The 144,179-nt window shown below is 40.8% G+C and overlaps 2 protein-coding genes across 2 annotated transcripts; both read left to right on the top strand.

The window, feature by feature from the left end:
• The first annotated feature begins 37,633 nt into the window (after nt 1–37,633).
• Nucleotides 37,634–117,974, top strand: pemt (phosphatidylethanolamine N-methyltransferase). Its single transcript, XM_085761674.1, has 7 exons — nt 37,634–37,901; nt 40,975–41,082; nt 74,143–74,258; nt 90,468–90,613; nt 96,794–96,905; nt 112,078–112,152; nt 117,150–117,974. Exons 1-7 carry the CDS (start codon nt 37,794–37,796, stop codon nt 117,196–117,198), a joined length of 714 nt encoding a protein of 237 aa, XP_085617800.1. The 5' UTR covers nt 37,634–37,793; the 3' UTR covers nt 117,199–117,974.
• A 9,747-nt stretch (nt 117,975–127,721) lies between these two features.
• On the top strand, nt 127,722–129,493 carry rasd1 (RAS, dexamethasone-induced 1). Its single transcript, XM_085761530.1, has 2 exons — nt 127,722–128,109; nt 128,341–129,493. Exons 1-2 carry the CDS (start codon nt 127,839–127,841, stop codon nt 128,868–128,870), a joined length of 801 nt encoding a protein of 266 aa, XP_085617656.1. The 5' UTR covers nt 127,722–127,838; the 3' UTR covers nt 128,871–129,493.
• The last annotated feature ends 14,686 nt before the right edge of the window (nt 129,494–144,179 follow it).

The following is a 144,179-nucleotide window of genomic DNA, read 5'->3' as shown; positions in this document are numbered from 1 at the left end:
TACCACAGATTTTCAAAGTGGCCACAAGCAGACATGCACTCTAACACTAACAACCTGAACCTGAGGAACATTTTACATAATGCAATACAGTCCCTCCGAGATCCTATGCATCAGGACTAGTGTTAAAGGCATGTTGCATTTGAGAAACCATACTTAACGTGTCCATTTCCATTCTCTTTTTATCATGCATTGGCAATGGTTTTTGGTGTAAAGCCAAGACCAGATTTTTGTAACTAAACTGTATACAAAATCTGTGATCAGTGGATGTCATTTTTTTTTTTTTTGGGGGGGGGGGGGGGGGGGGGGCTTTTCCACATTCAAATTTTAAAGTTATTTCAATCATGGTAATTGTGCATGTCACTTTGTCGCCCGTCAAAGACATAATATCCCCTATTTGTATGAGTCGGCATAATGGTTGCCTGCCAGGAGCTCAAAATGGACTTTTACCCAGTTTTAAACCACGTAGACCTTCTACACCTTGTTAGAAGTTTGCCCCATGGTTTCCTGAGAACCCCAGATTTCAAATAAAATTCTAGCAGTGGAAAATCATTTTAGTAACAAGATACCTCACAATTTTTATCAACATGGAAAAATAGAGAAGCCCAATACAAAGGCTGGGTCCAGGTGTGATCATGTTGCCCATATGTGTGTAAATGTGTTCAGTGGTGTGAATAAGTAAATAGTACACAGTCATTGTCATGGCACTTGCTAACGGAGGCCCTCATATGACTTAGCGAGGACCATCTGTTGCACTGGTTGCTCTCCGTGTCATTAGCCTTACCTGAGGGCAGCATAACCTCAATGGCTCTCCTGAAGTCTATGTGTGTGTGTGTATGTGTGTGTGTCCATCGCTCAGTAGTTGCCAAGCAGTCCACTCTATTGAGTTAAAGTGACCAAGAACCCCAAACAAAGCCATGTGGTCTGTGTGTGTGTGTCTTGTTGAGAGAGAGGGCATCATCACTTACGTTTCTGGAAACAGAAGGTCTTCATGCTAACTGTGTGTGTTCACTGCACTCACGGAGCAGCCCACCTGTGCTATTTTAAAATGAAGATCCACATTCACAGTTAGCGAAATGGCCTGGAGCAGTAACACGAACACCACAAGTTATTATCAGCACTGGTTTATTTTGGAAGTGAGACAGCGAGAAGAGAATCAGAGAGTACAAAGTGAGGAGGAGGGTGGCCTGTTTGTCGCTTTTTGTCTGGTTCTGTCAGTCTGTCATCTTTTGAGTCAGTAGGCCCTGTTGTGACAACACTCAGTGAACTCAGCTGCATAATAACCATCTTAAAGATGTTACAATAATAAAGGGCATTGCATCAGTTGAGCATTGAAAGCACTATAAAACACACTACATGGTCATCTTAATTGTTGTCCACTGTTTAAGTTTTAATGTGTATACTGTGTGAAGCAGTAGGTATGCAGTTATGTCATATCACACACACTATGTCAAGGGGTATCTGTAGACCTTCAATTGAATTTAAAGGGATAGTTCAACATTTTGGCAAATTGACCCATTGCCATAATCCCTATAGTCATAGCAGTAGGTTTGTTACCTTTAATTGTCGGTGCAAGCTATTTCTAGAAAGGCAGAGCAGATCCTCAAGCTGCTCAGAGCTACATGTATGCTGCAGAGGCTAATGGGATTTCTTGGTGTGGACTATACAATACGTTATTGGATTGGATTAGAACTGGACAGGAGTGGACTGGACTGGACTACACAGGGTTTGAGTGCATTGAATTGAAGTAGCCTGGCCTGGATGACATTGGACTGAATTACACTGGACTGGTGTGGAGTAGATTAAGATGTGCTGGGTCTTAATGTATTGAACAGGCCGGAGTAGAGTGGAGTGACCTGGCTTGGCATGGACTGGACTGAATTAAACTGGGTTGCTGAAGTTTGATTAAATTAACTGGATCCTGTCTGGATTGTATCAAAATGTTATGTCACATGGAGTGTGTGACGTAAATACCCAGTATGTCCAATTCACAAACTGTCCAATAGCAAGACAGGGCACAAGGCTATGAGACTTGATAACAATGATAACTCATCTTAATGATAGTGCTTTACAGCCTCTGTCACTTTTCTCTGTGATTCAGGGATTATAGGAATATTTTTGCCTTTTCCTAATCACACTGGAAGGCCCCTGACAACGGTCGGGGCTCCCAAATCGTCCCTATGATTATTTTTTGTGGGGACATGGTGTTACAGGTGTGTGACAGCTGACAGTGATGTAAGTTTCCATGTTTGCGTTTGTGCGCATGCATGTGTGTGCATCTGGGTTCTGCTGTGGTGAATACCGGCCTTCCAGCTATTCAGTCCCATTAAGATAAGCCTGCTCTCCACTCAGCCGAACAACATCAACAAACAAAGAGGAAAACCCCCTACTGTGACACACACACACATGCAATCATGCACACACATGTGCACACACATTGTGCTGGCTTTGTTTACTTTCTCTGTAGAGTAGTCAGGGCAGGCCACGTGTATCCACTTTGTTGTATGTTTTCATCCCTGGTTCCACCCTCATTGACATTTACTGATAAGATGAGACAACAAATAGAAGAGGAGGAAGACTCATTGAACAATAAATACTGAGTGAAATGATGTGGAGGAGGTTCAGTGTGTCACATGGTTGTTTCTTTTACATTAATTTATGATAGGCATTATTATTTTCTAATATATTCACATGGCAAGGCTGAGAGCAGGCACAGCAAGAAGAAAACATGTTACAGAGTTTTCCTCCTCCCAGTGTCGCCATCAGTGTAACACATAAATGCCATTGAACCACATAATTATCAAAATACATACAGTAGGCTGAAAGGTACTCAGTGGCATTGAGCGAATTGTATGAAAAACTCAATACTTTTGCACATCACCAGACTGTAATTATCCTGTTCAGGGCTGTGAGCTTGTTGAGTAGCCTAATGCCCCTCTTTTCCTTTGTGAAAAGTTGTTTCCTAACTGGAACCTAAAGAGAAAAAAAAAATATTCCTTGACCTAAAGTTCTGATTGTGCAGACATCAGTGTCCTTCTCTACAGGCTGGAAAAGAGAAGGTTTGAACTAGTTCTCCACATCCTCTCATACTTCGTCCATACTTGATTATTTTAATGACGTATTCACACCAGGCTTGTATAGTTCACTTGAAACTGAATTTTTTCTTTGGTGCAGACCTTTTGGGTAGGTGTGAATACAACTCTGTGGTGCGGACCAAACGAGTGGACTGAGACCACTTCTTCAGCTGGGACTTGGTTCACTTGTTTGGTTGGCACCAGAGTCCTAAATGAACCCTGGTACGATTTATTTGTGGTGTGAATGCAATCCGAACCAAATGCAAAATCCAAGCACCTTTTTTGGATTCAACAAACTTCCGTTGTTGTCAGGAAATCATCGCTCATTAGCAACGTGCCAGCCAAAATGAGCCGTGGGTCGACATGGAGCACAGAAGAGACATGCTGCCTCCTACGGGCATGAAGGCTCTCCTCTGTAGCTGTCTTGCATGTCTTTGTCCTTGACGATGTACAATCAGGAGGTTGTGCAAATGACGTAAACGCACCTGTCACTATGTTCAAAGAACACGACTGGAAATACCAAATTAAAAGGGCACCGAGAAACGCATGCATGGACCTCCATTGTGTCCTTTTTTGCAAGATCCCGTCAATAATTCTTATCCAATGATTGAGCGACAGTTGGCCACACGTGCTTTTATTTACAAAGTTGGTTCACATGTAAAAAAAAAAAAAAAGGAATGTGAATACGAATAGCACCATAATGAACGAACCAAACCCTGGCCTATGGGCAAAAAATGAGATCAGTTCTCTTGCTGCTATTGTTAACTTCCATGGCAAATGTGCAATGCAGGTACAGAATTTGGTACTTTTATTGGTACCGACCAAATTCCCACAGTAATCCTGAGTATCGATTCACCTAAAATCAAACGGTATACCACATTTCAGTATGTGAATGCACCCTTGTGTCTGTGACATAATGTGTGAGAGTGTCTGGCTAACATGAACACAAAATGTGTAAAATCGTATTTCCTTGCATTGCCCCTCCTTGCCCTGTCTCTGACAAACATATTGACAACAGAGCTGTCTCACTTGCCGGTTCAGGCCGAAAAAATATACAAATGACTTTGGCGTCCTCTTTTTTTGGCCCGGTACAGGCCCAGAATTATTGCTAGTGAGTCAGATCCAGGCTTCAACACCCGCGGGTCTGGTTTTTATTTTCAGGCCCGTTGAGAACTCTCCTGTCTGTGAACAGCCCCTCCTCTCCCTGCACACTCTTAAGTTTAGACCCTCATGATGTCCTCCCGACAGAGTAACATTCATTGTCCTCTGAGGTCAAAATGACCCCAGGACAACATGAGGGTTAAACAGAGATCCCGCTATTGCCGTTAAAGAAGACCCCTCATTATGCAGACTTTACTTGTTTACACCGAGCCATAATGATAAATATTCAAAATTCATAAGTTTAGAGTAATTTTTTAAAAAATAAACAAAATTACTTCAATTTTACCACAAACAAAAAAGTACAGAAAACAGGTACCACTTCCTGTTACCGTATCGGTTTAAATGTCTATCCCATCCCAACTTCCAATCGTTCATTGGGGCTGTTTGGGATAAACTTCACATTTCATTTTTAATGGATGTTGTTGATGGGCAGCTACATACTGCAAATAAGGATGGATAGTTTTCTTCTTGACAGTGCCTAACTTCATGAAGTCTGAAAATTGTTGACATTTCATTCAAACTGAAAACAAAGTCTGTAAGTCTTTGTATCATGACCTCATACTTTGGACACAAAAATGCCAGGACAGTAACATCTATTTTAAGGTTGAAATGGTGCATGATGCACGTAGCTGTAATCACGTTGCAAATCAGCGTCTTAAACGAGCATCCCCTCAGCTCCGATCGTTATGACACTGCAATTGTTTGTATGGAAAGAGGAATTCAGCAGGCCTGCTGTGCCCAGTCAATGCTTGAACCATTTTTGTGGCGAGTCCCTCCTGCTCCTTGTAAAGCTCTACTGCTTTAAAATGAGGCCATCAGTCTGATTGTGCCACTCGGGGGCCTCAATACAGCAGCCTAGAGTGCATTCTCTCAATGCCAGTCTATGATTTCAAGTTTACTATTTTTAGCCATCTTTTTGATAGGGACTTTATATAGACTATATGCATTTTCAGATGAATGGGTTCCCTTGATGACCGCAGAGTCGTAATGCATCTTTGTCCATGATGCTGATGAGGGAGCTGGTGGATGAATGATTCTTGCAGGGCTGGGCTAAAAATAAGACTGAATCAGTTCACTATTGTTTCAGCTTGCCTATCTATACGAATAAGCATGAATTCATCGGACATTTATGATAAAAATTCACATAAAATGTCTAATATACAGTAAACTAAATGATGTGATTGGCATGCCATTCTCTATTTAACATGCGGCGACTTCACTTTGTCATAAAAACACAATAACTCAGGGAAGGAATTAAAGATTGTGACTGTATTTCATATTCGGAGGGATACGTGGTTACACTAATTTTGGTTGTTCACCTTGAAACTTAAAGCAGAAGTAAGCGATCCGGTCGTTTTGGCTAACTTCTTGTCAGCTGATGGAGTTAGCAGCCCCCGCCCTCGTCATGGATCTATTGGTCCTCGTCCCTACGTCACCACATTCACGCGCATCCCTTGGCTGCACACACAGCCCTTCATGCCGTTCTCTCTCCTCATTGGATAAAGCTTGTAGGATACAAGGAAGTATACAAGAAGTTTTCTCCTCGGCTTACAGCAGAGCAGAGTGACTGACAGACCCGTGTTTCCGACCAAACACTCTATGTAAGTGATTGCCGACGGAAGATGTAACTATTTAAGACTCATATTAACACAAATATTCCGCTACTTCTGCTTTAACTAGCTTCTTTGTAGCTGCAACCATATGTCAATTCAAATAAATATTGTGTGTTTACATACAACACTGTTCTCCTCAAAGATGAGAGCGGATTCACATTGAGCACATGTGACAGACATACAAGAGTGTGGAGACTAAGGAGAACATTACAGCGGGGAAAATACGTATTGAACGTGTCACATTTTCACATTTTTCTAATATATTATATATATTTCTAAAAGAGCTATTGCCATGAAACTTTCACCAGATGTCGGCAACAACCCAAGTAATTCACACACCCAAAGAAATCCAAACATTTATGTCCATAAATTAAGTAATATGTAATAAAGTGAAGTGAAACAGGGAATAACTATTGAACACAAGAAAGGAAGGTGCAAAAAGGTGTAAAAAGCCAAGAAAGCAGCTGGAGTCTATCAGTATTTAGAAAGTAAGTGTCCCCTATCAGTGCAAGTGATATCAGCTGGTTTAGTCAAAACTGACGCCTATAAAAAGGTTTCTCATCACCAAGGTGTCACACAAGAGGCGTCTGATGATGGGGGGAAAGCAAAGAGCTTCTCAAGACCTTCAGAAACTGATGTTGCAGAACATATTGATGGCATCGGTTACACATGTGTCTGAATGCACCTTTTCATCCGTTAGTGCCGTTATCCTGAACTAAAAAGAACATAATTTTACCATAAACTGGCCACGACCAGGTGCTCCTCACAAGAAAGAGTTATCCAAGAGCCAATGAGCCCTGACAGAGAGCTTTAGAGAGACCTGCAACTCTATGCATGCTCACCATGCAAGTCTATTGTGTTCAGTACTTATTATCCCTGCTGTATACTGCCTGGAACATTATCCAGCATGACTGGTTTGGTAAGTGATGCTCTGGGGAGGCGTGTGCCTGGGGGGTCACAAGACCTCGACATCACAGCAGATACCTTAACTGGGCTTCTCCTGATGCAGGACAGCGCCCGGCCTCATGTGGCCAGAGTGTGTAGTTGCTGGACGACAGAGGAATGGATGCCATTGACAGGTGGTCACGTTCCCTGTGTCTGGGACGTCATGAATGCCCCAGACTGTCCAGTTGCTCATTGATCCCCTGATCCAGGTCCTGATCAGGAGGAGATTCCCCCAGGACTCCATGCCAACTCCAATAGCATGCACTGGTCTTAGTGCAAACTGGCACACACTGTGAGTCATAAGGCTTTGTCCTATTTAAAGATTAGATGCAGATATTCTATATTCATTTAACACTGACTGTTCCCCATTTCATTTCATTTCCTTTTTTTTTTTTTTACAACTTTTTCCATTGTGACCCAGATCTGTGATCTAGATTTTATGTCAGTGATGTTTGGTGACATCAGCTATGGGGATGCTCATTGGGAACTGCCTTTGTCCATTATTATTCTCACTAGGTGACATTGTATCCACAGTTGTTTGCATTGCCAAGTTTCAGCTATAGCAAATACATAAGTGGAACAGCAATTATTTATGAAGGTTATGGAAGTTGAGTCTTATTGAGTTGAGTTCTATTTTAGCCTCAGATCTAATATCCAACAGGATGATGACAAAAACATTTTTTTCCATTTCACGACTTAGAAACATATCTAAAGTACAGCAATCTATAACACAACCCTGGAGAAGCTAGATATCTAAATATTTAGAAAAGAAAGCTAGAAATTCAGGGTGATAGAATTTTGGCCTCAGGTCCAGATTAGAGTTGGAATATAAAGTAAGGTATTGTGGATATTTACTTAAATGGTGATTAGACATGTATTTTTTTTTACCTAGTGTTTAATAAGAAAGAAAAACCCCAAACTATTTTTTTTTTGCTTCAAACTATCACATTGTGATGTATTTTCTGGAATGAGGTGAACATTGTATGTAACAGTCTGAGGGCGGATTCATTTCGCAACAGCAGGAAGTGAAACTTTGAAGCCCTCTTTACCTGCTTCTAAAAACACAAGTCAGGATTGATAAAAAATCCCCAGCAGCCTCACGACTCAGCAGCTAAAGTTAGACCAGAAGAAACACTCGAGAGATCCAGTATGACTTCGATCCAGGTACGCTTAAATGCACAGGCAAGTTAGCGGCACTCATCAGTCATAGTGCTACTTAAATTAGATTTAAATATAGCCACAGCCTTGGGACTGTGTTGGGATATGAGTCACAGACAGGAATAATTTAATGGGTGTCAACATGCACTGCAGACAGCAATCAGTCTGTATGCCGACTCATTGAAGTCCCCCCCCAGGGCCTTTTCCTTCAGTAACAAGCTGTGGATCAATTCCCACAGTAGCATGAGGGAAGATGTCCCACAGTATTATAAAACACAAGTTCAAAATTTTGAGCATTTGGTAAGTTTTAGTTGTTAGAGATAAATGTTGTAAGTTTGAATTCTTAACCAGAATATCTATGTACGTAGGGGACAGTGAGATATTATTCTTACGACTTTATAATATTGATTAATCATTCAACAAATTACCACGGAAGAAACATTAGGATTTTTTTAAAAGGATTCTCACTCTTAAGACTAGTTAATATTACTCTGTGTGCACTTTTCTCCATTGTATGGGGGAGTAGTCAATCTCATTCACAATGCTGTTTGCAAACAGAGATTTATACGGCTGAGAAAGAGAAGCAAACACAGACGGACAAAAAAAAGTAGTTCATGGCTCAAAAAATTGAAAAGGTATGTTTTCATGACCCATGAATTTGTTTTGTTGTTTGGCACATCGTGACCATAGTTATCATGGCAGGAGCAAAGTGCAGGGACGCAGTATGAAGAGTGCTTATGAGGCTGTAAAGATCCATTCAGAGGGTTGAAAGGACTTGGATTGGATTTAGTGTTACGACCGAAATATAAGAGAAACATGACAAACTAAGCAAAATATTGAATGTATTTTATGAAGCATTGCCTTTTTTTTATGAGCGTTGATGAGTATTGCACTGATCTTTTATTTAACTGTTAATTATTTAATTTATCCTGGATGCTTTGTTTTTACACTGTTGCTAAACAGTTTTTTGTTGTTTTTATTTACAATTAAAGACTAACTAACTAACTAACTTAATCTACATGAGAAAGTAAGCAAAAATGGGATAGGAAAACATTGATTCATTTAAGTATAAGCCACACTAAAACACATTCTACAGTGTAAAAAAAAGAATCATTTTCAGTCTTTCAGTCATACATATTTTTCCTGGGGAACAATGTCTGTCTGTACTGTATGAGTATGAACCAGGGCTCAGCTGGATTGCCCGCTGCATGGCTTTCTGTGAATAACCAGCAGTCAGAGGGGAGAGTCTGCCATCGAGCCCTCGGGCAGGGCAGCAGGTCACAGCCTGTGGAAAATGATATGAGGTGAGAGAAGGTCTGGTGTTGGCTGTGATTCACCTTGGACATAGTGCGGCTTCAGACGTCTGGTACTGATGCATAGTTAGCTGTCTCCAGACCGCCTGCTTCGATTCACCTGCAGATGTAAATATAGACAGTTGTCATAGCAACACCTGTACAAAGGCTGCCAATGTCCATGTCTGTTCACCTCTGTGGTGATTATACTGTAGAGGCTGAAGGTTGTGTGTGTGTGTTTGTGTGGGTGTCTCACTATCATGGAATTTTTTCGTGTGAATCTGCAACCTCAAATTTTTTTTCATTCCTTCATCTTCATCCTTCAGGTGTTCTTTCTTCTCTCTGTCTTCCTCTGGTGTTTTTATGTAAGCAGTCACGAATTGTAGGTAACTGACAAGTGGTTGAATTCAAATGAAATAGTCTGTAGGGTAGGCAAATTCAAGTGAGATTGATAGTGAGCTTTATGCTCTCACCTTTGTGTTTCTTCTGGCCACACTGATCTCTGCTGCTCTGCTCTCAGCTATATAAGTCATAGGGCTCTAGTTTCGTAGACCAGGCGCAGTCTAGGCGCCAATGGGGTGTGTCCAGGCGCACATTGCAAGTTTCGTGCTTGGCTCACCCCGGCACAGGTACTCCTCCCATCCCTCCTACCGACACAAGTGGGAAAGAGGGAGGGGAGACGGCGTGAGTGGGTTTAACACTCAGATTTTCACTAATGAAATGAGCTCCTCACCTCACCTTTAAATGCGCTGCGGGCGAGGCGCACTGCAATTTTGTTATTTTATATTTCGACTCAGACGAGGGAGGGCCTTGTGCCGAGAGTAGACCAGGTTAAAGCTGGCGAGCTTTCAGCGTATCTTCAGCGCAGCTTTTTGACACAAAATCGTCACTGCGCCGAGCCAAACGTGTGACTCCTCCCCCTGCTGCACCGCCACACCCATCTCGGCGCACCTTGATCTACCAAACTGCCAAACTGACTGTTGCGCTGCATGAAACTTGCACTGCGCAGGCTGCCCCACCCTGCGCTACCTTGCGCCACGCCATGAAACTAGAGCCCTGTGACAACTACTTACTCTTTAAAAAAAATTTAAAAACAAATCAGACATGTACTCATATAAATACTGTTTAATCTGATGTCTGTTCCCAGGGCTTATGGTATATTGTTCTTTAACTGTGGGTTAAAATTGTCTGTTCTGATTTTGTTTGTCTGTGTCTGTTTTGCCTTGATATTGTCTGTCTGTGTTCTGTTTTGTAATTGTCCATTGTATGACCTCGTCACAAGGTTTTAAAGTCTTCTGTGTTTATGTTTTTTAGAAACCTGCCTGCGGCTGGAATTTAGCAGTTGTGCTAAGTCCAGCACATTTACACTGATGCTTAATGTGTCAGTGTTGATGAATGTGCAGTGTCCCAATTCAATAAATAAAGAAATGAAATGAAATAATGTCAAAATGCTGGCATCTAATATAAGCTAACATGCTTAAACAGGTATAATTTTGACCATGTTCCTCATTTTTGCTGCTGACATTTGCACTGTTGTACCAGTACACACTGTACACATCTGTACACACACAGATTCAAGGTTTAGTTTATACATATAAAAATGATCTAGTTAACGTTCATATTATATACATTTTTTTAATGATCTAAATTCACATTTCCAAAATTGAACTAGTTCACATTAATTTGTCATATTGTTTTGCCCCTTTCAGTAGAAACCATCCATCACCAGCTCCAAGTCACTGCCACTCCCAAACTAAATTGAAGCCACTGAGTTGTATTGAATTGTACCACAAGAATCACAGACATGAGTTATATTTAAACGTATTTTAAAAAGAAGAAGAAAACAACAACAACATTAATTTACCATATTCTGCTGACAGTGAAAACACAAGGTGCAGTTAAGATGTAGTGTGTATGGAGGTACTCAGCAGGCACCATCTACATTAAAACTGGCTTGTGCTGGCTTTGTGCTTGTGCTTTCACAAATAATATGAATGCGATCAATTAATGGCATTCCAATTAATCCAGTGTTTCCTGCTCAGGTGCTTATGATTCATCCGTGCATGCTTTCTTTGGGAGCGATATTATGGATGTCTTAATTACGTCAAATCTGCAAATAGCAGAAGGATGTCATTCCTTCCTGCACATGTAGTGTACACATGATTTAAGTACGTATTTGGAATTATTTATAGTTGTGACGACTGTAGCGCCTGACATTGAGCAGGACATCCGCTGGTCAGAAGGTGGAAATTTCAAAATGTCCTTGGACAAAATAGTCAACCCCAAATTGCCCTTGATGTATCATCATCACGTGAATGTGTTCATAGTAGAAAAAGCACAGTGCGTGTAGGGAAAAGTGCTGCACGAATGTGTGTGTGATTGGGTCGAAGTTGCTTCCACTGCAAAGTGTATTGATTGGTCAGTAAGAATACAGTATTAAAAAGTGTAGAGCTGCTCGATTCCAGCATCACGATTATTTGAATCATTATAGACCAGGACTTTTGTTAATTTGAGATTGAAAATAAATTTGAAAATAAATTCAACAACTGAGTTGCTTTTTTTGGTAACACTTTATTTGATGCCTATCTCTGTAACACATTATAACCATACTTATAATGAGTTATAATGCAGTTATAGCACTGTGTAACTATAGTTATAAATACTCATAAATGATCATAATGCTTTAGAACAATAATCATAACACACTATAAAAAAAATGTATCATGACTTACAAGGCTTATAAGGTTATGCTTATTGTTATAAAGCCTTATGATAATTTATGAGTGTTTATAATGATAGTTATACATGTTTATAGGCCAATTATAACACATTATAACAATATTTATAATGCATTGTCGATGTGGGCATTGTCAGCGAGTTACTAACAATTATAGCATATTATAATACCTGACCTTAAGTCATGATAACATGCTTTTTAGTGTTCTATGATTATTGTTATGAAGCATTATGATCATTTATGAGTGTTTATAACTATACAGTGCTATAACTGCATTATAATGCGTTATAGAGATAGGCGTCAAATAAAGTGCTACCCTTTATTTTTTATTCTCTTAAATGTGAATTAAATTTAAGAACAGTCCCTGAACACTCATATCATAACCTTTCATCATTGGTATAATGTAATTTCACTCTGTGTAGCTCTAGGCTGCAGAAAACAAAACACACCCGGTGCAGGAAGACAGATGGACTACAAGCTGCAGAGTCTCAGGGTCTGCGTGTATGTGCATGTGTGTGTTAACTGCACTCTGCCCCTGGGTGTGTGGGAGTGGAGTGCTGCCCCGCCCATCACACACAGGGTCGAAGTGAGGTACAGGAGAATTTTGGCATAAATACACCTCTTTTTTTTTTTTTTCTTCAGTGCAGAGGGCTGAACTGGAAATATTGGGTGGTTCAGGTGAAACAATTGCTGTGAGTTAAAATCATAAATGAAAATAACATTTGATAAATCAGCCAGCCCTGTGAAAGTGTGGTGTGTGTGTCATATACAGTACTGTGTGAGTTTGTCATAATCAAAAATCCAATTATACCTTCAGAAGATGACAATAAAATCATGTATGAGCGCTTAAGGACATTTTACCAGAGATCATTATAACAGAAGATTGCCCTTTTGTATGGTTTACAGAGCACGGACAAACATGCATTCTCTCTCTCTCACACACACACACACACACACACACACACACACACACACACACACACACACACACACACACACACACACACACACAGGGAGAATTTGGATGTCACTCCAGAGTAACATGAGTCAGTGAGGGGAACACGGTAAACCTGTTCACCTAGAAGTGCATGTATTCATCACTCCACTGAATATGAGGCACATGTTTGTTGTAGTAGACTTCGCCATTGCATCATGGCAGTCTCATTTCAAAAGATCAGTGAGTACAGAACACTCAAACAAGTAACACATCATCATCTCTCTCCATCCGTTTCTGCCTGCTACAGGTCTGCATCTGCTGCACCTTTGAATATGAACCTGGATAGCTCAGTGTACCTGACCAGGCCACTGGGGACACACTGAAACAAGCTGAATTTGTTTAAACCTCAGATTTAACATTCATATGATCGCATAGAGTGGGAGGGGCAGTAAAAAACCCTGATGTTGCAGTTGTGTGTCCATGTTCAGCCCTTTGATGTCCCAGTGTTGTGCCTACTCAGCTGTGCCTGAAGTTGCATTGCTTTAAAATTGCTTTTAGTACTTAAACATTCTTGATGCATTGTGGAACTACCTTGGAATACCAATATTTGACATTTTAAATGTCAAGTTTCCTAAAAGTTGAACCTAAGACCTGGACAGTATTTTTATTTTCATGATAAATCGTCATTCATGGGAATTATTCACATATAATCAACAAGTCGTCCAACCTAGACATCCAGGGTTATGATCACTGCTGTGGCAATTGTAATGGCTTGATAAGGTTTAGGCCCAAAACCTATTTGGTTGGGTTTGGGAAAAGGTCAAGGTTTTGGTTAAAAATCAGAACTTCTTCAACATTTCATCGTCTTTATTGTCATGGTTACTATACTTAACTTGCCTTCTGGATAAAACAAACTACTGAACTGCTAGTTCCATATGGGAATCAAACCACACACTCTGCTGTGTCAAAGCTTATTGAATCATCCATTCACCCCCTCCAACTATTCTACATACTCCATCACTGCACTTTTCCCATTGCTTTCATTATAGTTACTATGGGTCATAATCGCCTGCATAACAACATTTGTTTTTTTCACCAGTCTCCATATAATGGTGACAGATTTGTTGGCGCAACCTGTTCCCACATATTATCTACTTCCCAGAAATTGGTTTCTCTGATCCAGATGTTTATGTTAAGAAAAAAACCAAGCATTACAAGAAATACAAGATTTGTTACTTTTAGTGATGACGAACCAAACTGGTTGTGGTTTTATTAAGTATTTTGGTTCACCTCTACAGCTTCCATCACCACTGTGACACAATCTGCTCCCCTCTCTCCCTCAGCCGCTGCCAAACCATGAACCTGTCTTCATCTCAACAGGCCTGACATTTTTTCAACTGCACACACGATGTTCCAGAAATATTTCTCAGTCTTCTTCTGAACCTGCCCACCTGTTTGTTATTCACTAAAACCTGATCCCTGTTTTCTCATTACTTTAGTCTTTATAAATGCCCGTCTGCATCTGACCTGACTGACCTCGCCTGACTTGAACCACCGTCTGCAGGGGTGAAGTATAAAAAGGCTGCAGTCAGTCAACTCAGCACACAGTGTACTTAGAGTAATTGCAGTGCACGTGTGTCATGGCAACAGGTTGTTTACACTGTTCTGTGTTTTGCCTTTGAAAATTTCACTCTGGCTTCCAGAGAAATATAATATTGATTTCAGAATTGTATTGACTGCATCCAAGACTCACTTGCTCACACAGTAGAGTTGTTATGGCTTCATTATTGCAGTTTGCATCTGCAATTATTTTTATTTGTAATATTATCAGTTTGTTTGTTTGTAAACTGGAGTATGAATTATGAATTGTCTAGTCTTCAGTAACTTTTAAAACTATTTAACAATATAGTTTATAAGTTGTTTTTTTTCAGAGAAAATAATTTTATTTTTTGTCTGTTTTATTTTTTATACACAGGATCCCCACAGAGATAGACCTTTATTTCTCTTCCATTGACAAAAGCAGTAATTGTACCTTGTGGAATGTAGGAGATGATGATTTACAGCTGCCTTGACTGTTGGAAGTCACATAAACAAAGAAACCAGTCGCAGCGGTGGCTGAAGCTTCAGTTTTTGTCAAAAAGCCTGAGTGGCTTTTAAAAGGAAACCATGCCAGTCCAGTCACTTTTCTGCTGTTTTGCTAACCCTCCCCCTGGCCATGTGCATTTGTTTACAATGAAGCAGACGAGAAAGCAATCCATTGAGCGGTGGATAATGTTATATATCATTTACAATGTTACAATGTGTATATTTGCGTAGTCTTATCTGTCGTAAATAAGAGATTACAGGTTACGGGGAATGTTTGTGTTGCGGTGCCACAGAGACGAGAGCTGGGACACCGGGGTGGAGGTGCTGATCTTGCAAAGTTGGTTTTTAGCCAAGAGATGCTATGGTGGAAGGCAGAGAGCCTCCATTACAGTATGCCTGTAAAAAATGACATGTCATTTATTAGACCATCACAATTACTCTGAAGCTGTTAAATTAAGGCAAAAATGTAGCATAATTAAGCTAAAAATCCTGCAAAGTTCCTCTTTAAGTACTGTAGTGATGAGTAGTGATATTGAGCAGTATACAAAACATCTTTACAGCTAATGACAGGTGAATCCATTTGTAAATTACTGTCTCTATAATATTACACTGAAGCTGTGCTCAGAAATAACAGATTTCTTAATTTTATAAATACGTCATATTTAAATTTAGTACATTCTGCCACGTTCTGAATCACTGGATCACAGGTTACAGGTTCTTCCTTCTGAAAGAAGTAAACCTAACCCCCCCAGGAGCAGTCTCTGACCAAACAACATGACTTATTCCTTAAAACCAGGCATCACTGTCCTCAGTAGAGTCATTGCTATGGCCACTGCTTCCATGGCAACGGGGTACATATCGCTAAAGCAGCTTGGTCCGACCTCATTAAAGATGAAGACTAAATGTGAGCATGAGCTGCTTACAATTCATGTGATGACTAAATGTGTGCATCTGCACTGACCTCTTTCTCTTTTCACCTCACTCTTTCCATTGCACTCTGTAACTCTCTAATAGCTTGCGGAAGTGTGGTAACAAACGGGGAGTAGCCTACATGGGGGGCAGTCTTTCTTTTGTCCTAAAATCGTTCTGTGCCCGTCTGTTTTCCCTCTACACAATCCTAGCTCGGTCAGTTCAGAGCATGGTGACTTTTTGCTCGCGCACGTAAAGTTTGATCTCGTGCTCCCCAGAATATCTCCCTTCCAGTCACGTTACTGCAAGTTAATGAGACCAATCTAGTTTAATCATATGCTAATTCAACTGAAGTTTCAAAAAAGTTAAGCCCATCTTTCTGTCCTTCAGCTGTAGACCTGAACATGAGTAGCTGGAATTTAATGCCACACTGAATGGATGTGCATATACTGAGAGGTTCAACCATTGCTTAAAGTCCAATATTCAATTCAAATTCAAATTCAAAAGTACTTTATTATTCCGTTAGGAACTTCATTGCGGAGGGACATCAAAAGTGCAGCAGCAGCAGCAATACAACGATCCACACATCCCTACATAGCACAGACATACCCAACACAATAATAACACACATTCCTACAACCACACATAAGTACAAGTACTCACAGCAAAGGTTAAAAAAGACACATACAAAGATACAAATTAGTTAAAAAAGGTTAATTGAAAAAGAAAAAGTTAAAGTTATGGTGGTAGTTAGGTGTTTAGAAGTCGGATTGAGGTGGGAATGAAACTGGATGATGCCCTCTTTGTCCGGAGTGGGAGTGACCTCTGTGCTGATGGTAGTAGGCTGTAGTTGCTATGTGTGTGTGTGTGTGTGTGTTGTGTCTGTGGCAATCTGTGTGCCTTTTTTCTCTCAATATAATTCTGGACAGATGTTAAAGTTATTAATAATAGCAAGATGCTTTTAATGCCTATGAGGGTGTGGTTATTAGTCCAGATAAAATGTGCCATGCAATCAGGAAGTTGGCAGTGAACAAAGTCTATGGTCCTCAGTTCAGTTCAGTTCAGACAACTTTATTAGTCCCCCGGGAAGAAATGCAGTTCAAGCAGTAACTGCTGAACACCTGAAGTACACACGCTCAGTGTTACTTGCTATGTGCTTTTCTGGATTGTAAGCACATGGCATATTGCGTGTGTATGTGTTTTTCTTTTTTATATCTTAACCTTGAGTCTGTAAGTAAAGTCAAAAGTACATTACTTGTCACCAATAAACCTATGTTTCATATGGACATACATCAGTTGTCCATAAGTAGCAGCCTCAGTACCAATGTGTGCTGTTCTCTCTGTGTGTGTTGGTGAGACAAGAGAACATCATGTCCACCTGCGAGTCAAGATGTTGAGGCATAATGTTTCTCTGCTTTGACGTCTCCTCATTCCCACTGTGTGTGTGTGTGTGTGTGCCAGTGTTTCTCCTGCACTCTGTATTGTAGTATGCTCCAACCTTTAAAACCTTTCTGAGTTGACTTCAGAGAAAAACTCTGCTCATTATGACAAGTGAGTGTGCAGACATACTGTTGTCTCTGACAAGCGAGATGCAGAAGCAGGGACATTGTTGAAACTGTGCCAGGTTTTAGCACTTGTTACATCATGCTGGTCTGAAATATAGTACATGTAGTGTAAGAACAGCAGAGAAGCAAAATAATATTAGTTTAATGGAGCAGGTCATTTTAACTAGTCAAAGAAAAAATTGTATTAAGTTGTTCTTTACATTAAAAGTCCGTGTTTCTGTAACATGGCTCAGTAGTCTGATAACTTTGAGGGGTTGTATGAGAGCTGAGCTGCCACTTACTTATTTACTCACATTGTTTCTTTGATGACTTACAATGACCAAAATCATATTAGGTTAAAAATGACCAAGATTTGTAGAGTTAATCATAACAATGCTGATGCATGTGAAAAGGGGATGTTACACTATTGGCAGGAACATAGCAATCACTGGTAAAATATTTCATAATTTTAAATCTCAACATAACATCAAATTTAAGTCATTTTAAGATGGTATAAGTTTATTTTATGCCTTCAACATTATTCAAAGTAAGCCACTGCTCACCAGAACAAGTTAGGCTTAAGGCAAGGCAAGTCAAGGCAGCTTTATAGTGCATTTCATACCAGGGGCGACTCAATGTGCTTTACATAAAGACAAAACATTTCACAGTAAGAACTGGAAACTGGAAAAAAAACAGCATAAAACATCATAAAACATACAATTTAAAAAAATAATAATAATAAAATCCAGAATAGTAAAAATGTAAACATTAAACATACAAAAGCAAGAAAAAAGAATAAATAAGGTATACAAAAGAATATAATATATTATATAAAATAAAAAGTAGACTAAAGTAGAGCATAAAATATGAGTTTGCAGCATGAAAGATTGATTTATATTAAAACAATTAAGAGGACTTACAGTGCAAATCCATGATTACAATTTAAAGTTCATTAAAAGAGCTCAGCAATAAGCACATAAAGATAAATGTTTTTAACCTGGAATTCAGTTGGGGCTGATTTCTTTAGCAGCAAAAGGGAGACTTTGTAATTCAAATTCATTTGTTAGACTATAGCACACAGTTTTGTCTTTACAAAGTCTCACTCACAGTGGAGGCGGCAGATCAGAAAACCTCACTTTGTTCTTTCCATTTGAAAACTTGTTAATTATATGAAGCAGTTGCAATGTTATTGAAAAAGATCTTTTTTCTTTTTTCCTCTCTTTTATTTCAATGTTAATCCACTTTTAAGCCCACACTGTTTTTGCACAACTCGTCCCCTGAGTGGCGGAGGGCTATTATACAAAAAAAAGTCACCACCATCACACAATACAAGAGCTCTTGGGCAAAAAGTAGGTGACAAAAGGGTATCTTGCTAAAACACAGAATTTCCTTTCCTTGTTGTTGAAGGCTACAACAAAAGTTTGAGAGTCTTCAGTGTACTGGCACTGCAGAAACTTTTATGAGTTACAACTTTCAACTTTGTTGTAGATGTCCCTGCTCTTACATGTACATTATACTGATGTTCCAACCATGACGCCTTTCAAAGCCTGTAGGTGAACAAATGACCCTGGAGACTTCCTGAATGGACAACGTGACAGGCCAGTGAAGGAACAGACAGGCTGAGTTAGTCTAATATGATTTTATGACATTTTGCAGGATTATATAGGACCAGCAAAAGTACCGGCATTGTAAGCGAAAGAAAAGGACGAGTAGCTCAGAAAAAGGATGTATTGATCCTGGATCTTCAAATGTCAAAATGAAGACGTCAAACTAAGAGAGCATGTGCTGGAAGCAAAGCTACCATGCTCTCAGTGTTGCCGAGAGATAGAAATACACGTGCACACAGGCATTATCACTGCATACCAACCACCCACATACACGAGATACTGTACCTATCCAGATACACAAATACACACAAAAAATACACCTACACAGTGGGTGAGTTTGTTATTTTTTTCCTTATTAGCGAAGTTAATGAAGTCAAACTTCAAAATAGAAAGTACTGTATATGGGCTGTAATTACACAGAGGGTTCCCACAGTGGTGCCAGCTAGCAGGGATAAGTGGAGATAGTAATTAAATGATTTTATATGGGATTTATCTGAACTTCTCTTCACAACACATTAATCATTTAACCTTTTTAGCTGAAACTGTGTGAACAGCTTGGTGTGTGGGTGTCCCCTGCTCAGCATTGTCATAGTAATTCTAGTCTGTTGGTGCAGTTTTTATTACGGTTTGTAATCATTTTATTCTGTGTTAAAGGTAGTCTGTAGGATTTTCTTAAATAACAAAATATAGACATACACAAAAAAAATCCTGCTTAATCATCACTTATGGGCTTCTACTCACCCCTCTATCTGTATTTTGATGTGTTTTTTTGTAGTGTGTAGTCAGGATGTTTCTGGGCATGGAGTCAGTGTGTTTTCCCCAGCCAATGACAGAGCGCTGTGGACTTGTATAAAAACTACCACCAAGATAGACACTGGATACCATCAAGCCGGGAGAAATGATGGATACACACTTACCAATGAAGAATAGGAAATACAGTCTGAGTGAAGTGCTAACCCACCTATTTTCTTTGGCTTTTCGCGCTACCTAGGTTGTTGATTTTTTTATGTGCACAGATATTTTATCTGGGGTGGACAGTCTATTTATTTAATATGTTTTATTGTGTTTTTTATATTTAGTATGTTTGCCTTTTTAGTATGTTTTATGGTTTTCACTGCACTTTGGAAATATTTGTGTTCATTTAAATTGTGGTTTATAAATAAAATGGATTGTGTTGATTAGATTGGGCACATACCTGGCCGTTGCCGGCAACAGGAGCATTGGGGGCTAGTGGTGAGCACGGAAGCCTGGGTGTTGGCCCTCCTACTCATCGTGGCATAGCCATCCATTCAATATATTGGTGGCAGCAGCAAATATTCAAAGGAGAACATTGGAGGCCGGAGTGCAGAAGGGTTCCTTGTGAACAGCAGTTGAACATGGGTCAGTCCTGGTAACTGCTGGCAGAAGCAGGGGGCATGTACAGTTGAACCCAAAAGAAAGGGCCTAGTTTGAATGTTGTGTTTACAAACTGCAACGAACAAACCTACAGACTCTACCATTAAGAATTGTATCAAATGTGTATTCATCATTTTTAGTCATTGGCAGGTGGTTGTGTTATTACTTTGTGTAGATGCATTGTTTTATATTTTCACTTCAGTCGACTGTTGTATTGACCTGGTGTCCACTTTGAACTTAATTCAAACTTAATTGGTGGGAATTAACCATAAGTTAATATGGACAGCGATTTGAAGCTGTTAGTTTGTTGTTAGGTGTCAGGTTTATGTTTCTCAAATATCATAAAGAAAACAAGTCAACTCTCCAGCATTTGTGGTATCCATAACATAATATACACAGAGATACTGTCATAGTAACACATCACTTGTTGATGTTGCATTACACAATAGTACATAACACGCAAATGAAGTAACAAACATTTGAGAATGATTCTGCCTTTGATTTAATGTTTTGTTTCCAAAGTTTTTTGGGATCTATTTCTATAGATAGGCTATATTTTATATAGAAAAAAATACATTTGAATCCTCACCTTGTGATGCCAAGGAAGTCATCGGACATCACATCATTACCAAACCCATTTATTGTCACAAATACTTACATCTGAACCACTTAAAGATTTGAAAAGGGCTTGAATATGGAACTGAGACCACTATAACAACACTGGCATGAGTAACCTGAATATGACTGGCAATTTATTAGTGAGCTAGTAACCTAGCAACTGATGGGTGAGCCAGTGGTTGTGATTGATGACTGAAGCAGCTGATGCCAATCAACTAATGGAAGTGCTCTCAGTGCTCTGCCTGACCTTTCTTGCTCTATTGGTGAAAAAGATTCAAGAAGTAATAAATAATAACACATTAACCTTACTATCAGTTTTTTTTTTTACTACTGTAGGATGTATCTGTCTCATTAGTTTTTACTTTACCTTCCAACTGTTGCTCTAACAACTAATCAATATGCTTTGATTGATTAGCTTCTAGCAGTAGCCTATGAGTTAAGTAGGCTACTAACACTCTCAAGCTAACATGACTTTAGCTACAATGCTATATGTAATAAAGTATATCTGAGGCTGATGTGACTTTGTCATTTGTTTTGCAGCAGTGTGATCAAAGTCCAGGATAGATGTAAACCTCATGGTTTCACAGCTCTACACCCACCAGTTGTTCTGTTTACATCTGGTCAGATATTGCATAAAAAATCATAAAATCCTTCAGATCAAGCACCTTGTTTTTCTTTTTGCATAAACCAAGAGCCGACTGTATCCACCCGATATGAGTCACACAGCACTGATAAGCGAAAGCAAAGAAACAGCAGTGTGTGACGTATGAAGTATTCCTTTGACTGACTCCTTTTCATTTTTCTCTTTTTAGTTTTCATTTGATCTGGGTTCGTGGTCTGATTAGGAGCAATGCTTCCCGACCAAACAAGCCAGAGTAAAATTTATTAAATTTTCGTGGTAAAGAGGTCAGAGAGACAAAAACACTTTATTTTGAAGTCTACTTTATTGGATGTCAACTCAATCTTTTTTAATATATCAGATTACTGTTTACTGTATCGTCCCTCTATTCTTTTGTGGTGCTACGGTTCTGTAGTTATTGAATTTGAGTGCAGCGGGACCTTGGCATAATCATGACTAAGTCTGCATAGATTTGATATTTGCTCTTTTTCCCCCTGTTGCTAGGAAAACCTGTGTATTGTCTGTAGCTACTCAGCCTGCATTTACCTTCCTCAAATCATCTTAACCCCTTTTTCTAGATTGGTCAAGCTCTCTCTCTCTTATCCAGAGGACTTTCATGGCACTCTCATTAATCAGAATTAACCCTGTACCCCCTACTTATCACTTAAACATTACACAAGAGCTACTCAGAGGGTCTGAATCCTCACAGAAAACAGTCCTTCAAGGGCTTACATGCAATGTTTATTGTTTTTTTCCCCCCTTTCCTGATGGAGAACAGATTGATTCACTTGTTGTTTCTCTCTGTCCTCAGATTGCACAGCAGGATAGATGCTCTGATCAAAAGCGTGGCTTTGAGATAGACATAACACAGTGACAAACACACACCACACAGCCCATGGCCCCGGTTGTAGTTTGTAGGAAATTCTTATTGTCTTTGAGCTGTAAGGAAATTTCTGAGCCTGGAGGCTGCCGTGGGAAAATGAGATTGCACTCGCGAAAGGAAATGAGGGATGAGTTCACAGGGGCCGCTTATTGCAAATGTTTGCCCCAGCAATCAAAATAATGAAAATGGAGAAGCTAAATAAATTCAGGGGCTGACACAGCGTGTCTAATATTGCATGCATGAGTAGGCCTACCACTGTATATATTATAGCAGAGATTTTGATCTTGTGAACAGATACCGCTGTACAAAAACAAAATTGTTTGCTCAAATCTTTTCCATTGTTTGTCTCTAACAGGAAATGACCTGATTCTTTAAATAGTACGGAATTTGGATCAAACCGAAAATGTAAATCTTTAATTGAATTTTTTTTGGGGGGGTTTGCCCTTTGTTACAAAATTAGGATTAATCTTTTTAAAATTTGATTTAAAAAAAAACAAATAAAAACACAACACAGTTGAATTTACATTCATAGTTTCCTCCTTCCTTCCTTCTTTTTTTTTTTACCACCCTAAGTAAATATTAGCATAAATGAAGTAAAATGCATTTTAACATTATGTATGTAATGTATGTACTGTAAGTGGTTTCCCATGGCAGCAGATAGTCGAGGGCCAGTCCTTTTGAGTGGCATGTTTTTATTGTATGTCTTATGTGAAGTGCTTGAATTGCCTTCTTATGGAATGGTACTGTACTATAAATAAACTCACCTTTCTTTGTCTCGCCTTTGTCACTGGAGCATTTCACAGAAGTCATCTATAACCTACACATGTTTACACAGAACATGTTTCCTTTTTCAACACCAAAGTGCAGCACTGGTCATTTGTGTATAGCCATTGGTATACAGTAGCACTGTAGGAAACATTATCCATTCCCAAAGGGAAATACAGTAGTGTCCATTCTAAAAGCAGAAGCTATAGTTCGTCTAGCTTGCTGACATCAGGTCTGATGCTCTTTATATTAAAAGACCTGCAGAGGGGACATTACAGAGAGACAACTGCAGAGAGAAATCGTATTGTACATCAAGTAAACATATGAAATCAAATCACTTATCAGAGTAAACAAGGCAGCAAGTGTGTGTATGGCTGTTGGAATCAAAGTGATATACAATATTAAGTTCTAGTCCACAATGCATGTTTTATTTCCAATTTTTTGAAAATTGTACGATCATTATATTTGTCTAAATAAGTTTAGTGTCTAAACAAACTGTGTACGGTTAACATTCAGATTGATTTTACATAAGAATGAGGCTTTGACTGCGCTGAGAGCTGTGTTGAGAGTCGTTTGAAAACTTTGCAATTAATGCTTCAGAGTGCCATCATTAAACATCAGACACCAAACCATTCACGCACAGCCAGATGTGGGCGTTCTCAGCAGTGATTCATTTTGGGTTATGTAACAGGAACTCGCACAGTGAATAGCAATACTGTATCTCTTCAAGGTCTGGTGTACAGTAATGTTTGTCTTCGCTTTGTGATTCAGTCGTTTTCGAAGCAATCAAAACACCACGGATGATCCCTCATGTTATGTAAAAACACTTTTCACCCTTTGTTTTGTTTGCTTTCCTTAATGGGTCTCTCTTATCTAAGCTTCCAATTTGCTTCCCATTGGTCCAGTCAGCCTTGGCCACCCTGTGAGTTCTCTGCCTCAGCACCACTTAAGTTATGTGTCTAATCAGGGACAACAGAAGGAACAATGACAGTATAAGGACAGGCACTGAAGGTCAAGTGGTTATGTTAGATTGGGTGACTGATGCAGGTAGGAGGCAGTTAAACTAAACTGCAGCTTTGTGAAATTGCAATCAATGATTTCTGGCTTTGCAAGATGAAGACGAAGGGAAATCAGCGACTGATGTAATGTGTCTATTGCCTCAGCAGCCCCATCCTCGCTAGTTACCTGGAGACAGACCTAACCTCATCCTCGGTGTATCACTTCTCATTTTCCAAACGAAAAAAAGTACATCTCACTCAGCCCTTCGTCACCAGAGCTCCTTGACGTCTGAACAGAGCCTGTTCTTAACTAATGCCGCCTCATGTCACCCATTAGGACTTTGCTCTTTAGGATGGATCAGCCTTTTCCTTTTGTCCCCCTTTTTTGAATGGCTCTTTGTCGGTCGGCTCTTTGCTCTGAGAAGCTGAGTCAACCTCCTGACCCAACCTTTTAATCCAATAGTTATTAAAACTACCACAAGAAGCAAATATAGTATATATATTTTATTTACCCCAGAAAAGCAACAAAGCAACAAGAGACTACAGTATATGGTCACACACATTAAATTGCAGTCACAGCGTTTTATGCTTTAACTGTTGTGTTGAGGGAGCGAGTTATGTTCAATTTACAGTAATAAAGATTTTCATTAAATCAAACCCTTTAACTGTTTATGGTCAAAATTTGTTCTGCCTTGATGAATCAGTGTATGTTCATTCAGTAACTGGCAGTACCTTTTTGCTAATGCTCAAGGGGTGTTTGCTGGATTATCAAACCACACCTGCTGTTGCCACAAGTATCAGCCCAGTCAACAAACTAACTGAAATGTTAACGATTATAACAGTTCCAGGAATACTCCTTAACAGAGTTTTGAATATAGCACTCACTCACTCCCAAGGTTTAAATTTGGCTCTGAAATATTTGTATCTTTTGATGATGCAGATTTGGGTTCAGATCATTTAAAGGGATAGTTCAACATTTTGGCAAATTGGTCCTTTGCCATAGCAGGTTCATTACCTTTATTTGTTGGTGCGAGCTACTTTTAGAACAGCAGAGCCGAGCCGCGAGCTGCTCAGAGCTACGTTACGGAGACTACAAGTTGTGACCTGCACATTCACCACGCTATGAGATATAAACGGAACGTCACGTGACAGAGTTGTTTTCGAGGTAAATTCATGCAAAACCGCTGATGCGCGTTGCCTTCCGGGACAGTTTTTCAGCTCGCATTTACCTTGAAAACAACCCCGTTCTGTTATTATCTCATAGCTTGGTTAATGTACAGATCACATCTTGTCCACGACAGTGTTTTGGAGTTGTTGGATTGTGTATTTGATGAGGGAAACCAAGAAATCCCATGAGCCTCCGTAGCATAGCTCTAAGAAGCTTGTGGCTCCGCTCGGCCATTCTAAAAATAGCTTAACGAACCTACTGCTATGACTATAGGGATTATGGCAATGGGTCAATTTGCCAAAATATCGAACTATCCCTTTAACACAAATTCTAAAAAACTATCAAATAGCATATTTTTTGCAGCATACTGTAATCAATGTCCACTGTCCGTCAGTTGCCTCTTTGAGAGAATTTAGGCTCCTTCACTTTTTTGAAGTTTCTGCAAATTCATTTAGCGGTAAAAACTGAATTATCAAATTGACGTGAAGTATTCAGACCCTTTCGCTATGACGTTTGAAATTCAGCTCAGGTGCCTCCCACTTCTCTTGATCTTCTCCGAGACGTTTCTCCACCTTGACTGAAGTTCACCTTCGGCCAAGTCAATTATAGCTGGACATGATTTGAAAAGACGCATGCACTTTGGACTGGTCTGAAGGTTCATCTCCCACCAGGACAATGACCTTCAGCGCATTACCAAGACATAGCAACAGTGGCTTAGGAACAACTCTGACTTGAACCAACTGAAATAAACAACAACATGCAACATGATGGAGCTAGAGAAAACTGCAGCAGTAGAAGCTCCACTGGTGGCTTTCTTTACCAGGTTTTGAAGTTTTGATGATCCAAGAAAAGCCCACTAGAGATACACATCATTTGTTTATTGTTATATGATTCTGGGTCAAAAGCAAAGATGGAAAGAGAACAAGAGAGAGGAAGTACAAAGCATGACTCTGCCACAAAAAGAGGGGAACCGGCTAATTGATCGAATGCTGCTGCTCTGCTCTGCTCTGTGACTCATTCCTTTTTCTCAAACTGGCAGCCAAAATTAAAGGCCACTTTGCGACCAGCCTCCGTCACTGCCACAGAGGCCTTTCGTTAACAGACTCATAAAATTACTATGATCAAATTAGAAAACAGCGTTAATCTCCTTCCCTGGGCGGGCTGAAGAGAGTCTCCCGCTGGGAGGTGACGCATGTTTCCTGGTGACAGTGTAGGAAAAGATTAGGAAGTGGTGGACTCTTCCCCTATTCACATTCAGGCTTAATGGGAGGCCGAATTTGATGAGGCGTAACCGTACAAGGTGTCCCGTAATATATTCAGTGGAAGCGAAGCGGCCTCTAAATGCCCCGGTTTCCTTGAGCTGTTGGAGCTTTTTACAATGAATTAATGATAATTGCTTTCAAAAATCATCATGGTTCATGTACAACCAAATGGGTGATTTGAGAATCAAGAGTTTTACTTGTTGACAGATCATATTTGATGGAGATAACCGTCTGGGACTGACGTATGCAGAGCTTTTTTCTTTCTTTCTTTCTTGATGTGACAGTAAATGATCCCACATGTGCCTTTCCTGCCTCTGTCATTTCCCATCAATCTGCCGCTTCAGTCCTGCTGCGGCCGTCACACGTATCGATCTGGTGACGGGAGACTCTTTGTTTTGTTTACATACAACTGCAGCTCGCCTCATTTACACTGTAATGGTGTGTGTGTGTGTGTGTGTGTGTGGTGGGTTGGGAGTGACGGTTGAGGGAGAGGAAAAGTATTAAAACATGAGCATGAAAATTTACTATCCAAAGTACCTGTAATATGTCACTTTAGTGTTGTGTATATGCTGTGTTGTGTAGACATTGCAATATAATGATAGATTGATGATATTTCAGTCAGACAACTCAAGATTAAAATGTTTATCACAGCTTCAGTATGTATTAGAGTTTGGCGTCAAGGCTCTGACCTCATCACTCCCTGAGAATGGAGGATTTCATTAAAAGTAGCCTATATGGAAGTGATGAGGGGATATCTTAACTCCCCTTACAAGCCAGTAGTGTCATTGATAAAGAGGACCATGGGAAGTTTCCCCAGCTTAAAGCACCAAATTGGAAGGGTGTGTATGACTGAGTGAGGCCTGTCATATGAACTAGCTCACAGGATGTGCTTCATTTTCTACCAAGTAATGTAGTCAAGTAAACATTGTGGTAGAAAGAATGAAATAAGCTAAAGTACCAAAAATTGTATACATATAGGCAGCACTGACTGTAGACTACATACCGGTAATTACTTCCCACACCTTGTCCCCTTGGAGTTGTGGTTTATCTGACATTTTTGTGAAAATTAAGTTATTCACATATTCCAGTTCCGGTACTTCTTAACATAATAGGAGGTGTTTTTTTCAAGTTTTATGAATTTTTGGTCATTTAATCTGGAAAACAAAAAGGTTCTATCTACAAACTCAAACTCTATCTTGGTCTTATAAGGTTCTAAACCTCTACAGTATATCTCAAATCAGGTCAGAATGCAGATAGAACCTTATAATTCCAAGGAGACTCCCACCATGTCTAAAGGCAAAAAGTAGGCCATGTATACCACCAGGGATGTGTCTACTAGCCTGCCGTATGGGGAGGATGGAGGTGTGGAGAACTGTGTGGGAATCAACTCCTTGATGGTCATTGTGTTTCATTCAGTTGAAACATGACAGAAGAAATTGTGTGTCAAAGGAAAAAACAAGGCCAAAAGATGAGTCACAACCCAAACTGCTCTACAGAGTGGGCATGAGGTGTAGAGTGCGATTTACAGTCAGTTGATAGACCTTCTAGCACATCGAGCTTTATATTCACCACCATACAGCACATTTTACATTATTTCATATACAGTGACATATAACTGGAGCTACATCAATGTGCTATATAATTTTCTTCTTCCTGTTTTGTAACTCAATAAGAGCCTATATACTGCTGACCTGAAGTTCCGTTCATGCTTTCATACAGCAGTGACTAAAGTATCAAAAGGTTACTGAAAAGAAAAAGACCAGCTTTTTCTTAAATTATTATTATTGAGAGTGCACCTAGCGGTTACAGTGGAACCTTGGAGCTTTCAGTTTGCAATAGCCTCTGAACGCTTAATACAAATCCAGCTTTTAGAGCAGTGGAAAAAAAAAACAAAGCAACATTATGTCATGACTTTTCAAATTGGTCTGGCAAACTTAAATGTGCTTAAATGTTGCGGAAGGAAACTGGAGAGAGAAAAATACCTGTAATTTAAATGAATAGTGGCCATGCAGGCTCTGTCCTGCCTGTGGGGACTCTGTCCTTGTCCTTGAAGGTCTTTTTATTTTTTCTTTTCTTTTATTTTTTTTGAGGTTGCAATCATATTTTAAATACTCCATTAGTGGCATTTTAGACACATGGTTTTGTTGTCTTTATAGTGCTGTCACTGCTGTTGCTATGCACCCATCTCCGTGATTTCCATCTTTTGTTTTCCACTTTTTTTTTGTTTGAACTGATTAATACTCTTCAGAATAAATTAATAAATACATGAATCCTGCACTGCATCACTGTGGGAGCGAATCACAACTTAAATCTGATGATGCTTTCTTTGTTTGTGCAGTTGCCAACAGGAAAGAGGAGGAGTGGGCAGCACGTGCAGCAACAGCATCCGTTACTACACATCATAAGCCTGATAAGTTTCACCCGATGATGCCCTTCCTACTGTCTTACAAGAAACGCCTGAACACATATAGACTATCAGCACATCTTGCTGGAAAACGTTGCCAAATATAACCGTAAGTGTGGTGTGTACTGTATGTGTTTAGGAGCAAAGCGTTCTCTGCCTAATTGTCTCTCTGTGTAAGTTACAGTCAGTGGAGTACGTAGATGTACACCAGCGATAATGAGTTTCTTAAACAAGAGAATCATCTCCATTGTTTCCTTTGATAAATCTGTTTATCAGTTTCCTGTGCTGCCTTATCTCAATCTTCCCTGCTCATCTAAAGCGCTGCTGGTCTGACTGCCTGGCAGAAAGAAGCTCAACCGGCCACAGCTTGTGATGTCACTGGGAAAAGAGACAAGAAGTGATGGTGTTCAGCTCAGACTGGTTTTTATAATTGGTTACAGATGGAAGAATGGCTAGAAGAACAGATAGACAAATGGATATTTGGTATTTTAAATGAAATGATTAACTTCTGTGATGGAAATATTTCAAATCACTACGTTGTTTAAAATCCACTGTCCCCGAGGCTGTAATATCCAGTCTTGTCTTTTCAGGCCTGCTAGCAACAGTTTGCATAACAAGACTAGGTCAAAACCTTGTACTGTGTGTGGCTTGACTGCCTATGGTCAAATCTTGATTTCATAACTGTGACGTCATCTGACAGAATAACCAAACAAACAAAGACTGGGCTGTGATTTAGGCTTTGTTTGCTTACAAAGACCTGGAGAGACAAATGAAAGAGAGAGACTTTCTGTATTTTGTATTGGTCATTTTATTTGTTCTATTTTGTTTTGTCATGAAAGAGACCGGGTGTTGGTGAGAGAGAGAGAAAGAAAGAAGGTGATCTGCAGACTAATACCTGGACACACACACTCAGTGCTCATTGTTCTTTTTCTTTTTTGTCTCTCACACAGACTACAGCCTATGTCTGGGATCTGCAATATAATCTACTTTAGGTCCAGGAGTGCCTTTTTATTTAAAGAGACTGTTATTAGAGTCTAACTCCTTCAGTTTCCCACATGTAGAGTTGGCCATTAGTCGTTATAATGAAGCCTTGTCACCACTGACCTTGCTCTCTCTCTCTGCTCACTGTTTCTACTGTTCAGTTACTTCTCTGCCCTCTTCAGTCGTTGAACAACCAGGAAACTGTGCTCTGCTGACCTAAGAGGACCATCCCTCATTGAATCCGGCCAAAACTTAATAACATTTCACATAATGTAATTTGGTCACCTTCACATTCTCTTCAAAAACATTGCAAATGCGTTGCATATAAATATAAATGCTAGGAGACAGAATTGACCAGCTTGTGTAATTGAATTTGTTTAACAAGAAACAGTGAGAATAAAAAGCTGGAGGCTTTACAAACACAAACCAGTGAGCTCAGGGATGCTGAAATGCTCTTCATAGCTGAGGTGAACTCGAGGTTATAATTCTCGTCTTTAAATTATGTTCCAGCTCCATTCTCTCATTTTAGTTTCCAGGGACCAGCAGAAGAAGAACATAATGAAACCTAGAGTTTATGGAACAGCTGGGCAGCTAAAATATGTTGGAGGATCATTTACGGTCCTTACGCTTACGCTTCATCTTTTGTTCAGCCCCGTCTTTCCCTGCCGCTGCTACTGGCAACAGGGCAGCTTTGTTCATTGTCTTAAGTTTCATGAACCTGTTGACTGTCTGCCGCATCGCAGTCTGCCTGAAATTCATACTTGAAAAAGAGAGCAGGTAAACTCAGAGTACATTGGAGGGCTTTGTGCTTTGGCTCCTTCACCCACACAAATGACTGAGAGAACTTACTGAACTTACTGGCTCCTCCGTCATGAATGTTTGAACTGGAACTGGAACATCACTCTGTTTCTTTTTCAAACGCAGCCCTTGTTCATTTTCCTGTCCACATTTTGAATTGGCCCAATTAACTGAAATTGTTAGCACTAAAGTAGTTTAATATCTGAACTGAATGTCTTGTCTCATCTCATTATCATACTATGTGTACACAAAACCAACCGTTCTTGTGTCCCGACTGGCCTTTGTAGCTTGTGGCTAAAGTGAAGCACTGATTACTCGCCCACTGATTATAGGTGTTTATATGAAAGTGTTTATGTCTTTTTGTATGTTTCTGTATAGGGAGGTAGGAAGGTCGGTCAGTTAGTTTGTTGGTAGGTTGCTGGTTGGTTGGTTGGTTGGTTGGTAGATAGGTAGGCTGTTGGCTCATTGGTTGTTAGGTGGGTAGCTTGGTTTGTAAATTGGTAAGTAGGTAGGCTGCGGGTTGGTTGGTTGGTTGGTTGGTTGGTTGGTTGTTTGGTTGGCGAGCTGGCTTGTTGGATGGTAGGTAGGGAGATAGGTAGTTAGGTTGGTTAGTTGGTAGGTTGCTGGCTCCCTGGTTGGTTAGTGGGTTGATTGGTTGGTTGGGAGGTAGGTTGGTAGGCTGCTGGGTGCTAGGTAGGTAGGTTGGTTGGTTCATAAGTTAGCAGGTTGGCTGGCTGGCTGGCTCTAGGACCGTGCATGTTATCCCTGAGCCCATGATTCTCTAATAGTTCTCCAGCTTCCTCCCACAGTACCAAGACAGGGACCTGAGGTTAATTGGTGGCTTCAGTCCCACAGATGTGTATGTGTTTGTGTGAGGTTGTTTGTCCAGGGTGTACCCTGTTGAGGTCCAATGTCAGCAGGGATCGGTTCCAGCCAGCCTGTGACCCTTTGAGCGGTGTAACTAATGGATGAATGGATGGTAGTTGAGATGGTTTGTAATGTTCTCTTCTGAAATGAAAAAAAAAGAAATTATATTGTTGGCTGTGAAGTGCTTGGCATGTGTGAAAGTGTGTCTGCACGTGCACCGCATGAGTGGACGTGATTATTTGTCTCATCCGTTTGTCTCTGTGAGAATAATGTCCATATGTGTTTTGGAATAACATCAGGCTTGTTTGTCATCCATCTTTGATGAGTCAGTGCTTTCACTGGGAACAGAGGGATTGTGGGAGGACAAACGTAGAGCTTTCCGACGCTTGTTATTCCCTCTGCATCTGCCTGCTCTTGTCTTCTTTGAAAGCTTCTGATTGTGAGCAGAGGAGGAAGCTGGAGGAAATGATGTTGGAGAGCAGCTGTTTAGACAGACAATGTTTACCTGTATTGAACACTGTGTGCATGCACACGTGTGTGTGTACGTGTCTGAGTCTACGCTGGTGTGACTGTGTTTATGTGTAATTTGTATTTTACTACACTACTGTTTTACTACACCCACGAGGACCATCTGGTCTCAAAAGAACTGTAGTTGGTCACTCTCTGATGTAACAATAGCATTGTTATTCCTAGTTGTTGTTTTTCCGGGGGAACAGTTTAAGTGTTGCACAGACCACCAGGAAGCAGTATGGCTGCCAGCTTGAGTTCAATGTATGTGCAGAATAGTTATGTTAATAAAATACAAGTAAGCAAGTCAATACTTTAACCGTCCATTCTGTAGAGCAGAATGACACATCTGACATATCATAATAGCCATGGTCACAGTAGTAAGTCACAAATTCATGTGGCTTTAAGTTCAAATCTTGTCGCCAGCTAAAACCAAATCATCCAATTTTGGACAAGATGGAGCTATAGCCTCTATTGTACCACATTGTCACTAGAATAGGTTGACCTGCATTTAAGAAGCCAAACACGTCATCACAAAAAGTGGTCATGATTGAATAACTCAGGTGAAAATGTTCAGGAGTAAATACAAATCATCCTGTTACACAGCAAAATTGCAACAAATACATTTCGTAGGATATAGATAACATTTAATCTACAAGCATATAATAATGTTGATTTATGTTGATTTATGTTTCTTCAATTCACAAATATATCGACACTGAGCCTGGCAGTCGACATATTTTATTTGTTTTCCATCGCATATCAGATCATGCCATACAATAGCCAGTTCAAATCTACAGAATTCCATTTAAGACATCAAAAAGAGCATACAAACAACTGAAAAAATGTCTGCTGTCGTATTTCCTGAGTTGTAATCTCACTCACAAAGTTTAATGTGGTTGTATGTTGTCCTCAAAAAATCATAATAATTTATTAAACCTTTGTTTACTTCAGGATTTTTGTCAAGTGTGACGTGGGCTTTAGGTGATGGTGTCTCCAAATTGGTTTTGGTGGGACAATTCAAGTCAGAAGATGAAAGCCTGAGATCAATTGAAAGCATGACAACAACAAAATTTGTGCGCATGAGACCTCTACAGTCTTGCTCTGGTTCTCTGTCTTTTATTTCCCTCTGTTGTTTGGTCTGGCTTTTTCTCCCTCAGTAATAATAAATATGTGCAGTTTTGTTGTATCATGGTGTGTGCGCGCGTGCGTCTGTGTGTGTGTGTGTGCGTGCACGTTTGATCGTGTGAATGAAAACACAACACATGCTCTTCCTGTCTAATCCACGGAAAAGCAAACAGTGAGCCATGTGAATGTTTAACTGTGTGTGGAAACAGTTTGTGTGTCCTGCACACTGAACAGATACTGTGTGGAACCGACAGGCCCTGCTGCAAAACATCTGATTATGTGACTGTGTGTGTCTTTGTGCAGGCAAATATTAAACGCAATGTGTATCTCTGTCATTTAAGGTCCTGCATGAAGAAATCGACATAAAAGAGTGAGTCAAACCTGTGATGAAAACAGATCCTGCACTCATCTTCAGTCACAGCAGCATCTGAATCTACTGCAGGTAATACACTGACTATACCTCACACAAGACCAAAACACAGTGTGTAGGTCTGTCTGAACCACAGACTGAACTTTGGATGTAATCCCTATTCTCTCTGCTTTGAAGGTCCACCATAAAAAAACAGCCCCAAACAGACTGGCCACAAAAATGTGGAGACAGACCATCTTAATCCTTCCCATGTGACACAAAGCAGAATCATATAGTAGGCTAATCAACTACGATGATTTACAGAACCATGTATGAAATACTAAACCCTCCTGCAGTAACATCTGCCCATCCCGGGTGAGGGATCCCTCCTCTGTTGCTCACCTTGTGATTTCTCAATTTTTTTCCCTGTTAAGGATTTTTTGCGAGTTTTTCTAGAGGGTCTAAGGCAATGGTTCCCAACCTTTTTTGGCTTGTGACCACATTTTGACATCACAAATTTCTGGCGACCCCATGATCACGTGACTGGGCCAATCAAGATATTTTATGTGCTGCATTTTATTTAAACTCGATTTATATTCGAGAAAGTGAAAGTATAGAATACGTTTTTTTAAGATTGTGTGTGGTGTTTTTAATCATAATTTTAAAAAGAATAATAATCAGTTGCAAAATATTTTTATCAGTAATATGTTTAATAGACATTTCAGGCGACCCCATTTGAATTCCAGGCGACCCCACATGGGGTTCCGACCCCAAGGTTGAAAAACACTGGTCTAAGGGCAGATGATGTTGTAATGATGCCATGTAAAGCCATTTGAGACAAACTGTTCATAAAAATGAGCTATAAAATTGCCTTGCCTTGCCTATAAAAAGTTCCTACTGAACCAAGCCCAGGCAGTGATTATGTTAGTGTAAGATCCAGGGCATGTGGGTCTCCTTGGCAGCTGTTCTGGAGATTGAATAAAGGATTTCGAGGGCTGGAACATTTGGATTCATTAACACAGACTGTCTGCTGGTCAGACACCCACACAGAAAACAAGTTTTGCTCACTGCAAATGATTCCTCTAGTTCATACTCGCTGTAAACACTACTTTCCTAAAGTAGTTTTCTTAAGGTCTAGAAAGTCATCCTAATAAGCCATTCCCACTCTTGATGGATGAACTTCAGAATGAGGCAGCCTGACCATAGAACATTCTCTTTGGAAGAAGCAGCATCTACATTTCAATTTGCTGATTTGTAGGGTCAGAGTGATGTAAGCTGCTGCTGCTGCCTAACCAAGGACGACTTCCTTTGTGAGCAACTGAATCTCAAGAGCAAAAACAGTCAATTGTTTTATCAATTGATACAACTCACTTCACTGACTATTCAAATAGATGCGTTGATAGACAGAATAGGAGAGTGGCATTTCTCAGTCCCTTCAGGTTAGTCTTAATGTCTTAGATGCTGAATTATTTCACATTATTAGTATTATTATTATTATTATGATTTAACCAGTCACCTGAAAAGAAAAGAAAAGAAACGATACCTGAATCAACAATAATTGACTATTTTGACCCACGCAGGTTAGCAGAAATAAGATAAACAAGTTCACTTCTTCCAGCCGACAGGAGCAACATTAGCATTTATATTTGAAATAAATACCTGGCTCTTTAGTTGCTAAAGATGCTTGGTGCTGGACAGGTACAGCAGGTATATCAAAGCTATAACTGTCTGCTGTGGCACAAAATAACACTTGATAGTGTTTTGGCTCATGTGATTTGTTACTATAAGCAGCTCCCCTTAAGAATCCCGTTCAGAATTCAGTACAAGGTGCTGCTGCTCACGGCCAAGCCCCCAGTTACATCTGCGACCTTATTCACCACCACACCCCCAGCCTGTCCCTAAGATCATCAGACCAGGGCCTCCTGTTACTCCCTCGGACCTGGCTAAAAACAAAAGGGGGCCGGCCTTTTGTTGTGTACTCGTACTAGGGCGCTATATAAATAAAAATGTAGCTACTTATTTATCTGTACAATAGCCATTTGCTCCATTACAATTCTCTCATGTTCTAGACCACTATGCCTTCAGGGACATATCCAATATAAAGAGTTGAAAGAGCCTTGGAGAGCTGGCTCTGCTCAACAGTAACTGAAAAATCCTGTTTACTGATGTGTTTGTCTGCTCTTATGGACAGTTCCAACCTGTTGGGAACATGTGCTGAAGCAGCAATGTGAGGGAAAAGAAAAAGAAATACAGCCAAAGCATTGCAGAAAGGCAAGACAGAGGAGAGAGTCTCAATTACAGCCATAATCTTCACCTGCTGGCTGGGTGTCATGCTCGCTTTATTTTACATGATGAAGCTCTCGGCTCCGACATCGTGCAGCCTGATGAACGGACAGTATGCTCGCTCAGGGAGTGTGAGCCTTTAAACGCTCTCTCCATTTCTCCCTCCACATGGGGCGTCTTCTACTTAACTGATCGACTCCAAACAAACTGCGGGGGGTTGGAGGACCGGAGAGGAGAAGAGGAGTAAAAGGGAGGAAAAGGATGGAGTGAAAAGGAGGAAAACAACAGAGGAGAAAGCACATAAGAGATGAGAGAGGAAGGACATGACAAAGGAGGGAAGACAGTAGAGACAGTGGAGGAGTACATTGGAGCACACTGAGATGACGAGAGAAACAGAAACAAGGGGAGGAATAGGAGAGGTTAAGGAAAACCAGTGAGTAATAATGAGTTAGCAGGAAATAAAGAGAAGTGCAGTCAAGATCATTTGAATTACGGCAGGAACAACAAGCATGAGTACAAGAAGAGAAAGAGCAGAGGAAGAGAATGAAGGAAAGAAGAGATGATGACAAAGGGAATGAGATCAGAGAAATGGAGGGTGCTTTGACAGAAAAGGGAAGAGGAAGGAAGGAAAGAGGAGAAATAAGTAAAAAGAAAAGGAGGGAGGAGAAGAAAGAAATGGGGGTAAAAAAAATCTTCGAAAAGGACAAGAGGGTCATTATTTCTCTAATGACCCTCTTGTCATTTTCGAAGATTTTTTAAAGCAGAGGAGGAAAAATGTAGGAGAACTAAGTGAACAAAAGAGGAAGAGAAGGGAAATGTAATCAGAATCAGAAATACTCCATCGGTATTATTCCTTTGCTGGAAATTGTTGCAAGAAAGAGGAAGAAAATAGAAAAGGTTGGGTGCAGAAAGACAGAGGGGAAAAGAAAGGAGTGAGGGGAAGAGGCAAAATTAAGGGGCGAGGGAATTAGATGGAAGGTGGGGTTGGGGGGCATAGATTTTCAGTTATGTATTTTTGTTTAATCTCAATTAGCCATGTTCACCTAAGTGATGAGATGACAGTGTTTCTTATCTGGTCATAAATGGAAATCCAAGCTTACATGCTGAGAATGATTAATGATAACAAACATTGCTGATGTAAAAAGACACAATCAATCAGTAATCAATAATCCACATTAACGTCCAGTGTTTAATCTTCATGTAGTATGAGTTCTGACTCTGGCTTTATTTACACTCAGTCAGATATCGAGCTGTTGTTTGATTTGATGGCAATAAATGCACTGAAGACGTGTTTTATTAACGCCTTAAAGCACACGTCCGTGTTCAGCCAGTAGGTGGCACTCATGAGCGACACATTGATTTAGTATGAAAACCAATGTGAGGAGAAACTAAATCCTATAAGTCACCATGTGAAGCTGCAGCTACAGAAAGTTAAGATTTGAGATCCTTGTTTTCTTTTTTTGAGAATGACTTTCCGTGTGAGATAGGCTACATATTGGCCCACATGAAGTAAGTAGGCCATGCACTACATTTCCCAGAATGCAATGGGCAGGGTTAGAGGTTATTTGGACGTGTAGCCTAGTAGGCTACTCATGCTCCCTTATTTCATTAAGAAATAAGAACTTTGCACCCAAAGTTGAGCAATAGTCGTTATCTCCCACAGACCCAGGTAAGTGCTGGTGGTCCGGCATCGTTCACTCGGGGGGCGTATGAGCCACAGCGACGCAGCCGCTGAGAGGGACGATTATCCTGCTACAAACAGTCAGCCTGTGCCGCTGGACTGCTGCGGAGGACTTAACAACCTCGACTACTCCAAGGTAAAACTACCTAATGTTAAACACGAAGCTGTTGTAGCCTACATCTCCGGTTCTCACACGCGTGACTACTGCAGCTGAGAGAGAGGCAGCAGTCTCCCTTCGAAGAGTAAACAATCCTGCTACGCTGCTGCGCTCGTGACAGCCGGAACTCAGCCGGGGCAGACTTTATTTTCCAAAATAAAAGCATAATGCTCAGCTAAATCAAAGCAACCTTGACTAAAGACAATAAAGAAATAACTGTTGTAATTTCTTCTTTTAAGAAATTGTCTTCGTTTAAGAAGAAATTACACGATAAAACTTATTTTAATCCTTGTGAAAAATGCACACAAACACAATGAATGTGTGCCATATGCGCCAGCTATTTTAAATCCATTTTGTGCATATTCTAACAATCATCTTCTCTATTGTTATTTTCTCCTTGTGGGAATAATTGTCACCCTTATGCTTTTTCTGATCTTTGATCCTCACATTCAGGAAGCCAAAATCATAATTTCAATTGCCTTAATATTCTTGTTGATCTTCTGTCTATCAATGAATTGAACGCATGATAATGGAAACATAAAACAGGTGAGGTGGTGATATCATTGACAATGAAAATAAAACCACCAAACAAGGCCAACAACCAGTCACAATAATTTTGAGGTGTTTCCATATTAGTTCCATTTGGCTATTTCTCATTTTCTCTCAGTCATCTGCTGCATCATAATGTCAGATACTGAAATCTTACAGTAAATCTATTTTATTTTCCCACCTCCACTGGCCTGCAGCTGTTAACACAATGTCCTTATTTTACTCGCTTGTTTGCTACTTACTCAAGGTCAGCACACTCATTTAACATTACAGGGTAAACTGTGTCAGCCGCCTCTATGGCTAAAAATGGCTTGAGACCAGAGCGCCCCACCCAGCATCCCAAAGGCAGTTGACAGTGGCCTGTAATTCATACATTCATACAATATATTTACAGTAATCTGCCCTTTGCTTATATCACTGTTGCAGATGTCATGTGATATAAGCATTGCCCCCTATGGCCGATAATCTTGTTCTTGAAAGGACACTGAAAGTTGAGAAATCTCACTGTGTGTTGATCATCAGATAACGTAACAGTAAAAAACTCAGTTTACTCACTTTTTTTGGGATAGATATAGGCCTATAGATCTTTACTAATGCTGGTACAGTAGAGACAGACAATGAAATCTGGAGTTAAATATGTTTAATCTCAGATGGTTTTCAGTGTCCGTTGCTGTGTCGGTTCAGCACACCACTAAAGATGGCCTGTTTTTAAATTGCATTTTCAATCAAATCTTCAATCAAAAAAGCAATCAAAAATAAAATGAATACATAAAAATTACAATTTCCCTGGAGGTGAGCTATTGCAATCATTAAGATTAACATTATTATAGCCCAGTCCCCATTGCATGTTGCTTTTCTATGAAAAAAAGAAAAAAAATGCACATGTTTATTAAAGAAGACATCAGTAACGGCCATTTCAGTAGAACTCACCATTGTCATTTCTGGTAGCTTTATTTTTCAACTGCATGCAGTCCTTGTCAGAACTCGTCATAACTGATTGCAGTGGACCCTTATCAAAAAAGTTTGTTTATCTTATGTAATTCTGTTAAAAATTGACTATTCGTGAGCTTAGAATTATAGGGTTCTATCTCCGTTTTGGGTAGTTCCGAAATATTGACCATCAAAGTTCCAACTCGGCTTGTGTTTTGGTTGATAGAACCTTTTTATTTTATGAATAACTAATTAAAAAAATGTTGCAAATTTAAAAATAACACCACACAGGCATTAACAGACCACTAATGTATGATATTATGCAAAAAACTCAATTTTGAAAAAAATGGAGATAGAACCTTATAATTCTAAGCTCACGCATTGGCTAAAAGACTCCAATATGGAACTTGGCGTCTGTGTTAAAAATCCATTAGCAGTCAGGCCCACTCAGACCTTTCCTCCAACACCATCAGGATAAAATATCAACTGTCCACACATCTACTGTAGTCTGAAAAGGTGCCTTGAAATTTGCAGGGTTTATCTACAGTGGTAAGCAGAAGTATGTGAACGCTGACACATTCTATTCAGGAATTTATGAGTTTCTACCAACTGGTAAAAATAAGAGAAATATATAACCATGCTGATCCTTTGATCCAAAACCGCTTTTTTTGTTGTTGTTGGTTGGAGTGAATAGTGCAACTACTACACGGACCAAAGTAGGTTTTAACCACGCACCATATTACGTTTCTACTTCGCTCTCTTTTGAGTTAAATATAAAACCCAACATGAAAATTGAGGGAGGTCATTTTCAAACTGTAAGATGACTTCACTCGTCTTGTTGGTGCTGCATTGCCCCGCTGGCTCCAACACTTTGATATGAAACACCCAAAGCAAACTGAGGGCTCTGGTCTAAAAGACACTTTGTTACTTATCTCTGGTGTCAGTATAAACTGTAAAACCACACACAGTACCCCAGTGTGTGGCAAATTCAATCTGTGTTACTTCACCTTCAGTCTCATAATTAATTTTCACACCATGTGCCGTGCTTAGCTCTTAAAAAGCCACATGTTGCATGTCATCAGTTTTTCCCATCTTCCCACAATGAAAAAACTGTCTGAAAGCTCATTACTGTCGTTTGATGCAGCAGCAGTAAAAATGCGGGATTATTTAACCATAATTTGTTACAGCTGACATTAGGCAAAAATAAAACCAAATGTTGTATAAGTCTGAAAAAACAGCCTCTTTTAATAGAAAACTGACAGAAAAAAACAAACTAAAAAACAAGAAAATACAGGTGCAGCTGTAGTATGTGAGAATGATATAACATAGGAAAGTTACAAATAGAGGCCTGACTTTGAAGCATACACACACACAAAAAAAAGCTTGAGAAAAGATCCATCCAACTTTATTCTCACATTGTAAAGCAAAAGCTGAAATTGTGGAGAGTGACTTATTGAATGAATTGTGACTGGAACATTCACAGAATGTTCCTCTCCACCATTTCTATACAAACTGCATGTTTTTTCATTCACTTATTTATTTCATATCCTCTTCACAACCTTATCTTTTTCAGATGGACCTGACACTGATAGAGGAACTCGGAAAACGCATCAACATCTATGACTCCAGCTTCTGCATCGCTGTGATTGCCATCATTTTCAACCCTCTCTTCTGGAATGTGGTAAGAACCACAGTAGATCATCCGGGCCCCACCATAATCTTGTTTCGTCTATCCTGTGCTTAACTGAGCTTTGTTTGGTTATTTAGGCCTCCAGAATATCAGGGTAAAAATCTATGGTGGCAAGGTGGATAAGAAACAGTACTTCTGAGTGGATTCTGATGTGGGAACAATCTAATTCTCCATTGTATGTAGCCTTGTATGTGTCTCTAATTGTTAAGACCTCTGTGAGATCACAGTTTGGGCCTGGGTGGGAAGCCAGTGAGGGATAATATCTGTTGCAAAGTCCTAACACCAGCTTGTTGGTACACCCTCATGTGAACAGGGTTCATAGGGACAGTGTGAACTTCCAGAGAGTCTTTATTAGTCTTCCTGTAGCTCCAGTCTGTTGTGTGGCATAGAAATGCAACAATGGTTAGGCAGCACTTGCTGTTAGGCCAATCATTTGGTTAAAGCAGTTGAAGGAGCCACTGGGGACTTTTGCTGCAACTACAGCTTTGAAAACTGTTTATCTGTCCACAGATAGCCTGTCATTGCCAAACAAGGCAAATCAAGACAACAGCGTCCCTCAGTGTGATAAAACTGCCTCTCTGTCTATCACAGAGTTACATGGACAAGATGGCTGCAAGAATTCCACGATTTAATGCAGATATTTCGACTTCACATCGCATAACCTTGCACCTCTTAACAAACCATAAATCATGTTATTTTTGCCTGTGCTGATTGCAGTGCTCTGTAAAGAGTCTGTTCTGATGTACTGCATCCTCGTTGGAAAGACATGGAAAGAAAATGTTCTTATGCTAAATGCTACTAGATACTAAGTGCTGTGCAGACTTTAATCACACACTTGAAGTCACATTGTTCATCGTTGATGTGGTTTACTGAGTGAATCATGCCAACACTTATGTCTAATTATTATACCTGGAGCTTTACATAACACTGTAGTTAAGGTAAAGTGGCCATGCTAAGAGAGAATCCTCCCCATCTTGTATTCCTCCACACACCTCCACAGGCACTTGTGGTGCTACACATGGTCAATTAATTGTCTTGTCAGTGTTTCCCAGAAAATTTGTTAGTTAAGGTGGTGTCTGACCTGTCGACCGGGGGGGAGGGGGGGAGCGCGCGGATCTGTTGACAGGGGGGGTGGCGGGCCGTGCCGTATTAAAGGACAATTGTATTTTCATATCATTTTAGGTCTAAAAGAATGAATCTGAAGATTTTCAGTTTAATCGCTCCTGTTTTGCGGTAGTTGCGTCTGTTCGCGCATCGCCACGGCAGCAATGAATGGGAGTGGATGTAAGTTCCGCTGTTTAGGCTGTTTCCAGGCCTCAAAGCCGCAAATTTTTTCCACATAAAGCGTCAGATGGCTACTCAAACATGCACCGAGAAGTTTATTTACTTCAAGCAAGCCGACATGTTTGTAAAAGTCGATCTAATTCAAAGTCTCCCGGAGTCTCGCGCGAGCCCGAAGTCGCAGTGCTGGTGTATTCAGGCGCAGTAGGAGCTACCGCTTGTGTCATAAACACAGGAATATCAACTCTTTACTTGCTTCTAGTGTACATTTTTTCCACAGACAGCGTCAGGTGGCTACTCAAAGATGCGCCGAGAAGTTTTTTTTACTTGAAGCAAGTAAAGATATCGCTACATTTTTTTTTTTTTTTTAAGACGTTAGTTTAGGCGGCAGCTCGTTGTTGTTAAGGCGGCCGCCTTAACAGGAAAGCGCTGCGGGAAACCCTGCTTGTAGTTGTGAAGAATAATGTACAGGTTCAAAACTTTGCGTTTGGTTTGCAGATACGCTGCAGTCTGATCATTATTATGTGTTCAGGCCCATGTTCGATTAATCGTTTTAACATTTTAATCACAATTATTCTCACGTCAGACGTCGCACTCACGACTCTTCCGGTGACAGTGCTCTGGCCACTCAGTGGAAGGCAGTCAGTTGACGTCACGTTTTAGTGTATGTATAGATAGATAGATGTTAAACCAACACTAACTAACTTTTCAACCTTCATATAATATTTTCAGAACTTTTGTGATGGTACATCGACTCACAACAGGTTGAATGACACCTCAGTCATGGCCTGAGGGGGTCTGTATCGCCTTCACTGGCACTAAACAGCTTCTAGGTGGATGGTAGGAACCCCTCCACATGAAAAAAACTACATATGTGCTGACTGCTTTATGGCATATGTCACTTCCCTCTTTCCCCATTCGTGTGGGTTACTGCTATCATGGCAGAAGCAGCAAGAAAACTAAAGAAAAATTAAAAGTTTTCTCTGATGAGAAAGAGGGAGAGTTCTTCCACCTTCCAGAGCAGCTCGCGTGGGACAGGAAATTGTGTACAAAATACAAAACAAAATGCCCGGTTGATTTTCAAAATAAAATACACCGTGTTTACGGCGGATCTTATTTCCCGCACTACACCATGAAAACGTTGTAATGGGCTGAGGCCGGCCTGAAGTCAACAGGTTGGAGATTTTCAGACACCATGAACGAGGAGATACTGATTGTTCAATCACAAAATAGGCAGATCAACAAGTCATCAATAGTCGTCAATAGTTGGTTATATATTAATAGATGCTTCAAATTCATTATATTTTGACTATATTTGATTTTATGCATTCATAGTGTTGTGAAATTAATTAATGCGTAACGATCGTGATAATCGTAATACCGCGATTATTATTAGTACAATAATCGTACCAAAAAAATCCATGTACTCTGCTTTTGAAATAACTATTACTGCTTCAGGAGGAACATGTGTTCAATTTCCAAACTGTCAGTTAACTAATCTTTAATAGTGAGTCACTCTGAGTTCACCTACACACCTGCTCAGCCCGGTAATAGGACACATGTTGATTACACAGAGGCTCTTTCCTTCCAGAAGAAAAGCTTATTATTTGTGTTGAAGTAAATGTCTCTGAGATGCTTTTGGCCCCGCGTGTGGTCCCAAATCATCCTTTTTGTGCTAGAAGATAAACTGTAAGTGGAAAATGGCATTCGGACCGATGAGAGTCACTAAGAGAGGCAGGTATTAAAAGATCTTTTCATCTCGTCTGTTACCGGGGACCATGCTGTATCCGTGCAAGGTGGGAGGATCGGGGGGTGGCCTTGTAGCTCATTGATTTGTGAGCACATGTCCGTCACATGTGATGGCGACTCGCTGATGGGGTTTTGAAATTGTGTTTTTCATTAGGGCACTAACTTGCCCCTTTGTTCCCGTACACACCGCGGCCCCAGGAACATTTTTATTCACGCTGATGACACTTTGATAAAAGGTAGTGGGGAAGCATGTTTTCCTCTAATGTCACACTGTTGCCTTCTTTCATGGACATCTACGTATGTGCTGCATGTGTTGTGCCGGTACCTCGTCTCCTGATAGTGGTGAAGGTTTAGGGTGGAGGAGGAGATTTCAACTCAGAATGAACTACAGGCTTTTTTTTTTTTTTTTTTTGCCATTTCTGTAAAACAGTCAGCTAACAGATGTGAAAACACATCTTACAGCTGGAAGGGTGATAGTTCTGCCTGGCTTCATATGAGCAACTCTTTGCTTTCACACAGTCATTGTTAATATAAAAACGAGAACCAGTGTTGCTTCAGAAACAATCTCTAAACACAACACTTTATATAGTGAACTCCATAGTCAAAAAGATAATTTAATTTAAACATAAAAGGGAGCATTACTGTAGATTTTAGGTTTACCAGTTGGTCGTCAGAGGCCCAAACACACTGCATTTTTGTTAAACATTCTCAATTTAAAAATACAAATTAGAGCAGCTATTACATTTCATAACAGGAAGTTATGACATGTAAAAGTCAAAGATTGATAGTTTTAGCCTCAGTGCCTCCAGCAGTTCAACAAGCAACACACTTAAAGCAATGACAGCCTGCCCTATATTAAAGAAGAGAAAAAGTAAGTGTAAGGACTGTTAAATAGCTTAAGAATTTATGTTCCTGAGTCCGACTAGTGTCCCAAGGACAGGGCAATGAGGGCATTCATGTGAAAGTTGTGATTTACACATTCATACTTGCTCAAAGCTAAATGGTCATATAACTCTGTGACTGAGCTGTTGTCTTGCTTTTCTATCGGTCCGTTCAGCAACTTGAACTGCTTTATGTTCTCAGGCACGTTTTCCTCCTACACTCTCCTCCCCTCCCCCGATCACATCCAAGGCTGTGGTCAAAAAGTCATTTGCTATAACATCGGCTACAGCATAATGGAGTACATCTTTATGAATACCCCTTTACTATTTCCTTGAACTCAGGATGCTTTCCATTGAGGTAAAGGGAAAATTGTTTTTAGATTCTTAGACTTCTCAATGCAAGTGGAGATGTGAGTTGAGTGAGGATGAAGATTATTTTTTTTCCTTTAACTCTTTGAAACAGATGCACCCTGTCCTACTGCCCCAAAATGAACCCCATTTATCTATACCAGGGTTGTCAAACAGGTGGCCCACAGGCCAAAACCAGCCCAGCAGAGGGTCCAAGCCGGCCCTCAGGATGAATTTGCCAATTGTGAAAAAGTTGCACATATTTTTTTTATCAAGAAAGCAGGTTATTCATTTTGTAAAAGGATAGTTCATTAACTATAAACATCTTAATAATGTACTAAAACAAAGGGACAAACTATTATTATTTTACTTGAGATCAAATTGCCCTGTTTGTGGCCCCTGAACTAAAATGAGTTTGACACCCATGTTCTATACTATTTGCAGGTTTGAGATAAATTGAGTTTATACAGGAACATACTGCCTGAAAGAAATAACCCCAAGTCTAACAGTCACAAAAGCTTTTCTCCCGACTATGCTAACTGCCGGACATGAATCAAAGTATTACAACCATTAACAGTGTTGTAGAACTGCACAAATGACTCATCTCTTCACATTCACTCTGAACTTGAACCTGTTAGCTGAAGAATGCCATAGAGACCGAAAGACTGAAAGCTGATGGGTCATGCACCTCTGTAACAGGAGATGGTTGATATGACCGAGTCAGCTTCGGACACAGTGACCGCTGGAGTCTGAGCTGAAAATGCAGACTGACACCACCACAGTAATTAACTTGTGGTACAACATGTACAAACCAACATTTTTAGATGTCCTTTAGTGGAAAAGAGCCTGTCTGTCATCTCACTGCATCCGCACTGTTATTTTTTATTTTCTAGCAGCTGTATATGAGCAGAGGAAGAAGTACTGTGACATGACATACAGTAGTCTGCATGAGGAGGAGGTTGAGATGGAACACCTTGACATCAGCAGCTTAAATGTTAAAGACATTTCTATGCTGTTGGTTACTATGACCAACACGGATGTTTGAGATTAACTAGGAAAGAAAACTTTATGAAAGCTTCGTTTAACCTCACCCTCTTTGTGGCGATAGTTGTGTTTGTGCTTGGTCTGAAGTCTCAAAGGTCAGTGGAGGGTGTTGATCTCATCTTATCTTACTGCCAAGGTTATCCTCCTGGACTGGGACTTCAAGAAAAGGGACTGTGAGTTTTAAGGTCAGTGTGTGGACTTGAGGGTCATGTAAACTCCGCTCGTATCCTTGAAGCGGCAGCTCTGTATTGCACACAACAACACCCTTCCATAAATGAACGATAGTTCGTCCGTCTACCCACGTGTCAGTTAATTCACAAAAGAAAAGCAATGAGTCATTTCCTTACTGACCAAAATAATCGATGATGATCAGACCGATGGCTCATGTCTTGGATGTGAAGGAATTTGTCCTGACACAGTTTCACGCATATAACTGCATACAGTAAACATGCTTGCAGCATAAGTGCAACCCAACCAGCTGATTGTAATGACATACCACTTGATATGTATGTGCTGCACTGTGATTTATCAATTAGCGTGTCATTTGTAATAGTAATAATAATATATATATTTTTTTAAATGATAAAAATAAACTTAAATATTTGGTATAGATGACAATTAATGACATTTCCCCTGAAGAATTAATAATTGTCCCTATATTAATAGATTACTTAAAATATTGTGTATAATAAGTGACGTAATTATATTTTGACTATATATAATTTTACATTTGATCAATAATTGTACCAAGAAAATCTATAATCATCACATCCCTAGTCTCAACCTACACAGTTTGACCTGTCTGACAACAGCTCCAATCCAATGAGACATATTTTTACTGATGATGATATGATTCCATGTTATCCTTTGTGGTGTGATACGACTAAAAGGTACAGCACCATGGACAGTAGATATGTAGATAATGTAGATGTTTCCTCTTCCAGTTGGAGCTACTGGAACACAGGGGCTCAGGTACCAGTTACCAGGTCAATCCCCCACTTCTACGTGAACCGCTGCGTGTGTGTGTGACCATGCTTGGGCTCACTACATTCTATCAAATAACAGAGGAAAGACTAACTAGTTGTTTCATAACGGAGGTATCCTTTTCATTTGCAGTGAACACAGTGTCCCTACTGAAACAGAGACACAGCAAGGTCTGTTCCTTGAAAATGTTGTGTGTACGTGTGCACGTGTGCGTGAGTTTGTGTGTGTGTGTGAGTCCAGATCAGGACGTACTGGCCCCCAGATCACTGTACCTCACCTTTTCTCTTCTTAAAACGGTGACATGAGCTCTGTCCACGAATGACACACTGATCACTAACACAGACGTACAAATATCTATGCTCTGACTTGCCAAGAAAAACAAGAAGACATTAAAATTCTTTAGATAGAAAAGAACAACCACCACGCACTGATATAAGTCTATTCTGATACAATTTATTCTGTGAACAACGCGTTTCGCTTGTAGCGTCAGGTTCACCTCTGGCATTGCTGGGTGTGTTCATGTACGTTCTAGTCACGACCCAAAACATCCACAAATGGCAAAAAAGTTTAATAAATATAGCAACACTCAAATTAAATAGAAGCAATACACCCACAGGATACAATAGAATACTATTGAATACAATACAATAGAATAGCCTACTTTGAAATTCTTTATTATCCTTTTAAGGCATGGCTTTGACATACTGACACTGCTTCAGGCAGACACTTCCAGGATTTCTTGTTGTTATCCCACAGCAACACCAATTTAAGGCTTGGTGGACTCATTTCTCTGCAGGTGCCAACTGACCTCAGCAACACCTGCACAGTGCGCTACAGCTCTTATGTGTCTTGGCCCACATCATGACTCATCTACAGACTAAGTTCTCTAAAAGCATCTGGGAAGAGCAGAGGCACTTTGTTCCATGGTCTGTCTGTCTGTCTGTCTGTCTGTCTGTCTGTCAGCGAGCACAGCGCTCTCTGTAGACACACATCCAGCCTGCAGACTGCGGTGACTGCTTTTGCTAATTACACCTGTGCACTGATTGCTGGTGGCATCAGTGCTAATGATGTAGTTTCCTCCCACTAAGAATAGAGATCATGCAGCATCGTGATTTCTTGCCTTCTACTTACCTGTGTGTGTGTGTGTGTGTGTGTGTGTGTGTGTGTGTGTGTGTGTGTTGTTGGTTCTGTGAGCAGTGAAGTCTCAGTCCGGAGATAGAAATCAGCATAAGGAATAAACCAACGATGCTAACGACTCTCACCCTTCTGATTTGTCTGCTGGTTACCCAGATTCCTCCTCTGAGCCGGAGTCTTTCCAGTGCTTCCCCCTCTATCTATCTATAGACGCACTGCTCCTACCAGCTGAAGTAAGGGTAAATGCTTCCAACACCAGTTTGCCTTTTTTTTTTTTTTTGCAGGAGAACCATATTAAAGAGGAACTATACAGGATTTGTAGCTTATCTATGCTACGTTTTGCACACGTTTCTGCACACGGCCACACAAATGCTAGCCTCGTAAACCAGCCGCTCCCGGAAATGCAATTCATTTCATTTCTGAGGGAGAGTCTGGCCTTATCGCCGTTGTAAGCGTTTGGCCTGAAACCCTCAGAAGGCCGGGCCAATCAGCATCGCCGCTGTGATTGACACAGCACGTTGGCCAATCAGGGACCGACCGGTGCAAAACCCCGTCACTACACCAACTTGCTGATTGGCTGAATGGGGTTGTCTGTCAACACTACTACTCCCGCCCACCCCAAACGCTTACAGGGGGAATGAGGCCAGACTCTCCCGAGAAATGAAATGAAATGCATTTCCGCGAGAGGCTGGTTTACGAGGCTACACAAATGCGGCCCGTAACCCGTAATCTCTTGTTTATGACAGATTAAACTACACAAATGAAGAGTTCTTTTCCAAAACGCTATAAATCCATTTTAATAGTTTTCCAGAAAATTACATTTTTTACCTAGACCCACCCATTTTGTTAATATTTAATTTATCCTGTTAAAATGATTGTTGGCTCAGTCTGGACATGTTGAACAATGATTATTAAATCAAACAACAATATTGTTGATTAAAAACTCAAAGTTTATTTTATTTTTTCTCAAAACGCTATAAATCCACATTTAAAAAAACAAAAATTGATGGTTTCTGTCTTGAAAAACCAACCAACATGACATGAGAACATCACTGAGGTGCTGCGTGTCTCTCTCTCTCTCTGTGTGTGTGCGTGTGTGTGTGTGTGTGTGTGTGCGCGCGTGTGTGTGTGTGTGTGTGTGTGTGTGTGTGTGTGCGCGCACGTCGGGGGGAGGGAGGGGGGCGGTAATGATGTCTGTCTCTTTACATGTTAAACAAAGAGAACTATGGACTATGGAAGTTTTAATAGTCAAAATACAGACGCTATCATGATGTGAGCACATGTTGCTGTAAACAAAAATACGTCTTTGCTGTAAAAAAAAAAAAAAAAAAATCGATCGTTGATACGGAGGACCCGCGGCGTTAGGGGGGGGGGGGGGGGGGTGCGGGGGGCTGTGGGGGTATACTTAACGGCACAGTGTCCACCACACAAACAGATACAGTAATTAACACAGAACCCAGAAACTACTGAATGAATGACTGAAAACAGACCTGGGTTCAGAGCACCGCCATGTTGGACTGCATGGAGCTGCTCATAGAATTCGGAGGAGAGGGAGGAGAGGGAGGAGATGTCGCGTTTTGGCTAAAAATAGACTTGGCGCTTATCGCGGTTTGGAGGAGAACTGCATCTTGCGGTGCCTTTTAAACAGGGAAATGTAGCGATTTGACGTGATACGTTGATGGAGCAGTGTAATAGGCTCAGTACACAGCAAAATGGCGTGACAAACTCATTTTTTTAAAATTTGGCGTTTATCGCGTTTTGGAAAAGAGCTCTTCAAATATACACGTAATAACATCGTATATGATATCGTTATCTGCCGCTCTATTGATTGATTTCTCGCCAGCTTCGTTGTAAACCAATGCACATGACCAGGATGAGGGTTAGCAAAACAGCGGAAAAGTGATCGGACTGGCATAGTTCCCCTTTAAAGGAACTATCTCAGCAGATAATTTTTTACATAATTTAATGCAGGTCTGGGGTAGAACTTGGAATCCGGTTTGTTAGAGCAGGTACTAGTTATGGTTAATGTTAGAACATATCTCTAGGAAACCACTGTCGGCCTCAACAACCATTTCCATTTTCTACAGTATATGGTTTTGTGAATACTGTAAATATGTTGGTGACTGAAGACAGAGGTGTAAATGTGATCTTCTTAGAACCATATCTGCCATTCAGCCAACACACAGTGGCTTCCAAAACAGCCCACAGACGCTGTAATCCTCCTGCTGCCTTCTTAGCCTCACACAAACAACACATCACTTCCTGTGTGCCAAAACGATTTCCTTCCATTCGTCATAAAGGCTTCACATGGACAGAATAGGTCACATGCAGCATCCTGTGCATAACATTCAGGTTGAAAATGAGTTTATTTCTGCTCTTACAAATATTTTCAACAGCTTTCTGTAGTCATCTCCCCTGTGCATCATCTCTGCCCTGGCTCCTCATTATCTCTAAGGTTATGTATTCACCTGTCATAACACAACAGCTACTGAACCAATTTGGGACATGAGTCAAGAAGAACTCATACTATGTTGGTGCAGATCTGGGGCTTTTTGAGCACATGGCCTGGGTGGAGGTATGCACTCCATTGAGTTCCACTGTAGTTTCTCTATTTTTCAAAATTGCCTTCTCCATCTTTTTTGTCACCTCTGTTTTCTCCTTTCAGTCTGTCCTGCTGCTTTCACCATCAATGCCACAGTTAGGCCATTGAATCACACTGTCATTTTCTACTTTTTTCCCCTGTATGACTAGAACATTACCCCTCCTATTATCTCTCTAATGATTCTCAGGTCTTTTCTTTCCTACATGTCTGTCATAGTTTCTTTTCACCTCCTTTCACCTTGTGACCGCCTCATAGAATTTTAAACCAGGTTTGCTTTTGCCTTTCTTTTTACCAGTGTCAATTTTTTTATATTGAGTCAATCAAAACATAATGGAAAGTCACAACCTGTTCCCAATTAACATTTTCTGTTCCACAGGAAGGACTATGTAATGTTAATATAAACAGAACAGAAACCATGGGCGCCGTTTAGCTCAGTGGGTAGAGCAGGTGCCCCATATGTAGAGGCTATAGTCCTCGCTGCAGCTGGCCCTGTATCGAATCCAGACTCGGGCAACCCTTTGCTGCATGTAAAAAAAATATACTATCCTATAATATATACTATATATATGTAAAATATTCTATACATAATAATAATATTAAACCCTGATTCTGTCCAATAGCTATACCAATTACCCTTATAGTGTCACAGGGCCGACATAAAGCAACAGACAACCAGTCGCACTCACATTCATGCCTCATAGGCTACTGTCCGCAGTAGTGAGCAACCAATAGACTCTGCACACCCACATAGGGACTTTTTACTTGCCTGACTAAAGGTCAGCCGAGGTACGAACTGGGCAAATATCCATTTTTTCTTCTTTACGGTTAACTTCAGCCTACAGTCTCATATCTTACGTCTAGGTCCGGGGTTCCTCCTTCATCAATCCCACTCTCCACTTACTTCTCCAACGTCATCTCCCTCTCACTGACTCGTTTAAGGAGAAAAGAAACCGGTCCCTCCATCCCTTCACTTCAACCTCCGCCTAAGTCAAGAGATTGTTGCTCTACTTAATTACATCACCTCTTGGCCTTCCATCACAGCCACTCACCTAGCAATAAAACATTATGAATCACAGTCATGTACAGATCATGTAACAGACTTGTCTTCAACAGGACAATCTCTGTGTCTTTAATCTCAATTTAAGGCACATTATTAAGTGTCTGTTATTGGGAATAGTAATTTTGACCAAACCACAGTAACTCTTTAAGCTAACTGTATGTTGACAAGCACATTAGCCCAGCTTTAATTATTCCACACACTTTATTCAAGGCTTTTTTTTTCACATAGACGTTCCAGCTCTTTATTTACCCCAAGGTCAACACTGTCTACTGAAGTTTTACAGCAAACACAAAAAAAATCTCCTAAATTGGGATCTACATTGGTTCTTGGCTGGATTATTACCAAGGAAATCCACTGATGTCCCCAGAATACAGTATTCAACTGAAACAAATGAATTTGTGACTTTGATCTTACGGTATGTTTTCTTAATTTTACAGTGGGCCCTTCCATTTCTTATGCATTTTAGAAGTCTGGCATATTTTGTAAAGAAAAATGTGGACAAAACATAATTATATTCTTCAAAGTGAGGCACAAAAAAAGCATCACTTTAGAAATAAAATTCAGGTTTTATGTCGGCACTAGTATGAAAAAGTGATACCTCTACACCATAATCACCAAAGGTGTCTCCAAAATGAAGAGTAGAAAAAAGGAACTAGTGCTCCTTTTTATTTCTTTTCTGTGCGTGTCCTTCTTTCACTTTACTTTTTCTCACTTCATAGCTTCAAAGTGTGAAAACAAATCAAATTTCTAACAATTGGAAGAAAAAAAACGTTTTAATTATCATTTCAAGTTACATCATTCAAAGGTTTTAACCTCGGTTTGCAACTAATTTTAAAGTGATTGCAGTCTCAAAGTCTGGGTCTATTCTGCATGACAACCTTGTGAGAACTTCTTCAGGGATCTTTCTTTTTTTTTACTTTTGCAACAAATGTTTTTAGTCATCTCTATCAATAGGAATTATCATTTGGTTACATAAGCCTGTGTCTGTTTGCAGAGGTTTGCATTGAAAAAACAATACTTGCCCTCTTTCTGATCTGCTTTGGCAGTCATAAAAACTGTTTTGGTAAATTACAGCTGTGCGTCACTTTTATTTATTTATTCTTTTTAGAGAAACACTGGACCAGTGTGTTAAGCAAGACAGCTGATTGCACATTATTCTGCTCAGTTCTGCTCATGGCTATAATCACCAATGTCGAACTAAATGACCATGTGTGCTGTTATTCTGCCAAATGTATGTATGTATGTGAAGGCTGAAGCCACTGTGATGCTAATACTGTGTATCAAAAAGATATAAATGGCTGACCACCACAGTTCATGTCAGACAGTTAAGAACAAGCTGTAATGGCAATAAAGTTTATTTTTATGAACAATCATAAACTCTGTTATCGTCCATAAAAAATTTTTAAAAGGTCTAATGGATAATTACAGATTTATCACTGTGCGGATGATCGCTTGAACCCATCGGCAGAGTTTAAACTCATAAACTGTGTTCCACATCAGTGACAGTGAATCATCTTATCAGCTAAAATCTGCTATTTTTTTTCTTCTCAGGCGTTTGGGCTTTTTCAGGCGCATCACTGAATTTCACCCTGTCCACTATGAAGTAGTGCTGCAACGGATCACGGTTGATCTGTGATCCATTTGGATCGCATGTGGTCCACGGATCGATCGATTGATGAAAAAAAAAAGTTGTGCGTGTAGTGTGGGAACATGACATGTGCAGCCCCAGCCAGATGAACTGGCATTTTAAAAAAACTCTGCTGGTATATTTGAAGCTGCAGTTTCTCATCCATTGCACCCCTACTTTAAAAGTACTCAGGAGCAGCAGATAATGCAAAAAGGTATAAACAACATAAACTCCACAGAGGCTACAGCCGACAAAGACATGAGCCCACTCATAGTAAACATTAGAAGTGACAGTTAAAGGAACCATTGCCATTATGTATTAATCATTAACCATTGCCAGCATCTAGTTCTTATCCTGTCCCAGCATGCACCTGTTCATCACAAAACATGGCAGGTGTTTTTGATGAGGGGCTTTTACTGTCTAATCCTAATTTACAAATTTTGCTTATTATTAGTATACGTATATGTATTATATTTGAATCAGTAGAGATATATAAAAAAAAAAACCTTGAGTTTAAAAAAGTACAATGCCAGTGACCAAAAATAAATTTTGTGGCAGCAACAGGAGTAAATGAAACTCAATACACCCTGGGTCTTGACCACCTTTGTTGCAGGAACTCACACACACAGAATCCTATTCACAAACAGATGATTCTATATTTCTGTAACTGAGGAGTTACTCAAATATGGCATCATCTACGTGCAGAAATATACCAAAAAAGCAATTGGATTGGATCTTTCGCGAGAAAAGAAATGCTCCGAATGTGTACATCTTAACCTCCGGGATATGCACAGTGTGAGAAACCATGAATGTTAATATGCCAGTGTTTCTGTCAAGCAATATTACAACACTTGTCCAATAGCCTGTAAACCTACCTTACCTTTTAATTGCAAACTCGCAAGTTGTGAAGCCGTGATTATGTATATGTAGAAAAAGAGAGAAAAACTAAATTGAATCTCCCTTTTGCAGACTTACCTCCCTCTGCTGACGTCTTCCTCCATCTGACAGTAAACAACAAGCGCTCAGGCAGAAAGGAAAGGTTAATGCCACATATATTTTAAAAGTTGTTTTATTCCATGTCATTTGCATCTTTCATCACTGAGACCTTTTTGACTCCGTTACCCAGGCAACCAGCAGGTGCAGATTCTGTGTGCTAGCAGGTAATAGTAACAGATGTGGTGCAAATGATGAAAGCTTTGCCTTATGCACGTGTGAATGTGACGCCTCATTCAGATTTAATCTTCTCTCCCTGCTCTGAATAGCAACAGGTTGCAGCAGCATTTGCAACTTTAACAACTGCCTCCAAGTCAGATCTGGTCCTAAATGAGCTTAGATCTCATCCATCTGTCAAATGTAGCCTCGGGCAGCATAAGATAGATGTCATGATGACACTGAGGCTTGAAGCGACATGGTCAGTCTGTTCTTTCTTTGTCTTATTTCTCTGCCTAAGGCTAAGATCTCAGCTGGAATGAAGTGAACATGACGTCGGGGTTTAGATAAGAGAGTGTGGGAACGAAGTGTGTGACTGCAGCTGTAAGAAATATTCTGCTGATCACTTAAAATAATGTGGCACCCAGCAATAGTGGCTTGGAAAAGCTGTTGGAAACGTACACCGCAGGCAAAATCCGCTTCTATTCAAATTGTTTTGAGAGATAAGATGCAAAAGATATTCTCACTTATACAACTCTGGTGCCATAGTGCCCACAATGCAGCATGCTGACAGTATGGTTGAATATCCAGAGCCTAATATGTAACTGGTGTAATCTTGAATTGCAAGCCTTAAGCAGATGCAAGGTCATATATGATATATAAATCCATGTATTATAATCCCATCTATGCATCTTTCTGATGTACTGTATGATTACATACATGTATATAATTATATATAATATGATATGATGATTTTGTTTTTTTAGTGTAAGATGTTGCAACCATGTAGCGCAGTGGTTCCCAACCTTTTTTGGCTCATGATCCCCTTTTGACAACACAAATTTCTGGCGACCCCATGTGATTGTGGCCGTCAATCAAGATTGCTCAATTCATATTTGAGAAAGTGAAAGTATAGAATGTTGTTTAAGATTGTGTGTGGTGTTTTTAATTGTTTTAAAACAGAATAATAATTAGTAAACAATATTTTTTATCAGTCTTTTAAAAAAAAAATCAATTACTAGACATTTTAAAGGGATAGTTCACCCAAAATTCAAATTTCACTCATTATCTACTCACCCTCATGTCAACTAAGAGCTGTGAGAATTTTCAGAGTCCTTCGTTCCTTCTCTGAGTTACGGGGGGGTCTGCGCAGCAGTATTTGTCCATATAATGGTTGTGAATGGACACCAGAGCTCTTCGTCCAAAAAGACACACCAAAAAACATCCAAATACCTCCATACTGCTCGTCTGTAATGTCCCTCTTGTATTGAAGCCCCGACATGAGAAATTGTTCCGCCGGTCAGTGCAAATCACGTGAGATTTGCACTTACACAGGCAGAGCAGTGAACTGAGACACTGGGAGCTTCCGCTACAAACAAGCTTAAAATATAGACTTATTTAATTTTTTTCGGAACAATTTCTCATGTCGGGGCTTCAATACAAGAGGGACATTACAGACGAGCAGTATGGAGGTATTTGGATGTTTTTTGGTGTGTCTTTTTGGACGAAGAGCTCTGGTGTCCATTCACAACCATTATATGGACAAATACTGCTGCGCAGACCCCCCCGTAACTCAGAGAAGGAACGGAGGACTCTGAAAATTCTCCCAGCTCTTAGTTGACATGAGGGTGAGTAGATAATGAGTGAAATTTGAATTTTGGGTGAACTATCCCTTTAAGGGACCCCATTTGAATTTCAGGTGACCCCACATGTAGCCTAATGATGTTTATTTAGTCTTTATGCAAGTTCATTAAAACCACTACATACATGAAAAAAAAGATGAACATTGATCACATTTGCGTTTGGTTATGAAAAAAAGAGAGATACAAAAAATATAAAGGGATATAAAAAGATACAATGTAATACATTACCTGCAATTTCAAATCTATTCCAATGATTAAAGTGAGGGTATATGGCTGTATGAGTTAAAGGGCCACTGCTTTGGAAAGAGTAGAGAGAGCTTCTTGGATTACCTGTATCACACAACCAGATCTGTTACATCTACTGTATTTAGGTTTGTAGGGTCATTCTGACACAGTCCACAGCTGAGACTAAAGCCAAACACCTGTAATCACACGGATAAAATCACATGTGACACCCATACAAAAAGTGTGCATGCACGTCAGTGATCCCCCCCCGCCCACACACTTCTTGTTGTGCTCCTTCTCTCAGTGTGCCTGAGGGGTCCTGTTTCGACATCAGGTGGAACAATCCCATCTGCAGTGACTCATCAGGGCCAGACAGAGGGGCGTGTCGGAGTGAGGGAGGGAGAGAGAAAAGAGAAAGGGATAGGTGTTTGATTTCACCAGTAGGGCTGGGAGAGACGAGAGAGGTGAGGTAGAGGGGGGTTGGAAAGGAAGAGGGGAAAAAAGCTGAAGGAAATCAGACGATGCGATGTCAGAGTGACCTCCAGCGTGTCACTGCTTATTTGGAAATGTTGGAAAACAGAGACCAATGATGATGAGGAACAGAAAGCTCATTCAGGTTATTGCAGTGTCAACGTTGTGTAGAAATAAACCAATTTGAAAGAAAAACACATTAAAAACTAGGGACAGACACATGAGTGGAGAAAAAAGAGAAAAACACTCAATAAAGGGGAAAAACAAAACATACAAGAAAAAGATGAGAGGGAGTGAAACATGGGGTGATGAATGGTGAGCATAACATGAGACGTTCAGGGTCATTTTGGGATGTAGATTTCTGACTTTGTTTACATGCAGAATACCATTCACTTTAAATGCTCTGTCTCATGACAGCCTCTAGCAGAAATTATTTTTTACTGTGTGACGCACAAGTTGCACACATGGGAACATAAAGTCTTGGAGCGCCAACTTCATGGTAATCATACTTAGGATTGTTATTATCAAGAGTGCATCACCTGAGGATTGGACATTAATGTCAGAATTTGCATACTGTTTCTGTATGTGGGTATGTAAATGTGTCCTTCAACAAGAACCAGTTGGAGTTCTGTGGTGACAGTATTTAGGCCGGCTGTGGGCTCTGTTTTGGTTCTGGTTCTGGGTTCAGGAGTGGGTGTTCCTCAAACAGGAAGGACGCACCACAAAGGAGCAGCCCTAAATGAGTAAGGCAGTTTTGTGTTTATGATTTTATCTTAATCGTATTCCAATTTACAGCTCTGCCATTACATTTGTCTTGTAGGATTGACTGTAAATGAACCCCTGCTCCCCTTACTTACTCTATATGGCTATCAAACTTTCCAGTTCAGCTCTGCATGTTGACAGTCGACAGGGAGAACAGTGGCAGTTTTCCCCTTTGACGTTCATGATCATTGTTTTTGAAACAGTACTGTAGGTAATTGATTTTCAAAAGACGCAAACAAAAAAATACGGCTCCCGTGTCCAGTGTTGAGTTTGTTGTTTAAGATGACAACTGTCTGTGGTGAATTCTATCAACTGTAGCAAACTAATTAGCACATAGTCTGCAATAACTCATCATCTGATTCCTTTTTATGGGACAATTCTCAGTCATCAGGTCGTCTGAAATCTGAGTGTTTTCAGCTGACTTGTGTTCAAACATTAATACATCATCATTATGCACATGATGGGTACAAACGGGATGACATCCAGCATTGTGCATGATGTGGTCATATTTTGCGTGAATGTCAAACTAAATTAATCAGTTTACAAATGACTGGATGTCAATTTCGCCAATGTGAACGCAGATCATGTTTTCCAGCATTTTTTCCAGCCCGCCCCATGACATTGTCATAGATATGGGCCAGCAACAATAGTTTATTGCCAGACACATCTACTACTGAAGATAATTAGATTGAGCGTAATGAACAAACAAGTCAAGACAGATGAGAAAAACAAAACAAAACATTTTTATGCAAATTGCCGGGTATCGGGTATTTCCATATAGCCTACAATCTTGACTGCATCTTGATTTTTTTCACTGCATGTGGCACATTGTGTGGTAAAATTATATTCTCAGTCTCTGTGTTAAATGTGAGTCATGTCTGTGGGAATACTTCAGTGGTAGGCTACAATAATTAATTAAGTTTGGGAGTGGCAGGGATGGTTGGTAGAAAACGGTTAATTTTTGGCTCTGTGAACTTGGTTTTAATTGAAAAAAATATATAAATGTGAGCTGGTCTTTGTCTTTAAGAAGTGAACTTTGAACTATTACTTTTAAGTGTGAAAAAATCCTGTTATTATCCATTTTATTATCCATTATCCACAGTGAAGTATGGGAGCAACATGCGTTCTGCTAAAGGCTAGCTTTTTTTTTTAGCATTTCATGCGGTATGAGGTAAAGACTCAGTCAGGAGTCGAACTGGCGATCACTGCTGCGGACTACTTTCTGTAGAATGTTATTAATTCATTAACTTATTAATTCAGACAGCAATATCATCCATATATTTGCAAGTAAGGCCTGGCGACTGGAGGTTCTAAGCTAGCCAGGCATGCTAATGCTTTCAGCTTAAGTGCGGGAAAGTATACTGTCGGTCCACTTTGTAAACTTTGGGTCTTGCATGTTCAGTATATCTCATAAAGTCCATGCACGGAACTACATGTAGGAGTCTCTTGTGCCCTGGTGTATTTGTTTATTTTCTCCGGCTTGGTTTCAGGTTATTTGGCTCATAGCTGCCCAGTGCATCTGCAATCAAATGATCCAGATTGCTGTTTTTCTCTCCTCCCACGCTCCTCAGTCCCCTCACAAGCAGAGGTCAAGCCTCAGTTGAACAAATAGATGCCACCCGGTCCATGCATTATCAACCTGCCCGCATGTGGCGATGAAGCCGATAGAGCAGACAACATATTAAACATCATCTGGTCTTCTCCCTGCATATGGAGTGAATCTCAGTCATCAGGTCTGTGCTGCCCAGTGACCTACATCCAGGAGAACAAACTCATCAGCTCATGCTGTCCATGCTGTCTGCTGCAGCGGCTGGCTGACTCATGAAGCTGCAGCTGTCTTTTAGAAAGCATGTACCAGGCCAGGTCATAAGACAAAAAAAAGAGAGACCGGCTCTTGATTCTATAGGAAACTCTGGGTGGGGTTGGGAGGGCTACAGCATAGGCCAGAATCATACTACAACATTGAGTGATATGGTATAGCCTAACTAATGAGCATTTATTTGACTGAACCTTTAAAGCAGTACTAAAGAACTTTCAGTTTTGGTTGAGTTTGGCGGCGCCTGTGGACCAAAGCGGTATTGTTTTGCCTGAAGGAAGACTCCATTTCCCATGAGCACTAGCGTGAAGCCCTGTAAATATCCTGCATTAAAATTAACAGAAGACATCAAAACTACGTTTCTGTTTCCAGTGGATCATTTCAAAGTGAAAACAAAAACATAATCAATTGCTAAAGTGCCGTTTTGCCTGTTCCCTCCTTGTTGTGACTCGCAAAAGTGAAAGTAAAGTGAGAGCAGGGTTCCTACCATGCTCCTCAAAGTTGCTTAGTGCCATAGAAAGAGATACAGACCCCCTCAGACCACGACAGAGGTGTTATTCAACTTGTTGTAAGTCGATGTATCATCACAAAAGTTATGAAAATATTTTATGAAGGTTGAAAAGTTACTTAGTGTTGGTTTAAGTTTATACATTCACATCTTGTGTCGTTGTGTCCCTAAAACAGAGACTGACAATGCTGCTGGTTGTGTTTTACTGGGGTGCCATTTTCAGTTTTAGAGAGTTTTAGAAATGATGATCCGGATCATTGTTAAAATCTCTATTTTACTTCTAAACCTGCTTTTGCTGTTCTTCATTTGTTTATTATCTGCAATTAACCAACTGCACAAGCTGTCATCTCCTTCTGGCTTACAGTCCCATGTATTTCCTGGTCCACTGAATTGGATATGGAGCTCATTTGATTGTGTTTTGGTTTCATTCTTGGACCTGAATGCATGTAACAGAGAAACAAAAGGACAGAAAGAAACAGTTGTGACAGAGCTGTAACAGGGTAAAACCCATTGTATTTAAACATGTATTAAGTTTTTTTTCTTTTTTTTGTGGCTCCATGTGTTCATTTTGGCATCATATTGACCAGTACACGACAGTTTGTTAAAATTGACCCCAATGATGTAACATGCCCAAGTGGTCACAGATTTGCTGCCACATTATTTGAGGGTCAAACTGTGGTAGTGTGCCCATAACCTTGATCGTGCGACTATTATTCGGATCAGGTGTCGTGCTTCGTGCAGTATACGTGGGGTAACAAGGAGAATAACACCTCACGGCGAGCTCCCGATCACAAATCCTGTGCTCTCGAGAAAATCAAACTTATTTGAAATCCTAACCCGAACTTTGAAACTCAGCGATTTAGTCATGCAGTTTGAGATGGAGCTGAATCAAACGATTTAAAATATCGCACACTGTATGCCCAGCTTTACAGTGCAATCAAATGTGGTACATTTATGTTGAACCAGGGTTTCAATGGGTGTAAAAAAAAACAGCAAGTCTCAAAAATAAGTTTGGCTAAATTGTTTACAGTCTATATCATGGTCATACCACTTGTGTTTGTTGCCTTGGAGACTCTATGGGGTCTTAACATAGACTTAAGGGCACATTATAATGTATTGCCAGATCTGATTTTAAAACCATTACCCTATTGTACATTGGGCTTAGTGCTGTTTGTTTTTGGAGTCTTTGTGCCTTGCGGTATATAGTAGGATTGCTTAATAGAGCTTAACCTTAAATGACTGCGATACTGAAGATAACAGAATCAGTAGATGCGACTTAATAATCAAATAGATTCTGTATTATACATATTTATTTTGTTCAGCCAGGTAAGAGATTTTCAGATAGATATTCATCAAGGACTGAAGATCCATTTCATTGTTTTCGTGTTTCTATTCATTGGGCTCATTACGCTGATTACAAGGGTGACCTCAGGTGCACCCATACTCTGCATGCTGTAGCGTGTGAATGTGGGTGTTGGTGAACACAGGCTTTGATGTTGTCCTCAGAATGCTTTCACAAAGAAACCCTCTGTTTTTTTCACTTAAGTATTTCAGAACTTGGAGCTTGAGGTTGACCAATGATGCTGATCAATCAAGGATGCATCGTAAATCGTTTGATTTAGTGCAGGATCAGCCTCCACAAGTCGTGCTGAGATGTGCTGTGCACTGAGGAAGTCGAAACAACCCTACATGTCTTTCCACATGTGATTTACTCCTGATGTTATTTTAAACAGCTGTGAAAGACTCGTACGTACTTTAGGCGGAGGGCAGCACCACTTTGACGCTACACTGCCAGGAATGTGCATCAGATTTTAAATGCGATTTTTCAGTGTCGACAATACCAGAGATATTTTTTCAGAGAGAAAATAAACAACTGCTATGATGATAGGGAGAGAAAATTTAGCTTGAGCTCTCCAGGGGTAAGTGTTTGAACATCTGGTTTTACAGAAAGGCTCAAGTGGAATTCATCTGACCCATTTTCAGTTTATCTTTCATCTCCGAAATATACTACAAGTGATGACAGCGAAGTCATCAGCTATTGGCGTTTCTCTTTTCTAAATGACTGTTATTATTGATCTTCCAGTCCACTACTTGAAGCTGCTACGCTGGGTGGGCTCAGGCTGAAGGACAATGCTGGTGGCAGCGTATTGTACTTTCTGTCCTTTATTTGCCTTGGATACAGGAAAAGCATTCAATAGATCTGAAAGGAAGGCTTCCAACAGCAACCACATTGTTCCACCTATTCTCTAGAGTCTAACTGTGCGTTCACAGCAAAAGCGTCCAAAGCTTCAGAAACGCCAGAAGTCATTCATTTTCAATGAGAGCCCGGCGACCCCAGCGACTATAAGCGTCAACTGCTGCCAGCTGCGCTTCCAAAGCGTCGGCTTTGTCAGACGAGAAGTTGAGTCTCGGTTAGCTTTATGGTAATTAGCTATGATGCAGTTCGGCGGCGGTCAGAATAGAGGTGTCATCCGGCTCCTTTAAATGACCAGCGTGATCAAACTGTGACGTCAGTCACTTGAAGAGCGACCAAAGTGGCTAAAATTATTTTGCCTCTTTAGAAGCTTTTGGTGTGAACTAGGGGTGTAACGGTACAGTATATGTATTCGTTCCGTGCCGTCACGGTACGGGGGTCATGGTTCGGTGCACACAGTCACACGACGAATAGCCTACGTCTGAATGAATATTAAAAAAAAAAAAAAGCCAAGTCCTCACTCCAATCTAAGTGGCATTAATGAGCCTCGAAGCTGCCTGCAACCGTCATAACAGACGAAGAAGAGAAGTGATGACAGTGTGAAGTTAGAGGAGCTGCTGCTTTATTTATGTCACCGTGGCTTCTCAATGAAACACAACAGCGGCGACGGCTTGCGACTATAGAAAGCAGCTTGCGACTGGTCGACCGGACAAATTCCGTTTGGCGCTGTTTCATGGATGCGCGCTGCGTCGCTAGAACCGCATCAAACACATAGGCATGTTCACCCTCCCTCCCTCATGTCAATCACTGGTGCGAGGAAAAAGACAACTTGTGTGTAACAGCTTATCCCGCTGCTTTTAAGCCTGTTGACATGAACAGACACCAGAAACATCGCCAAAGCAACTGGCATCTGGCCCAAATTAACTGTGTAAACCAACATTGATGTTAGTTTCTTGTTTTGTTTTGTTTGTAATAGTTGTCAGTTGTCAAGTGCAAGTTTTTTTTCCCTCTAGAATTAATGAATGGCATGATAACACTCCTAATGCACTTGTTTAATTTTATATTCTATTTTTTTTTATTTTACTTTTATAACACAAGACAGATTTTAGTTTTACATTCAATAGTGTCTGTTGTACCGAAACCGTACCGAACCGTGACCCCTGAACCGAGGTACGTACCGAACCGTGACTTTTGTGTACCGTTACACCCCTAGTGTGAACGTATAGTTAGGGTGCACTCACACTAGGGCCAGTTGTACAGTTCCATACTCAAGCACGGCACGCTTGCACTCACACTAAAGCCAAATAATTCGGATTATAGGGGGCAAACGTGCTTGGGCACGGTACAATTGCCTGTGTGAACGCATAATAATATGACAATCAAATTCTTGCTCACTGATTTGCAGTACTGCCCATAATGACCTGAATATGCCCAGAGACACCCAAAAGACAGCAAAACCTTTCACCTTGTACATCATATTACATGTAGGGATGCACATTTTGAATTTTTTTTCTGACCGATAACCGACGCTCGTTAACCGATTATTAAAGGGATAGTTCACCCTAGAATGATATTTCGCTCATTATCTACTCACCCTCATGTTGACTAAGGGCTGGAAGAATTTTCAGAGTCCACCGTCCCTTCTCTGAGTTACAGGGGGTCTTGGCGTAGCAGTTCATTTCAATGCAACGGTTGCAAAGGGACACCAGAGCTCTTCGTAAAAAAACACACACAAAAAAACATCCAAATACCTCCATGATGCTCGTATGTAATGTCCGTCTTGTGCTGAAGCCCCAAATTGCGTAATTGTCTCGAAAAAAATTAAATAAGTCCACATTCCAAGCATGTTTGTAGCATTAGCTCCTAATGTCTGTTGTCCGGCTCTCCCGCTGCCAGCGCGCATGCGCAAGGTTCGCCGTAGCTGCTTCGTCCTGTTGCCTGAGTTCCTCCTCTGTCCATTCTGGCTCGTACAAATACGGCTCAGCAAAGAAATGCAGCTCGTCCTCGACATCAAAATCTTCAGCCATGGCTAAAATATGTTTTAAGAGGCCAAAATTGCACAAAAAAGTGTTGTCCCGGTGCAAGGCAGGCTATTACGGACTGCTTCTAGTCCTTCGCCGGGGTAAACAAGGAAGCGAGTCGGTCTCAGTGCGAACCTTGCGCATGCGCGCTGGCAGCGGGAGAGCCGGACAACAGACACTAGGAGCTAATGCTACAAACATGCTTGGAATGTGGACTTATTTAATTTTTTTCGGGGCAATTACGCAATTTGGGGCTTCAGCACAAGACAGACATTACATACGAGCATCATGGAGGTATTTGGATGTTTTTTTGTGTGTGTTTTTTTACGAAGAGCTCTGGTGTCCCTTTGCAACCGTTGCATTGAAATGAACTGCTACGCCAAGACCCCCTGTAACTCAGAGAAGGGACGGTGGACTCTGAAAATTCTTCCAGCCCTTAGTCAACATGAGGGTGAGTAGATAATGAGCGAAATATCATTCTAGGGTGAACTATCCCTTTAACCGTTAACCGATAAGATTAAGACACTTGCGGCGCACGGCCAAAAAAAAAAAAAAATGTATCGCTCCAATTTATTTTTTTTTTTTTTTTTGCCGTTAAATACACACGTGCGCCGCGACAGCTGATCAGTGCGCTCTGTCTCAGCTGATCGCGCTCATATGGAGGTTAGATCGTCCAATGTACAACTGTTTTTATAAAGTGCAGCCAAACACCAGGCTGAAGGAACAACAGAGCTTCTCTGACAGCTCCTCTGTGGAGCTGCAGGAGAGCTGCAGGTGAACAGGCTGGAGAGCAGCGACGTCCTCTTTTTTTTTTTTTCAGCGCCGTAGTTACAGGTGATTCACATCTATGTCCATGTAGGCTACATTTATTGTCTGACCTTCCTTCACTGGGGCTGCTGCACATACTGTCAGTCCTCCTGTGTAACTTTTTGCTGGGAAATATGACTGAAGGCACGTGAACTCTGCACGTGTCGACACGCCCCCATGAGTTGACGACATAATAAAATAAATAAATAACCGATAGTATTAATCGGTCAAAGTTCTTGTTATCGGTTAACGGTTAAACGGTTAATCATGTGCATCCCTAATTACATGTATAAAATACCATGATATTGCCTAGTCTCATGGCCATGCACAGGGTTTTAGAAAAACAGAGGTCCAAGTAATGAGCTTGTTGGAAGGTTTGAGAGTATGTTCCCTGAAACCAAAAGGATTTCTCTTATCATTTGGGAACTGGAAATTATAGCTTCAAAACTATGTAAGTGGAAATTGTAGAAAAGTGTGTTTTATATAGAATCATAGAGTGTTACATTATGACTCTGTAATTGTCTTAGGTTTGTGTTGCTAATGAGAGGAGAAGCATGTAGCTCTTGATGACCAGTGAAATGTTGGTCTGTCCCTACAGGTGCTATACTAAATCATAGAAAAAGGCTTTTCCTCCAGGCATGTCCTCACCTCCATTGTATCCCTGTATGTTCTGACCTTTTCATAAAGACAGATGACGAGAGTCAAGACGCCAAGGTCACAATGTGACTGAAATGTTTCTGTACCTGGAGGGCAGCTATTCTAATCACGTAACTGCGTTCATGACATAAACAAGCCACAACCTCTAGGAGTAGTACAGTAATGCACTGTTTTCCTTTCATGATTTTTCATTTTGATCCGATTCATTTTGATGTCTCTTGTGAAAGTGGTACAAGGACAACATTTAGGTCTGTATTTTTTACCTTGATGGGTATTCGTTTTGCCTATTTAGCAGTCCACTTATTTCAGCTGAATCACTGTGGATGATATAATCATGGTGACATAATAGATTCAACCTCTGTTGTTTGCCTGGGGGGTCGGTGGATGCTCATATCAGAAGTCATAATGTTATCAGGCTTTTAACTCATTGAGTGCCGCGCTCCTTTCCAAAGTTTTAGTCAAGTGTACCGGCAAATTAGACCATATTTGACTTTTTATTTTAGAGCCATAGTGTATTCTATATTATTGCCACCAACACATACTGTAGCTCATTTGAAAGGTTTAACTTTATCCTTCAAATGGCCACAAACCGTTTGTTTCTACGTGCCTCCGTTCCTGAGAAAAGTCAAGCTAAACATGGCTGGGTTTCACCAAAATCCCTCCTTTTTTTCTAGAAAAGGAGATAGAGCGTCTTTTATGAAAGGTGCGCTGTTTGTGTCTGTCGCTCTTCAGACACTCGCATTTCTGGATCAAAGGGCTCGTATAAGATAAATATACACAACAATTGTTGTTCTATTCACAAAACCACCATCGGGGGCGGGGGGGGCGCCACTAAACAGCAATAACACAGACGCACCGTGCCGTGTCACAGCCTCTCGCCGCGGAACGTGAGGCTCTGCCGGCCACAGCGGCTCGCGAACACCGGTCCCGCCGGTGGTCGTGGTTCTTCTGTGGTACGGGTCGGTGGTGCCGGTCTGCTTTGGTCCAGAGACCATCAGATTTTACCGCGGGAGGACTTTGGGGAGGACACGGTGTTGCTCCAGATGAAGACCGGGCGGGACAGTGGGCTGAGAGCTTCCTGGTTCAGCTCCCAGCTGCTGCAGCCTCGCGGGTGAGAGCGGAGCAGCAGCGGAGCAGCTGCTGCATCCACATGCAGACCTCCGTTTGCAGAAGCTGAGTTATGATAAAAACTTCCAGATCATGAGCTGTCATGTGACTTTGATCGTCATCTATTTCAGTTCTCCTCGTCGTAGAGTCCCCAAATTTACATATAATGTGTATTAAAGTGTCTATTTTCATAATTTAAAAAAAAAGCAAAAAAACGAAAAATTTCGTTTTTGGCACTCAACGCATGGGAACGAAAAACGAGAAATTACGTGGTTGGCACTCAATGAGTTAAGCTACAGGAAAAGGAACATTTCAGGGCAAAGTAAACTAGTGATTATTACATAATGTACTCAATTATTTTCCAGTAAGTCAAGTTAAATGTAACTTTGAGATTCATTGTTTCACCTGTTGATTCAAAGGTGGTAAAACACATGCAGTTGACTCGATATTGTATCATTGGGCAATGTATTGTGTGCTGTCAGTCAGACAGTGGTGATTGGACAAAGTTCAAATATTTTCCTAAGGAACTCCTGATTCTGATTCCAGTTCTTTCATCCTAACTTCATTAAGGGGTGAGAACTGGAAGAGATGTATCGTCACTATGAACTCATTGGTGAGATTAGTTAGAAAATTCCATTTCCTACAATAAACCAAATGCTACATATTTAGTAACATGATGTAAATGTAAAATTATTCATTCTTCGCACAATTTCTTTAAAAAAAACTTGCTGTTAGTCTACACAGAACAGTAAAAGATTAAAATAAATAATTAAATTAATAAAAAAATAAAATTAGGAGGATGTATCTTAGCCACCCATCACTCTCTCCATTATATACTGTATATACATTTTTATATAAAACTACCCTCTCTAACCCATCAAGTTGCAGTTGGTGGTTTTGCATCTTTCCCATTCACCGTGATTATTTTCTTGACAATCAATTATGAAATATTTTCCGTGTGTACATCTGATTTGCATATCAGTTCAGCTTCCAACAAAAAAAAAAGAAAAAAAAAACACTGAATCAGTGGGGAAATTCATGTGTAAACTGCTGTCAAGTTTAGTCACCAAGCTTCCTAGGATGTTTCCATGGACTGGAGGTGATGCTTTCAGCTCACATTAACACTGAACAGACAAAGAACATCACTGACACACAAGAAATCATCCTCTAAATTGCCACACTCAGTTTTAATTCTATCTGACCTAACAGTTGTGAATATGTTTTCATTCTGTTCGTTAGTAGTCATGTCACATGTCTGTGCAAAATTTCATTAGCTGCAGTCTATTCTGTGGCTGTGGAGACATTTCTCTAACAACCAAAAATGCCAGGGCAAATGGTGAACCTGCTGGTGGCAATAGAGTCAGAGTGTCACCGAGTCACAGGATCATCACTATGTCTGTACAAAATGTCTCAGCAACTTTCTGTCCGGACCAAAAATATTTGTCCAGTCAGTCATTGGCACGGCGCCGTTGCCATTCCTAGAATCACACTGATTTTCAGCCATCTTTCTAAATGTAGTTTACCTTGTTGAAAGAACATGCGCTCCCATGCGAATTATACTTTCAGCACTGTAGGTGCCAAAACTCCATAAATCCTCCACCATGTGTGTGTATGTGTGTGTGCATTTTGTGCCTGTGTGCACACTTTTACACTTACCTGTGCAGTAACCTCACCAGCGGCTTTTCAGGCTGATTCCAGGATGGAGACTGTATCCCAGGAGAAACTGGAAATAACCACAACTTAAGGTACTCTGAAGTAACCTTTTCACACCTCAGTATTACATAAGTTGTACACGTAGTCTTCTTGTCAAAATGTGCGTATTTTTAGTGTGTAGATGAGGGCAGGATGAGTTGAGGGGTAATTCTAGCCATATTTGCCGGGTTTTTTTTCCCTCTTAAAGGACATCAAACATCAAAAGTCCCTCCCCCTCAGATGTCTCCCTAATGTCCTGACTTCAAACCCATTTGAGTGCCTGCATCTAAGATTTAAGTGGGCTGATGGGGATGCAGGAGGAGCCTGTTACCTAAGCCTTGATTGAATTTGTCTTGGGGAGCTGCTAGTTCTGCCAGGCTGGCGCCACTCTTTGTACTTTACCTCGTCCATGCCCTCGCTGATTTCTTTTGGCAGGATTGATGATTTGATAACGGCATCGGTAGTCTGTGTGCAGAACACCTGCGTATTTTTAGTGTATTCCAGCACCCCATGGAGGGTTTGTAAATTGTGTTGAGTGATTGAAGGGGAGCTTGCAGAACCATCGCCGCCTCAGAATAGAGTGTACTGGCATAAGAGGAGTGCTAATGTGGACGTGGAGGGTACTTGGCATGTTTCCCACATGGATGAAAAATGTGTCCCTAGGTTTCAGATTAGCTGTGTTATTATCTGTCTGTATTTGTCATAAAAAACCTCTTAGAGATGATTAGATGCAGCGAGAAGAAAGGTGCAAAGTGTGTTCTTTTTTATTGCAGCTTGTGCTTCATCCAACATTTTGGGTTGAGAGAGAAACAGCCATTATTAATAAGGTATTAAGAAGGTACAGCTGCATTCTCAGAATGAATCACATGAACATCCCTGAATATTTGATGTACTCACATGCATGCATTATGTTGTGGATGTGTGTGTATGTGTGTGTATTTGTATCTATCATCTCTTCTGCTCAGTTTCTAGGCTCTTTATTGTTTTCATTGCACATGTTGCCCCACGGGTCTCTGCAAACATAATGTGTATTTTCATTGTGATGCTATGCTGATGATGTTCAGATAGCTCCCCTTAAAACTGAATTGTAAAGACATGTGCAAACTTTGGTTGTGTGAATTACTGGCATCAAGACTTGGATGAGTCTAAGTTTCCTAAACCTAAATGACAGTAAGAGGAAGGTCACAGTGTTTGGGCATCATGAACGTTATAGTGATTATGTTACTTCATTTCATTTCATTTCATAACCTTTAAACTCGGAGATATATTGAGGAGTAACCTCATTTATAATATAGCCGAGATGAAACACAAAACATATAAGGACAGAAGACAAGACATTTGAAACATACAAAAGCATAACAGAATACCAGAAGTTAAAGGTGACAAGGATAAATTGAAACATAAGTGTAGTTAAAAGCAGTAGCAGTTACTCTAGTTATGGTTTTAAATTGTCCTATTGATAAAAGTGAGGTAAGTTTCAAATGATTTTGCAGAGTGTTCCAGGTTGTAGGTGCACAGTAGGAGAAACTGGTCTTTCCAAGTTTGGTGTTAACAGATGGAACCTGCAGTGTGAGCCAGTTTTTTGAGTGTGTACGACAGAGACCTGCATTAAAAGATACTGAGTTAATATAAGATGGTGAGAGACCAGTGAGAGCTTTAAAAATAAATCAGAATATGATAGTTTTCTTGAAGGTTGTCAATGTCTTGTCTATCTCCTCTTCTCCTCGCCATTACTCGGTGTATTCTGATCTGTTACTATGACTAAACTACCGTAAAGGTAGAACATAGTCAATATTCTGTATAATGTATGACATTTGATGTATGAAATTTGATTTAGTTTAATCCAGCCATTAAATACTCTTGACTGTGGCCAGATGTTGTTTTGAAGCCTGCAGACAAACACTCACATGACTCTAATGTCAAGGATCACAGCCCTGGAGAGAAGCATGATCCTTGTCCAGTCACACTGACATAATGTCATTGAAATATGTCAGCAGGTCAACTCCTGCAAGATTTATGTCCCGCACAACAGTAGCAATTGGCTCACTGTAGGATTCACTTCTGTTGATTGTCTCATAGAAAGCCATGTGAGGAGAAAATGTGCCGACTAAACATAAATTCAGCATTAGCCGACATCCCAGAAGAATGAGGCATTCAGGAGCAGCAGCAGCACCAGCAGAGTCTGAGACAAAGGTTTTTCCTCTGTGACTTTGCAATGAGTTTTGTCTGTGTAGCGCAACATTTATTTTGTGTTTTCAAGGACAGTGTTGTCATTGCTATTTATTTTATTAGTTAGAGTTACTCGTTACTATTCCCAAAAGGTAACCGAGTTACTAACTGAGTTACTGCATTATGAAAGTATTAATTACCAATAGTAACGGCACATTTTATTGTTATTTATGATGCTGTTATTCCCATTACAGGTTGACTTGGATTTGACATTAAGTGAGCTCGTAATCAGATCCTCGGAAATTGTCGACTATTAAGTAACGAGTAATGAGACCTTCTAAATTTCGGTAATTGTAACGGCGTTATTGAATTTGAAAAGTAACTGTTACGTTACTGTACCACAGTAGTTACTGCAAAAAGTAGTGGCGTTACAAATTAACACCTGTCTTCCTTGTGCCTGTGTGGGTTCTCTGGTTTACTCCCATGGTCAAATGAGTGCTAGGCATGAATGCGAGTCTGTGCGTTCTTATTAAGAGAGGATGTGAAGAAATCAAGGAATACCAGCAACAACACAGCCACCATCCATGTGTACCATTATGTCATGTCCCACATTTCAAATGAATGCATACCAACATCAAGCTGTGTCATCTTCTCATGTCTGCATTCACAAACTTGTCACCTGTAAAAGCATTTCCCTCCACTGCTGTTGTTGTTGTTAATTGTTCAGTGTTCAGTCTCTCTCCTGCTCCTTGTGTCACACAGTTTTCATTGGATTTTACCATTCATCTGAGTCACAGAAGAGCTTACATGTTTGGGCTTTTACTGCACTGTGGTCTTCTTCTCCTGGTACAGAGAGAGAGAGGAGGGAGGGATAAGAGGATGGAAGAAGAGGTTGATGAAGACAGAGGAGGAGAGAAACACCAAGCTGCAGACCGCAGATACAGATACTCTAAAGATCCAAAGGTCCAAAGAGATGGGAGCTTAAAGTCCCATCACTGCCACAGGCTGCTTAAAGTCCGACTCTGCAATGAACACAACTTTAAAAAGACTGTGTTTTCTCAGATTTACCCATAGAGTAAAAAACACTACAAATGGTGTTTTCATTAAGTCCATTTCTGCAGCCACTAAAACACTTATGTGAAGTTTTCTTCTTATACAGTATACATTTTCCTTCTTTTTCTGCCTTTCCTCTCCTGAGCGGAGAAAAGCTATTGCCATGGCAACATTTGTGTCCTTTATGGTTCTGCATGCTTCACAGTCACTTACGCACTTCCTCAGCCCACGGTCAGTCAGCAATTCATAAGCAAGTCTTTCCACAACTCTCTCACTCAGTAATGCCACAGACAGCGAGGTCTGAATGCTCACCAGCGTTGTGTAACTGACAGGAGGGTGAACAGTTTCTATTTTAAATGTGAAGTGCTTTTGGGGAAATGCAGCTGTGTCCACTTGGAGAGGATCTTTTGTTGTCAGCTCCAGAGGGAAATGCACTTTAAAGGAGACATATTATGTCCCCTTTCCACAAATTAAAATAGTTCCCAGGTGTCTTAAAGACATATCTGTGACATGCTTTGGTCAAAATACCCCAAGAATCAAACATCACAGCTCTTTTCATACTCTCAAAACAGCCCTGTTCAGAACGGCTGGTTTCAGTGCCTGTCACTTTAAATGCAAATGAACCACTGCTTGCCCCGCCCCACCCGTTCTGCTGGTACCAGGTAGGGGTGGTATTATGCAAATTCGAGTCTTAGTTACATCACTGGAAGACAACTGAGGAAACGGCTCGTAAAACCATGTGGATTTCAACCTAGTGAGCCTGCACAATACAGTTTTTTTTTTTTGTCAATTCTCACATTTTGGGGGCCGGAAGGCAAGACAAACACCCAAATATATGATAAAGAGCCTGCAAAAAGTGATATTTCCATAATATGTCCCATTTAAAGTCGCTGCTAGGGATGAAGAACAGTATAAACAGGTGACACCACATGAGCAGAACAGCAGCTGAATGTTTAATCTCTTTTTCTTTTTCTGTTATTTTCTTATTTTCACAATTGACACAATTTCTCCTAATATCACACATGGGAGTTCAGTTTTACTGTGCTAAGATCTCCTGTGTCCATAACAGAGAAGCTCGCATGGATATGTAGAGAAAGACACTCATCATAACTTAATTTCTTGGGAATAATGTCTTAGGATTTAGACTTTTTACCTCAGCATTAAAGGTAATCGAGGTCAAAGCCCTGCACAAGGCTGTGCAATATGCCACTACTTTAAATACTTCCTCTCCACTAAGAGCTGAAGTGAGGGATGATGGAGGTGATTTCAGGCTTCTGTCACAGGAAGAGAGAGAGAGAGAGAGAGAGAGAGAGAGAGAGAGAGAGAGAGAGAGAGAGAGAGAGAGAGAGAGAGAGAGATAGAGAGATAGATAGATAGATAGATAGATAGATAGATAGATAGATAGATAGATAGATAGATAGATAGATAGGATTAATAAACCTGAAGGAAAGAGCTCTTTCATAACATTAAAGCTACTGCAGCGATTTCATAAAATGACATTTTCTAAGTATAAGGAGACGGAAATGAATCTTTAAATGGCACACTTCTCTGCTGCTGTGAGGGGGAAAAACGGAAGCTTGAAAAATCCTCTGCCATCTAGAGAGGCCAAGGTTTTTTTTTTATAGTAATAGGTAGAATAAAAACAGCCTCCAGTCAGGGATAAGTCAAAGTAGGCAATAACATCAGCAGTTGTAAGTGCATGTAGACTGCAAAAACATTTCAATATTGTTGTTATGAAAAACAAATTGTTTTCAGCCTCTTCTACGTCATATTCTGGTTTTACTGTCTAAAACATTACTGTTTTGTTGTATCTCTGGGCTCTGGGGCCAGCAGCAGTGGAAGGCAGGCTCTCATAACACTTAGGTTTGGCAATTAGCTGGTGAACATAGTGGAGCCACTGGTTAGAGCCGGATGTTTCCCTCACAAATTGATGGAGACTATTCAGTCTCTTGTGTTCCATTGTTTTCCTCTCATTGACATCTTACAGAGACTGACTTCCTGCATTCAGTTGGGATTTGAAGAACACCATCATCTCATCTCCTCTGCTCTATGTCTCTTATTTGTCAGGTGGCGAGATGGGAACATCGCACAAGGACAATCTCCAGGTTCTTCGGCAGCCCTTACCTGGCCTGTTACTGCCTGGGCTTCATCATCATTCTGCTCAACGTCTACCGCAGCCACAGGTGAAACACGCATCCTTCGCCTTCTCACTAATTTAATTATTAACTATTTGAGTGCCAGCCCTTTTATAAAATGGTCAGTGCCATGTGCCAGCGTTTCGGGGCATTTTGAGTAATATTTTAAGACCAATAGAATATTTTGTACTATGACTCTGAAAACACAAAACAGCTCAAAGGAAAGAGGAGACTCTCTATTTAACTAGGGAAAAAAACATTTGTTTGTACCTTGTTCCATTCTTGATTTATCTTAAGTTGAATAGAGCCTGGTTGCACCAAAATAACCACTTTTTTTCTAGAAAGCTGAGAAAAATGCATTTTTGTGAAAGAGAGTCTCTCAAGAAAAATAGTGATTTATCCGTTTTAATTTTGGCTTCAAAAACATGTAAGACATCTGAAAATTTCATTTCACATGTTTATTCATTGTACAAAAAAAAACAAAAAACTAAAATACAAGAACAAGTAGGAGTCTTACTCTGCAGAGTGATGCCTGCTCTACTACTCCTCCTGCAGTTGTTGCCCCCTCACCCTCTCCTAACCCCCTCCTCCCCCCTCCCCTCCCCTCCCCTCCTTCTCCTCCTGCTTCATCCCCTCGTCTCTGAAGTAGGGAGGGAGACATCGTGGCGTCTTCAGCCTCTGTGTTGGACGCGGCCGCGGCAGCGACGCACCGCGCTGATCTCTCGGTTCGTCGTCACGTCGGTCAGACAGCAACTGGTGAAACTGACTCCGCGATCCGCTTTCGCTTCGGCATTTCGGTGCTGATCATCTAGATGAGTTTACCTTTCCTGCCTCCTCTGATCACTTCATGCTGGAGCTATGCTAATAGCACCGTGGCTAAGCTTTCCTCCAGCTCCACGTTACACTTGTTCCAGGCTCTGCCCGTCGTTTTTCTCTAGAAATAGAAACTTTTTCCAACTTTTTTATCTCTGTACCGATCGCACTCGTCTTCTCCTTCTTCTTCACTTCTTGCTCTGATCTACAGTCTTCTTCGTTCTACACATCCTAGAAGCCCCAAAATTACTTACAGTGTGCGCAACAGCATCCCCATTTACCAGCCCCAGAAAACTGCATTTGATGTATATGTACGTCATTGGCACTCAAGCGTTGGATTTTGATTGACGTACATATACGTCAATGGCACTCAATGAGTTAAGGCCCATTTATGCTCAGCGCATACGGATTCGGACAGAGCCTTTCGTCCGTACTCTGCATTCATTTCGTCAGTTTTTCGTCCGTTTCCACAAAGCTTACGGATACGGACCAAACGGAGCAGTACCACCGGAAAGTGTGGGGGCGGTGTTGCTGTCACTACCCGATACGTAGCCTAGATCCAGTGTGAGACAGAAGAAGAAGAAGACAAGATGGCTGAATGAGTGAAAAAAATGCTCCGTCCTCCAGCTGTGATGAATTTAACGGCCTTACGACCACCGCCTCTTAAAGCAGATATCAGTGGAATGTTTTTGTTAATATAAGTCCTAAATAGTCCTATTTTCCGTCAGCAATCACTTACATGAAGTATTTCAGCCTAAACACGAGTCTCTCCGTCACTCTGCTCTGCTGTAACCCCAGGAGAAAATTTTCCTTGTGGGATACAAGTGTTATCCAATGAGGGGAGAGAACGGCATGAAGGGCTGTGTGTGCAGCCAAGGGATGCGCGTGAATGTGGTGACGTAGCACGAGGACCAATTGATGCCTGACAAGGGCGGGGGCTGCTAACTCATGGTGCGTTCAAGGAAACTCGTACTTTGTGTTTTTCCTTCCTGTGAAGTCATACCAGTTCGATCTGGTACGAGTTCACGGGTCGGAAGTTACGAGTGGCCGTTATAGGGAACTTTCACAGACAACAGGACGGTAAAAACACGAGCTACGGGTTACCTGGAACGCTACCAAGTCGTAGTTGTGACTTGAAGCTGTAACTTACGGTTTCAAAAGCCTGCCTTGAACACAGCATTAGCCGAAACGGCCGTGCCGCTGTTATCTGCTTTAAGCCAGGGACACACCGCCCCGACGCGCGCCGACGGCCGCTTGTCCGACGAGTTTGTCGCCTCCCGTCGGACACCGTCGGGAGAGAGGAAGCAGTGAAACACACCGCCACAACGACTGCCGACTACATAGCAGCCTGTACGTTCTTCGCTTGCGCGAGATGCAATAAATCTCCATAACAGCGGGTGGCGCTAGTCTCGTGCCCGTAATCCAAAACATGAAAACAGGAAATGACCTAACGGAGAAACCATAGAAGAAACCAGGCAGATTAAAAACAAAGCGCACACAACAGCTTGGTCTTAGTTTTGAGAAGACGTTTTGGAAACGATCCAAAAAAAGAAGCAAAATGTAGTTCGTCTTTGCCTGCGCCATGTGTTTTATGTGTGGTTTGTTTACTAATAGATCCATGGTTTACTATGTCACTTCCGCCCCTCCCACACACCGCGCTGATTCGCTAAGGCACCGCCCGTCATAATCGTCATAGCTGGCACACAGCCACTCCCGACGGCCGACGAGCCCCGACTGAGCATGTTGAATCGGCCCCGACGAGACCTGACGGCTTCCGACGCTCCCCGACGGAGGTGAACACACCAAACAGACGAGAAACCGACAAAGCCTGACGCCCGACGGTCGGGGCGGTGTGTCCCTGGCTTTACAACGAGTCTGTTTTCCTCTTTTATTCATGATGTACATTATCAAGATCTCCTCCATAGTCGCCATGTTTGTTGTCATAAACCTTTGACTCTGAGCTGCCCCCTGGTGGATGTATTCGTTGACATCCATGCCAACGTAAACGACGCATGAAAGTATGTGGGCAGTGACGGTAACAACGTTTAAAACGGACGCCTAATTTCGTCCGCACATGGAGCATAAATGAGCCTTCAATAGAGATATGTTAGCTTGACCAAACCAGAATACCGTGTCTCCCTGAAGAGGATTAATATCTGTGTTTGTGTTTTCACTTTGTGTGTTATGGAATAACAGTGGCCTCTTGCTCTTTGGTGCTGATGCAAATCAGCAAATGTCCTGCCCACACCAACCTGTTCAGGTTCAGTCAGTGTAAAAAGTGGAGGCCCAGCTGCTGTCCACACACTGGCTGACCCTCCGTCTTATCTAACTTTTCTTTCAACTGCCCGGTTTTGTTTCCAGTGTCCTGTTGATGCTAAACCTCCACACCAGCTGAGCGTCTTGGTCAAACTTCATTACAGGACTCTGCTCACATCCTTTTCATGTCTTCCTCCTTTTCTTTCTTCCACCCCTGCGTCCTCTTTTCTTCTGTGTCACTGCTGCTTTTTTCTCTTCCTCCCCTCCTTATCCGCGCCTACGGTTCTCTGTGTGCCAGTGTCGCCCCACTCCTGCCATCACACAGCAGCCAGTGGATGTACACGCCCCCACACCTCCCACTATGGATCAAAATGGTGACATAGCACCCCTAAACAAAAACCACATAAAGTATGTCAGTGTGAGATGATTTCTCTCTCTCTCTCTCTCTCTCTCTCTCTCTCTCTCTCTCTCTCTCTCTCAAAGGATGTCTGTTGCCTGGCAACAACACTTTTGGAAGAAGCTGCTTTGAGGCGATAAAATTGCCGTGCCAGTTGTATTCTGTTTCTGAGGAGAATGTTTATCAACACTTATTTCAACCAGAGAAACTAAAAATAGCGGTAGTACATAACAATTCATTGAGGAACAGGAAGAAAAGATGTGAATGAGGTGAAAAATGGTTCGGTTGTTCCACCTTGACTCATTCATATAAAACTCACGCTTTGAAATAACCTTGAAATGCTTTCTGTTGCACTGAACTCTGCAATGATGAAGCGGTTTGTATAATTTCTTGGAAAATATTTGTTTTTTTGTGAGGGCATGCATGCATATAGTATTTATTCCTCTCTGCCAACATAAAAGTTTTAATATTTTGTACTTTCCAGATGTTTCAAATTGAAGCTTTGAATCCATACAAGGATATATTTATGGATGTATGTCCTAAACACCATCACAGTGTTGGTTTACATCTCCCTTGTCTTGGTCTGACTGTTTAGATAAAGATAAAGATACTGTAAGGCTTAGGATAAAGACACTAAAGATGTTGGAATGAGGTTCCAGGTTGGCTGAGGGCAGAGACTGTGTAGTTGTGACATCACAAAGTTACAGAAGCCCTGACGCTGTGTTTTATGGCTCTGTTTTTCTTGATATGGGTCATGGGCATCCATCAGTTTAGCTCTTTGATACTTTCAATATAATAATAATACATATACATGTATTTGAAAAAAAAGCAAAGAATGGAAATGTCATAGGTGACCTTTAATGTAAGAGTTCCTGTGGTTTGACACAGAAAAGTCAGTGTTGTAGTCATGGGGTGTAGTTCAGCCACAGTCTACATGTTGTATAATGTTCTGTGGTCAAGGAACTTGCATGCATAGAAGTGATGCTGCACATTTTTTATTTTATTTTTTTAGCTGTGTCATTCTACAGTGCAATGATAACAAGATGAGAGACTGTGAAGCTTAGTCTTGAAATGACCTTAATGGAAAACCAACTGCAGTAGAACCAAAAGGCAGCACACCACAGAGTAGTACTACTACTAAGTTTCTGTTCTCTGGTGACGGTTGCTGACGAAGCTACAACCTCTAGTGCCTTTACTGCAATCTCTTCTTCATCTGACAGAGCTAGCATAACTGAATTATGTCAAGGACGCACACCATAGATCTTTGATTGTGTGGAAATGATGAGGCGTTGATGTGGAGTGATAATGGGTGAGTCCCTACGTATGCTGTGTTCCATTTAAAAGACAAATTAAACTTCTAACGTCACATTTTTTATAATCTGTTTAAGAACGGACACTGTAGTTAATATAGCCAGTGCTGGTGTCTAGACAGGGCTCATTCAGCTCCACTGACCTCACTATTTCCTAGTGCATAAAATTGTGTTACTTTATAATAATAAAAACAACAACATTAGCTCAAAGAAAATCTACTTGTTTTTTGGGATAATTTCGCTGGAAATCATTGTCCTTGCATAAACTGACATAAAGACAGAGTTTATTCAGAAAACTGACTGGTCCCACCGTCAGAAATGGGAATGACAGATTTATATATTTATTATGTTTCATGCTTTGCCGCTTCAATAGAGTGAATACCAGACATTTGATTCACTGCTAATAAAACTAACGTGTTAGCAGCACATGTGTTAGTATGGCTGCTGGTCAAGTAAATAATATCGATAGTTTTTTAAAACTCACTCTCTGGTCCATACTGTGTGTTATTGCTGGGAACAAAAAGTTCCACAGGCGTTTAAAAATTTAAGGTGGAGGTTTATTTATATAGCACATACTGTAAAACAACCTCTGTTACCCCAGGTGATGCACAAGCTAAAAAACAGGTTCATAATATGACACAAGTAACAACTACAGACGTCATCTTTACTCAAAGGAATCTTATCACACAAAGACACATTCACAAATACTTAATATTTCACAGCGTATACTGTATGGAATTTCATGAAATATACAAAAATACTGTATATACATACTGTTTTGTTTTGTTTCACAAATCAGCTGTGTTGAACTTTGTGGAGGTGTAGGAGTGGGAATGGACCCCATAGAAGCCAGCCAATCAGAATAGGTTTGGTCTTATGAGTGTGTTGACCAGAGGCACCCAAAGGAGACAGTGCAGGAAAAATAATTTAGTCAAAGAATATAGAAAGAACACAAAATACAAAACAGTAGCTCTTTATCGAGATCGCTATTACATATTTGACCCTTTGACCCTGAACGCCCCTGGTTCCAAAAGCAGAAGTCAGTTCAGTCAGTTCAGTTTTGACACAACAACACGACAACACTACATGACTCAGTTAGTGAGTAGGTGTTAATGGGGCTGAAACTCTTTCTGTTTAAATGTTAGTACAAGAGTTTAATAGAAAATATGTCACCTCATGACAAAAAGTTAAAGGCACAAGCCTGTGAACATAACAGATCGTACAGTGAACACTATTGTTGCTAAGGCTCACAGGTTATTGAGTTTATCCATCTGACTTAACCCTTATGTGGTGTTCGGGTCAAATTGACCCGTTTCAAATTTTTACTAAAAGAAAAAATATACAAGGATACGACTTTTCGACCTGAAAATCCATGGCCTTGGCTTATTTTATGTGAAGAACGTGTGAAAGAAAAAAAAAATATTGACATGATATGCTACAATACCCCTACGCATTTATGTCCTTCACAGGATGTTCGGGTCAATTTGACCCGGATGAAATACATTGACTGACAGACAGGCAGACACACACACACACACACACACACACAGACTTACATGGATGCAGACACACACAAACACACACACATATACAACCACACACACGTACACATAAACACACAGAGACACACACACACACTTACATGGACACAGACACACAAACACATGCAAGCACACACAGAGACACACACACACTTACATGGACACAGACATACACAAACACACAGAGACACACACACACTTACATGGACACACACACGTGCACAGAGACACACACACACTTACATGGACACACACACAGAGACACACACACTTACATGGACACAAACACACAAACGCACGCACAGACACACAAAGACACGCACGCACACACAGAGACACACACACACTTACATGGACACACACACGCAAGCACACACAGAGACACACACACACTTACATGGACACAGACACACAAACGCACACGCACGCACACACAGAGACACACACACACACACACTTACATGGACACACACACAAACACACGCACAGCGAGACATACACACACTTACATGGACACAGACACACAAACACGCACACAGAGACACACAAACTTACATGGACATAGACACACACAGACACACAAACACACGCACACACAGAGACACACACACACTTATATGGACACAGACACACACACTTACATAGACATAGACACACAAACACGCACACACAGAGACACACACATGGACACAGACACACACACTTACAGACACAGACACACAAACACGCACACACAGACACACACATGGACACACACACGCACAGACACAGAGACACACACACACTTACATGGACACAGACACACACACAGACACAGACAAACTTACATGGACATAGACACACACAGACACACAAACACACGCACACACAGAGACACACACACACACTTACATGGACACAGACACACACACTTACATAGACACAGACACACAAACACGCACACACAGAGACACACACATGGACACAGACACACACACGCACAGACACACACAAACTTACATGGACATAGACACACACAGACACACAAGCACACACACACACACACACACACACACACTTATATGGACACAGACACACACACACTTACAGACACAGACACGCACACACAGAGACACACACATGGACACAGACACACACACGCACAGACACATTATTTTTCATAGATAAACATGATTTATGCTATCCAAGGCTTTACTATAGTGGATTTTTTACATACATTATAACTTTATCACAAAAAACGAATGACACTTCCATTGTTAAATGTGATCTAGCAGAGATTAATTGCAAACATGATTCATGTATGTTATCTATATTGTTTGGAACTGAGATAAAGAAAATATATGTTGGAGTTTTTTTATGTAAATATTTAGTTATATATTTCTTTTAAAACCAACAATAATGTTCCGGGTCAATTTGACCCGAACAGTTCCAAAGGGTCCAAAATGTGAACATAACACAAGGGTTAACAGAGCAATGCTGGAATAATGCCGCACTGCTTTTAGGCAAAAACTGCAAATGAACCTTCCACTTTGCAGCTAACAGTGTCAGTGCAAAAGCCTCCTATAGTTCTCTTGAAAAAATAAAAGCTTTACCACATTACCAGCAAATTGAGCCAGTCCAAAAACACAAGCTGGCATCCAAAAACCCTGAGAGATCAGCACATGGGTCTTGTTTTGAAGGAGGCTACCGATCAGGTTCTAAGTGGGGGGGTGGGTCAATAATGATTCCTTTCTGTGGAAACAGCCCTGATCCACTCACCTGAAGAACAGGCTGACCACCTGACCTGCAGACTGACCCCCCAGCTTGTCTGTCGAGCCGCCTCATCGACTCACACACACTCACACACACATAGTGATTCACCGATCGGCTGACTGACAGACAACGTCTTTTTATAGTTCCAGCACAGATTTAGACTGATTGACTGACATGCAGCGGATGCAGAGTTATTATTACCAGCACACAGCGGTGATGCAGTGATGCTCTCCACTGATTGCGTTTAATAATAAACCTCCAGGGAAAGCTCCAGAGGGCTTTAACAAGTCTAATTTTTAATTAGCCGAGTGTGTTTAATTGGCACCCCAGCTATTAACAGGAAGCTGAATGTGTTGTGAGGATTGGGATTTACATTTTTTTTTTCTTTTTCTCTAGTATTAAATATAAAAATGTTAAGCTTTTGCTTCCACTCTCCTTGTTTATGCTCAGGGAATATTTAAAGCTGAATAAAAAATAATATGACCAATGTTTGGAAACAGGTTAATGAATATTAATGATTTTCTCTCTTGTGTATTTAACATAACGTAACTCTAACGTACAGCCCTGCCAGTGGCTCTGTGAGGCTGTATATCTAGCATCCTGAAGTGTTTTAAGTGATAAAATGCTGAAGTTTAGAGAACAAAGTTCAGTGTTTTAGTGATAAATGAAAAGTTTGACTCTCTGGTAGAACTTATGTCAGGGGTTCACTGTCCTCTGTATGATTCATCCTCTGCGCAACATCTGTCAAATATTCAATGGCAGTGCATCGTTAAGCTGATGAGATATGACAGCCTTTGACATCACTGGAGTCACATCACTTACACACTTTTTTGGAAAGACTCACACACACAAGGTGATGTGTTACTCATACAGGCTTTCATTGTCACGTAAAGCCATGTTAAATATTTACTCTCTTCTTACCAGGTTGTTGTCTTTTCTCGGGAAGAGGCTCTCTGACTAAAAGTGACTTCACACGTTTAAATAAATATCATTATATTCATGTGCAGCTCACCAGAGATGAGTCAACCGGCAGAGGAACGTATGTGTTTATTAACAGGACTGATACCTAAAATAGAACAAGTGTATATGAGCTGCATAATTGTTAGACTAAACTGTTGTTTATGTTGGCGTAGAGATACACGTGTTCTGCTTTTTATATCAGATTGACTTGTGACTTCGTTTACAGTAAATGTGTGGAAATGATTCATGGTGAGTCAGGTGACATAGTGCAGTGGGTCCTTGCAAGTTAAAGAGGAACGGTGCACTATGCTACATTTTTACCTTAATTAAACAGCTTCAGAGTAATTGTGTTGGTTAAATAAATGAGGCTCTGCCTTCTTCCTAGCGTCTCTTGGCTGAAAACCAACCTTGCAAGATCAGCGCCTCCGCCCGGGTGTCCCAGCTCTCGTCTTGGCGGCACCACGACACAAACGCGCCCCGTAACCCGTATTCTCTTATTTATGACAGATAGGACTACACAAATACACACATTGTAACATCATATGATATAACGTAAGCCAGCACTCCATAGATTGCTTTATCGCCGGCTTCATTAAAACCATATGCACATGGCCTGGAGGAGGGTTAGCAAAACAGCAGAAAAGCGACAAGACTTGCAAAGTTCCCCTTTAAGGAATGTTGAAGTACGAGCATCACCAATTTGACGTTCGATGAAAACTGGTGTTAACCAGTGGCCTGCTGTTTGTAAGGCTCTCAGTTGGCTGTTTGGCCAGTGACGCTGTAAATGGCTTATTACCCTGATAGAGGAGGTTGTCAAGTTACCCAGTGACCAAGAAAGTATTCAGCTCTTTCTTCTAGATGGCCAGTTGGCTATGTCTTCCTATTGCACACATACTGGATTTTTTACAAGTAGTAAGATATTATATTTTTTGTAATGTAATGTATATGTAATACAACAGGGTGGAGGCCAGGCAGGGCCGGCTCTAGGCATAGGCGATATAGGCGGTCGCCTAGAGCGCCAACTGCTGGAGGGGCGCCGCCAGTCAAGGGGAAAAAAAAAATATATATATATATATATATAATAATGATTTATGTCCGCTGCGCCCCCTCACTTAGTGTTTTCTGTGTAGAAAAAAAATCCCAAAACAAATAAATAAACAATGACAAACATGTTCCTAAATTGTGTATAGTCACACACACAGCAGATACCTGTCTGCAGCAGGAATGCTCTCAAGCCGTTTTCTTGTTAGAAACGCCACATTTTTAATTAGATGTGTGGCACAAATGCCGGCGCGTCTGCGCGACCGTCTCGATATGTTTTTTTTTTTCATATTTCGGTCATTGACGCAGTAGAAATGTGGTTCAACTACTGTGATTGGGAGACTCTCCTCTTTCAAATACGCACGGCCGCACACCCTTGACGACCTGTCAATCAAAACAACATCTGTGAAGCGCTTCGAAACAGCAGTCGTTCAGAGGGAGAGAGAGAGAGAGAGAGAGGCAGTGAGGATGATGAGGTTTAAAGTTCTGACTAATTTGATGAGGAAGATTATGAAAAAAGAAGAGAGTAGAGACTTCAGCCTGCTCAGACAGCAGGGCCAGTGGGCCATAGCTCCAGATCAGCTCCAGCTCTATATTCAGACCTGCTGAGCTCTCAAACTAGTTGTTTTTTTTTTTTTTACCTCTCAGGCCTACCACAGTGGCAACACATATAGGATACATTATATAGGCTAAATATTGTAAATTTTGTGTGTTTTTTGTCTACTTAGTTGATATTTGGAGAAAATCTCTCATTTAGGGCTACACACATCTCATGAAGTTGAAGTCAATGAAGTCAATATTTAGCTTCTGTTATCCCACATTTGAGACATTTGGTGAGAATGACAGTTAGGCCTAACATTTATGCTCAAAAAGCAATTTCACAATTTTTTTTCTACACTTATATCATACAGTATATTCCACTGCTTTTGTGAAGCCCAGACTTTCGTATACCCATTTCAAGCACCACAACAGTTTGTTCTCATGATTGTGAAGAGACTAATTTTTTTATGTCTTCACCCAGGATTTACTCAATGCAATTTTACTGATTGTTGTGCAAGTTGTGTATCTCAGGGTCAGAGGGGACATAGAGATACACTGCTATGTTATCGTTATGATCATTATGATCATTGTTGGGGGGGCGCCTGAGAGTAATCTCGCCTAGGGCACCAAAATGGCTAGAGCCGGCCCTGAGGCCAGGGGAGAGAGACTGAATGACTGCCACCAGCTTACAGTATGTAGTGTAGCCAGACCACAGTGAGTGAATCTCCCTATAGACTTAGCTCTACCCATCAGGCTCCTGCAGCGAGACGCTCATCACACACTGTAATGTATGAGCAATATCTGAGCCTCCATCCACTCGCTGTCACTTCTCTGCTTCACCTTTTGAAGTGCAGATTGGATTTATTTTTTACTCAACCAACAAGGTAGACCTGTTACATTAGGACTTTTTCTGCAACACTGTGTGAAGCTGTGATTTCTCTGCATCAGATTCTGAGATTAGTCTGAGTGATTAAAAAATGTTCTATTACTGTTTTGTGAGGAAAAAAAAGATTGTACATTGTTTACAACTGCAAAAATATATATAGCCGCTACAATTAATATGTGAATTTTATAGATTCTTCTCTGAACATTATGAGCTTTTAATATATGTATTTGAACAACAGTTGTATTTTTTTATTATTATTATTTGGCCTTTTGAAATAACTAAGCATTTTTTCACGAAAAGTGTTTGTTATTATTTGTAACTAATGTTTTTATCTTAACATTATCCACTGTTTTTGTGGTTGCAACTGTGAGAATTCATGCTTTGTAGAGCAAGTTGTCCTTCCACCTGGAATGAAACATGCTGTATAAATAAAAGATGGCGTGTTTGAATGCCAGAAAGACCATTTATCACGTCTACTTAAAAGTAAGACTCTTTCGTAGGCTACCTACCTGTATGTGATTGCTGCTATAACAGCTGCGTCAGAGCTGGATGTAGGTCAAGATCAATGCAGGATTTAACTACTGTATTAGCCTATTATATTTATTTGAATTGTCACAAGCAATAGCACATTCATGTACAATGTGTGTGTGTGTGTGTGGGGGGGGTTTTCAACCATGACCGGGCCAGCTCACCTTCACGCATTGTGAGTGGAAGGCTTTCAGAAGAATTTGCGAAATGTCTTAATGCTACAAGTGGAAATGGGTCAATAAATGACACACTTTCCATTTACATAGAAAGAAAAGAGATCACAGTACAGGTACACTTCCACTTCAGATGTAGAAGTTGTACAGTTCATTATTTCCCCTTAATGCAAGAGACATCAATTTCCTGCTCCATGGTAAGCGAGAATAAGAAAATGATGAGAGGATGGAGCGTGCAGCAGTCGGCACAGTCATCATTTGCTCTGTCTGTGGCGTTAATATCCGGGCAAGTTTCACCAGGGAAATTCAGAAGAATTAATTGACTGAAGTCTGAAGAAGGCCTGGCTCCTGTTGCTGAAGCCACGTAGTTGTTGCCTTTTGGACCCACAGGAGAGCTTGAATTTACACCGATAGCTATGTAGGTCAGCTTTTATGCAGTAGATATTGAGGGAGTTTGTGATGTGAAGTGATGCAGCAATGAGTCCAAGGAGCCAGTAAGTTTGTTATTGTGCCAGTGAAATGGAGACAATTTCAAGGTTTCTGTCTGAAAGTGGAGATGAAATTCAATCATTTATGGGTGAGGCATAGTCATGTAAAATCAACATTCTCCTTGAGCTCATTGTAAAGGCAACATTGTCTGATTCCTTAAGTCAAGTCCTCCTTATAAGCTGCCTTTGTCTCCAATTGGACTTTTCATTTCACATCCTGAGAGGGAAAAATAGAGTAAATGTATGGCTTTGTCTGATGTGGGTCCTCTGAATTTAGTGTGCAATATCATCATCTCTCAGGCCACAATAGGCTTTATGCACAGCTCCACTTCCTGATCGTAAACAAGCTCCTTTATTTCCTGTCTTACATTATTGGACAAACTGATTAATACATGACCTCAGTAGTCACAACAACGGTCAGACACCTGGATTAATCAGTTTGTCCAATAATGTAAGACAGGAAATAAAGTAGCTTGTTTAAGTTCAGGAAGTAGTGGAGTTGTGCATAAAGCCTATCGCAAGTGACGTCTAGACAGTTCATCTTGTTATACTGGGAAGCTTCTGTGGCACAATGACAATTAACAGGGTTCTGAAAGTTTTCCCGTATCTCTGACGCTCATTAGCAGTGATTCATCAGCTGTTACAGTACATCCAGCGGTCAGTAGCCCACACCCACTGACCACCTGCCCACCCCTCTGTTCCCCAGACCCTTTTTTCCCATCTGTTTTCCAATCCAAATCCCAGCAGTGTGTCTTGCCAGACCACCTTACCTAACAGACGGCCCAGCGGTGGCTCTTTGTGTTTGACGTGACAAGGCGACACGCTGCATCACATTACACTTCCTGCTCCATTTTGACAAAGGGCGAACGCCCAAAGATTCACTGTAACAGACCTTGTAACCCAGTTTTCTGTAAACACCAAACCTATTTTTGGTTTGGGAGCCTTTTTTTTGTCTGCAGGAAGCACATTGCAACCAGATGGTGCCCACGGGTGTGTTAATGCTGGTAAACAAAAAGCTCTGTCCACTTCGGCACCTGTGTGTGTGTTCCATTTCACTTCACTAAGAATCCTTTCAACATTACAGACTTAACTTTTGAACTGTAGTGACTAGTGACGCTTTGAAGCAATGGGGGGCAACTGAACAAATCCTTTCCCAAAACCATCTAGACTTTAAAAGAGGCCAAACATAAACCGGCAAGGAACGGTATCACTAGTTTGGTATATTTTATATGGCAGAAGTAACAGTTTGAAAGTAAAAACGCATCAATCATTTGAAGGATTGGCTCACATTTTACAATTTACAAATGATTATTTAGTAGTTTCCAATTCCAAAGATTCATTTGGCCAATCTAGTACTTTGAGTGTAAAGTTCTAAAGGTCTTTGTTAGTGGGAATGAGATTGTGATTTTTGCACCTGCAATGTGAAAACCAAGCAGATCAAACTGGTGTTATATGAAGTTTGATGTTCTCAATATAGCTTTGCATACCCATATTAAAATGGTTGTAATAACTGGGGATGCGCCAATCCGGCTTTTTCAGTCCCAATCCTGATACTGATACCTGGGCTTAGCGTATTGGTCGATACAGTACCTGATACAGATCGCCATGTGGAAGATAGCTGCGTGTGGTACTGACATGTGATGTATTACACGTCACAAACACAGAGTAGATTGGCATCATGGATCAGCCTCATTATCCAATACCCCATCTAGCTAGTCAATATCATGGCCTAGGCTATATCATATCTTAATATCGAATAGGAGCATCCCTAGTAATAGCTTAATTTATGTAGCGCATTAATTTAGTTTTGCACATAAAAGCAAGCAGTGATGACAAGAATAAATAACATTTAACAACATGGATGAAAACACATTTAATCATGTAACATTTAAAAACTAAAAAAGAAAATGCATTGCAAGTTTGTGATAGGATGTCTGGAAGTCCTCCAGTAAAGCCATTATTTTGAGTTCTCTGTGTTTAAAGCTCCAAGGGCTTTAAACACTGGTGTTTAAGAGGGTGTTAAGACCACTGCATAGGCTTCTAACAAGCTGTAGGAGATATAGGAGTCACTTAATGCTCTGAACTGCAAACTAATCCCAACTCGAGCAGTAAATGTTGTAGAGTTTAAATCAATTATTACATCTTTGCATGAATGACTCCTTTGTGTCAGCACACGGGAGGCTTCATCTTTTCATACTGACTAGATAAAAAAATAAAAAAAACTCTTCCTACAGTAAACCAGACATTTGACCTTTCTGAAACACTTTATCCACAGACCTCAGGACAACACAGTGGAAACACAAAGAAAGAAAATGCTTTTACTGTGCAGTCACATTTACACAGTTCACGGCCCTCGCATCATCTGTCAGCACGGGCTTCAGCCTAGAATGACGTCAGCCAAAGTTGAAAGCAATGTCACCAACAGTTGCTTTCTTTATTCTCACACGCACGTGCAGTTGATGCATTAGAGACGATTGTAGAGACTTGGCAAGAGAAGAGACAGTTGATTTTCAGAAAAACAATATTTTTATATTGCAGATTGGTCACATGCCTTACTCGTATATGGAGGCAGATACATCGTACTGAAGAACCCACTGAAAATCATAAAGAAGAGCAATAATCTCAGTTGTTTCGGCAACTATCAAGTGACAACAACACTACTGTAATTATGAGGGCAGCCAAGGAGTAAATCAGATATTCAAGAGAAACAAACAGATTTAAACTCAAGTTTCAGAAAGTTTTTAACATGGTGACTATGTTGACCTTTCTCAAGCTGTCATTTTGACCCTTACACTTCTATTTTATGTTTTTGTGGCCAAATAGCCAAATCTCAACCATACAATGGTCACATAACAAATCAACAGTGATTTGTGAATATATAGCACACCCTCAGCGCTTTTTGTGATGTCAGAGTCTGATGTAAGCCAATAGCACTTTTTTTTTCTTTTGGCATGTAATGCTGTAGTACAGTATTACTTCCTCTCACCTACTTGCTCTGCCCTGTATTTCTGCCTTTGTCCTGTGCACCTGTTCTGCATGCTTCCCCTTTTCCCCCCATAGTGTGAATTATACAATGAGAATCAGGGGCGTCAACTGTGTCACCAGGACAAACCAGGACAAAGTACAGGGTGGACACATGCTGAAGTGAACTGAAGTGTTTGACGTAATGTCTGCTGTCTTTATCTGGTGATTTTTTTTTTCTCATCTTGTTTGTTGATAAGTGGTGAGATCTTGTTGTTGGGCAAAATGGACATACTTCAAAATCATACTTAGGTACAGTAGTCAGAACAGATGGATTTTACTATTGTTCAATTATATCAAAACCATAGCCAGAAAAAAGGCCATCGAAATTCCATATAATGTATACTCTACTCTACACATACAGTACTCTATACTAATGTCATAAGGTATCCCTACAACAATAAGATAATATTGGTATGATATTGCAACCCAATGCTAGCAAACATTATTTAGCTAATCTGTAAAAAAAGAAAAAGAAAGAAAAAACATAGCTCACCTTAGCTAACGTTAACATTTACCGGAGATCTTTTTTCTGTCTTTTCTTTATACAGTGTGACAGTTGCAATGAAGGCCCAGGCCAGGTGGGAGGTGATGGACAGTATGGTGGTCTTCTACGTCGGTGTGGCTCTCATGGTGCTGGGCACTGTGCTGGTGGTCAGCAGCTTCCTCGCTCTGGGATTCACTGGAACCTTCTTAGGTGGGTCTTTGCAAATGTTTGAACTTAATGGTAAACAATACTTCATCTTTGAGCCACAAGCACATTGAACTCACAAACCATGCAATTTGTCAAAGCACTGCAGTTTGAATAGATTGGGCTCAGAGAAAAGGTCTGTAATACTTTTTTTTACACTGCTTACACTTTTACACTGCATAAATATAGACATTAAACATTTTTTTATGGGAAGGGTGAGTGTGAGCGAGTGAGTTAGCCTGCAAAATAGAATCTGAATGCTACTGTAGATATCACATTACACACTGGACCTTTAAATTCCTCCATAAATAGCACTTTATATGTTGAGTGTATTTAGCCTATAAATTTATGTGATGATCTTATCCAGAGCAGCCTGTAGTCAGTGTGATATTAGGCTGACCTTTAGCTCTAATCAACAGTAGAGAGAAGTAATTAAATTAAAAGTGTGCAATACAGCCTCATACCCCGAGGGCAGTCATATTTCTTTCTGAAATAGGTTTTGTTGAAACATTCAGTACACTGTGGGCACTTTCATTAAATTGCACCCTTACACTTTGATGATTGAACCTAAACTGTTATATGATATTAGTACAAACTCTACATAGACTAAATCTATTCTCAAATTCCCATTCTGAATTGTGACCAAATGGAAGATTTTTTATTATTTTTTGCCTTTTCTTAGCATCCTTTAATTCTTTACAGGATCACAGAAACACACACACAAACACTTGAGACATTTTTTTTATTTTTTTAATCCAAAGTTTACAAAATAGGAACTTTTGGCTTCTTATTTGACTTGAGGAAAAACAGGCTCACACGTGCTGTTTCCTAACATGGTCACGCAACTGCTCTCACATGAGGAAGGACACGTGAACACATTTGCGCCAATTTTCACAGCCGCGCTCATTTCCATGCACGCACAGGAACAATCGTCCATGTCCTCACATACGGCGCAAGCAAATATCCTCCCATCTGCTTCTGAGACAAACATGTTTCTTTTCCGCTGTTGTGCTGTCGAAAACATCCAGGCATCCGTCCAAATGACCACAAGTATGATATGGCCATTATGATGATTTGGCAAGTGCTGGTATCTAGTTTATCGGTCAGCCACATCAGTGAGTCATCTACAAGACTCACACTTGTGTCTCATCTTCTGCACTATCTGGGTTCATGATGAAATACCCTCAGTCCAGCACTCTGGCTCCTCTGATCCCCAAGCGTGACAACAGGAGGGGGGAGGCAGTTGGAGTGGCAGAAGGTGGACAGAAGTTGACCAGGGTGTCATGTGCATGTGTGGGTGAGCAGGACTCTACTTTATATGCAGATTGAGGGAAGAAACAATAAAAGTGTTGGCTTAATATCTCGTCCTCCAAAGTCTTTAAAGAACAAAAAACATGGATAAAGTTTTTATTCAAGGATGCCAGGGTGACTCATGAGAAACACCAGAAACCAAAGCTGGCCAGTATCAGTCAGTAGGCAGCTTCCCCAGTGGTATGGACAGACTGCCCGAACAGCGCAGGTATGATGAATCATCCCTGTTTCTCAGTGGAGATAATTCTCTGCATTTGGTTATTTATGAGAAGGTGGTTTGTTTATATGATCAGCTCCCTATAATATAGCTCCTTCAAATAGCTGTTCAAACTGTATTAGGATTCTCAGAACGAAATAAGACTATATCCTCTAAATAAAGGCAAAAGGAAATGAGACAACAAAGATAAATTAGCAGTCTGCTCTGTTCTGCAGTTGCTGCTGAATATTTAAGAAAGGAACTGTGTAAGGTAGGAATTAATTCCTAAAATATAACATTTCTATTCCCTTATTAAGAAGATTTATTATAATAATTGTTATATTTTATTAACAATGTTATTTTATCTAAAAAAGACAAGTAGAACCACAAAACGAGATACAAACATTTGATGTGTCACATGTTAAAGTATGAAATAAGTGTTAGTCTTCATTATTAAAGGCAGTGTGGGTTGTCGGGAAACATAAATGGACATAGTCAGACTCCTCAGAGGATATACTATGGACAAGGCAAAGATAAAATGGTGATTTTCAGAAACACAACCTCTCCTTCAGCATCAATTATAGCACAATTATATTTACCTCCATTTTAAAGTCCACTTGCTACCTTTGTTCATATTATTCAACCAATTTCATCTGCTCATTGCAAGTCATTACAGTATGGCTTACAGGGGGATTACTGTATGTGAGTCTGGTCGCTTTCTGCTGTTTTGCTAACCCTCCTCCAGCTCATGTGTGTTTGTTTTTAACAAAGTCAGTGAGAAAGCAATCCATGGAGCAGTGGATAATGTTATACAAAGTGTATATTTGTCTCGTAATCAAGAGATTACTGGTTATGTGTCACAGTACCACAGAGACGAGAGCTGGGACACCGGAGCGGAGTCACTGATCTTGCAAGGTTGTTTTTTTGGCCAAGGGACGCTACATGAGGGCAGAGAGCCTCCGTTCTCCTTGTAACAAGTAACACGTCATTTATTTAACCACAACAATAACTCTGAAGTTTAATGATGGTAAAAATGTAGCATAGTTAAGCTAAAAAATCTTCTTTAACTTTCCATTCAATGTTTCATTACCGATGGGGATGCTCTGGCTAAATTATCATTAAATGTCCAGCCACTAATTACACTCCAATTTCATGTTCTCTGCTATTGAGCTATGTTGGATTGCCTACAGCATTGACGCATTACACTGCTCTCAGGGGAGCGGTATGTAAAAGCAGTTATATAATGATACCAGCTCGACATAAAGGGCATTCATTAAATGGAAATGGTGTTTACCATTTTCATTCAATGAGTGACCTCAGCTGTGGAACGAGATAATTCCTCTGACATACACTGCAGCTCCTTATTTGCTTTTCACAGCAATTATCTCGAATATTGGGCTGGCATTGGGCTTGGCAAAAAATTCCAATAATGTTATGCATCATTATTATTATTATTTTATTGTATTGGGCAATGATCCCTCAATATGGTTCAAACACTTGTGGCAAATATGTATTGGAATCACAACATTTTACTGTTTAACAATAACAAAACTTGTATTATTCAAAATGGCCTCAGTGCAGGAAAATGTAAATACAAATAACTACCAAAAACATGAATGAATGAACATAACAATGAATATGTTTTTCTTCTTTATTGGACAACCAGTCCCGTGCAGGGACATATTTTCTAATTCAAACCCAGACATTTTGAAGTTCGCCTACAAAGTATGAAGTCTTAAAAATAAAGTTTTGATGTCGCTCGGCCAACGCAGACGCCAATACTGATTTGTCTGAGACATCCTCAACCAGCTGATTATTCCTTCCACTTAATAGTTGTTTTCCTACTGAACTCATTAGTGCTGCTTGCTCTAGATTGGAGTCCAGTGCTGTGTGTGTGTCTGTGTGTGTTTCTGGGTGGGGGGGGTGTGTGTCTTATTTATTTCTATATTTATTCCCTCGAGTCGCTGTGACCTGATGATTCAAATTGATGACACAGCGACAGAAACAAAGATCCAAAGACAATCAAATTACCCGCAGTCATAATGTGACACCCAGCTGCACCAGGGTCCTTGCTCCTCTGAACGGCCCCGCTAATCACAGACCCACTTCTCTAAGTCCTACTACTCCACGACAAATCAACGTTGGCTGTTTTCATAACCTCAATGAAAAATCAGCAACACAGGAAAGAGAAATGTTATTGCTCGGCTTTTAAATCTGAATGGGTTACAGTACCAGTAGTCAGTTTGGAGGTCAAAAATGAGGTTAAGGTATTGTTCTGAAGGCCAGCTGGTTCTCTATTCACAACCAAATACATTTGTTTATATAATCTTTCTTTCTTTTATTCCGGCCTACCTGTGGTGCTTAAATGAGCATATATAATGAAAATTGTTATGTAACTTGGGCATTAACTGCCTCTCTTTGACAGAAAACAGGGCCAGCAGCACCGCATGTGTAACTCAACAGGTCTATTTTACCTACTGGGGGCCTGCAGCTGTGTGTGTGTGTGTGTGGGGGTGGACAACAGAGGCGTAAGGGAAGTATTTGAATGTTCATGTCCTCTCATAAGTAAAATGGGTCAGATTATGAGTGTGTTTGTCTCTGTGTGTGTATGTGTATGTGCACAATATCTAGGGAACTTATTACATAGCAAGTCGTATTAAGTGCTCAGGTTACAGTAAGTAACACCAATAAGCCGTGTCCTAGTTCAGCTGCACCTGACATTGTTAAAGGCCAAAGTCGACTGTCGACACACACACACACACGTCTGGCATCCAAAGCTTCTTTATCTTGTGGCATCAGTGAAACTGGACAAATTAGGGAACAAATCAGTCGGTGATTGTTCTGACTTTTGTATTTATTTGGACAAAATTGGTCAAAAATGATACTCTAAGTAAAATTCAAAAATATCTTTGGCCAAACAAACACTTTGGGCAGCTCATACTGTTAGCACATACAGTATGCCCCAGTACTATGGTTTCCCTATACGTTTTACAGGTGATGTTGCAGCCAGACTCCTCACTGGAAAATGCAAGGGGGATCACATATCCCCAGTCTTGGCCTCACTCCACTGGCTCCTGGTTTCTAGATTTTAAGATTTTACTGTTTGTTTTTTAATGAGCTTGACCCCCCAGTACCTGACTGGGCCCCTACATATCCATGCCCTGACAGAGCACGTGTGACCAAGCCTTTGCTGTGGCTGCTAAATCCTCCTTAAAAACAAACTTGTTCTCCCTGGTATTCAGTTGAGTTGCCCCTTTGGTCTTTTACTTGTATTTCAAATGTTTATTTAGCTCATTTGTATTCCATTGCACCTTATTTATGAATTTTATGGTATTTTAATATTCATATGTTTTGGGGTATTTTTTAAAGTATATTTTGGGAGCTTTTTTGCCTTTAATGGACAGGAGAGTTGAGAGAGAGACAGGAAATGGGAGGCAGAGACGAGGGGAATGACACGCAGGATAGGGCCGCTCGGCGTGGGATTCGAACCGGGGCCACCTGCAGTGAGGACTATAGCCTCAACACACGGGTGCTCTTCCAACTGAGCTAAACACCGCCCCTATTCATATGTTTTTATTGATCTCTATAAATAAAGTTGATTTGAGTAATTACCTGATCGGAATGTGCTCTCCTCTTCTACAATGTTTTAATCACCTGAGCTAAAAAGCAGCACCAACAGCTGCTCATGTCAACAGGCCACTCCTAATATTTAGTCAACATTAAATTTCCTCTCTTCCTGTGCTGAGTCTCTTGAAGTTTGGCACAGATGTGTTCTCCATCTGAAGTGAAACACATCTATCACCGTACAACAACATCAAAACTTGGCAGTAAGGGTGTGTGTATCCTGACCCCCTGATACATTCCTGTTAGGATGATCTCTCTCCACATCACAACACACCACAGAAGATGACAGCAGGTCTCTTGGCAACACACCCCACGCAAAACACTCTCTAAATGTTTGTCAGCCCTGACCGTGGGAAATACACATCCAGAGGCTTGAACCGCGCGCAGTGTCAACAACTGTGTCGACAAACTGAGGAATACACATCACACCTTCATAATGTATCATCCCTTATAATATGTAAAGAACTGATCGCCTTGTCGATTTTTTGCTACAATAATCAAACTAGAGCTCCAGAGTTTTCACATGAGGTCATACCCATGCGGTCATGCTGTTGACATCAGTAGCAGGCTGGTGCTGGTGGGGCAGCCAGACAGTGCAGCGTTAACAGGGCCGTGTGGTGCCAGGGTCGTGTTCCCTCACAGTGCACCACCAGCCGGACTTCAGTGTCTTCCGCTGTTTTGTCGGAAACGTGTCAAAAATGAGCGTAGAACGTCAAAACGGACTGAAAATCTGTCTGGCCCGAGTTTAAAACATGGCATCATCGCGGATGAGTCGACAAACTGGAAACCATGGCAACGGGGTGAAACAGTCCACCGGTCCACTTGAACTGCTTGATACCCTGGAGATGAATAAAGATCCATTATACCTCGAGAGATGTTCCCTGCCTCTCGCCAAGTGCATGCTGGGATAGGCTCCAGCATCATGAGCAGGGAAATAGAAAATTAATTTACAGAGATTGTTTTTTCGGTTATGAAACCAGTGCTGGTATCAAACTGGGCCAAGATCCTCTCATCATCTCCAGAATGAATCTGAAGTGTGTGTGTCTGTTTTTCAGGTGATTACTTTGGCATCCTGATGGACGAGAAGGTGACAGGCTTTCCTTTCAACTTCACAGAGAACCCAATGTACTGGGGCAGCACTGCCAACTACCTTGGCCTGGCACTCATGTAAGTCTGTGTGTTTGTGTCTTTGTGTCTTTGTGCGCTTTGTGAGCAGAGAAGAGGTCACGTTAATGATTTTCGGTGAGCAAGAGTGTAATTTAATTTGAAGGTCTACTCTGTAGCACAGACTGGCTCCTAATAAATCACAACAAGGAGTTATTTTTCTCCGACTGTGTCAGCAGGAACCGTTAACACACACACACACACACACACACACACACAGTGAAGACATGTAGCAGCAGCACAGATAACAAGCTGTGACCTGCAAATGGAAATTTTGGTTTCCAAGTTGAGAAATCATTTTCCTCTGGCAAAAGGTGCGGGAGTAAAAAAAAAAAAAAACTTTTTATGTGTGCCTCATCTCTATGACAACTGTGATTGCATCTCTTGGAGCTCAGCGTGCATGGTTGCTAGGCGAGAGCTCCAGGGTCTGAGGAGCCCAACCTTCGGTAAAAGCTGTTAGTCCACCGTTCTTCCTCACACAGAGCTAGATGCCTAATTATAGGCATCTTTAAAGTCCCTTTTTTTGTGATAATCAATTTTGCTCCATTTTCTCCAGGTTTTGAATTGAATTCGCTCTCGGCCCAGTGTCTTCAGCCACCCAGCCCCGCTCTCTCTGCATCTCTGACTCTCTCTCTCATCTGTTTCCCACCAGTTACCTTCAAACCCTCTGTTCGAGTCTTTTGTGTTACAGTCGGAGCGTCTGCCTCAACCCGTTCTTCTGTCTTCATTCCTTTGTCTCTTTGTGTCGCTCTCAGACGAGTCTCCAATAAAGTGGATAAAATCTCTGAAAATAGGTAGAACTATTATGGTTGAACTACCTGTGAACTGGGGCTATGCATGTGTGAGTGTTGGATGTATGAAGGACAGGGCAGATTTCTACAGTGCTTCATGATGGAAAAAACAACCAAGCCAGATGGCATTTCTGGTTTTACATTAATGTGCATCCTTGATATAACTTTGATATATATTTTAATGCTTTTCTAGTTAGTGATATATATATATATATATATATATATATATATGTATATATATATATCATTTTAAACAGTCCAAAGAGTGACCAAAGTGCTTTCTAATAAAATAATAAATAAGTTAAAATTGATAACAAGACTTATTTCCAGCAGAAATACTAATGGAAATGTCTTTCAGACTTCTGTGTGTGCCAGGATGTGGCAGACATATGATCACTCACCTGTTCCTTAAAGTGACGCACCCTAAATTATGCAAAATATTAGGTCTTAATACAGTTTAAATATGTGAGTTATATACTGATTTCACCAACCTACAGTGATCATGAAGGAGGAAATCAGCCATAGAGCCCAAAAGTGATTTTAAGTTGGGGATTTTAACATGGCAGTCTATGAGGATTGATTCTTTCAAATGGCCATTTAAAGAAGTGGAGTGTTTTTTGTTTTGTTTTGTTTTCATCACCTCCGTGTTGGCTTTCATTTTCAACCCTGGAGGTCGCAGCATGGATTTGACACGAGAGGGAACAAGTGAACTTCCAAGTCACAACTTCCTTACTTGCTTTATTTGCTCCTCTGAACAGTTCCCACTGTAAACTTGAGGCATACTGTAGCAACACATTTAGCAGTCCCAGGGTTTCGATTTAGTCAACAAAGCATCTGGAGAGAAGCGCTCTTAATAGACAGTGAGTTTCAGTCTGCAACAGCTTGAAATGGAAATAAACCAAATCAGGCAATGATGCAGGAATAAACTGAGGCCATTTTTCAGCAGCGTCATGTTTTTAATGTTTGTTACATACACACAGGAATGTATGTGGTGGCACTGTATTAAATATAAAAATGGAAATTCCCATTATTTATATCAGTTTGTCTTTGAAGCATCAGTTATAAGTAAAATCATTTTTTTCTCCTTGCTCTTTTCCACCTTGATTAACTGGCGAGTTGATCAAATGAACTCACAGTGGATGCTGATGCTCTCTTAAAGTCTGTTCAAGTGAAGACTGACCCAAAATTAATTACTGCATTATCAAGTTATCTTTGATCATTTTTTCTCAACCTTGATGAAAATAACAAGTTGGCTGCTACCATCAGTTACCTGCAGAAATTCTGTCTGTGCAACATTACACTGCCAGAATACAAGATGCATCACATATTTGTTCATAAACCTTCTTTTGTACATAGACAACATGTATGAATACATACTGTTTTCTTATATAATAGCATTGTTTTCATTTTATTGTTGTTTTACTTGTGGCTCAGACAGCTGACAGATTCTTCTCATTTTCTTTCATCTGTTGTGACTCAGGTATGTTAACTGTGCTGTGGTAAACCCTTGAACACATTCTTCACGGTGACTGAGAGCACTTCAGTCCTTCTGAAGGACCTCGTGTCCACACACATGCACAAAGAGGGCACCACTAGCATTTAGAAGTAAAGATCAGGAGGCGGGGAGAAAAACCTCCACACTGACACCTGCATACAAACATACACACACACACACACACACACCCTCCCCTTCCAGTTTGCTTCATGTGCCGGGCCAGTTTACGTCCCACACATTAGGCCACTTACTGACACCTCCCTGTGACCAGGAGAGGAGATTAGCCGACACACATTAGCAGATGCACTTAGATTAATACATGAGCGCGAGCTGCTCTTGTGCTGCTAGATACAGAAGACCGGAGCTAAAATTGCTGCATGATGCCGTCCTTCACCGTGGTCACGCATCATGTATTTTTGTGAGCAGCACCTCTATCAAAAAAACAACTGTGGCACTGAACAGGAGGAGTGGTCCAAAACTAGTCCCCTGTCCTCGCACATTTAGTGGCAGCTGATCATTTATAGGTAAACATGACTCACTGCAAAACAGAGCGTTGATCCTTAGCAGTACATTTTATTCAGTAATAGACCAACAAAGGTTTAGAAAAGCAAGTTATAAGAGAAAATGGAGGTCAAGTAAAAGTACTGCTGCTGAATTACTTCTTTTTGGATGGAAACATGCAGGCATGTTATACATCTGGCAACTCAAATCTGAAAAAGGGAACATGTGCTTTCTGAGGCACATGTATGGTTCTTAACACAGAGAAAATGTATGTGAATCAAAAATAGGAAAATTAAAGGTCCCCTATGTCATTTTTGACCAGATACTCATTATGTTAAAGTCCTTCTATCTGCATGGATAGCATTAAAAGGCAGGTTTAATTATTAATTTAGAGTATAGACTGCAGATTGTTGCAAATACTCCCCGCAGCTTCTCTGTTAGAAATGCAACAGTAGAAAATCAAACATCTGTTAACGTCACACTCAGAGAAGGCAGGATTCATGGTGTCATGTTGTTTTAATCCAGAGGGATATAGAAGACAGTCAGAGTTATTGTGCGAGTAATACTGAACGCATGGTTGTATTTTGCACGTGCCTCAGCTTCTGTCATCTTTTTTTTTTCTGTTGATCACTGATGTGATGGCATGCAGTGTAAATACCTCACATCAATAGTTGGCTCAGTCACTGACAACGAAGCTGCATTCAGCTCCTGAAACTATTGCCCCTCTTTGTTTGCACTTTTTTTTTTCTCACACTTTGAAAGAGAAAAAAAACCCCTCCAGTCAAGTCCACAGTGGGACAGTTCATCTGTCTTATCACCATAACATTGCCAGAGTGATGAACAGTGTGGTGAATGTTACCCTTGAGTTGTATCATGGAGCATTATCATGTGTTGAGCTTGCGGGATGGAGTCATATCTCCGCGCGCGGGAGAGAACAACAACACTCTGACTTCTCATAGGTCACTCTCTGCTCCGGGCAAAAGCACGCTGCTCCATTCCCGACTCTGCACAACGCCGCTGCTATTCAGCTCCAGCCCGCACTACTAGCACATAACACAGTATGTGCAGGACGCAACGGCAGAGGGACCAAAACAGCAAAACACGGACAAAGCACAAAGCGAATATTCATGGCCACAAACACAATCACACATCAACAAGATCGCTCCTGTGTGTCCAAATATAATCGCATTTGTGCTCTTGTTTTTGCATCAGAATCGTATAATTATATAACACCAGCACGTCTCTGCTTCCACTTAAGGAAAGTTTCTTAGAATTAAATTTAAAAATTTTCCTTCAGCCTACAAACCTCCACAGAGCAGAGCTGCACACATCTCTGTCAGATGTGATTATCAGACTCTTCAGGTCATGTGCTTCGGGCCTCCTGGTTGTTTTAACATTTGGTAGTTGTTGAAACTGCCTTTAGTCTTGTGGCCCCAGCTGCTGGAACACTGCGTCAGATGCGCTCCTGCACCGACGCTGCTGACACCTTATTTTTACTCCTACACTATCTCATTTGTTTTTTGTTGTTTTCTTCTTCAACACAGATTTTTGAGTTACATCACACTGGCCTCAGAGAGCATTAAGACCGATTTGATTTGTGCACACCTTATCGTTTTTAAAGGTATATTGCATCAGACACATCATAATATATAATGATCACCAACCTTTATTTTATCCTCACCTGTATTTAAGAATTCAGCCATGTTGTTGTTTGTGTATCGTCATAACATGTCCAGATCTGTATCGTGCAGCCACACCCTTGTCTCTGGTCCTACTTCGAAGAGGCCTTCCTCTGATGGTGGTCTGTGCAGGGGACAGGTGGTATTATGTGGTCGGCAGTCTGCTCAGGTTCACCGCAGTCACATGCTTCACTGTCCACTAGGCCCCACCTCTTCATAGAGTAGTCTGTTCAAGAGGGTCCATTGCCTGCTGGGTAGATCATCTCCTTTAATGCCATCTCTAGGGTCCTGGATATACTGGTGTGAGCGTGTGTGTCCTGCCGACTTCCCCTCCCGCTTCCAGGCTGCTGCCAGCCATGCTTTTGTAGACAGGTCCTCTGGGATAAAACTAAGCATCGCCTGTGCTGTCCTGTTGTAAGGATGGTGGGACTTGAGCCTGCATAGGGATGCTGTCCTAGTTGTGATGTTGTGCAGGAAGTGCCAGTCGTGTTCCTGAGCAAGGGTAGCAGCCTCTCGCCGTAAACCGGCTGGGGCTATTCCTGCTAGGACTGGCAGGTATCGAGGTGGGTTTCAGGCAGCCAGTTATAACACAAAGGGGCGTTGTTAGTGGCTGCATCAATCTTCTTGGAATGTGGGCTTCTGCTCTAGGCTGGGTACAGTACTCGGCTACAGAGAAGACAAGGGCTTATGTGGAGATGCGCAGTACCTTGGCAGAGGCACTCCAGGTCATGCCAGCAAGGCGACAAATAAGCGAGACCCTTGATGTTGCTTTAGCCCTCACTTCCTTGATATGTTGTCTGTAGGACAGTGTCCTGTCCAGACATACGCCAAGGTACTTAGGGGCCTGCTGGAACTCCGTTTGTTTGTTGTCTATGAATACCTCAAGCCCCCTCAAGCTTCCCTGTTATTGAGGTGTCCTGGTTCAGACCCTCTTCCACCGCCCTCCACGTTGGTTGTCGTGTCATGATAGGTTGTCTGCGTACCCATACCTTCTTGATGTTGTCTCCGGTAAGTTGTATATGTGTATAACAAAAAGCTTCGGTGAAAGGACAGACCCTTGCGGGACCCTGTTCTCAGCCTTCTAGTGTAAGTCTGCTACCCTGGCCTTTGCTGGTCTGCAGGATGAAGCTGCGGTTTGACAGCATGTCCATGATGAAGTTCACCATTTGCCGGTCTTGGATGGTCCTCAGCAGCTTGAGGTTGAGTCCACGGTGCCAGGCGGTGTCATAGGCGGCTGCAGGTCCAGTTAAGACTATCCCAGCTTTTCCTTTGGCCTGGAAGCTGTCCTCAAGGTCTTGTGTGAGGATGGTTACCTGGTCCACTGTTGACCTACCCTGCCGGAAGCTAGCCTGCTCCCTTGGGAGCTGTGGTTCCACAACTGGTTCAATGTGACTATGGATCATCCTCTCCAAAATCTTAAAAGGGACACAGAGCAGCAAGATTGGTCTATAGGCCTTGGGATCTTCTGCAGGTTTATTAGGTTCAGTGTTTCCCCCAGAAAATTTGTTAGGGGGGGGGGGATCTGTTGACGGGGGGGGGGGGGGGTGACGCGCCGCGCCGTGCCGTGCCGTATTAAGTTTCGCTTTCAACACGCGCTGCTGTTATGCATGCGCGCTTCTCTGTGGTGTGTATGTGTGTGAGAGGATGCGGCCATCGTCCGACGGGGGGGGGGGGGCGGCGGCGGCGAATATCGCTACTTTTTTTTTTTTTTTTTTAAGACGTTAGTTTAGGCGGCAGCTCTTTGTTGTTAAGGCGGCCGCCTTAACAGGAAAGCGCTGCGGGAAACCCTGAGGTTTCAGCAGGGCTATGACAGCAGCCTGTCGCCATATCTTAGGGAGCTTGGATCGACCTTGGAGGCACACAGAGAAGAAAGTGCACAGCCAGGCAGGATGTTGCTTCACTTTGGTGGATCACAAACTCTGGGTGGGTGTTATCTAGGCCTGGAGCCTTGTTGTTGTGGTGCCTTTATTGGGTCAGGTTCCTGCTGTTTCCAACTTGATTCCACAGTACAGTATAAATCAAACTGACATGTGGCTTTAATAACGAAATAAAAAGCAGTTTAGAGCCTCCTCGTCCCTCTGAGTTGGTTCTCCCACCAAATTCACTAACAGAGCATGAACACCCTTGGTCAAGGATTAAAAAGATCAGAAGTCCTCTCAGGACAACACGAAGAGGCAGTTCACAGATGCTTTCTGTCCAGTCACATAGAATTAATGAGGACATGCCTGGAAGAATATGATAAACTGGCCCAAGTAAAACTGATTAATTCCTCTCTTTCCCTGAAGTAAGTTCTTATAATCCTAATGCAAGTGCCAGTTGAAATAAAGAAACTGAAACTGAAAGAATAATATTGGTAAATTGGAATCAGCACCATCCATGCAGGCCACAGGAGGTTTGGAGCCAATCTAAGCCGACAGTGGGTGAGGGTGGGGTTCACCCTGGGTAGATAGTTTGTACTGAGATATTTCATAGGGTGTAGAAACCTTAATCTGGTCTGCACTATTGGTAAAAACCACCAAATCCACCTTACACTCACACATCCAAGGTGAAGACCAGGATGGAGGAGTTTTAATTTTGCAAAAAAACAACAGACTCTTACAACATCTCAGGTTCCCCACTGTCTTAGCCTCCTCCTCCTCCCTCTAAAACCTCCATTTAAGTGCACGGCTTCACCTTACATTTATTCTCTGTTATCAGGAGGATAATTGCAGGACTTGAAGTGCACACTTTTCAATCAAATGGAAAGTTTAGTGTGGATTTCTCTGTCATTAAGACTGACTCAGTTGATCGCTCTGCTGTACCTGTCCGTGTCTGTTTGCTCACGTATGTCAACCCGCGGTATATGTAAGTGTTTTCATAATAAATCATCTCCCAGCTATACGTCAGACCTCAGAGAGTAATACCTGCTCCATATGGGCATCATTTGTTCAAATGTCATTCCTATTAGTCTTTTGATAAATTATACAAAACCCCTTGAAAAACATGACATCTGCTCTTTGTGTTCCCTTGTGCTCTCTAATCACACAGGGAAGTGCATTAGTAGATGTTGAGGTCTTTTTTCCCAGCAGTGATGCAGTGGCTCCGTCTCGTCCACTCCACCCCGACTCCACCTCGACTCCACTCCTCCAACGTTCACCCTCAACTCCACGAGTTGTATACAGTCACAATTCAGAAGATTTACCATCCTGCTTGTTAGAGAGAGAGTGCTTGAGGTCTGAGCGAGTGGTATTGATCAGCGACACATGTGAACCCCTGTGGTGCTGCTGGTGCTGGTGTGAGGTCTGACTTGGTTTATCCTCTGGCCTCTCCTCACATATGCAGGCATAGCAGGTGAGCTGAATGGATGTAAAATGTGAAAGAACATATTATTAGGAATAAATAAGTTAATATAAGTTATGAGTTAAAACTCCTATTGATAAAAACAGTTCATATTTCAAAAATGAGTTAAAAACTGCAGACTGTTCTGTCTCCCCATTTCCTGTCTTCTTTAATGTCCCATCCATTAAAAAAGCCAAAAATATATACTTTAAAAAACTGCAAGAGCTGCATTTCATTTAGAGTTTTTTAAAAACTGACTTCAATACAGTACCTAGGATGCTCTAGGAGTAAAAGGTGAATGTGACGTGATGACGTCAATCAGTTATGTTATTGGCAATTGTTGACAGCCACACTGTACCTGTTTTTTGTTTTTTATTCACTAAAAGACGTCTGATTTAAATTCAGACACTCACTTCATCCTTTTTTAGTTGTAAGATGAATCTGCAACATCCACTGCACACAACCTGAACAGGAAGCGGATGAAGTTACTGTAGCAACCAGCTGCTGAATACAGCAAGGCAATTAGCAGCTAAAGAATCAGAAGACAGTTCCTGCAAACATAAGGAGAGGATGAGTGCATTTTGGACTTATAATCAAATCAACATTGATCATAAATCTGACTGAGATCAAAAGTCATTGTTTTCACGACTTGTTATAATTTTTGGTTAATTCAGTGTAGTCCAAGATGCTTGTAGGTTTTGTATGAAATATGTGTAATCTCATGGCTAAAGATGTCAACCAAATGCACAAATACACAAATGAAATACACTATTTGAGTAGATGAACTCGTTGACCAAAGGAGTTACTTCTCCACAGCCAGTGTTAATATTAACAGCTGTTAAGTTACCTGTCAAAGAGAAACGTTGTGAGTTCAGCCTCCTAAGTGCTGTCTGCTGTGATGGAGACACAACCATTGTTATCTCTTGTTTCTGACACACGTCTTTTTATTCTATTCAATTTAGCCTGTTACTTTCTGATAGAGACTCACTGCAGACATACTGAGTCTATTATAGCTTGTATAATGAAACTCCAACACCTGCTCCTGGCAAGAAAACATGTTATAAGTGAGAACTTACAAATCAGCCCTTTGTATCTCACAAATACCTGCAAGGGGTAACAACTACATGATATATAGTTGGTAGCTTTCCATCATGGCACTTAATCCATCAGCACTATTATTACTAATCAGCCCCTGTTGATGCATTTTCTCTCCACATAATAAAGACATGTTTTCTGTTTTTCAGTCAGATCCTATTTTTCATGAAGGGCAGATGGAACAGGAGTGATGCCATTTGCAGAATGAGATGAAGTGATGAAATGAGAAAAGACTAATCTGTCCTGTGTGTGTGTGTGTGTTTTGTGTGTCAACATGTTTTTGTTTGACCTCAGAGTTCTGGTTTTGATTTACAATTTAATTTTCTCCAAAAATTCTCATTGAGATTTTGCAAGAGAGAGTTGAGAACTAATTACTGCAGCCACGAGATCACAAGGCAGTTCTTTCACTGCAAAACAACCATCATACAAATCACACAGCCACAGTAATTAAAATTTTGATTCATGTGATTAAAAGTATAAGCTAGTAAAGCTCAAAATAAATGACTGTCTCCAATTATAAACTGTGCTAGAGCTCATTCCAGTGGTGAAGAGCATAACACCTATTAAACCTAGTCTCTGGTGTCACTATTATAAGTTTAATGAAAATATAATTAAAAGATTCATCAAAGTGTCAGTCTGACTAAAAATTGATTAATTAATTACTGCCGATGTTATAATTTTAGTATTTCACACATGTGAGTATAGGGATGTGTCATTCCCTCTTTTCATTGGCGCTCTAGTGACTTGAGTTTTCCCAGAGAGCAGGTCGGGAGTCACACAGACAGCAGTGAATCACTCAGCGCACTCACCACTCAGTCCAAAAACCAGCAATGTGAAGCTTATAGAAGACGATAATGAAGGGAAATGTGTTGTGCTGGTAATGTAGTACTGTATACAAAGACCAGGCACACGTCAGCTTAGAAAGTAAAGGCAGAGTGATGGGTCTTGTGAGTAAAATATGTTGTTTAGATTTGGTTACATGATGCAAAATTGGGTCAGTGGTGTCTGTTTCTGTTTAAGGCACCGAAACAGAAATAATGTTGAAAGACTTTCCTTAAAAACGGCAGTGTAATGGTTAATACAGTAATTCCGTATTATCGTTAATGATGAACTGGAACAGCAATCAAAACCAAAAGACAAGAGAGGATGGATGGATGGATGGATGGATGGATGGATGGATGGATGGATGGATGGATGGATGGATGGATGGATGGATGGATGGATGGATGGATGGATGGATGGAACAAATGTATTAAATTCTGAAATTAGGTGAACTACCAGTGTAACTCTGTCAATGTCTGCAGAGGCTGCCATAATGTCATTAACATTTTTTGTGAATGTGAATAATGAGTATGTATGTCAGTGTGTCAACTCATGTGGTGACATCAGGTGGACATGACACACATGTAATTATGCTCAGTTTTCAGCAGTCCTATGTCAGACACATCCTGTTGATTTCACTTCTTGTTTGTCAGTTTGATTGTATGCAATTTTTTTGTTGTGAGATTTTACATTTTTAACTGCATCCTTCAGGGCACTTAGTGATAGAGGGCGAAAATACATACTGACTGACAGAGCTAATTAATTTCGCTCTTTTCTCCATCTGCTGGATCCGTTTATTCAAAAACAATACCAGCACCTGCAGCCTGATGACACGCACGGAAACACACCAACACACATATTAATGTGCATTGACACAGATTTCATCACAGCTTGCAGACTGAGCATTGTGTGAGTTCGACAGATGCACAGGATGGAAATTAATACAAGTCTGTTTATTCAGACGCTACCACCATACTATACTGACAGATGTTCACTTTGTTATTGTGTCTCACTAAAGAAAATACATTTTACAGTGAAAAATACTGAAATGTCCCTGATCCACAAAGTGAGGAGATGACATACTAAAAGATGTGTCTTGAGTCACTGTGGAAAGGACAGAGGAGGGGAGTGCTGTCCTAATGCACTGTGTTAGACCAGGATAATGTCCCAATTTGGCACAAGCAAGTCAGCCGACATGTTATCCATAATTATGATAGTTTGTAATGTGGGTCAGTGGCAAATATAGATCACCACACAAACTCAGCTCTTACTCATCATCCTGGCAGATTTGTGTCACAATCAGTGAGTCTCACCGAGGCCAGAGTTGCGGGACAATGAAAGCTGCATCACAGCTGTTACCGAACTGACACAGAAGTCAAGTCACGAGAGAGCCGCAATTTCACCTCCATCTTCCTGCCATCAACATACAACACACATATAAAAATAGATGGGGTGAATGTGCGTAACTGCGTACTCTGTGTCAAATGATCAAGAGAAAAAGAGGGGAACGCCCAGCACAGTAACCTCTGTAAAATAAGTTACCCTTACCAGTTTCGGAGATGACAAGTTTTCCTCCATGAAATTCGTGAAACCTAAGAAAAAGTAGTGACCTCAAATTCTAAATCTGGGCACAGAGCCCCCCAATGCATTGTGAGCTGGTGCTGCCATCCCATTTTTGTGCTGCTCTTGTGATCTCCACAAAGGTCAAAGGCAGTTAAAAGAATTGAAAGAAGTGATTTGTGGAAACCGCAGGTAGTTCAACACCTTTCATCACACTTTAAGTGAGCTGCTGGGAGCAAAAATAGTCACTGCGTTTCAGCTGTGAACATTAAATCAATGGGATTCAATATTAGGATATTTCTATTTTATATTGTGGTAGGCTAACAAAGACGGCAATGTTGACTTAAATCCCAATAAATTGATCCAATAAATGGTCCATTCACCCAAATTACAAAAAAAATATATTTCTCCACCTCTCCAAAGTTTTCACAGAGGTTGAATCCAAAAGCCCTTGGTAACCCCCTTAATCCTTTATCTAGTCACCACGAGGCTCCTTGTAATCGTTTAAATACACTTGTTAAATGGATTACTGAAGCATTTGGTACAGACACTCATTTTCATCAGAGTATTAGTTCCATAACCCTGGTGGTATCTCAATCTTACATCTCTGATCTGATCGCATTTTGTACTGTGCTACTTACTGTAGCAAAGGTTGATTTCAGATGGTGAATGTGGTTATTATCCCCTTTTAAACATTGGTATGTAAGACATGAACTTCTATTTAGAAACCTATGGACAAAAGAGAGAATTGTTCAGCGTGCAAGAACCCAAACAAGTTACCTTATGAAATGAATAAAAGCAAAAAGACTGAAAAACCAATTTCAACAGGAACTATGCAATAGTTGCACCCTAATTAAATCATTTTGGAGTAATTGTGATGGTTAGATTACTTGTTATGAGGGAGAATGGAGCCTCTCTGTTGTCCACCTAGTGTCTATTGGCTGAAAACCAACCTTGCAAGATCAGCGCCTCCGACTCGGTGTCCCAGATCTCGTCTCATCAGTAACATGGATGACTTTATGGCACTTCAACACAAACACATCCTGTAATTCCCAATCTCTCGTTAACGCCACCCAGTTTGGTAGACATTGCTCTATGGAAGGGGTAGGCAACCTTTGTGACATGGAGTGCCAATTTGAAATTTTCTTGTCAATGAGTGTGCCACTACAATAAAACAATGTGACACAAAATACAAAAACAACATGCCCGACCCAGTTATGTTGTTTTTGTATACAGTATATGGATAGATAAAATCATTTAATATAGCCCACATCTAATCATATTTTGAAGATATTTTCTCATTATTTACAACACTGCTGAAACAGAGACTACAGTGCATCCAGAATATCAGTCAGAATGAAACAGTCACAACATTTCACAGACCTGGGCTGGACAATCTGGACACTGAGTGACAAACAAGCAGCCAATCATTTAACAGCTGTGTAGTTGGGTTGCAGCGTCATCGTCAGGTTTATTGATAACAGAACAGCTGGGGTGAGGACGTGAGGCTGAAGGAGAGATTAAAAGGGGACACGTAGCTCGTCAGTATGGTAACAGTGCGTCTGGCCCGACAATAAAGCAGCGGCGGCATTAATGACGCAGCGTCAGGCCGCTCACCGTCACTGAAACGCTTGATTGAATCTCTGATTAAATACGCAGAGCCGCGGGCGTCTTGCATTCCCCGCTGCAGCGACCCTGGGTTCGATTCCAACAGTGACGTGCGGTGACCTCTAGGACAGGGGAGGCAGACGATCACAGACGACGGGGGGGACGGGGGGCGGGGGTATTCGGCAAATCAGCTTATCACGCAAGAAAGTCACAACAAACAGGTTTTGCACAATGGTTTGCAAAATGTGTGCAACACCTTCTCATCACAATCCACGCCATCTAACGTTACAGTAACTTACACAGATCAGTTATTAAAACACAACTCATCAATAACAGGATCGCGACAATGGACCAGGACCACCACTCACATTACACAACAAACCGTTAAGAATGAGTCCACACTCAAACCGAAGCAACAATAATGTTAACTGTACTCAGCAAGCTATTATTACAAGGTTTACAACAGATATGACAGACAACCTGGGGTGTGTGCCTGTGTAAGAAAGAGAGGGAGGGAGGGAGAGAGAGAAAGTAACTACGTAAAAGCTGCTAGCTGTTAGCTACCGTAGCTCAGGCGTTGGTCTCCCGTCAGGTAAAAGCTGCTGTTTATTCCTCAAATGGAGCTCATGAAGTTGTCCTCTCTGGTACAGTTATCCACCACCACTGCAGTTGAATTAGCCGCTAAACTGCTGGACACCGTCTGTGTTTACAATTCATGAAAGCAACGTGAACGTATGTGCCGCTCACAGCGTAGCCTCTGCCTCCCTCCCCCTCCCTTGTCTCGCTCCAGCTGTCCTTTCAAAATAAAATGCACAGAAAGCCCGGGAAAAAAAAACTCTGACTCGTGAGCTGGTAGCGGTGTGCCAGCGTGCCAATGATTATGCCGCCGCGTGCCAACCATGGCACGCGTGCCTAAGGTTGCCGACCCCTGCTCTACGGATTGCCTTCTCGCCGGCTTTGTTGAAAACAAATGCACATGGCCGGGGGGGGAGGGTAGGCGGTGAGTTGTGTACCTGTTCTTTAATGTGACCGAGACTAAGAGACTACATCTTAGTAATTAGAAGCTCAAACCAAAAACATTTCTCTCTTGAATTTATCTTTTGGGACAGAACAAGGCTGTATCAGACAAAATGCCAAGTCACCAACTCAACCCTCAACTTTTCCATGAGTTAGATAACTCTTCCTCTACCTTTTCTCAAGCATTGTATCAGTAATAAAAGTTACAGTATGAGTTGTTCTTCTACTGTTATTGAACAATACAGAGAAATCATACTTAAAATAACTCGGTGATTATCCTTTGTGGTGGTCTTGCCTGTATTGACTGCCTTATTCTTTCTTCTAATTTACCTTCAAATAACAGACCAGAACACAGTGTGATTCCCTTTTTTCCTATATGCACTGGTGCCTCCATTACTGTGTGCTTAAGTAGGTCAGGGTGGACAGTTTTATAAGCCTCATCAGCAAGTCTAGTTTAGACGCCCCACAATGTGCTGCTGCTCTCACCAATTTGGTTATGCATCTTTCTTTCTTAATGACAAATATTGCAAAGGTAAGTTTCAAAAGGCAAGAAATCAAACGGTCACCCACAGAGTTTACTGAACATGTTACATGTAACCACAGTGATGTCAGATGAAAGCTGCCACAACTGCATGAGAGGGCTTTTAGTCCAGCAATCACAGTTTTTTTTTTTTTTTTTACTTAATAATGTTGACTGAATTACCTCCATCATGCAGGTCTGTGTGTGTGCCTGTGTGAATATGTCGTTCCGTGTGTGCCTGTGTGTCTTTTTTTTCCTTGATGAAAAAAATCTGTGTCAGTGTGTCACTTTCTGATCAGATATATGTAGGTCAGTATGTTGTGTGCGTGTGTTTATTTTTCTTCACAAGGATGACATACTGAGTAAAACAATTTTGAATTACATTTCTAAAAGTATTTTGTTTTGTTACAAATTTTTTATATTATTTATCACTAACTATAATACAATTTCAATCCTCTTTCTCTGGGATTCAAGAAGTTAATAATTGGGCTCAATCCATATGGAATTACATTTACATTTTATTTTCTGTAATATTTTTAGACATGGAAAAAAAAGAAAGAAAGAAAAAGATTTCTACCATGTTCTGTTGCCTCCTTCTCCACCTCTCCTGCTCACCACCATTACACACTCAACAGACAGTAACTGGCCTGTAGTGGCTTCTCCACCATGAAGTGGTCTAAATATTCATTATGTGCTGTGCTCTCAATATATATCCAACCTAACCCATCTGCTTCCATCTGTTCTTTTTGTTTTGTCCCTCTGTCTATAGCGGAGCCAGTCCTGTTGGACTTGTCCTGACAGCCATAGTAGCGGTGGCTTACAAAGTGGCGTTACGATTTGAGGGGTAAGTCTTCTTTTTTTTTAAATATATTTTTGGGGGCTTTTTCGCCTTTTAATTGATAGGATAGTAGAGAGAGAGACAGGAAATGGGAGAACAAAGTTGTCTCTGGTCATCTGTTAGTGTAGAAAATCATCAGGGGACCTTAAACCCTTCCCTGCGGAACTCCCAGTTTTGATCTACTCTCTCTTTTAACTCTACAAGTCTTCATACACTCCCTTCTGTTCATCCATTCTGTTGATACAGATCTTGGGTCAACATACAATTACTCTATATAATTCTTTTAAATACTTACATGTGTAATCTGTGTCTTTATTCAGTTGATTATTAATTGGATTGCACTCTATCTTTGTTTTCCTGAGTTACATGTAAATCAGCGTATGCCCTGATCTAGCTCAGGGGGCTATGAGACGTGAGCGATAATGCATATAATGAACTGACACTATACTGTATATACAAGATTTAATTAAGTTGAATTAAATGCTTTGCTATTTTTTCCTCCAAGTCTGAAAGTGTGAATGTGTCTTGCTGACTGACTGAGTGATGAAATTACACCAATGGTCAGTCAAATGCCTTGTGACTGAGAAATGAAGATAGATATGGTCAGCAAGCCAAGTGTGGGAGTCCTGAATTAAAGTGATATGAATTCCTCAGTGGTGTTAACAGGCAGTGTTACCAACTTAGCTCCTTGGTCTCGAGAATTACTGAATTGTCAGACTCTTAAGCGTCTTTTTGTACTTAGTCTAGTGACATATTTGAGCAAAGCTTAGTAAAAACACAATTTACAGAATGTGTAATTTGTATCACACCAAATCATAATATACATTATCCAAGGGCACTTTGCATAGTATAGTTCAATAGTGTTTCAGTCACTATTTAATACTTTTACCATTGTCTGACAACAGAAACTGGAAAACATTAATAAGAACAGTTTTATTTTTAATTCAGTTATATCAGAATACTGTATATGCGAGCACAGAAGGGGATAACACATAGTACATAATACATAACTGGACCATCTTACACTACACAGAAGGCTAATATGACACGCTGATGTTATGAATATGATGATTAGAGTATTGCGTCACCCAGTGACATAGTGACTTTTGGAGCAGGCTTTTCCATTGAAAGTATTCACAGCAGTTCCACAGAAGTCCTCAGCTACATCCTAACTTGCACACATTGCTAATACATGACCCAGCCATGCAATGCATGATTGATGTGACTGATTCAGTAAATACCAGTTCTATTTTAACAATTCCATTGTAGAACACAAGCTTATTCGTTCATACTTCTGTTGGGCTCTAGAGGTTGGGTTCAGGTTACCCATGTACATTGGTAAATGTGGACCTGCCATTCAAACACAAGTTAATAAGGTCACCTGGGTAGAATAATAAGCTACCATTCTACTCCCACCCCGACATCCTCCACCTCTTCCTCTCTTGTGTTTTCTTCTCAAACGTCACCTCCATTCATTAGTTCTGCGAAAAGCTGAATTGAAGGAAAAAAAGAAGTTAAATACATGGTGCGATTTCTCTCTTTCTTTCTTTCTTTTTCCTTTCTTCCTTTCTTTCTTTCTTTCTTTCTTTCTTTCACATGTTAAAAAGCCTTGTTGGCTTTTTTTTCCCTCTGTCTGATCCTCCTCCTCCTGCGAATCGATGATAAGACTTTTAAAAAACAAAAAAGGGAAAATTGACTGACCTACTTCTGGACATCTCCGTAGACACACGCATATGGAACAAACACTCCCACGGAAACACACAAACATGCTGTTGCTGCATAAGCCAGTCACAAATGAGGCAGAGCTCAGGCGTGGAAGCCATTGATATGTCCACTTACTCAGAGCCCCACTGTGTGTCTCATCTCCAGCAGGTGAGGTCATGTTTGCATGAGTAGGTGTTAGCAGCTGTCCTTGGCGTTAGATGTGTGAAGGATCTATAGCACCATAACAAACAAATAAATACTCCACTTTGTTCAAACTTATACAGCAACATCATATTTCGATCTCCATAATAGGAACACAACAGAGTGTTCACCTTGATAGTTGTTAGCAGTGGAAATTGATAAATTGATTTGGTCATAAGACAACTGACCTACATTTATAATATAAATCAAAGCACAGACACTGGATAATTAGTGTTTGTCAGCAAATGACATCTGACGAGCCCATGTTAGCCACCCACGCCTGGCCTCTCGAATTTATTCTGGTTTTCTATTCACATCTCGCCACCTTTATTTCTGCTGCGATAAAAATCACCCAGTGTTTGCAGGGAAAGGTTCAGCCATCTTTGTTTAGCTAGGTGGGAGTGGGCTCATTTGCCCAATGAGCGAAAAGGCGGGGGGGGGGACAATCACATTAGACTTGAATAGGAAAAGAGAGTTCAGCCTCAGCAGTGTCAGAAGCATGCTTTTCTGAAAATGTCTCGTATTAACACACACTGTGAATGAGAGCGCAGGTGCACATGTCACTCCAGTGGTTTCCAGCGGCGCCGAACACCAATTGTGTCATTTAGCCCCAACCTGTGAATTGAAGGGAAGGCAGCTGCCAGATTTTACCACACGCTGGGAAGAGATTTCATATTCTATATTTATCTTTTGCCTCTGGCGAAGGTTCTGAATGATCTCATTTAGTTAAACTACGTGAAAGTAGCAATGTGTCCGGTTGGATATTACCTCATACAGTGACTTGGATGAGTAAAAAGCGATAGTGGAATAGATACCGGAGCCATACAGAGAATTATATCTTTTTTTTAAATTAGTTCATAATAACCATATGACACAACGTGAGATGGAGTGGTAAACGCTGACACCATATAATGATCCTAATACGCTTCCACCATCAAATCCATAGAGTACACTAACAGGAAGCTGCTTCTAGCTATTTTGGTCTCTTGAGGCTTGACGTCTTCAAGTGCCTTCATGAGGACTGATCTATTTATAGCTATTAATAATAATTCTATGTTATTTACTTCAACTTACTCCACCCTCTAGTTGGTGCCTTTCCATCAACAAGAGATTGCCTGTAAGTGAGTATGGTTTACATACACACCAGAGTTCTGCTTAAATAACATTTGGGATGTGAAATAGAGCAGAAGAAACTTTCTGACATGATCCAGATTACTGATATACAAGAGACTCCTGGAGAAAGTCCATGTCACCTCATAGTAAAGACATAGAAAATATTGGTAGGCCTATCTCACTTTAAGATCAGACCAAGATCAGTTCTACATTTTAATGAACAGAGCATAAATCCAGAAAATGTAACACAAATCAGTGTTTTTTTCTGATGCCTTTGTATAATCCTTTGTCCACAATAGTGTCATATCATGTTTTGTAAACCAGAGACAGAGCTTTAAACTATGCAGAATTGTTTGCACAGGATTTACACAAACTCCACTCAACACGCTGTGCTCAGTGCTTTATCCAGGCATTTGCACAAGCTGTCATTCTCAAGTAAACATCAAGCAGTTAGCCTGCTGCTGATTGACATGTAGCAAGTGTGTTAGCTTGGAGAATTGTATGCATTGCATGAGACAGTGCATTATAAATGTCCAGGGCAGTCATAAAGAAGCTAAGCTATGGTGAAGTAGCACACCCTGACTGGCTACTGCATTTGAGACGAGCTGACCAATTAGAGTAGCTCATCAGCTACTGTACTTTCAGGTTTTCAAAACATGTCTTCCTCTTCTTTGGCTCCTCCAGCTGAGGGCACCCTACACACATGCTCAGCTCACCTGTGCATACAAACGACCCTGATTGCAAAAGCACCATTAATTGTGCATCAGAGAACTCCCTTACAAAAATAAATGAGGGTGAACACATTGAAACTCCCACACCTGGGGGTGACCTCACATTTTATGCAAGCACACACGTATATAATTAATACACACAATAATTTTTTTTACCAGGATGGGGACATAGAATTACATGCATGATGGCATAAATGCAGCATTTCTGCCGCTAAGTTCTGTATCTTACCAATGAAGGAGTAAGCCTTCTCTAGCTTTTCAAAAGATTGACTGCGTCTTTACCATGGTAGCTAACTGTTAGCATACTGACCGTTCTGTTCAGTCAGACGGAGCCAACAGTGTCATAGCCTGTGACTCAAACCTTGGGGTGAGGTTTAAAATCTGGACACCCCAAATGACTCAACACAAAGAGCCCATTAGGGCTGGTAGGTCTTTTGTGAAGTCAGTCTATGGCACAGGGGACTGGGAGGAGCGGCCAAAGAGTGTATGTCCTTGCTTTTCACTCTGGGGGTGGACATTACTTTTTTTTTTACACTTTTACATTATATGCTACCGCTTTTTTGCTGGAAGAATCAATTGGACAGGTAAGCTTACATAATGCCCCTTTAAATCATGCAAAAGTTTGGACACCCCTGGTCAAAATTTCTGTTTGGAGAGTTCAGCATGTTGAAGATTAAAGATCTCCAAAAGGAATAAAGTTGCAGATGACACATTCCCCATATTATTATTATTTTTTATTATTTTCATCTTTTACATTTTCAAAATGACAGAAAAGTAAAAGTTTGGCCACCCTGCATAGTTAATATCTAGTAGCCCCCCCTTAGGAAACTATCAAAGAGTGTCTTTTGGAGATCATTCATCTTCCACTTGCTCAACTGTTCATATCAACAGAAATTTTGTTCAGGGGTACCCAAACTTTTGCCACTGTATGTGTATGTGCATTGTTTCAGAATCAATTGTTTTCTCTCTTGGCTCCACCTTACAGTAGTTGTAACTGTTTCCTGGTACAGCTGTTAGTTTGATGTAGTGGCCAGCTTTGCAAAACTGCATGTGCATCCAAGTGCAGCAGAGTTGAGGGACATGCAGAGACATAAGGCTTTCTCCTATCATACACACACATACAGTATGATACATACACAGACCGTCTCACGGTTCAACACACACGCGCACACATTCGCTCCTGGCACAGAGTGGTACGGCGATCCAGCCTCTGATTTATTGTCCCATTATATGTTTGTTCTGCTGTATTTACAGACCATTCACTGAACAGATCTATGAGGAGAGGAGTCAGCGCCGCAAATAATCGCTTCCCAGACATTTCCTGCCGCTGGTGTGGACGAGGATTCCCGTCCTTGTCATGTGGACTGACAGATGGACTTATCAACAGACAGACTTCTCAGCGGCTAATCCACCTCCAGCGAGGACACAAAGGAAAACTTCACACTGCTGCTCCAAATGTTCCTCTTCTCCTTGACTTTAAACTCTACTGAATGTGGAAGCTCTTTTGTGTGTTCCTTGTGATGTGTGACATACTTTATTAGATGTCAAGTTAGTGTGATATTTTACACATGACAGTATTGATACCACTTTTATATAGGAGAACTCCCTCTATTTGAGGAGTTGGGCTTCAGAGCTGAAAAATATTGTATACAGCCTCTTGTGTCACAAGAAAGAGCTGTGTGACATTTAAAACTGTGAACATCCTCATGGTGTATTTATATGTGAGTATAAACACTTTTTGACCTATACAGGCTTTGTTCTTTTTTATAGGGGCTCCATTTCAAGCTGTCAACAAGATGTACAGGGAAGTAACTGAGAGATTGCCTTTCATTATGGCCATAAGTTCTCCATTGATTACAAATGTGAGATTTCATATACAAATATTCATTTTAAATGCAATTATTCACCCCCACCATGATTCCATTTCATGTCAACACACATCCACACATACAAAAGTTATACCAGCGCTGACTTCACACACCTATGCAAATCATTCCAGACTGAATAACACAGTGTTTGGTGATGTTCTGTCGATTGATGTGGTGTTTTTTCAATGTAATAAAAGAAGGAGAAGAAGGAGCCCCGATGTAAAGAACTTGTTCTTTGTGTCTGGAGAAATCAAGACAAACTAATGGAAGCACTTAAGGTGACACTTTGCATATCTGCCTCTTAGATGCCAATGTGTGTGGGAAGGCACCAGCGCATGATTATTCTTCTCTTCGGTGACTCAGGGAAATTAGGACTGATCTACTTCTTTGATCGCAGCCAGCAGTAATGGACTGTAACAACTAATGCAGCTCCCCTTATAAAGCATTTGATTGGTTTGTGATTAAGTAGCTACAGTGTGCTTAATAATGATATCTAGTGTGAGTGATGCACAGGATTCTGTTTTACTTTTATCAAGTTTAGGCCCATATCTTCTTGGCATACTTTTAAGTTAGGTAAGATAAGACTTTAAAAGACTTAAATCATCAGATCCAGATTTTAAGATGTTTTCAGGACTTTTTTTCTGCAGGTAGCCCAGAGAAAGTTTAGATCCCAAATGCAGACCTCCAGCTTTGCCCGACCCCCCTCCACCCTGATGTCCTAGTTGGTCTCAATCCCAGTGGGCCCCCCTCCTTCTTTCCAGGTCTCAATTCACACCAGCAATGGGCTGCAACCAAAGAGTGAATATTCGTCCAGACAGGAGCCAGGCACAGGAAGCTACTGCTGCACCATACCTGGGTGTTAAAAGCATGAAACATCCAGACCCGAGGGTGGAAACAAGGCTCAGACATTTCCCCGGTAACAACACCCCCACCTGAGCCGGTGGAACCTGCTACTTCCTGTCGTCGCGGCCTCCTCCTCACCTAAGGTTAGCACGGTTGGGATGATTCATCACCACCTCAACAGGGACGTGATCACAGTTTCATTCTCTGTCACTTCACAGTGTAGGTACAGACAAAAGTATGTCAGCAACAGTGAGGTTGATTATCCTGGCATTTTGTGATAATGATTGTGGTCTCCAGACAATGTGTCCCACTGACTGTGATGATCATCCAGAGTTTCCTCTAGCACCACTCTGAGGTTAACATTTTTGTTCTTTAGTGCTTGTTGGCTAAAAAGGGAAAAGGATGCGAAGGACGTGTTTCCTGTGGCAGCCTTTTCTCCAGTAGCTCCAGTCCAGAAGATCAAAAATCAAAAAAACATATGAACAACTCTTTATGATTTAAGTTTTTTTTTTTTTTAATTGGACAGTACATAAATAAACAATTAAAAATGTGAATTTTTGAGATTGTAGCTACATGGCTAATTTCCACGTCGTGTTCCATTGCAGGTAGCTACTGGATAAAAAAACACAGACAGATTCAGAGTAAGCCAGACAAAATTACAACAGACCATTAAAAGTAGAACAATATGGACTAGGAGTTGGTGATTAATCAACAAGAAGAATATAAAGTGCTGAATTGCTAGATTGCATTTGCAAAATGTCCATTGTAAAGTGCTAAATGGTATTTCAAGATACCCACAATTTGTAAATGGTGCCCCAACAAAAGTCCCACAGACAGACATACAGTTTAAACAGGGTTGTAATCACAGAACTGGTTTTCCAGTAGTCATGTTTTAAGCTGTTTGGAGAATTATGTCATAGACGGTAATTCACGTAATGTACTCGGTATTAAAGGGATATTCCAACATTTTGGCAAATTCGCCTATTGCCATAATGCCTGTAGTCTTAGGAAATTACCTTTCATTGTCGGTGCAAGCTGCTTTTAGATTGGCGGGGCAGAGATGTGAGCTGCTCAGCTAACCACATTTCCCTCATCAAACTAAATACACAATCCAACAACCCGCCTCTGCCCCACCGATTTAAAAACAGCTTTAAAGAAAATGAACCTACTCCTAAAACTATAGGAATTAGGCGAATTTGCCAAAATGTTGGAATACCTCTTTAAGTTCCAGGTTTGAGATAGTCAGTAGGGTACTATACAGTCACTCCGAGAGCCCGCTTTGGTTGATCTGTTAAGAGTTTTTGTTGTTGTTGTTGTTGTTTTGTTTGTTTTTTTGACAAAATCTTGTAGTGGAGGCTGATCTTGACAAATTTTATTGACGTAGTAAGAGACAAGTCAGTGTATTTTTCATTGTTTTCCCTGTTAATTCGCTTACATTTGAACCCATTTTGTATTTGACAAAAAACGTGTTCCATACTGTATGGTGTAAATGTAAAAACCTCATTGTCAGACATGTTTGACATTTCAGCACTGCCGCTACTTCACATTTTATTTGCCCAATATTTATACTTATACAATAAAATGTGGGCCAACAAAAATAATATCACACTGTTTACAAATCATTCACAAAGCATGTCATTCATTCATTTTTCACGGTCATGAGTAAACCTTCATCAAGGAGTAGCCCGTGTTTGGCAGTGGAGAAGCCATTGTTGTAGCACCGAGCCATCATCCTGTCTTGTCCATTGTCAAACGAGCAGAGCACAAACTGCAGTGTGACTCCGGTGGTCTTCGTCAGCCTCCTCACTATCTCTTTTATTAGTCACACACCGGAACTGTGACACCAGATCTGCTTCTTTCTGGGTTGAGTGCAGGGGGCAATTTTATAAAACAGAATTAAATAAAATGGGAGAAAACTACAATGGACCTTACGCAAGAGTTTCTGTTGTCACCGTTTGTCTGCAGCTTTTTAAGAGGTCAAACAGTGTCAGCGCTGGAATTATGAAGGTGTCACCTGAACACAACAAAGACAACACACCCGCAAAGAAAGGAAGTATGGAAATAATCAAATATTATATACAAATATACAGTGCTGCTTTAAAGTTTGTGAACCCTCCAAAGATGGTGCCTGTGATTGTGGCCAAATCATTCAATTTTGGCTCGACTGTCCAGAGAATTGACTTCCAGAAGGCTTCTGGTTTGTCCAAGTGCTCAGTGGCAAACGGACGACTTTGTTCTTTCTTGAGAGCAGAGGATTCCTTCTGGCAACTCTCCCAGGAATAACATGCCTATTCATTTTTTTACTAATTTTGCAACTCTCTGGACATGATCTGTGTGTTGTCCTTTACTGATTTTCTTCTAGTGCGTTTTGGTGAAAGTTAGATGCTGAGTGCCCTCCATGTGTAAATGATTTGTTAACTAAACTTCTCCTAAGGATGTCGTTGTTTGGTCTGCTTAATTAATTACTAGTCTATTACCTATTTGACTTTACCAATGCAGCTGGGGTTCACTTATTTTTGCACATACTCTGATTCCATGTTTCATGTAGACAGACTTTATTATTGCCATTAGGACAGCGACATTGGTCACAATTCCAAGTGCAAAAAGAATAAATACAACAGCAATAAAATAATAGATAAAAAAAAAAATATATATATATATATATGCACACATGTACCCTGTAATCTATACTCATACTCATGTACTCTCCTGACCACTCACACAGTTCCCTCAAAACAAGTACATGGGATTGATGAACCTGACATTTCATATTTGAACATCATATTTGCTACGGTATATTAAAGCGCTGAAAATGTGGAAATGTGTTCATTATAATTCCTATTAGTATTTCTTATTATTGCTATTTTTACAATTTGTCACTTTTTGTTTCTCACTTTCTGTTTTTTCACCAATATAATGAAAGAAAGAAAGAAAAAGGGACACATTTCCTTTGCATGACTACAGACTAAATTCTCTACATTCTAAAGACAGTGAATATAACATGAAACGTGCTTTTGTCTCTTCTTTCTCTTTGCCCTTCATCATCCTCCAAGAGTCCGTTTTGACTTTCTTCTCCCTACTAATCTAAGATGATGCCCAAGTGGACACCAAGAGCAGCAATTCCAGTGAGTGTTCTCAAAAAAGACTCCTTTCTCACAAGCGCTCATTTGCATCAGAAACGGGACCAAGGCCTGAAACACTTCTCATACCCGATTGGTTTCAGAGACAAACAGCTAGATAGTGCTGACCACTTGGCAGCATTTACACGAGCAGCCGAGGATATATCATGCATTTTCATGTCTCTATACGCTCTCCACTTAATGCCTGCAGGTACTTGACCTAAAATTATAGAGTGCATGCACATGAATGTAGCATTCGATGATATGATGAGAGATAAACAAGAGAACACAAGTGGATTCAAGTTGGGGTAAAGGAAGACGAAGACAACAACATATAAAACCAATGGATAACAGTGCTCCAGTTTTACAAAGTAACTCTCCCATGTTTCCCTGCTGTAAACTGCTCATCTGTCTGTCAGACCACAGTCTTATCGCTTTCTTCCTGTTTATATAACACAGACAAAGGTTGGATGTTTGCTCACAGATGCTTCAAAACTGGTCATATAAGAAATTATTTACAATTAGCACTGTGAGATTTTACATCAGAACTTTTTTTAACGTTTGTTTGAAAAGTAGGTCAGAGTCATCAAGCAACATCCACCTTGATCGCTTCTTTTTTTAAATTCCTTTCACTGATCCGTCAGCCTAATTCTTTACAATTAAACCACTCTCAGCGGTGATGGCGGGCCGCTTGGTTCATTATGCGCCACCATACAAAGAAATAAAAGACAGAAGAAGCGAGTAAAATAGCGCATCTGGAGTTTGGCTGTGTAGCTGTTCGGAACAAAAACAGCAGCTGCGGCAAAGACAGGCAGAAGTTGTCACTTTAAATCAGGCTACAATTATCTTTATAAGACAATGAGGTTGTTTTTTGTTTACAGCTGTTGCTCCGGTAATGACTGCAGGGCCAGATTTTGAAGCATGTCTCATCACTTACAGTATATCTCCCAGGGTAAACCTTGTTGCTGTCTGGTTTAGAGGCTGCGGGATAATTGTAATTGAGGTAACCTTTGAGTATTTGCAGAGGAAGCGTAATCGCAGCACGGCTCTCTCAAGCAATCAGCCAAAAGTGGGTGGGAAAAAAAAGAAATGGATGCTCTCAGAAACATGCACTGATGCTCCGAAGCTAAGCAGTTTAAAATCAATTTGAATCCACTTTGCACAACAGAATGTCTTCAGATAAACCTTCTTCAGCAGGATGACTGTGTATTTTTATCAATGTGTTTTTTGTGTCTTTATAATTATATTGATTATACAGGAAATAGCAGGACATACTGTAGTTCTTACTGTGCCACATCCCAGTTGATGTGTTGCCATGTTAGGAGTGCGGCTCTAGGAATGGGAATCTCATCGACTGCTGTGACGGTTGGTCCACTTTGGTCCAGATTGATGGGCTGTCATGAAATTTGGTACACACTGTCCGCACTGGATGACTTTTAAAAGCTTTAGGTGAATCTGCAATTCCATTATCAGCAGGATCATTAAGTCAGACGTTGTCCTGTGAAGGTGCTCAGTCATCAAGGTCGTTGGTCTTTGGGGAAAGTTGAATCTAGGTCAACTGGGCTTGGTTTTAGAATTCAAGATTCAAAACCGAGTCGACCTAGATTCAACTCTCAGGGAAGTCACATGGCGTTTGAGTCCATTTGTCTGAGGCTGCTGTCTGCTGGGTTGTGACTCACACTAGAAAACCCACATTAGCATCTGCCTCAGTAGGACCATGATGGGTTTTAGTACAAATTAGCAAATGTTAACAGTTAGTCTAATAGTCCTCTATGGTAAACATGACATATTTGAGTGTGTTTGCATAAGTTTAACACATTACTGTCCAGCTCCCATCTCTCCTCAAGATACGTGCACAGTTGCACAAAAACACACACACCTACAGTACAGTGGACATGCACACTATATGCAAGCATTATACAAAAACATGAGACTTTCACAACAACACAACAACATACACTTGAATAAAGCAATGCATTGGTTTCACAGTGTGCGAGACAGCAGGATTTCGGCCCAACACAGAGTGACGATTTTAATTAGATATAATAATATTTAAATGTCAAAAGTTCAGTTAAATGACTGACAATCTAAAGCCTAAAATCAAAAGTGTGTGTCCTTGCACAAACAGAAGCCACATAAAGATTTTGATATCTGCGGTTAATGTAAAGCTGAAGCACCCAATTCATTTGGATGGATGCACAGATGTGCAAAAAAAAAAAAAAACATCAATTATTATTTTATTGGGGATTATCTGGCAAAAATCGTTCTTATCTAGGACCTACTGCCAACAAATAGCCTCTTGTAAAAAGTGGCCAAGTGCTCATTTTGAGCTTTGGGTTTGTTACCTTTAAACAGTGCCAGTCTCTAGTCTCTGTAGTAAGCTAAAATGCCCTAATTGGCAAAAAAGTACAGTTTCTAAATTCATTTTAAAACAAAATCTAAAAATACCCCCTTCCATCTGCTGGAACAGTCTGCCCATTGACTGTAATTCTGGAAATATAAAGGTTATAAAAAAGTTATTGCTGCCTTGCCTACATCTGTATATTTCTACTAGATTTATATGTAATTTGTCATACTGTTTATGACCACCTGTTGGAATGGACAGCTGTGAACTTCAATGTGTGTGAATGAACAGTGCGGGTGCATTTGCTTGTGGATTAAAAGCAGCCACAGCACAGGTTGGTTACAAAGCCAACATGAAGGCATCATCTGTATTTCTGAATCGTTTCATGCCACGTTTTTTTGCTGAATTCACGAACTCGACTTCCACAGCTGATGAGTCCGTATCTGTGACTTCTTTTTATGAGCCACCTGGTAAAAAAAAAATTCCTATTTGCTCACTTTCTGCAACATTTGTTTTTCCACTCTCCTCCTGCGCTTCCTCTTCCTCTGCTGTATACTACACCACACCAGTCCCTCCATGCTGTGTCATTATCTATCAGTCAGCCAAAACCATGACTACTGTCTTCACATGGGGGTGGGAGGAAGGACCGCTCAGACAAGACAGGGATGAATTTTCTGTACTCTCTCCCCCAAAGTTGACGTCTCATTGTTGCATCTTTTTGTTTCAGATCTGCGAAAAGCATCTTGCTTGTTTTTTGTCGAATCATGTTTTTATGCATGATTCTTGCCTTCTGTGTCTGTCACTGTGGGTACATTAGGTAACACATTGGTGTAATCAGATATCCACACACACACACTCTCTTTCCCCGTCCACTGCCCCAAGTTAAGAGAGGCTTTGAGCAGGCTGAGCAGCGGCATTCACCGACTCTGTGACGCACATTCTGTAGTTTGTTAACCCGACCCAGCTCTAACACAGACAATACGCTCACTGATTATCCCAGATCTGAAAGCCCCAGGGTGCAGTCACACTTAACATGGGAGTTTTCTCTGATAAGAAAAAGGAATGAGGAGTATTTATGTATGTTTGCTGCTCTGTTTATTTCGGATCACAGAGACCAGTTTAGTTAAAGTGCCTTCATACAGTTCAATGCTCATTTCGTGACCTTTGAGGGAATAATTCATCCTTGTGTTGAAGGCTCTGTGGTGCTTAAAGTGGCACAAAGACAGAGAAAGTCTTATAAGTTCAAACAAAGGCACAAACAGAGACATCACACAAAAAACCCATAGAAATCCTGAGATCATAATTTTGTACACATAAAATAATATTATCAGCCAAATGTAGTCATCAATAACTTCTTTATAGAGCTGCTTTTTATGTGATGTATCATCTACAGATCCGTGTATGTGTGTGTTTCCACATGGCTGTTTCTTCTAATTATTCTTATATTGAAGCATTGTTGTCCTTTTTCAACCAATCATTGCTTTTGGTGTGTTTGTCGAAGCACGTTGTAACTGTCTTCTTATTATGTGCAATATAAAGTTTAAGTGACCACTATGCAAAACTGGGTCATTTTATATTCCCCCCTTATGTAGATTGGCTGGGGGACGTGTACATGTCTGTGCTCAGGGGCCTATTGTTCTATAACCCTCAAAACTGGGGTTTCGAGGGTTATAAAACAACACTGGTCAGCTGCTTCATATGTGCTTCCACATCACTGGTCATTTCACTACGTCCTCTTGCACCAAGGAAAATAAACTCTTGCATGACAAAATCCATCTCTAAAATATTCAACTCACTGTGTTGCATTAAAAGTGAGACACAGTGTTTGAATAACAGCAAAAGCATCTGCATCTTATGTACAAGAAACTCAAATGATGATCACTGTCAAATATCCAACAGACTGTTAGACTGTTAGACTGTTAGACTGTTAGACGTCTTAAACCAGAACATTTCATCACAATAAGAGAAAGTTATTCTACAGGTTTATGAACAAGCATCATTAAGTCTCTTTATTTGACTTGGGCACCGGCAGAAAAAAACAATCATTTCATAGTGAATTGATTGTTCAGGTTTTGTACTGATCTTTGAAATAAGTGCAGCATTGGTTACCATGGCGATCAACCACTTTGCCCCCCATATAGCTGGCTAACATACCACTCTCTCTTACTCACATTAACACACATCATACCATATTTAAGAAGTCCATAAATCCTGAGCTGCTGCAGGTCGCACTGCTGCTGTTAGCCGAGCTGTTTCATTCATTAACTCACTGCCTCCATGTTGAAGTGTAACCTAACTACACCTGACTGAATGAACCACATGAAAGCAACACACGCTCACAGCAAGTTTGAATCAACTGCTTCCTGTCTCCAATGCAGTTTGCACATCGCCATTCAGTTTTATGAGGGCAAAGTGAAAAGAAATAACACCTACACACACACACACACACACACACACACACACACACACACACACACACACATACACTGTTCACTACAGATGAATAACCATTTCTACTGACAGTTTCATGACTTTTTGCATTTGCCAATTGTTAATTTGAAAATAAATAAATAAATAAATACACTCCTTTCTTGAAGCCTGTCAACTAAGCAGATACACTCTGCGCAAATGCACACAATACACACACAGAGACACGCTGAGATTTGAAGTCATGTCATTCATGTGGGTAAGATTGTAGCCTGAGTGCCCCCTTTTGGTCACTATGGTAAATGCAGCATCTCGATCCTCGGCGCCTCAGGTGGAAGCTGGTACAGACTCCTTCTGCCTGGCGATATGAATAAATCAGTGGAGCAGTTACTGAGGATGTGAATGACTAAATGAATGAATGACACTGTGCATATAAGGACGAAGGGGTGGACGTGTGTGTATGTGTGTTTTTTTTCTCTTTTTCATATTCTCCTTTTGCAAACATGAAAATACACCAAACTGTACACATCTAAAATCTTAAGAATATAAAAAATAAAGGCAGATTCATGATTGAGGACAAGTGAAAAACAGAATGAAGGAGTGGAGGAGCGGGATGGATTGATGATGAATCAAACCCCATGGCCTTCTTCTTTGCGGTCACTAGATCACACACCTGTGGGAGATTTTGGAGCAGTGTGTTAGACAGGCTCTCTACCAACATGAGGCAATGTCTTTTCGAGGAATTGTCTTCATCTTGTAGAGTCAACACCGCCACACTGCAGCTGGTCTAGTGGCACGTGGGAGGCTCAAAATGTTGTGTTTTATTTTGTTATTATTTATTTAATCCTTTAAACGTGCCCATTATGTTAATGTCTGGAATGTGCACAGTAGCCTACAAGAGAAAACACTGGAAATGGTTCACAAAGTACCAAAACCAGGTTAAATACAGGAAGCGGCGTCAGTTATTAACTCTGTGGAAGTCATTATTGTTGATGTTACGCACAGCGTCCGCTGCACTGGCCCGGTACGGTGGCCTGTTTTAGGGGGGGTCAGTCTGTCCTGTCTAGCCTTCAGTAGAAATTACAGTGTGACGCACCAGTGGGAGTTCAGTTTTGCTTGTCCCGGCTCTCACTGTAGCGCCCAGTTCCAGCTCACTATAGGGCGTGACGTGTACAGGAGGAGGAGTCCACCGCGCGCTTAAATACAAGACTGGAGTCCGCTATCCAGACAGAAACGCACAGCAGAGCAACTCAGAGCGACTTTACTGACCAAAGCCTTCACAACCCGGCTTTTACGCACGAATATATCTTCGGGAAAACAGACCACGCTCACGGGTTTAACCATGATTAAGAAAATGACGCCGTCCGAGAGCGATTTTGACATCCCAGCGAAGAACTGCTACAGGATGGTGATTTTGGGATCCACCAAAGTTGGGAAAACGGCAATCGTGTCCCGGTTCCTGAACGGGAGGTTCGACGAGCAGTACACGCCGACCATCGAGGACTTTCACAGGAAACTGTACAGCATCAAGGGAGACGTATACCAGCTAGACATACTGGATACATCAGGGAACCATCCTTTCCCCGCCATGAGGAGACTATCCATACTGACAGGTACGTGTCTGCACCTGTATCCAAACAGAATAGTTCATAGAAACAGTGGTGATCGAGAGCTGTAATGCTGTAAATGCTGCAGACGCGCGGTGCGCCTTGAGCGCACGGCTGCAGGATGCATGTATACAGTTATTATATATTTCTGTAAAGCTAGAAACCATTGAGTCTATACAAAATAATAACAAATTAAAAACAAAGCAAATGAACTAAATCATCCTTCTTTTATTCCAGGTGACGTGTTCATCCTCGTCTTCAGTCTGGACAATCGTGACTCCTTCCAGGAGGTGCAGCGGCTCAAGCGGCAAATCTACGAGACCAAGTCGTGCCTGAAGAACAAGATCAAAGAGAACATCGACGTGCCTCTGGTCATCTGCGGCAACAAGGGCGACAGAGAGTTTTACCGGGAGGTGCAGCAGGAGGAGATCGAGCAGCTGGTGGCCGGAGACGACCAGTGCGCCTACTTCGAAATCTCCGCGAAGCGCAACGAGAACGTGGATAAGATGTTTCAGACTCTGTTCACCTTGGCCAAACTACCTCACGAGATGAGCCCCGACCTTCACCGGAAAGTGTCCGTGCAGTACTGCGACATGCTGCACAGAAAGTCTCTGAAAAACAAGAAGATGAAGGACATTGGGGAGGCGTACGGCGTGGTCACTCCATGCGCCCGGAGACCCAGCGTGCACAGCGACCTCATGTACATTAAAGAGAAGGCGATAGGAGGCGGCCAGGGCAAAGACAAAGAGAGGTGTGTGATCAGCTAAGCAGACTGTGGGGCGCAGAACGCAACACTGATCTTTGAATGAAGAAGGAGTCTGATGCGTCAGCTTGAGAAGCGACCTGTGCGGCCTGTGCTGCATGCGCTCAAACTGACACAGGATCCAGCTGTGGAGACGCACGAGCCGCCGCTGCTGCGCTGTTGCTGCCGCCGCCGCCGCCGCCGCCGCCGCGCGCTCTGGCGCAGCGCCGTTTCCAAGGACACTGACTCGACACGCGAGTCCGCTACAACACCAACCACTAAACACACTGCCCACGAGACATGTGAGAATGTTAGCTTGTTCTGTCAGTCAGAGCCCAATGTGTGACGTGGCTTCTCATACCTTGTGAGACTCGCGCATCGATGCGTAAAAAATGTGTTTTATTGACGTCATGCCTTTTACAGATGCCAGCGGAGAGAGAAAAGAGACTCTTGGCTCAGGAGGTGCAATGTTGGGGGAAAAAAACAATGTTGTTTACATCTTATCATATATTTTATAATGGCAAAGTACACTTGAATGTTCCGTTGCAAAACTATTTTTATTGTGAATGTATATTTATTGTCAATGTCAATTTTTGCAAACAAGTCAAAGAATCTTAAAATATAATAATAAAAAAACATGAACTGAAACTTTTGTTTGCATTGTTTCTTATTCTTTATATCTTAAGCAATCCACAAACATCCCAGTCATTCCCAGTCTCTGTCCCATACAGTGAAGATCCTGCAGCCAGCTGTTAACACCTGGGGAACTGTGCATCTCTGCAGATTATAAACACGAGTGGGTGAAATCATACAGGCAATCTATAACATCTACAAGCTCTTCATTTGTACATATCATTTTCAGAGACTGAAACACAGAGACGTTTTGTAAAAGTGCAGACTTTTGCAGAATAGAACAGAAAAGATGTCAAGCTGACAAAAGTGTGTCACAGAAAGAAAAGCTGCTCATCCAATAAAGAAATGATGACACAGAGGAACTGGGTTCGTAGAAAGCAGATTTTTATGGGTGTTTAAACAGGATATGAGAATTATCGCACTGATAAGAATCAGATCTGCTCACTGTAAGTTCACATTAGTGGAGCAAATGAAGAATCATCCTGCAGCAGAAGTTTAAAAAAAAATGACATTGATATATATTTATATGCATAATGCACACAGACAATTCACAGTATCAATGTAAATAATGAGCCTCATTACCTACTGTTGTGTCTGAGGCATGAATGGGCAGATTATAAACCAATTCTACTCACAGGCTACTTTTCAATAACAGGCTGCACAACAAGGAGCTGCAGAATCATTTCACCCTGCAGCTCTGGAACACAGTCTGTCCTCATCTTTATTTTAATTGTACATGATTTGCACCAACATTTAGAAATTGAACCTTTTTTCCCCTGAAAAGAACCAAACACAGCGCCCAGTGCTTTCCCCCTCTCTCTCTCCAGTTCTCTCTCTTGCTCTCTCTTTCTCCATGATGTGTCGGCCTCTTGCTGTGAGGAATAATCCTGTAAACCTGTTTCCTGTTCGCTTCACACACATACAGGAAGATATCATCCTGTGTGTCTGTTACACAGATATTGTGTAAGGAGCGCTGTGGACACTCAACAGAGCACTGTACACTGTACCACTGCCCTCTTACTAATCAGTAACACAATGTGCTCTGCTCCCAGTTGCATTCATTATAAAAATGCATAATTACGGCGTTAATTAGTATGCAGTGTCGTGTCTAGTGGCAGAAGAGCAACTTTTGTTTTTGTTACATTGAAATTCATGTGTTGATCTCTAGTCTGAGGCACAGCAGCAGCACTCTCTGTCTGGTACTCCATGCACAAAAATATTTTAATGAGGCTACAGTGTGCTGTACAACGCTCACACGCAGCAGTTCACTGTGAAGCAGCCAGAACATACGTTTTTCATTATCACCATCAGCATCCCATATGCTGCAAGAGTCAACTGTTGTACCAGTGTCACCGAGGGAGGGGAACGTCAGTGTGCAAATAAGTACAGAATGTATGAAACATTTCAGCAGCAGAGCAATGAGAGGAAGGGGGGTGCGCTGAATGAGGAATGTCTCATCAAATATTGCCACCTGTATGTCAATCAATATCTTCTTTGTTGGCACAGGTGCAGGATGATGTAATAAACTCATGACATATACACACTTTCAATAAACCCAAGAAATTCACCTTTTCAATCAGATAATATTATTGAGTGTAGAAATGAATAGTTACCAGTAGCATTTACCGCCCCCTGTGGTCAATTGAACTTGCACATTTCCATCTTCATAATAGTTAGTAGTAGTAGTTTATTCGATCTTTAACACAAAATCATTTACAGTTGAGCATCAATCACAGTCAGTCAAGCTTCCATAATACCATTCTACTAGTTCATAAATAGATCGAAAAGGTGTAGGCTGAAGCTATCTAGCTTATAGATGCCTACCCTTTAATTCAATTTTCCATTATATCCATTAGAGCTCTTCATGATTTCAGAGTCATAGAAAGAAACAAGTATCCAATAATTAACAAATGTAGCCAAAAATAAAATAAATAGATAATTATACAGTATTACAGTTGCAATCAGAGTCATAGAAAGAAATAATTATCCAATAATTAACAAGTGTAGCCAAAAAAATAAAAGAAATAAATAATTTAACAGCATTACAGTTGCAATCAACACCCAATTATTCAATCCTGTTTATAGCTTTCTATCATACTATTTTTTAAAACTATTTTTAAATTGTGTTATATTATGTTGTAGGGCGGCATGGTGGTGCAGTGGTTGGCACTGTTCACTGCCTTCAGTCTGCGGTCATCCTGTGTGGAGTTTGCACGTCCCCCCTTTGTCTGCAACATTAAGTTAATTTGTGCACATAAAGTGTGAGTTTGAATGAGGCAAGTTCATGAATACTACATGAATACACGAAGAAAATACAGGAGAGCAGTAAAATATATTTTAATACACCAATAACAGGTGATTATTAAGTATAACTTAGATTTTCCTTTGAAATAATCAGAAAGGCCATCTCTGTATTTGGATCTTTTTTACTCAAAGTGGGGATTTTGTGTAATGTGTGAAAATACAGTTGAATAAAGTTTTTCATGGCTCCATAAGAAGTCTGAACTCAGAGAGAAGTCACTAACAAGGTAACAACAGTGTTACATTCATTAAAACCTGTGCTCCCTCAGACACAGAAAACTTACTGTAACACAGACTCTTTTCAGGCTCTTCTATCTGAGAAAATAAGATGCAAGGTTGTAGATTCAAGGCCAGACACATCCACAATGGAGCTTCAGTCATGTGACTGATCAGACTTAGGTTGCAGCCGTGTCGTGATTTACTTCACTCCACTGCTGAAGTTGCAACGTCCTGCAAGACAATGAAGAGAGTGAATCTGTGCATCTCCACACAGTCCAGAGAGGAGCGACCACACCCGCAGGACTATTGCATGATGAAGTTATTATGCATTGTTCTATCATTACTTTTGTTTTGATAAATACTCAAAGATTCCTCCATTGACTAAATCTTTTCATGTGCTTCTGTATTTTACTTGAAGAACCATTTGCTGTTTTTTTTCCCCAGGTCACTGTCCTGTGACTGAAACAGCGGCTCTGCACTTTAAGAAACTCAAGACGAGCAGGGCAAAAATAAAGTCTTGTGACAGCTGACGAGGGAGGAAAATGTATAACTCAATGATGTACAATGGGATAGGGTGGAGTTGGGGGTGGTGGGTGAGTAGTCTAAGAAATAAAAGCTGCAGAGATACAACCAAAACAAACGAGTTTGTGTTCTTGGAGGTAGAAACTATATGGGGAAAATTGAGGACAAGGAGGTGGGGGGTGTTCTACAGCTAGTTGAAATTTTCCCAAGAAAGTGTGTTTGATTAACCCACAGCAGTTTAGAAAAGGCTGCGCACGCACATACCATCCAAAACAAATGCCTAACCTTAACCATTAGTCTTAACCTAATTTAAACCGAATTATAACCTAAAGTCTTAACCCTCAAACAGCCCTTGGAAAAAGTGAGGACCGGCCAAAATGTCCTCACTTCCCAAAAATGTTCTCGCTCAGTTTTAAAACACTTGCCGGTCCTCACAATGTAGTAAAAACAAGAACACACACACACACACACACACACACACACACACACACACACACACACACACACAATGACATACCAATGAGCAAATTAAGTCAAAAAAGCTAAGTGTGTGCTCACCAGGAGATGACACTTTGATTGTCTCTGTTCAAACTGATGTGGCCTTCATTGTTACGGTAAGAATAAGAACTTTCATGAAATATTCCAATCCTTTAATCAAATGACAGTGATTAAGCCCCACATACGTCATTAAAGACAGTCAGGGTGAGAGAGTGCATGTAATTTCTATGTTGGCGACTAATGACACAGTGGAGGTCCTGCGATCCTGCTTATGCAACAATACTATGTCATAAGGCAAGGCAAGGCAATTTCATTTGTATAGCCCATTTTATAGCCCCCAACAGTTTGTCTCATAGGGCTTTACACAGCATCATAACAACATCCTCTGCCCTTAGACCCTCACATCCACTGAGGAAAAACTCCCAGGAAAACCATTTTAACAGGGAAAAATCTGGAGAAACCTTAGGGTGAGCAACAGGAGGAGGGTAGGACAGTAAGGAAAGATGAGGTCTTTCAGATAAGATGGAGCTTTATCATTAAGAGCCTTATAGGTCAGCAGAAGGATTTTGAAGTCTATTCTAATTCCTACAGGAAGCAAAGCTAAAGTGGGAGAGATGTGCTCTCTCTTACCAACTCCTGTCAAACCCATCGCTGCAGCGTTCTGGACCAGCTGGAGACTCTTTAGAGGGTTTTTTTTTTTTAAATGCAGGGACCAGTTTCTCAGAGAGAGGATATCTTAGCTATTGCGCAGATGAAAGAAGGCAGTCTGAGTCACATGTTTTATGGTCAAAAATGACTCCAAGGTTCCTCGCAGTTGTATTTGCGTTCAGGGTGCTGCCATCCAGAGTAGCAATCTGATTAGAAAAGTGTCCCTGAGATGTTTAGGTCCAAACATAACTGACCTCAAGTGTCTTCAGGAAGTTAGCCAGAGATCTGGGACGGCCTCCTGCTCTAATAGATGCACCTGTCATACTGTTCATTTGGGAGTCAAGCCTGAGTGGCATTATCCTAAAGCTGGTGATGACTTAGAGGAAGTTTAGATTTTCTTACTGTCCAATAATCGCTGTAGTGGACTTGACACAGGTCTGTTTTCATTGGCATTTTATTATTTGTCCTCCGATTCTGGTTTTAGTTTTCATTTCACTCTGTCGTCTCGGCTGAGACTCTGTCAAGTAACCGGTGGAGAGACAAACTAACTAGCTCTCTTCAGCATGTCAAAATGGGACATACAATACTGATGAACTTCTTATAGAACCTGAATAAAGTAGAGAATCCTGTTTATCTGGCTGTTCTATAGGGGAACAGAGCAAGTTGTAAACATCAGCCATTCATGAATGCATTTCCATCTGGGGTTTTTTGTATGGCTGCCAGGGCTGTGGCAGAGAGATGACAATAGGTGCCCCCAGCCCAGTAGAGCCCACAAAATCCCCCAAAAGGCTAACCATTCTATGACTAAATTAATCTGCTATGACCCTGACCACTACTCATACTAATGCTGCATCAAAACAAAGTAAATAAAAAATGATAACACACACGTAGTCTAAGAAAAAAAAGTGGTGATGGAAAGTAAGAGGCCAGGGGCCCACTTTAGTATTCTTTCAGGGGGCCCAGGATTCCTAGCAACGGCCCTGGTGGCTGCTAAAAGCTCTAATATGTTCATCAACGACTCATCACTTATTTTACCTGTCTGTCCTTTGGTGCTGAACAGGTTCGGTTCAGCGGGTCTTTTCACAGCCAACCAAAACCGCTCAGTTGATCTGTAAAAGCAAAACCAGCTAAAACTGCTGAAACAGTGGTAGAGCTACAGAGAACTACACAGCTGGTGTGAATTTATCACATAGGCCTAAAGCCTTTGGTATTACACATAGTCTTCTGAGCTGTTGTTAATATACAATATAAACATTGACATAAGCAGGGTTTCCTGTGACGGCTTTTCCCAGTATACTGTTTGACAAACCCCAGATAAAACTGAAGTTGTAATGTTTCTCTGTCTCTCAGAGAAATACAGCAGTCAGGCAACAGTTACATCAACTTGAACTATGAACTCTGCAGATCACACTTTATTTTACATATGAATTTATAGCATTTTTACAAATAATGGAAACAAGGGTTTACAACACAATGTAATGCTAATGTTAACATAAACTGATGGCGATCGACCATTAAAACACATTCCAAGCTATAAAACTCCATAGACCTGTAAACTACACATATTTCTGCCTAATTTCAACAGAACAGACCAGTAAAATAAAGTCAGTCAGTCTGGTTCATTTTCCATATAAACATCACTTAAGAATTTTTACTAGACATTACAGGAAAATCACAGAAATACCCTCTTATTGCTGTTTGTTTATGAAATATTTTTTGTTTTTCCCTAAGATAATTAACATAATGTGAGAAAGTGGTACTTACTGTATGATTTGTCCATTTTCCATATAATTAACAAATAGTGTTGGCCTTTACTGGGCACATCCTGGTAATTAAGAGCCAAATGGAGCTAATTTGAAGAAACGCACCACATTGTTATGTAGGCCCACTGTATGCATTTGGCAACTGTTTTAACTCCTCCTGTGGGGGTCCATTATTGGGACTTGTGAATAAACAAGGAATTAATGGTGACCTAGAATATTGCAGTAAAGGAGAGATAATAATCACAATGCATTAAGAAATGTCTATCTGCGCACAGCACTGTTGCAAGTCATTTATTCAATGTCTGTCTGACAAACAGAGTTCATAATAAGTGTCACCACATTCAGGTGTTGTTTCATAGTGCAGCAGCTTGTCCTTGTTTCTCCTCTGAGGACGATTGAGACCAGTATCTAGTGAAATGACGTCCACTGGATGATTGTGCAGCTCCCAGCTCGGTGCAGTGCAGGATGTAGCTGTGCTTATGTGATGAGGGGGTGGTGAGGAATGGGCATGTATACAGGAGACTGGGAATCTCATCCATCTGTCACAGATTTAAAATGAATGGGTTTTTATAACTGCGTCCTTATTCTAACCTTAATGAAGAGTTTTAGTTGCCTATAACTTTTACTGCAGCTAAATCACATGGCATTTGCCATAATCAGAACTTTACTGTCATGTTTCTGTTTAAGAAAAAATAATTGTCCATTCTTTGCAGAATTTTTAATGAATAGATTTCACTTTGTATGAGTGTTGAATGGCAAAATTGCAGCGTATTCAAAGTGTAATGTTTACAGTATCACATTTTTTCACAGCAGCTGTTTGTTAAACAATGTGTTTCAGTGATGAGTCCTCCAAATGTTTCCCAGCACTGGATAAAGATGTTAAATATGTAACTTTAGTGTGCAATTTTACAGAAAATTAAATCACATTTACTTCACTTTCCAAGAAGCTGCTTCAAATTTCATTCTCGTTTTTTTCTGGTCTTTTCCAGTAACATTTTAGGACTGCAGGAACCGTGTAACAGCACTTGAAGCTTTCCTGCAGTATGAATAAGGATATCGCTGTGCAGCATTTTCCTCTGAGATGGGAACCTTGCCCCCTTGTCTTCACTTGAACCTTCTCATTCACATTAAATCCTCTAATAACAGACTGATCAGCCGGAAAACTATACAACCGAAATTGGTTACTGAGTCATGATTAAATAAAAATAAGTGTTCCGTAACCTTTAAGCTCTCTGTGTTATGAGCCACCTTATGTAACAACCAGTTATGGATGCATCAACCTGCGCAGACAGTTGGCATGGGCATTCCTGTGGGAGAGGAGCAGCCTGTTTGGCCTCATTCTACATTAGAGATCTGTAGCTTTTGTAGCAGACGAGGAGAGACCTTTATTTTCAGGCGGACAGGGGAAGTGTGTGAAGTGAACGCTTTCTTTACACAACACAGGACTGAGTGGACGGCTTGTTCTTACACCAGACTGTCACCTCATACTCAACATGATTAGAAGCTCAGTCTCTGCCAGGATCGGTCTTAATCCATAATATATCTATGCTCCAGCTGAGAACCACATGCAGACTCAGACGTGGCCCACACATGCTGAGATCAGACTGATAGGAGAGGCCAACATTACATAGTGACATAACAACGTACTGCACACTGTGTTGTGTTTGCTACCGATGCGTTGTGTACCCCTCATGTGAAAAGTGATTATTTTAGGGTCAGAGTCACAGGTGGATGTATCTGTGTCCCATCTCACTTTCAGTTAATGATCTTTACCCATCTTTTCCTGACCAGAAGGTCGGCACATAGTGTGTTTCCTGACCTGACACAACCATCCTCTCCACCCTCCAAAATAGTCTACAATCACAAAAGTAAACCTGTTTTAGCTATCAAGACTTAGACCCTCTTTTTGACAGTGGATTTTGACTTGAAAAAATAGCTGTTAACACAATACCTTACAACAGACTGACCAGTAATGATTGATGTTAACAATTTCCTGCTTTGGCAAGGATCTCTAAAGTTGCATTTTGTGCTGCTGTTCAGTTCACTGTGTTGGTACATTTGTACTATTCTGGGCAGTGAATGACACTGCACAAACAGCTGTCTTGTCATAAAATATGCTGGTAAAATTAAACAGGGAATGTTTGAACTTTGGATTTCACATTTGCATCAAGTTTCTCTCATGCTCAATATCTCAGCTGTGCTCTCCAGATGCAGATTAAACCTTGCGCCTCCAAATTAGAGATCTGTCAGAGGTTGCTGTTAATCCTACACTTGGGTTAAACACTAAACAGGAAGAGTGTCCCACAGGATGCCATCCTGTTGTGTCTTGTGCACGCACTGGAACTGTTTTTGCATGCAGTCGTATTATGTCTTGTGTGTACATGCCACACACGTGTTACAGGCTAACCGGGGTCAACCGGATGTGATGCACTTAATGTGCATAGTGCATACCACACATGGTGGCTCCTTATTGACTGGCTGGTTGGTCGCCCTCCAGAAACCCCCAGTCCGAACAGCACATGATCAGGTTGACTCTGGTTAGGATGTAACCAAGCCACAGGAAGTAAAGTTAAACTCTAACGTCAGTGTGTAAAGTCTGAAGTATCACATTCATTTCTGCACTGTACAGTGTGTATGCCCTTTTTTTTGCCATTCAGCTGATTCTCACAGCTGAATGATTAACTTGTAAAATTCATTGATGAAACTTTTTTTTTTTTTTTTTTGCTTCTATGTTCATTTAAGTTGGATTATGTTTCAGTAAATACTGCTTTTGTAGCAGTCTACAATAAAATAAATTGTGGGTCAGGTGGGGTGGGGCATACAGTAGGCCTATGCAAATCATTAACTGCTGCAGACAATCTTAGCATTGTTAGCACAGCTAGCATTTGGGGTTGGGCGAGGTTTATTAATTTGCTGGTAAGCTAACAAGCCAGATGATGTCTTGATGTATAGCCTATATTTTTAAAAATGATTTTCAGGGGAACAGGAAACAGAAGAAGGAGATTATAGGACTCATATCTGGATTGCTTCTAGATATGCCTCTATGTTCACCAGCTAAATCTCAAACTATTGTCAGCTGTTTGGTGCTGAGCAGTTTAGTTATTTATTTCTTCTTACCTGAGAACCGTTGCTTGAGTGACCCCTAATAGCTGAGTTGCTAAACGGCTTTGGGAAGCTGCAGATTCACGTGATTTTTGTGTGTTTATCACAATGAGTGACTCCTTAAACTCCTGCTGTTATTTGATACATTGATTGTAGTGCCTTCAAGTGTGGATAAGAGTATAAATCACTGATTTTATGAGCATAAGAAACCATTATTCCTAATACCTGCCAGGCTACTGACTTGATATTGTTGAACAGACTCTATTAGGTTGTGGTTTTGAGGTCAAGCCTTTTTGGCACGTTTACTTAACTCTGAAGTCGCCCACTCCTCCACTCTGAGCTGCTGCTGCTGCAGGATTTTCATGCCAGGGATGTTGAATTGGGCCAAAAGGAAAAAGGAGCTTTTTATGACGAACAGATGATTTGAGATGATTTAAGTGTTTTGCGTGTGCGGATTATGTGATCCTCCAACGGCTCTAGATCGAAGCAGACAAGGCACAGGAGTGAAGATTCAATTACCAATGACATAAGGCACTTTCATCAAAGGCCCCTTCTGATGTGCGTCTGAGAGTGCTTGCGTCTGTGGAGAGGTGGAGGCTGGTCCACTGATGCACAACATCACTCAAACAGAAACGATATAACAGGCGTTTTACAGCCATGTAAACCAGCCAGGTCCGCAGATGGATTTGATTCACCACAGGTGGGTGATGACTCAAGGGGTCTGATGATCTTAATTGCAGCGTTGTGGTGCATGTGCCGACTGCCCCTCATGTTGTTGTGGTTAGTCACCGAGCAGCTCTGCTAATGCTGCCTGTGTTTTCTTCAAGTCAGTACTAAGGCTTTATTCTTTATTCTTCCTCCATTATTATAAAACGATGATCATCATATAGTCACACGAAATATGACTTCATCACAGATACGAGAATAAAAATAGCTCAGTGTGTCTGTTGCTTCATGTTGAAATTGAAACTTGATTTTGTTCCCTCAGGCTTGTAAAAATTGGTGGGGGTTTTGTGATCCAGGTTTTATTTAGATTTCAGAAATAACAAACACAATGAAAACAAAAAGAAAGAAAGAAAGAAAGAAAGAAACCTCAACACTACATCCATTACTTGTCAGTTGATCACAAATGTATTTTCTCTAATGCAGCTGCTCTTCTAACCACGATCACACATTAATGTGCTCAGAACAACTACACCTGTTATACATCTGGAATAGAAAGAGGTCAATAAAAATCAATGGACTTTTCATGATTAACAGCAGGAAACAGGCTACCTCCAACATGGTGTATTCATTTATAGAAAGACCTGCAGTTAGCACCTGTTTGCTAGTGTGCTGAAAACAATCAATTCTATGGTGGATTAGTTTTGACCTAAAACAGGAGCTTAGGTCACCTGTTGCACACCTCTGAGGTCACTTTTTTGTGTGGCGTGTCTCGTAGGTGCTACTATCTGGGTCAAGGCAGGATTTCAGCTATCAGCAAAATGACAAAAACAGGGATCTGCTGTATGTTTGCTCGACACCTCCCCGATTGTTACTACAACACAGTTATGCAACGTTAAAGATGGCTTTGATAAGCTGCACACCATGTGCTAATTCATGTGGTTTTCAAAGTTCAGGGGGGGTTAAAACACAATGATAAATTGTTTACGGGATTCATGGCCGAATCAAGTTCCAGTTAAAGCAGAAGTAAGCGATCTGGTCGTTTTTTTTTTGGTCGTTCTTGGATCTCAAAGCACTTTGAATAAAGGTTAAATTAAGAATCAATAATGATATAGATCTGATTAGAAAATGGATGGGTGGTGTGCAAGCCTGGATAACCTGCAAGGAGCACCTGTTGAGGTGACGAGCAGAGGAAAGAGGGAGACGGAGGTTAGCACAGAGAAAACACAAGAAAAAAACACTAAATACACAATTAAGAGGCATTGAATGTCGAATAGGAATGGAGTGGAATAATTATTCATTATAATTCCTGTTTAGTACTTGGATATTGGCACTTTGAGGAAGACCACGCCCACAACACAGAAACAAACACATCCACAAAGAGAGACAGTGAGAGCAGAGCAGGAGACACAGCAGAAACACAAAGAACATATTGTGGCCACAGCTGTGACAGTTCCAGGCAGTTTTAATCAAAGACATGAAGAAGACCACTGGGTCATTATTTTTCCCCACAGCTTTCAGTTTGTTTAGCGTGGAGATGGCCAGGAAGATAAGTTAATCACTCTTCACACTAATACCAGTGTTTTTGAGTTTGCAGCAGTGACACGCTTCCCGTAGAAAATATATTGAAGTCATGAATGTCATCCAGTGTGACTGACTTCATTTTGGGGAAACTATTCTGCTGACTTTCTTTTGCGTCATTATACCATGTATGTGTGTCAGAGTAACATTCATCAATTGTCTCTGCGCAAGTGCAGCACATGTTATCTGTTTTTGTGGTTTCTGAGCAGGCAGAGTGTGTCCACAATGGTAATAGGCTTCAAAGGAAATTCAATTCCACATGCTTGCAAAAAAGTTCTGAGATATCTGTGTTTACTTTACATTAACTAAATATCACATTTCATTTTGCTCATATTAGTTAGTTCAGACTTTTTAGATTATTGCACTATATTGTTGCACCATTAGCTTTACACAATAAATATAAATTTCAAATTGACATGGAATGACAAAATGAGACCTGTTATGTAAGTTTGTAGGACTTAAACATAAGTAAAATAAAACAAGTTTTCCTCTTTATAGTACCATTGAAATGAGAGAATCACTTGCTTATCTGCACTCATTAGAAATATCTGTCTCCCTGTGTTTGTCTAGGTCAGTTTGTTTTTCAGTTATTCTGTTATGGTCCAACTGTAGTTGTCGATGACTAAATGATCATTTAGGATTAATCAGTAACTCCTAGTTTGGTATTCCTCCCTTGGTAAATATCTACATGTGGTTGGTGCGACAGATGAGGGCAGGATATCCTACAACCCACGTGCTCATGTTTACATCTGCATGGAGAGGCTGCCATTGACTACAACTTGTTTTTGTAGTGTTCCATGTTCTTTATTAAATCAAGGAAACCATGCGTTATGTTTACGTATGACTCAACTCAATAAGAAATATTACTGTAAGCAGCAGTTCACTACAGGTCACATTGACACCTGTTCTGAGTAATATGTCTTCCTCACCCGCCTCTCCATCCATCACACCTTCATCTTACTTTAACCTCCCAACTTTTATGTTTAGGCTACTTGATGCTTCTGTTAGTGAGCAACAGGTCTTGACTGTCAAGAAGTATAAAAACACACTTCTTGTATAAGAGCGCAATGTTAAGCCAGGAACACACCGCCACGACGCTTCCCGACGCGTCCCGACGCCGACGGCTTTGGCCGACGAGTCTGTCGCCTCTCGTCGGGAGAAAGGAAAAAGTGAAACACATTGCCCCGACTGCCGACCAGAGCGACTGAGTGGCGAGGACTCCCCCATAGAAATACAGACCCATACAGACCAGGGGCAGCCCTGCTCACTTTTCATTCAAACAAACTAATGCCACTGCCACAGTTAATTTCATCAGACCAACATTAATCTCCCCAAAACAATTTAACCAGCCACGTGTTAACAGCGCTAAAGCCGAAATTAAAACAGTTTTTAGCAGCTTACTGCTGTGGCTCGGTTACCGCGAATTGACGATAGCCGATGCTAATTTCTGTTAGCCCGTCTATGGTGTTTTACATTACATGTTAGCATTAAGCTAGCGGGCTTTATGCTTAGTTGTGAGCTGTGTGTGTTTTGAACGTTGTTTCAAACTATGTGGGTTTGATTGAACATCTTTGATGTTTAAATATAGCCGCTTAATATATTGCTTTACTCCTCTTTTTATTTTGTATACCATTTTTACTGTAGGACAGGCTAGGACACCGTTTGTTTACTGTGGTCACTTCCGTCCCTCCCACACACCGCGCTGATTCGCTTAGGGCACTGCCAATCAGAATCGCCATAGCTAGCACACAGCCAATCAGAGCACCCGACGAGTCTACTCTCCCGACGGCCGACGAGTCCCGACTGAGCATGTTCAATCGGCCCCGACGAGACCCGCCAAGACCCGACGGAGAGGAACACACCAAACAGACTTCTTGCCAGACGAGCCCCCTGTTAAACCTGGCAGAGGGCAACAAAACAGACACCACAGATCCTGCTACAGTACCAATTTCCCCTTTTCTTAAAATATGCACATGTCATTTTACATTGGCAAGATTCAAGAGGTAAACATGAACATAAATCCTTCAAATAATCTTGAAAGACCAACTGCCAGTTCGAAAAGATCAACCCTTGGCTGGCTGAGCTATGTTGTAACTGCATGACTCAACACGTGGCTTTCAGTTAACCAATTGTTTAACTTGATAATAATGATAAACCCTATTTATAAAGCACTTTTAAAAGGTTAATTGCTGCAATAAAACAAATAGGACAACAGAATAAAAACAAACAAACATTGTAAAAGTGAGTTACATAAAAACACTGAACACTCAGCCAGTCAGTCACAGGCCTTTAGTTTTATTAGGCCTGGCCACTCTGAAAAACTGTACAATATCACTCAATATCAATATGTAGATATGAGTATATAGGTTTTTCTATGTTACAATTACATTCAAGTTGTGGTAGACAATTAAATGCTGCTTATTTAAAGTTACAATGAACTAAGCTAATTCATGTTTTGCTAAATTTTAATTTTGCTTGAGTGGGAACAGGCATCATTCTGCTTTGTTATTTATCACCATCAGGTATGGTAAGGAGCCAGTGAAATAATCCTCCTTGGTAAGTTTGGTAAAAGGTTGTTAGAATATTTTTGAGATCATTTTGAAGAAGCTTTTATAAATATAGGTTTTCTTATTTCATATCTCATAAAGTAGAGGTAGAGGTAAAACAATACAACATGTTACTTCTGATCTCATATTTTCAAATGCTATTGCTTCATTAATAGTTTCACCACTGCTGCACGTGAGAACAGCATGTCAACACAAAAAGCAGCACCTTCAGGGATTTTGCATCTTAATCAAGAGTAATTTCATTGTTTCTTATACAAAACACTTCAACTGGAGTCATGCAGCAAGTGACTTGAAATGTGTCTCTGCAGACCTGAGAGTGAGAGAGGAAAGAAACAGAAAATGAAAACAGCGAAATGTGAAATGTGAAATATGGGATTTGTAAATTGCTACATCACAGCACTCACTCAGACCTTGTTTTTCTGTGTTTCTGTGCGTGTTCCACTGACATATTTCAGTCACGTCAACATCTTTTCCTTTCTCCACCCTCTCCCTTTTCCCAAGTGCAGAACAAACAAATAGCGGTGGTTAGGACCTAATTGCTTTGCATGGAGAAAGAGATATTGCGTCACTACACAGGAGGAGTTCTCCTTGTGAACGACAGGTTTCAGAGCCATGAAAGTGAAGGAAAATGTCAGGAAACGATGTGACCGTCCTGGTGACATCATTGTGTCAAGATGTGATGCTGTGCCATTGTTTTCTTGCCACCTTATACAAATGTTAAGTAGTTTGATTGAAGTCATTTTTTTCTAATACAAACAAGAACAGTGTATTCTCCATATTTCTCTCAGGTACTTATGTCCTGTTCTCTCTCTGTGGCGGTGCTGCAGTGTTCAAGTG

Source organism: Trachurus japonicus, chromosome 19, assembly GCF_045865225.1.
Source record: "Trachurus japonicus isolate A0001 chromosome 19, Traja_1.0".
In the NCBI taxonomy this organism is placed as follows: domain Eukaryota; kingdom Metazoa; phylum Chordata; class Actinopteri; order Carangiformes; family Carangidae; genus Trachurus; species Trachurus japonicus.
This window is presented reverse-complemented; position numbering and strand designations above follow the sequence as displayed.

Coding starts and splice junctions, on each gene's coding strand:
- pemt (XM_085761674.1), top strand. CDS start 37,794: ATGAGCCACAGCGACGCAGCCGCTGAGAGGGACGATTATCCTGCTACA. Junction 74,259..90,467: donor AACGTCTACCGCAGCCACAG/GTGAAACACGCA, acceptor TTCTTTATACAG/TGTGACAGTTGCAATGAAGG. Junction 90,614..96,793: donor ATTCACTGGAACCTTCTTAG/GTGGGTCTTTGC, acceptor TCTGTTTTTCAG/GTGATTACTTTGGCATCCTG.
- rasd1 (XM_085761530.1), top strand. CDS start 127,839: ATGATTAAGAAAATGACGCCGTCCGAGAGCGATTTTGACATCCCAGCG. Junction 128,110..128,340: donor GAGACTATCCATACTGACAG/GTACGTGTCTGC, acceptor CTTTTATTCCAG/GTGACGTGTTCATCCTCGTC.